This window comes from Accipiter gentilis, chromosome Z (assembly GCF_929443795.1).
Source record: "Accipiter gentilis chromosome Z, bAccGen1.1, whole genome shotgun sequence".
Classification (NCBI taxonomy): domain Eukaryota; kingdom Metazoa; phylum Chordata; class Aves; order Accipitriformes; family Accipitridae; genus Astur; species Astur gentilis.
The window spans coordinates 57,428,494-57,565,426 of NC_064919.1; the positions used below are offsets into that span (position 1 = coordinate 57,428,494).

Genomic DNA, 136,933 nt, shown 5'->3' on the forward strand with positions numbered 1-136,933 from the left:
CAGCAGTCGCGATAATGCGCTGTAAAGCACATCAGTCAGGTAGGACTGTCCCTGAAACAGGTAACCGATTGGCTGATGGAGCTGCTAAAGAGGCTGCAGAAAAAGGCATCCTAGCGCTAGCTCCAGAGAGAAGTGTAGCTTTACTGAAGGACGCTCCAAATTATAATGAAAAAGATGAAGAATTAATTCTTACATTGCAGGCTAGTAAAAATGAAACAGGATGGGCTATAACACCAACAGGTCAAATAATAGTCCCACCCGCAATAATGAGAGAAATTGCCTGGGCTGAACATAAGAAAGTACCCTGGGGAACAGAAAACCTTGTTAAGCATTTACCAAAATGCGTTTTGAGTAGAGAAATGACAAAGATTATTCGAACCGTTACAACTGAATGGGAAATCTGTGTGCGCAATAATCCCCAAGCCAGTAATAAGATTACTTTTGGCATTACGAAACAAGGAAATTCTCCAGGAGAATACTGGCAAATTGACTTTACAGAATTGCCCCGAAAAGAAGGATATCCATATATCCTAGTTGTAGCTGATACTTTCACTGGGTGGCCCGAGGCTTTCCCTTGTCGCACCAACAAAGCAAGAGAAGTAGTTAAAGTCTTGCTCAAGGAGATGATACCAAGATTTGGGGTCCCTGTAGGAATGTCATCTGACAATGGCCCTCATTTTATAGCAAAGCTTGTAAGACAGTTGAGCAAAGTATTGTCTATAGATTGGGACTATCACACCCCATATAGGCCACAAGCAAGTGGGAAAGTAGAAAGAATGAACTACCCTCTCAAGCAACAGCTGAGTAAAATTTGTCAGGAAACGTCGCTTACATGGGTTAAAGCATTACCCATGGCTCTATTAAGAATCAGAGTACAGCCAAAAGGGAAAGGAAATTTCAGTCCTTATGAAAAGTTACATGGAAGACCATATCAAGGGTCCGATGTTCCAAATACCTTGAGCGCTTCTGGAGATATGCCTTTAAAGGGTGTTATGACTTCTTTAGGAAGCTCTTTACAAGAGCTTTGTCAGCATGTCTCCACAGCTGGAGCCTTAGAATTGGACGCAGCAGCACATCCCTTCCAACGAGGAGATTGGGTATATGTAAAATCGTGGACTTCAGAACCACTAGCTGAGAAGCGGAAAGGACCGTATCAAGTCATTTTAACAACATATACAGCAGTAAAGGTCTGGGGGAAAGGACGTTGGCTTCACTGTACAGGAATAAAGCAAGCACCAACAGGGAATTGGAAGTCTAAAGAAACCGGTCCTGTGAAATTGGAAATCTATAAATAAGTTCCATGCTATGTACTTGGGAGAACCATTGTGTAAAACTTATAAGATTGGGGTTGTTACTCGGGATATTGTCAGGGCAGAAATCCTTTTGTGTGTTACAGGTTTTAAATATTTTCTTTTAAGTTGTTGTTCTAAACATAAGATAAATAAGAGTAGATGTAAAAGTACAAAGGCAGAATCACAGGTTGACAGGATGAAAGAATCTGTAGTATAAGATAAACAAAATGAAGCATTTATTGTTTGAATTACTAACCCTGATACTAGTCGTCCCTGTGATTTTGATAAAAGATAACCTAGTTTCACAATTGATTCAAGGTTTTGCGAAGGTACGAAATTTAACCTCAGTAACAGCCTGCCTTCCGATTCCAAAGTCAGCTGAATATCCAATTCCATGGGGAATGTTGACATTGACTCTAACCAAAACTTGGGAAGAGATGTGGGAGAATGAGAATCAGTTTAGCAGATTAAATTGGATGGATTTGGGTGGCAGTTACTCTTTAAACTTTGAAAGAAGGAGTTACAGCATTTTGAATTGTAACATTACCAAACCATCCACCTCACGGGCAAAAGAATTAATTTATCGTCCTTCAGGAGAAACTTGTACAAACACCCTTTGGGGCTGCCAATTGCCAAAACCAAGGAGACAAGTGCAGAGAGGAACTTGGGATCACACTCAAAATAGAGCATGGTGTTTGGAATTTACCGGAGTTACAGGGCCCTTGTTAGATCCACCCAGAGCCAGAACTATCTGTGGAAATGTAGACTGGACTAGACAAACAGAGAAAATCACACATCCTACATGGAACTGTACGAGAGTTTATACTTGTAACTCCTCTGACCCAGAAGTTCAAAGACTTTATCCCCTAGCTAAAGCTCTAAGATGGGGATGTGCTTGTAGAAATTATAGTAATGTTTTAAGTGATACTTGGTCCCCTCTTAATAACGGAAGGAAAATTTGGCCTGGAATTGACTGTATTAAAGGACGGGTGGGAAGTTTAGGATTAACTGTCTGGGTGAGTAGTGATGGTACATGGTCCACGCACCTTCGCATGAAGGACAAGAGCAAACAATGGACTTTAGGCTTATTAACTTGATGCCCTCTCTGGAAGAAATCCCCCTTGCGGCCTCGATAGTGGAATCGGGTAAAACGAGAAGATGATTCCTGGCAATCACCAAGCCCTGGAGCCAAAATAGGATGGGTATTGGAATCTCTATTCTTACCACAGTTAGCAGCTCTTCAAAATAAAATGACTCTCCGCAATGTTCCACTCCAAGTAGAAACATTAGCTAATGCGACTCAAAGTGGGCTAAATGAACTCAGTGCACAAGTACACGCTACTAGTAAAACGGCACTGCAAAATCAGTTAGCTTTAGGCCTACTACTACTAAAAGAACATGGAGTATGTGGGCACATGGGTTTTTCAAACGGTTCGTGTTGTATCCACATACCAAATGTGACAGCTGATTTAAACCATCAGGCAGAATAAGACGTGTTGCTCAAAGTAGTAGAGAATTGAGATCAAACGTAGCAAGTTTTTGGCTAAACAAAATATTTCAGAACTTCGGATTTTCTCCGACTGGATGGTTAGCTGGGCTTTTGCCAAATGTAATTGTGATTGTTACCATCTTTGTTATAATCTTTGTCGCTTTTAGCTGTCTTAAACGAGCTGTGGCACGATCTGTATTCAGGTGAGACTACCGAAAGAATTAGTGGCCTCAAACAGAAAGGGGGGAACTGATAGCCTATGTCCATATATTTGGTGTGGTTTGTTCAAATGTTTATGGTTTTCATATTCTGTACCTTCTGTGAAAACTGGTTTGCTGCTAGATAACTAACTGTATGAGTGAGATTTGATAAACGATCACATATGAACGTTACGGTTGAAACAATATGTGATAAATGAATTTAGTCTCAAACAGGATTCCAATCAAAGTTTACAATTTATTAAATGAATAAAGGCAAGCAAACAGCGCTGGGTGCACCAGGAGCCTCTGCTCTACGAAGACGTGCGCTGTGAAAAACAACCCAGCTTCTTTTATAGTCTAACATTAGTTACATATTCATACTAGGCGTGTCCTTCCAAAAGACTCTCCACCTCCTGGTTGTGCAGGTCCAGTAGTTCTCCTAGAAACTTCTCGAACTCTCCTCATTGGCTGAGGGGTCTTCCATGCAATGTATCTCCGACCAAGCTCCCCACTGCTCGGGCCTGACAGCAGACATCCTGCATAACACCAGCTGCCATCACCAGAACCCTAACAAGTTCACAACAGACACCTCCCCCTCAACAAACTGCCCATACACTGCCATTTCAATACACCCTCTGTTTATACACACCTGCTATTTATACATACTAAAGATCACCCCGCTCATAACCTCGCCCCATACTACGATAAATGCCTCAGTTCTCCCCTAGGATCTCTTGTTTAACACTGTGCAGTTAACAACAAAACCGGTTTTGGGCTGGCAAAAAAGAACTGTATACATACCATCTGTCACCTCCCGGCCTGTAGTTATAGGAGGACCGACAAAATAGTTAAAGACTACATATACGGTGAGGGTCACATTTTATTATGCAGCCCTAGCATTGTTTATATTGACACGAATCAGATGAACACATTTCACAAATAGACAAAGGGTAGCCGGGGAGATAATTACAAAAGCGTAGTCAAGTGATTAACTAGTAATTATTCACAAGTTTTGCCGTTCTTTGCTCTTATGACTAGCTGTTCCTGTACGCTAGATGAGAAAAACGTTGCAACTGACCACATGTGATTGAAACTGCGTTAAGCTTCAAGATCAAAGAACAAGCACAAGAATAAGGACTTCAAGAACAGCCAACAAGAACTTCAGATGGGTCGGTGGTCATAAAAGCAGCCCGTCGACTCAAAAGGATCCTTCATTGCGCATGATCGGATGTAGGCAGTACTATGACAATCAGGTAGGATCATTTTTATGTGTATGTATACTAATCTGATTAATATGCAATTAGTTATTCTCTGTAACCTGTTTGTGCTAAAGCTGTGGTATTTGGCACGCTAGGTGGAACTATCCCCCGCGCATCCAGCGCTGCAATAAAGAATGCCTGCCTTCTAAAACTCCCAAACGAGTCTTAGAAGGGTTCTTCGACCGGCTTTTCGGCATCACCCCCTTCGGGTATATATGCGGATGATGTCCCCCCTGTGCCTTCTCCTCCCTAGGCTGAACCGTCCCAGCTCTCTCAGCCTTTCCTCATAGGAGAGATGCTCCAGTGCCTCCACCGTCTTACTAGCCCTTCACTGGCGTATGTCCACATCTCTCTTGTACTGGGGAGCCCCAAACTGGACACAGCACCCCAGGCGTGGCCTCACCAGTGCCGAGGAGAGGGCAAGGATCACCTCCCTTGACCTGCTGGCAGCGCTCCTCTTGTCGCAGTGCAGGATACCATTTGCTGCCTCTGCCACAAGGGCACATTGCTGGTTCACGTTCAACTTGGGGTCGAACGCGAATGTGAACACGGGCACGTACTGGTGCATGGGGTTGTGCCCCTCTCAGGCGCAGGGCTTTGCCCTGCCTTCCCTGATGACCTTCACGAGGCTTCTGTCAGCCCATTTCTCCTGCCTGTTGTGGTCCCTCTGGAGGGCAGCACGACCTCTGGCGCATCAGCTCTGTGTCATCGGCAAACGTGCCGAGGGCACGCTCTGCCCCATCATCCAGCTCATTAATGAGGACGTTAAACAGGAGCGGAGCGGACCCACTACTGACCCCTGGGGTATGTCTCGCCCCAGGAGGGCATAGGATGTGCTCAGATGCCTCCTGCAACGGGTCCGTTGGAGGTGGCTGGGACTGGCCACGTCTGGCACGGGGCAGCCCTGGCCCCTGCCCACAGAGCCTCCCCCGGTACTCCTGCCACTGGCAACGCCTGGACAGGGACCCCCGATACACCAGTACACAGGGGCAGGGGTGTCTGGAGCGGCACAGGTGCCTGGGCGAGGACAGGCAGCAAGACTAGGCAGGGGGTTCACGGCCCGTGGAGGAGCTGTGGCGGGGCCATCTGCCAAGAGGCTTGCCAAGGCCTGTCTTCTGGCCGGGGCCTCCGTGTCGGGGGCTTGCGCCTGCCTCTGCTCGCCCTGGGGGGAGACAGCGTCCAGCAGGACTCTTGCCCGCTTCCTCCTATAGCTGCTCGCTCTCGTCACAACCCGGCGAGGGCCTGCCAGCTGGCTCACCCCCGAGGAGCCACTGGGGTCTGTGGGCCACCCCAGAAGGAGCCCTTGCAGTGTCGTGGGTGCTCATGCGCCTCGTTGAGGACAGGGCGCGCAGCAGTCCCTTGGCACATGCCTGGGGCCACGTTGGTGGCCGGAGTTCCCCATGACAAGGTGGAGCCGGTGGGGCGGAGCAAGCCAAAGCCCCACGCACCGCCATGCAGCCTCAGCCCGGTGTTACCCAGAGCCGGCACCCCCTCCTTGCCCCGTGGGGACCCCTCAGCTGGCAAGGTTGGCCCTGCCCAGGCAGGAGGAAGGTCGGGGGCCCTGCTCAGGATCCTCCCTAACCCTGTGCTGCCATGCCAGATGCCCGGTGCCCTCGGGGCAGCCTGCGCCCCCGTGCAGAGACCTTCCTGGTTGCCCCCGCAGGAGACTACAGAACACACAGCACACACCCTCCTTTCTCTAAAGGGGCTGAGGTGGGTTGACCCCAGCAGACCGATGCCCAGCCAGTCCCCAGGCAATGGCTACTTTGGAAAGGGCAAAGGCCCGGGCTTTATTGCGGAGCGTGGTGTTGCATGGCCTGTGGAGTAGCCCTGTGGTCAGTTGGGGTCGGCTGTCCCTGCTGCGTCCCCTCCCAGCCTCTCGCCCACCCGCACAGCCTACTCGCTCGGGGACACACAGAGAGAAGCAGAGGAAGCCTTGGCGCTGCGCAAGCGCTGTTCAGCGAAAGTGCTGGTGTGTTTTCAGGCCTGCCTAGTCACAACTGCAAAAGACAGCGCTAAGTGGGCATCGGGGTCTCTGCCTTCCCCTCCACCCCCCAGTAGCTCCCTCTGTGATGTCGCAGCCATGACCTCACACCGAGCGTGGCCAGGCCTCTGTGAAGTCAAGGCTGGCCACCTTGACCTCCGGCACTGTGGGCCAAACCTCCCGCCTGGAAGGAGCTTGCCGTGTCCTGGTGGCTGTGAGCCCGTGGCAGGCGTTCTCCTCCCGGCAATCGGTTTGGAGCTCTCGCCCAAGTGACCTCCCCTGGGCAGGCAACACTCCTGCGGTGGAAGGAGGACACACAGGCTTGCAGGGGAGCTTCCTTTCTCCCCAAGATGAGGAGGAGAAAGGCTCCTCCAAGAGCGCAAGGTGCTGCCCTGCCAAGGAGGGGAGCCGGCAGCAGCACAGACAGACGTGCAGCTGGGCCCACTCGGGTCCTCGAGAACAGGTACGAGGGTTTGTTCCTCCTGGGGACATCAGCTGGTGGGCAGGACCCCCAGAGCCTGAAGGGGGGCTGGCTGGGGGGACACGGTGGAGAAGCTGGCGAGCGCTGTGGGCAGCACAGCAGTCCCAGGTCTTGGAAAACCCGCCGTGAGCGGGAAGAGGCTCAGCTGAAAGCCCCTCTGGCCCCCTGGGCCAAACCCCACGGTCCTGCTGCTCAGGGTCCCAGCAGCAAACTTGGAAGTTCCTGCTGCCCTCCAGCACAAGCCTTTTCTGGGTGCCTGGAGCGGGACAGCTCAGCCCTCGCCCCGCCAGGCCTCCCTGGCAAAGCACTGCCGCAGCTGGAAACTCCTGGTGGGTCTCTGCTGAGCGAGAGAAGCCCTGGGGGGTGTTTCGGAGAGGGCTGTGGCCCTCGAGCTGCAGAGGCCCTGGGAAGCGGTGGGGGCTTTGGAGGAGGGCAGCCGCTCCCCGCTGCCCACAGAACGCCAGGTCTCTGAGACGCCTGCTCAGGGGCAGGCTGGTGCTCTGGGGGCCAGGGTGGAGTCAGGGTGAGAAGCGGCTGCGCCGTCCCGCTCTGCTGCTTCTCCTGCCCTATCTCACCACAGCAGGGACGTCTCCTGGGAGGCTTCCCAAAGCCTGTCTTCTGGCCAGGGCCTTGGCTGATGTGGCATGGAGATGGTGCAAAACAGGGCGCCGCCTTTGTCCTCCCATAGGTGCAGCCCCGCTCGGGAGGACCAGGGCACCAGCTGGAGGGGGCTAGCACACTGCATCTGCAGCGTGGGAGAAAACAAGCGTGAGTTCAGCGTTGCCTTTCACCCCATGTTTGCACCAAGCCTGCCTGGCTCAGCCGGGACCAATGGCCCCACAGAACCAGCATCATCCTGCCCTGAGGGAGGCCTGGGGCCACCTCTCCTATGTGACGACGAGGACGGAGCTGCCTACCACGTCCGCATCTTAGTGGGATACTGTAGTAACCGCGGCGTACCCCAACATGGTGGAGGCCAAGAGGCCAAAGCCTCGTCCACCCTCCCACCCCAGGCACACCGTCAGGGCCCTGCCTGCAAGGGGATCCTGCCTGGTCCCCTGAGCCCAGCTCCCAGGGTGCAGCCAGCACCCCCGCCCTCCAGGGCAGAGCCCTGGCCGTGGCCCTGCCCCACAGGGAGGGAGCGCACAGCACCAGCGCCCACCGCGCCACAGGGGTCTGGCACACGCCCTGAAGGGCATCCTCGAGAAGGGTCCTCAGGCTTTCCTCCGGCTTTGTTGCCCAGGGTTCGTCTTCGGCATTGCTGACAGCCTGGCAGTGGCTGTGCTCTCCCTCCAGAGACGCCTCAGCACAGGCAATTCCACCCTGTGAGTACAACGTGTGTCTGGTGCGGACACGGAGGTGGGGGTGCCACTGGGTAAGGGTGAGCAGGGGGGAGGCTGGAGGTGCTCTCTGCCAGGATACCCCCTGGCTCTGGCTCCCCTGTAAATTGCTGCTCCTCAGCTTGTAGGAGAAAATCCCCCTGTGCAGGGCTCTGGCCTTAGGCACTGCCAATGCCAGGGCTTCCTCTTTTTCAGGAAAGAGGTCGTCACCCTGAAGAAGGAGAGGCTCTGCACCATCCTCTTCTTGATGACCCTGGCTGCTCTTGGTGAGTATTGGCACGCTGTCAGCGGAGGCACAGAGGCGCAGGCTGCCAGCTTCAGCATGAGGGAGAGGCGCTGGAGCCTCCCCAGCATTCCACCCTTGGAAGGCCGGAGGGTTGGCCTTTCCAGCCTCCCAGCCTCGCGGTCAGGAGATGCTGGCTGCACGCAGGGGAAACGGGGCGTAGCTGTGGGGCGCACCGCGTGCCCGGGAAGCAGGGCTGTGCAGAGCCCCGAGGCCCAAGGCCAGAGTCCTTGCTTGGGGCTGCAGCCTCTCTCTGTACCCCTTCCCCGTGTCCTCAGCCAGCCTCTTGCCACCCTGAGGTGGGAGGAGACCACATGACTACAGGGATTTTTAGAAACTCTAGTCAAGTAACTCTCTGTCGGTGATGTGAATTACAGCTGGTGCCTACTGCGGGACCTCACTGCTCGTGTGGATGCTGCAGGCAAAGAATGTGCCGCAGGTCAGTGGGACAGGAAAGTCCTGCAGAGGAGCGCTGCTGCTGGGGGTGGGTGGTGGTGGGTGGGTGGGTAAAACGCCCGGTCTGCCGGTTCCAGGCAGTGACGCACACACAGAAGTGGCAGTGGCTGCTGCCGTGCCTTCCTAGAGCCACCAGCTCTGGAAAGCCCCGGCAGCTCAAGGAGTCAAGCAGAGAGCCTTTCTCTTTCAGGTGCTGCTGGGGCAGCCTGCTGCTGACCTGAGGTCCCTGCGGTAAGAGGCCTCTCCTCTCTCCTGACCTGCAGCACGTTTGGTGGGGTAGCAGCAGATGAGACAGTGCTATTTGCACTCATTTGCACAGCGCCCAGGGCTTGTGCCTTTTGCTCCTGCCTGGGCCTTTTGCTAAAGCTGGAAGGGGAGGGAAAGAAAAGGGGGCTCCAGCACCCCTGTCTCTGCTCCTCCTTGGAGCGTGGAGGCTTGGAGGCTCTGGGAGGGGCTGGGCAGCTCTCTGACAAGACCTGCTTTCACCGCGTCTGCAGGAGCATGCTCGCCGTGTGGGGGCAACAATCCCAAGAGGTGCAACAGCTGAGGGACGAGGTGGCACACCTGGCTGCAGAGATGGCTGCTGTGAAGAAGGTAATCCTGCGCTTTGGGAAAGAGGGCTGGCACGAGCAGGGCCCCGCACAAGGCCCTTCCTGGGCCAGTTGGTGGGCTTTTCCTGCTCAGCCCACACACCCGTCCCTTGCCCGGGGCTGCTGGTTGAACTTCTCCGCCGTAAAAAGCCCCTTCTCCTGGCCAGGTCTGACGTGGTCATTTCCCCTCTTCCTTTGCGTCTTTCCCAGGAAGCTCAGCAAATGAGAGAGGCAATGTCTGCAAGCACGCGGATGTCTGACTGGGCTCTGAAACGTGCAGGTACGGACAGGCCTCGGGCCCAGGCCGGCAGGCCTTGTTGCGCTGGGCTCGCGCTTGGCATTCCCGAAAGCAGGCTGCGTGGCAGAGGCTGCTCTCCGAGGCAGAGGGAGGTGGGACCAAATCCCGGGGCTCAAGAGCACGCCTGTGGCAGAGCGGCTCCCTTGGGCTCACCCCCATCCCGCCGTCAGACCCCTCGCTGGTGCCGCGGCCGTGCCCCTGCAGGCGTTTCTGCCCCCTCCCTCTTTGCTGAGCTTTCCTGGGGAGCAAAAGCGGATGGCTGGGTCATCCTCTGCTGTCCACGTGGTGGGGCCTCAGCTTGGGTCTGCAGCCCTTCCCGTGGGGGCTTGCTGTCTCCCAGCTCCCGCGGACCTTCTCTTTGTGCAGCTGCTGGGAGAGAGACGCCATCCCCGGGCACAGGGATGCCCTCCTTTCCTGGGGCACCTCCGAGGGTGCGCTGTGGCATGTGGGGCGGGCAGGCAGACTTAGAAGTCACTTGCTGCCCCCAGGTCCTCCGAGCCTGGGGCCTCTTGCAGTCAGCTGCTCTCTTCTCCCTTCAGGGGCTGCCATCGACCTGCAGAGATCGTCCAGCATCTCTGCATGGCTCTGCAAGGCGTTCTGGTTCCTGTGTTCTCCGCCCCTTGTGGATACCTTTGTGCAGGTAGAGTGGCAGAAACCGTCAGTGCTGCTTCTCTTGCCTCTTGTGAAGTTGGGGGCGAGCCCTGGGGTGTCTCCCCTCAGGCCAGTGGTATTGCGGAAGGCCCCAGAGCTGGTCCGGTGCCTGGCACCTGAGGTCTCCCACAGGGCTTAGCTCCCCAGAAAAAAGCAGTTGTCCTCAGACGTGGGTTGAGCTGAGCTGAGCTGAGCTGAGCTTCCTGCCCCCCATCCCTGGTCACGGCTGGCTGAAGGGGCTTCTCCTTCGCGACCCCATTTCCCTGCCATGGCTCTGACTGTCCCTTTCCCAATGGCACAGTGGAGGGTGGGAGGAGGCTGCAGAGCTGCTGGCCAAGAAGAGAGGTTTCTTGAAAGCCCTGGCTGCGGTACAGGCTACCAGATGTCTCCCCCACTGGCTGGCTGCTTTCCCCTTTCCCGGGCCGGGAAGACATCCGGGCGCTTCTGCCCGCATCCCAACACGCCATTCATTTCTAGCACAAGCACAGCCCACAGATGCAGTGCCGACTGTGCTTCTGGCTGCAGGGGAGCGTGGCGGGCCCCCCCACACCCTTGTGTTCATTGCTTTGACCCTCTGCTTTCAGCCGGATGCTTCCCCGGGTTACTGCTGGCCTTTCCAAGGGTTTTGGAGTGAGGTGCTGATCCGGCTGCCCACTGAAATACGACCGCTGGCCATCATCATAGAGCACACCTCCAAGACAGCCTCTCCACCGGGGACTGTCAGCAGTGCCCCCCGAGATTTCACTGTCTACGTAAGTTTCTGCTGGGCGCTGGGGGCTGGGACCTGGCCGCAGGGAAGAGCTGTAGCGGGGATTTGCTGCTTTCTGTGCATCTGCTGAGATTCGTGTGCTCCCAAGCACCGCCGTAACCCGTGGGGAAGTTGCAAGGGACACGCGGACTGGCATCACCCCTCCTAAGTCTTGCTCAGCATGTTTTGGCCCAGCACCTCCGGCCCCCAAGCAGCACGCAAGGAGGAGACTCGGCCCCACTGCATCCTGCGCCAGATCGCGCTGGAGGTGCAGGAGCAGAGTGCAGATCACGGCCCCGGGTCTGGCATGAGCATTTCCTCGTGCTTGTGTCGAGCCTGACCTGCTCCCCTGTGCTTTATCTCCAAGGGACTGGATGAGGAAGGCAAGGAGGAAACTCTGCTGGGGACGTTCACCTACACCGTGCAGAAAGGGCCGACCCAGACCTTCCCTCTGCAGGTAGAGTGAATGTGTGTGGGCAAGAGGCCAGGGCAGTAACGCCGGTTTGCCTGCAAGTTGCTTGCAGAAGGAGTGCGGACGGTCCCTGCCGGGGCAGGGGCCCGACCCTGGCCAGGAGAAACGTTGGTGGGATCGGGAGGGAGAGTGGCATCCGGCAGGGTGGCAAAAGCAGAACAGAGGCCGCGCTGGCCCCCAGACGCCTGGGTCCCCGGAGCTGCCTGGCTGCAGCCTCCGGGCAGGCGGTGGCAGGGAGGATGCCCAGCACCTTGCCCTGGCAGCAGGACTTGCCCCGGCACGGGCGGGCCTCAGGTTTCCACAGCTGCCCGCCACGCTCTCCGAGGCCGGGCGTTTGGGGGTCCTTTGCCACCTGGGTGGGAGAAGGGAAGGAGGGAGAAGCTGCCGCCTCAACCACGGCAGGAGCTGGTCCTGCAGCGGGGTTCGGGCTGGCGGAGGAAGACTCGCGGAGGCTGCTGTCACACTTTACACGCCAGGGGTCACGCTGCTTTTTGCTGTGGTTTCTTTGCAGAACGGGATCCCCAGAGCCTTTCGGGTTTTGAAGCTTGGCATACAGAGCAACTGGGGAAAACCGGGGTACATCTGCATTTACCGAGTGCAGGTGTGTGGGAAGATGGTGGGAACCAACGCCATCGGCGTGAAGCATGTGGAGACCTTCCCTCAGTAAGAAATAAAGAGGAAATTGGGGAAACAGAGCAGAGGGATGTGGCTGTTTGTTAGCCTGGTAGGCCTCTCAAAGTGGCCTGCTTCTGCCTTTCGCAGGCTGAGGCCTTCCTCAGGCTTCCCACTTTCTCTCCACCACGGGGGTGTTTCCGAAGCGAGCAAAAGGAGGCCCCGCTCCCACAGCCTTTCCTTGCCTAAGTTCCTTGGCGAAATCCTCTGGCTCAAGGGCCGCCCCCCCATCTTGCCCCAGGAAGGAGTCGTCGGAGCCCGGCAGTCTTTGGGCGTCACGATCCCCAACGCACGGGCCCGCTCCATTCAGGGGGCACCTTGGCTCTGGGGACAAGGTCTAGTGGTGGCCCACGTGGGGTGCTGCCATGCCTGGGACCCGCCAGGGGTGTCTGAGGTGTGTGAGGAGGCCAGAGCAGGCTGACCACCGGGGAGGGGGGCGGATGCTGGCTCAGCTCCCCTGTGCCCACCTGCACTCCCAGGCACAGCCCTCCGCCCTGCCAGAGACCTGGCACCCCAGACACGAGGGCCTGGGCCACAGCTTCCTTGTGCAAAGGCACACGTGTGCGAGGGCCCGTGCGATGGGCGATGGGCGATGGGCCGGGGGTGGGCACTGTGGCAGCGTAGACGCCTGCGAACGGGGCATCAGTGTTTTGCGGCACCAGGATCAGCCGGGCGAGACGGGAGAGGGGGCAGAGCCCGCTGTGGTGCCCTGTGGACCCATGTATAGGTGTGTGGTGGACCACCAGCTCCAGATCTGCCCATCGCTTGGGATGCGCGGCCCAGCTGAAGTGGGGCTTCTCCGAGGCACCGTGCAGGGGGACGGAAGGAGAGGTTTCTCTCCCGGCCTGTGGAGCCTGGCGCTGGTGCTCACCACAGCAGGGAGGGGAAATGGGGAGTGGTGCTGCGGCCCCTAGCACTACCTAACTGTCTGTTGGTGACGTCAGGTACAGCTGGTGCCTACCAGACGGCTACCTGGACCATTCCCGTCTGGGCAGCTCTGCCAATACCTCTCCGTGGGGCCACTTTGGTGCTACGAGGTGCTCATGTTGTGCGAGGGGCTGCCCTTTCGTGCTGAGCACCGGCTAATGCCCCCCCTGGCAGCCCATAGCCAAACCAGCAGCAGTTTGGTAGAGGCTCCAAAGCAGGCAAAGGCCTGAGCCATAGCCAGGCCAAGAACTCCTCTAGGAAACCCACGAGGGAGGAGAGTGATGCAGTAAAAGTTGAGAGTACAAGGAGTCTCGTGCATACCTCTCCCATTGTAGGCCATGTGATTACAAGCCAACCGCTTCATCCCTTAAGTATGGGATTGTCTACGTGAGCCTTCTCTGAGCTCTCCCTGCTAGGCAGCGTGGCTGCACGCTGCTGGTCTCCAGCAATGAGATCTTTTGGCAACAACAGATCGTTGGATGAGCCCAATTTGAATTCTCCCTGGATGGCAACATGGCAGGCAGCCCTCCCCTTGAGCGGGGATGCCCCTCAGTATTAAGAGATATTAGTTGTTTCACTTAAGTTAGGAATTTTTGAGTAGGATGAACCACTTAAAGTCATAATGTTGAGTGATTTAGCATGCTGTTTGCTTAGCTTTACTTACTTCGCATGAGCAGCTAGATTTGCTGAAGCTTTAGGCCGCAAGCTGTTAACTTGCACTGGGCTTTACTGAACGTGTACCGACCTAGTCAAAACAGGGGCCTCCAGAGGTGGCGTAAATCGGAAGGTAAGGAGGCTTGAAGGCTACAACTCTCAACAGCACCTGCAACTCGACAAGATAACGGAGGGCCTGTCTGGAGACAGAGAAGGAATCCGACAAGGAAGGAACCAGGAGGTGTCAGGCCAGAACCACAGCTGCACGGAAGGGCATGTGGGAGACGTGCAAAGAGAGCGTGAAGAATGCGTGAGGGGCAGATGAATAGTGTGCACGGGTGTAACTGCCCAGCGGTTTGTTTGCTCGGGTTGGTCCCTCCCCGGAGGCACCCCGCTGGAGCTGACCCTGCTGCTGTACCACTCTATTAAATCAGCTATGTGTAGAAGACGATGCCCGAGAGCCTGTTTCGGGAAACCAAGGGCTTGAACTTTGGAGCGAACTAGCACCGGATGCCTGCACCGATCGGGAAGTGATTAATAGCATGCTCAGCTTTGAAATCCTAACTAAGGGATATAAAGGATTGATTCTGCACAGGTAATTCCCCTGGCCATAAACTCTTGAGCAAGTCTGGGACTAAGCGTGGACCCAGCCTCTGCTGGAGAGGAGAGTTTCTGAACTCTGAGTAGTAGTTTCGAAAGCAAGGGGGTCCCTTCTGAACCTCGCGACTCAACGGGAGGGTCTCCCTTACCTTCCTGCACATCCGATGTCTGTGCAAATCATCCTAAACCGATTCTAACTCAATTTTCCTTTGTCTGTTTCTCCCGTGTACAACGTAAAAGCGCGAACCTTGCCACTGAACTCTGTTAAGTTGCACTTTTAGGGATTCTTTATGGATCCTAAATCGCTCCTCCGGGACACCTGTGCTTGGGCACCTCTGCTCTCCTTCCGCCCGGCCCTCCTCATTTGCCTTGGAGTGTCATGTGGGAATAGGCAAGTTCAGGGGCACAGTTACAAGCTACTTCACAGGACAGGGTGGGGGAGGTTGGTGGGCTGCTGCCCCACGGCTCCCCTGCCATTGTCCTCTGTTGGCAGGGAAGTGGGACCGCATTGGTGCAGGCATCATTTCCCAGGGAAGCGTCTGTCAGAAACGCTTGGAAGAAAAGCATCTGCTCAACCGTCTGCAAGAGGACAGCTGCAAGCTTAGAATCGTACAGTGACTGAGGCTGGAAGGGACCGCTGCAGGCCCTCCGGTCCAAGGCCCCTGCTGCAGCAGGGCCACCCAGAGCCGGTTGCCCTGCACGGTGTCCAGATGGCTTGTGAATATCTCCAAGGTAGGAGACTCCACAGCCTCTCTGGGCAACCCGTGCCAGGGCTCAGTCTCCCTTGGGGTAGAAAGGTGTTGCCTGATGTCGAGGGGGCACCCCCTGTGTTTTGGTCTGTGCCCATTGCCTCTGGTGCTGTCGCTGGGCGCCACTGAGAAGAGCCTAGCTCCGTCTTCAGTGAACCCCCGTGATAGCACATGTCCAGCCATTCATAAGCAGATTAAAAGATGCTGCTAGGAAATATACTAATATGGATCCTGAGTCTGAAGAAGGAAAAGCTCAGTTGGCTCCTTTATTTATAGGACAATCCTCTGATGATATCAGAAGGAAGTTACAAAAATTACAAGGAGCAGATTCTCGAGATGGGGGAAAATTATTAGAAGTTGCTTGGGTGGCATATAGAAATAGAGATGAATTACAGAGTAAAATGAATGCAAGGCTAGAAGCTGCTCTGGAAGTAGGAGCTGGCATAGGATGAGGCAGAGGAGTTATTCGCCGAGGAAGGGGACGTGGCCGAGGAGTGGGATGAGGGAGAGGAACTGGATTAGGGTCACCAGTGGGATTAAACCAGCCCCTGGGACCAAATCAGTGTGCATACTGTAAACAGGAAGGAGACTGGAAAGGGGAATGTCCCCTGAGACCTACAAGGTCACAAGCGATCCCAACTTCGACCACACAATCTCAGCAAGTTCCCCCTTTCTTGGGAAAGTTGAGAGCAAGTATCTGACGGGGACCAGAGGGGAGTCTCCCAGCAGAACCTCTGGTTACAGCTAACCTGGGAGAACAGAAAACTGAATTTTTAGTTGACACTGGAGCCACCTTTTCAGTTTTAAACACCTTGGAGGGAGAATTAAGTTCTGAGAAAATTAGCGTTGTTGGTGCGACGGGTGAACGAGAGACTAGACCCTTCCTTAAACATTTGACAATGAAATTAGGAAAGCAATGGGTCACTCATCACTTTCTGTATTTGCCAAATTCTCCTAAAGCCCTGTTAGGGAGAGTCCTACTTGAGAAACTGGAAGCAGAAATTAAATTTTAAAATGGTGAGATTAAAATTTTAATTCCAGAAACTGAACATATCGAAGCAGCGGCTTTGTTGTTACAGGAGATGGTTACGGAAAGCAGACGACCATACCAGTTGGAGTAAATAATGCTGTAATTCTAATCGTCTGGGCTGGGGAAGTGCCTAGTAAATCCAAAAGAGCAGAGCCTGTGAGAATTGGTTTAAAGCCAGGATCGAGTCTGGTAAGAATTAATACCCCCTAAAACTGGGAAGTCAGGAACGGTTAGTACCGATAATACAAAAATTTCTGAAGTACAAACTGTTAGTAGAATGTGAATCCAAATACAACACCCCAACCTTGCCTGTTAAAAAGGCTAATGGAAAAGATTACAGGTTAGTTCAAGACCTCAGAGCAATAAATCAAATAGTACAAGATATTCACTCGGCAGTAGCAAATCCTTGTGCTTTGTTAACAACCCTAACAGAGAAACGAGAATGGTTCACAGTGCTAGACTTAAAAGATGCCTTTTTCTGTATTCCCTTGGCTCCCAATAGTCAAGAGCTCTTTGCTTTTGAATGGGAAGATCCTGAGACTGGGAGAAAAACACAATATACATGGACAGTCTTGCCTCAAGGCTTTAAGAACAGCCCTACCGTTTTTGGAAATCAATAGGCACGAGAATTAGGGATTTGGAAGAAAGACAATAATCAAGGAATCTTGTTGCAATATGCGGATGGTCTGTTAATCGCAGCTGAGAGAGAAGAAGAATGCACAAAGTTAACTATTAGCCTTTTGATCTTCTTGGGAATCAGTGGATATCGAGTGTCAAAAGACAAAGCCCAAATAACCCAGAGAGAAGTAACTTATTTGGGTTTTGAAATTCTGAAAGGACAATTAGGAACTGAGAGAAAGGAGGCAATTTGTCATCTCCCTGAGCCTAAGACTCTAAAAGAATTTCGAGCATTTCTGGGAATGGTTAGGTGGTGTCGCCTGTGGATTACAAATTATGACTTGCTGGTCCCACCTTTATACGAGCAGCTCAAAACCTCAAACAATGAGTTTATAGATTGGACTGATGCCGGAAAAGCTGCTTTCAAAGAACTAAACCAGGCTCTAACGGAGGCACCAGCCCTAGGCCTGCCAGATCTCTCAAAGACATCTGAACTCTTCACTCATGAAAGAAAAGGTCTAGCTCTGGGCGGCCTGGCCCAATATCTGGGACCAAGTCGGCGAGCTGCGGCCTACTTCTCGAAGCAATTAGACAATGTGCGTCTGGGATGGCCTGGTTGTCTGAGAGCCGTCGCTGCAACTGTGCTATTGATCCAAGAAGCTCGTAAGTTCACCCTAGCACAAAGAATTACGGTGTACGTTCCCCACATGGTAATCACTGTGCTCGAACAGAAAGGGGGGCATGGGTTATCCCCTAGCAGAATGCTGAAATACCAAGTGGTGTTGCTGGAGCAAGATGATGTTTACTTAAAAACTACTACTGTCGTTAACCCTGCTGTGTTTTTAACAACTGATCAAGTTGAAGGAGACCTGGAACGTGACTGCCCGCAGACAACTGAAGAAGTCTACTCCAGCCGACCGGATCTCTGAGATGCGCCCCTGGAAGAAACAGGTTGGGAACTATATACTGGCAAAAGCAGTTTCATCTGTGAAGGAAAACGTTCATCAGGACATGCGGTAACCACTACGGAGAAGGTAACTGAATCACGAGCTTTGCCTTCGAATGTATCTGCCTAAAAGGCTGAATTGATAGCTCTTACTCGAGCACTGGAACAAAGTCAAGGAAAGCGAGTCAACATTTGGGCAGACTCAAAGTATGCTTCTGGAGTAGTACATGTGCATGGAGCAATATGGAAAGAAAGAGGACTGTTCTCTGCACAAGGAACCACCATTCAGCATGCGGAACAAATACTGGAATTGTTAGAAGCCATTCAAAAGCCAACAGCAGTCGCGATAATGCGCTGTAAAGCACATCAGTCAGGTAGGACTGTCCCTGAAACAGGTAACCGATTGGCTGATGGAGCTGCTAAAGAGGCTGCAGAAAAAGGCATCCTAGCGCTAGCTCCAGAGAGAAGTGTAGCTTTACTGAAGGACGCTCCAAATTATAATGAAAAAGATGAAGAATTAATTCTTACATTGCAGGCTAGTAAAAATGAAACAGGATGGGCTATAACACCAACAGGTCAAATAATAGTCCCACCCGCAATAATGAGAGAAATTGCCTGGGCTGAACATAAGAAAGTACCCTGGGGAACAGAAAACCTTGTTAAGCATTTACCAAAATGCGTTTTGAGTAGAGAAATGACAAAGATTATTCGAACCGTTACAACTGAATGGGAAATCTGTGTGCGCAATAATCCCCAAGCCAGTAATAAGATTACTTTTGGCATTACGAAACAAGGAAATTCTCCAGGAGAATACTGGCAAATTGACTTTACAGAATTGCCCCGAAAAGAAGGATATCCATATATCCTAGTTGTAGCTGATACTTTCACTGGGTGGCCCGAGGCTTTCCCTTGTCGCACCAACAAAGCAAGAGAAGTAGTTAAAGTCTTGCTCAAGGAGATGATACCAAGATTTGGGGTCCCTGTAGGAATGTCATCTGACAATGGCCCTCATTTTATAGCAAAGCTTGTAAGACAGTTGAGCAAAGTATTGTCTATAGATTGGGACTATCACACCCCATATAGGCCACAAGCAAGTGGGAAAGTAGAAAGAATGAACTACCCTCTCAAGCAACAGCTGAGTAAAATTTGTCAGGAAACGTCGCTTACATGGGTTAAAGCATTACCCATGGCTCTATTAAGAATCAGAGTACAGCCAAAAGGGAAAGGAAATTTCAGTCCTTATGAAAAGTTACATGGAAGACCATATCAAGGGTCCGATGTTCCAAATACCTTGAGCGCTTCTGGAGATATGCCTTTAAAGGGTGTTATGACTTCTTTAGGAAGCTCTTTACAAGAGCTTTGTCAGCATGTCTCCACAGCTGGAGCCTTAGAATTGGACGCAGCAGCACATCCCTTCCAACGAGGAGATTGGGTATATGTAAAATCGTGGACTTCAGAACCACTAGCTGAGAAGCGGAAAGGACCGTATCAAGTCATTTTAACAACATATACAGCAGTAAAGGTCTGGGGGAAAGGACGTTGGCTTCACTGTACAGGAATAAAGCAAGCACCAACAGGGAATTGGAAGTCTAAAGAAACCGGTCCTGTGAAATTGGAAATCTATAAATAAGTTCCATGCTATGTACTTGGGAGAACCATTGTGTAAAACTTATAAGATTGGGGTTGTTACTCGGGATATTGTCAGGGCAGAAATCCTTTTGTGTGTTACAGGTTTTAAATATTTTCTTTTAAGTTGTTGTTCTAAACATAAGATAAATAAGAGTAGATGTAAAAGTACAAAGGCAGAATCACAGGTTGACAGGATGAAAGAATCTGTAGTATAAGATAAACAAAATGAAGCATTTATTGTTTGAATTACTAACCCTGATACTAGTCGTCCCTGTGATTTTGATAAAAGATAACCTAGTTTCACAATTGATTCAAGGTTTTGCGAAGGTACGAAATTTAACCTCAGTAACAGCCTGCCTTCCGATTCCAAAGTCAGCTGAATATCCAATTCCATGGGGAATGTTGACATTGACTCTAACCAAAACTTGGGAAGAGATGTGGGAGAATGAGAATCAGTTTAGCAGATTAAATTGGATGGATTTGGGTGGCAGTTACTCTTTAAACTTTGAAAGAAGGAGTTACAGCATTTTGAATTGTAACATTACCAAACCATCCACCTCACGGGCAAAAGAATTAATTTATCGTCCTTCAGGAGAAACTTGTACAAACACCCTTTGGGGCTGCCAATTGCCAAAACCAAGGAGACAAGTGCAGAGAGGAACTTGGGATCACACTCAAAATAGAGCATGGTGTTTGGAATTTACCGGAGTTACAGGGCCCTTGTTAGATCCACCCAGAGCCAGAACTATCTGTGGAAATGTAGACTGGACTAGACAAACAGAGAAAATCACACATCCTACATGGAACTGTACGAGAGTTTATACTTGTAACTCCTCTGACCCAGAAGTTCAAAGACTTTATCCCCTAGCTAAAGCTCTAAGATGGGGATGTGCTTGTAGAAATTATAGTAATGTTTTAAGTGATACTTGGTCCCCTCTTAATAACGGAAGGAAAATTTGGCCTGGAATTGACTGTATTAAAGGACGGGTGGGAAGTTTAGGATTAACTGTCTGGGTGAGTAGTGATGGTACATGGTCCACGCACCTTCGCATGAAGGACAAGAGCAAACAATGGACTTTAGGCTTATTAACTTGATGCCCTCTCTGGAAGAAATCCCCCTTGCGGCCTCGATAGTGGAATCGGGTAAAACGAGAAGATGATTCCTGGCAATCACCAAGCCCTGGAGCCAAAATAGGATGGGTATTGGAATCTCTATTCTTACCACGGTTAGCAGCTCTTCAAAATAAAATGACTCTCCGCAATGTTCCACTCCAAGTAGAAACATTAGCTAATGCGACTCAAAGTGGGCTAAATGAACTCAGTGCACAAGTACACGCTACTAGTAAAACGGCACTGCAAAATCAGTTAGCTTTAGGCCTACTACTACTAAAAGAACATGGAGTATGTGGGCACATGGGTTTTTCAAACGGTTCGTGTTGTATCCACATACCAAATGTGACAGCTGATTTAAACCATCAGGCAGAATAAGACGTGTTGCTCAAAGTAGTAGAGAATTGAGATCAAACGTAGCAAGTTTTTGGCTAAACAAAATATTTCAGAACTTCGGATTTTCTCCGACTGGATGGTTAGCTGGGCTTTTGCCAAATGTAATTGTGATTGTTACCATCTTTGTTATAATCTTTGTCGCTTTTAGCTGTCTTAAACGAGCTGTGGCACGATCTGTATTCAGGTGAGACTACCGAAAGAATTAGTGGCCTCAAACAGAAAGGGGGGAACTGATAGCCTATGTCCATATATTTGGTGTGGTTTGTTCAAATGTTTATGGTTTTCATATTCTGTACCTTCTGTGAAAACTGGTTTGCTGCTAGATAACTAACTGTATGAGTGAGATTTGATAAACGATCACATATGAACGTTACGGTTGAAACAATATGTGATAAATGAATTTAGTCTCAAACAGGATTCCAATCAAAGTTTACAATTTATTAAATGAATAAAGGCAAGCAAACAGCGCTGGGTGCACCAGGAGCCTCTGCTCTACGAAGACGTGCGCTGTGAAAAACAACCCAGCTTCTTTTATAGTCTAACATTAGTTACATATTCATACTAGGCGTGTCCTTCCAAAAGACTCTCCACCTCCTGGTTGTGCAGGTCCAGTAGTTCTCCTAGAAACTTCTCGAACTCTCCTCATTGGCTGAGGGGTCTTCCATGCAATGTATCTCCGACCAAGCTCCCCACTGCTCGGGCCTGACAGCAGACATCCTGCATAACACCAGCTGCCATCACCAGAACCCTAACAAGTTCACAACAGACACCTCCCCCTCAACAAACTGCCCATACACTGCCATTTCAATACACCCTCTGTTTATACACACCTGCTATTTATACATACTAAAGATCACCCCGCTCATAACCTCGCCCCATACTACGATAAATGCCTCAGTTCTCCCCTAGGATCTCTTGTTTAACACTGTGCAGTTAACAACAAAACCGGTTTTGGGCTGGCAAAAAAGAACTGTATACATACCATCTGTCACCTCCCGGCCTGTAGTTATAGGAGGACCGACAAAATAGTTAAAGACTACATATACGGTGAGGGTCACATTTTATTATGCAGCCCTAGCATTGTTTATATTGACACGAATCAGATGAACACATTTCACAAATAGACAAAGGGTAGCCGGGGAGATAATTACAAAAGCGTAGTCAAGTGATTAACTAGTAATTATTCACAAGTTTTGCCGTTCTTTGCTCTTATGACTAGCTGTTCCTGTACGCTAGATGAGAAAAACGTTGCAACTGACCACATGTGATTGAAACTGCGTTAAGCTTCAAGATCAAAGAACAAGGACAAGAATAAGGACTTCAAGAACAGCCAACAAGAACTTCAGATGGGTCGGTGGTCATAAAAGCAGCCCGTCGACTCAAAAGGATCCTTCATTGCGCATGATCGGATGTAGGCAGTACTATGACAATCAGGTAGGATCATTTTTATGTGTATGTATACTAATCTGATTAATATGCAATTAGTTATTCTCTGTAACCTGTTTGTGCTAAAGCTGTGGTATTTGGCACGCTAGGTGGAACTATCCCCCGCGCATCCAGCGCTGCAATAAAGAATGCCTGCCTTCTAAAACTCCCAAACGAGTCTTAGAAGGGTTCTTCGACCGGCTTTTCGGCATCACCCCCTTCGGGTATATATGCGGATGATGTCCCCCCTGTGCCTTCTCCTCCCTAGGCTGAACCGTCCCAGCTCTCTCAGCCTTTCCTCATAGGAGAGATGCTCCAGTGCCTCCACCGTCTTACTAGCCCTTCACTGGCGTATGTCCACATCTCTCTTGTACTGGGGAGCCCCAAACTGGACACAGCACCCCAGGCGTGGCCTCACCAGTGCCGAGGAGAGGGCAAGGATCACCTCCCTTGACCTGCTGGCAGCGCTCCTCTTGTCGCAGTGCAGGATACCATTTGCTGCCTCTGCCACAAGGGCACATTGCTGGTTCACGTTCAACTTGGGGTCGAACGCGAATGTGAACACGGGCACGTACTGGTGCATGGGGTTGTGCCCCTCTCAGGCGCAGGGCTTTGCCCTGCCTTCCCTGATGACCTTCACGAGGCTTCTGTCAGCCCATTTCTCCTGCCTGTTGTGGTCCCTCTGGAGGGCAGCACGACCTCTGGCGCATCAGCTCTGTGTCATCGGCAAACGTGCCGAGGGCACGCTCTGCCCCATCATCCAGCTCATTAATGAGGACGTTAAACAGGAGCGGAGCGGACCCACTACTGACCCCTGGGGTATGTCTCGCCCCAGGAGGGCATAGGATGTGCTCAGATGCCTCCTGCAACGGGTCCGTTGGAGGTGGCTGGGACTGGCCACGTCTGGCACGGGGCAGCCCTGGCCCCTGCCCACAGAGCCTCCCCCGGTACTCCTGCCACTGGCAACGCCTGGACAGGGACCCCCGATACACCAGTACACAGGGGCAGGGGTGTCTGGAGCGGCACAGGTGCCTGGGCGAGGACAGGCAGCAAGACTAGGCAGGGGGTTCACGGCCCGTGGAGGAGCTGTGGCGGGGCCATCTGCCAAGAGGCTTGCCAAGGCCTGTCTTCTGGCCGGGGCCTCCGTGTCGGGGGCTTGCGCCTGCCTCTGCTCGCCCTGGGGGGAGACAGCGTCCAGCAGGACTCTTGCCCGCTTCCTCCTATAGCTGCTCGCTCTCGTCACAACCCGGCGAGGGCCTGCCAGCTGGCTCACCCCCGAGGAGCCGCTGGGGTCTGTGGGCCACCCCAGAAGGAGCCCTTGCAGTGTCGTGGGTGCTCATGCGCCTCGTTGAGGACGGGGCGCGCAGCAGTCCCTTGGCACATGCCTGGGGCCACGTTGGTGGCCGGAGTTCCCCATGACAAGGTGGAGCCGGTGGGGTGGAGCAAGCCAAAGCCCCACGCACCCCCATGCAGCCCCAGCCCGGTGTTACCCAGAGCCGGCACCCCCTCCTTGCCCCGTGGGGACCCCTCAGCTGGCAAGGTTGGCCCTGCCCAGGCAGGAGGAAGGTCGGGGGCCCTGCTCAGGATCCTCCCTAACCCTGTGCTGCCATGCCAGATGCCCGGTGCCCTCGGGGCAGCCTGCGCCCCCGTGCAGAGACCTTCCTGGTTGCCCCCGCAGGAGACTACAGAACACACAGCACACACCCTCCTTTCTCTAAAGGGGCTGAGGTGGGTTGACCCCAGCAGACCGATGCCCAGCCAGTCCCCAGGCAATGGCTACTTTGGAAAGGGCAAAGGCCCGGGCTTTATTGCGGAGCGTGGTGTTGCATGGCCTGTGGAGTAGCCCTGTGGTCAGTTGGGGTCGGCTGTCCCTGCTGCGTCCCCTCCCAGCCTCTCGCCCACCCGCACAGCCTACTCGCTCGGGGACACACAGAGAGAAGCAGAGGAAGCCTTGGCGCTGCGCAAGCGCTGTTCAGCGAAAGTGCTGGTGTGTTTTCAGGCCTGCCTAGTCACAACTGCAAAAGACAGCGCTAAGTGGGCATCGGGGTCTCTGCCTTCCCCTCCACCCCCCAGTAGCTCCCTCTGTGATGTCGCAGCCATGACCTCACACCGAGCGTGGCCAGGCCTCTGTGAAGTCAAGGCTGGCCACCTTGACCTCCGGCACTGTGGGCCAAACCTCCCGCCTGGAAGGAGCTTGCCGTGTCCTGGTGGCTGTGAGCCCGTGGCAGGCGTTCTCCTCCCGGCAATCGGTTTGGAGCTCTCGCCCAAGTGACCTCCCCTGGGCAGGCAACACTCCTGCGGTGGAAGGAGGACACACAGGCTTGCAGGGGAGCTTCCTTTCTCCCCAAGATGAGGAGGAGAAAGGCTCCTCCAAGAGCGCAAGGTGCTGCCCTGCCAAGGAGGGGAGCCGGCAGCAGCACAGACAGACGTGCAGCTGGGCCCACTCGGGTCCTCGAGAACAGGTACGAGGGTTTGTTCCTCCTGGGGACATCAGCTGGTGGGCAGGACCCCCAGAGCCTGAAGGGGGGCTGGCTGGGGGGACACGGTGGAGAAGCTGGCGAGCGCTGTGGGCAGCACAGCAGTCCCAGGTCTTGGAAAACCCGCCGTGAGCGGGAAGAGGCTCAGCTGAAAGCCCCTCTGGCCCCCTGGGCCAAACCCCACGGTCCTGCTGCTCAGGGTCCCAGCAGCAAACTTGGAAGTTCCTGCTGCCCTCCAGCACAAGCCTTTTCTGGGTGCCTGGAGCGGGACAGCTCAGCCCTCGCCCCGCCAGGCCTCCCTGGCAAAGCACTGCCGCAGCTGGAAACTCCTGGTGGGTCTCTGCTGAGCGAGAGAAGCCCTGGGGGGTGTTTCGGAGAGGGCTGTGGCCCTCGAGCTGCAGAGGCCCTGGGAAGCGGTGGGGGCTTTGGAGGAGGGCAGCCGCTCCCCGCTGCCCACAGAACGCCAGGTCTCTGAGACGCCTGCTCAGGGGCAGGCTGGTGCTCTGGGGGCCAGGGTGGAGTCAGGGTGAGAAGCGGCTGCGCCGTCCCGCTCTGCTGCTTCTCCTGCCCTATCTCACCACAGCAGGGACGTCTCCTGGGAGGCTTCCCAAAGCCTGTCTTCTGGCCAGGGCCTTGGCTGATGTGGCATGGAGATGGTGCAAAACAGGGCGCCGCCTTTGTCCTCCCATAGGTGCAGCCCCGCTCGGGAGGACCAGGGCACCAGCTGGAGGGGGCTAGCACACTGCATCTGCAGCGTGGGAGAAAACAAGCGTGAGTTCAGCGTTGCCTTTCACCCCATGTTTGCACCAAGCCTGCCTGGCTCAGCCGGGACCAATGGCCCCACAGAACCAGCATCATCCTGCCCTGAGGGAGGCCTGGGGCCACCTCTCCTATGTGACGACGAGGACGGAGCTGCCTACCACGTCCGCATCTTAGTGGGATACTGTAGTAACCGCGGCGTACCCCAACATGGTGGAGGCCAAGAGGCCAAAGCCTCGTCCACCCTCCCACCCCAGGCACACCGTCAGGGCCCTGCCTGCAAGGGGATCCTGCCTGGTCCCCTGAGCCCAGCTCCCAGGGTGCAGCCAGCACCCCCGCCCTCCAGGGCAGAGCCCTGGCCGTGGCCCTGCCCCACAGGGAGGGAGCGCACAGCACCAGCGCCCACCGCGCCACAGGGGTCTGGCACACGCCCTGAAGGGCATCCTCGAGAAGGGTCCTCAGGCTTTCCTCCGGCTTTGTTGCCCAGGGTTCGTCTTCGGCATTGCTGACAGCCTGGCAGTGGCTGTGCTCTCCCTCCAGAGACGCCTCAGCACAGGCAATTCCACCCTGTGAGTACAACGTGTGTCTGGTGCGGACACGGAGGTGGGGGTGCCACTGGGTAAGGGTGAGCAGGGGGGAGGCTGGAGGTGCTCTCTGCCAGGATACCCCCTGGCTCTGGCTCCCCTGTAAATTGCTGCTCCTCAGCTTGTAGGAGAAAATCCCCCTGTGCAGGGCTCTGGCCTTAGGCACTGCCAATGCCAGGGCTTCCTCTTTTTCAGGAAAGAGGTCGTCACCCTGAAGAAGGAGAGGCTCTGCACCATCCTCTTCTTGATGACCCTGGCTGCTCTTGGTGAGTATTGGCACGCTGTCAGCGGAGGCACAGAGGCGCAGGCTGCCAGCTTCAGCATGAGGGAGAGGCGCTGGAGCCTCCCCAGCATTCCACCCTTGGAAGGCCGGAGGGTTGGCCTTTCCAGCCTCCCAGCCTCGCGGTCAGGAGATGCTGGCTGCACGCAGGGGAAACGGGGCGTAGCTGTGGGGCGCACCGCGTGCCCGGGAAGCAGGGCTGTGCAGAGCCCCGAGGCCCAAGGCCAGAGTCCTTGCTTGGGGCTGCAGCCTCTCTCTGTACCCCTTCCCCGTGTCCTCAGCCAGCCTCTTGCCACCCTGAGGTGGGAGGAGACCACATGACTACAGGGATTTTTAGAAACTCTAGTCAAGTAACTCTCTGTCGGTGATGTGAATTACAGCTGGTGCCTACTGCGGGACCTCACTGCTCGTGTGGATGCTGCAGGCAAAGAATGTGCCGCAGGTCAGTGGGACAGGAAAGTCCTGCAGAGGAGCGCTGCTGCTGGGGGTGGGTGGTGGTGGGTGGGTGGGTAAAACGCCCGGTCCGCCGGTTCCAGGCAGTGACGCACACACAGAAGTGGCAGTGGCTGCTGCCGTGCCTTCCTAGAGCCACCAGCTCTGGAAAGCCCCGGCAGCTCAGGGAGTCAAGCAGAGAGCCTTTCTCTTTCAGGTGCTGCTGGGGCAGCCTGCTGCTGACCTGAGGTCCCTGCGGTAAGAGGCCTCTCCTCTCTCCTGACCTGCAGCACGTTTGGTGGGGTAGCAGCAGATGAGACAGTGCTATTTGCACTCATTTGCACAGCGCCCAGGGCTTGTGCCTTTTGCTCCTGCCTGGGCCTTTTGCTAAAGCTGGAAGGGGAGGGAAAGAAAAGGGGGCTCCAGCACCCCTGTCTCTGCTCCTCCTTGGAGCGTGGAGGCTTGGAGGCTCTGGGAGGGGCTGGGCAGCTCTCTGACAAGACCTGCTTTCACCGCGTCTGCAGGAGCATGCTCGCCGTGTGGGGGCAACAATCCCAAGAGGTGCAACAGCTGAGGGACGAGGTGGCACACCTGGCTGCAGAGATGGCTGCTGTGAAGAAGGTAATCCTGCGCTTTGGGAAAGAGGGCTGGCACGAGCAGGGCCCCGCACAAGGCCCTTCCTGGGCCAGTTGGTGGGCTTTTCCTGCTCAGCCCACACACCCGTCCCTTGCCCGGGGCTGCTGGTTGAACTTCTCCGCCGTAAAAAGCCCCTTCTCCTGGCCAGGTCTGACGTGGTCATTTCCCCTCTTCCTTTGCGTCTTTCCCAGGAAGCTCAGCAAATGAGAGAGGCAATGTCTGCAAGCACGCGGATGTCTGACTGGGCTCTGAAACGTGCAGGTACGGACAGGCCTCGGGCCCAGGCCGGCAGGCCTTGTTGCGCTGGGCTCGCGCTTGGCATTCCCGAAAGCAGGCTGCGTGGCAGAGGCTGCTCTCCGAGGCAGAGGGAGGTGGGACCAAATCCCGGGGCTCAAGAGCACGCCTGTGGCAGAGCGGCTCCCTTGGGCTCACCCCCATCCCGCCGTCAGACCCCTCGCTGGTGCCGCGGCCGTGCCCCTGCAGGCGTTTCTGCCCCCTCCCTCTTTGCTGAGCTTTCCTGGGGAGCAAAAGCGGATGGCTGGGTCATCCTCTGCTGTCCACGTGGTGGGGCCTCAGCTTGGGTCTGCAGCCCTTCCCGTGGGGGCTTGCTGTCTCCCAGCTCCCGCGGACCTTCTCTTTGTGCAGCTGCTGGGAGAGAGACGCCATCCCCGGGCACAGGGATGCCCTCCTTTCCTGGGGCACCTCCGAGGGTGCGCTGTGGCATGTGGGGCGGGCAGGCAGACTTAGAAGTCACTTGCTGCCCCCAGGTCCTCCGAGCCTGGGGCCTCTTGCAGTCAGCTGCTCTCTTCTCCCTTCAGGGGCTGCCATCGACCTGCAGAGATCGTCCAGCATCTCTGCATGGCTCTGCAAGGCGTTCTGGTTCCTGTGTTCTCCGCCCCTTGTGGATACCTTTGTGCAGGTAGAGTGGCAGAAACCGTCAGTGCTGCTTCTCTTGCCTCTTGTGAAGTTGGGGGCGAGCCCTGGGGTGTCTCCCCTCAGGCCAGTGGTATTGCGGAAGGCCCCAGAGCTGGTCCGGTGCCTGGCACCTGAGGTCTCCCACAGGGCTTAGCTCCCCAGAAAAAAGCAGTTGTCCTCAGACGTGGGTTGAGCTGAGCTGAGCTGAGCTGAGCTTCCTGCCCCCCATCCCTGGTCACGGCTGGCTGAAGGGGCTTCTCCTTCGCGACCCCATTTCCCTGCCATGGCTCTGACTGTCCCTTTCCCAATGGCGCAGTGGAGGGTGGGGGGAGGCTGCAGAGCTGCTGGCCAAGAAGAGAGGTTTCTTGAAAGCCCTGGCTGCGGTACAGGCTACCAGATGTCTCCCCCACTGGCTGGCTGCTTTCCCCTTTCCCGGGCCGGGAAGACATCCGGGCGCTTCTGCCCGCATCCCAACACGCCATTCATTTCTAGCACAAGCACAGCCCACAGATGCAGTGCCGACTGTGCTTCTGGCTGCAGGGGAGCGTGGCGGGCCCCCCCACACCCTTGTGTTCATTGCTTTGACCCTCTGCTTTCAGCCGGATGCTTCCCCGGGTTACTGCTGGCCTTTCCAAGGGTTTTGGAGTGAGGTGCTGATCCGGCTGCCCACTGAAATACGACCGCTGGCCATCATCATAGAGCACACCTCCAAGACAGCCTCTCCACCGGGGACTGTCAGCAGTGCCCCCCGAGATTTCACTGTCTACGTAAGTTTCTGCTGGGCGCTGGGGGCTGGGACCTGGCCGCAGGGAAGAGCTGTAGCGGGGATTTGCTGCTTTCTGTGCATCTGCTGAGATTCGTGTGCTCCCAAGCACCGCCGTAACCCGTGGGGAAGTTGCAAGGGACACGCGGACTGGCATCACCCCTCCTAAGTCTTGCTCAGCATGTTTTGGCCCAGCACCTCCGGCCCCCAAGCAGCACGCAAGGAGGAGACTCGGCCCCACTGCATCCTGCGCCAGATCGCGCTGGAGGTGCAGGAGCAGAGTGCAGATCACGGCCCCGGGTCTGGCATGAGCATTTCCTCGTGCTTGTGTCGAGCCTGACCTGCTCCCCTGTGCTTTATCTCCAAGGGACTGGATGAGGAAGGCAAGGAGGAAACTCTGCTGGGGACGTTCACCTACACCGTGCAGAAAGGGCCGACCCAGACCTTCCCTCTGCAGGTAGAGTGAATGTGTGTGGGCAAGAGGCCAGGGCAGTAACGCCGGTTTGCCTGCAAGTTGCTTGCAGAAGGAGTGCGGACGGTCCCTGCCGGGGCAGGGGCCCGACCCTGGCCAGGAGAAACGTTGGTGGGATCGGGAGGGAGAGTGGCATCCGGCAGGGTGGCAAAAGCAGAACAGAGGCCGCGCTGGCCCCCAGACGCCTGGGTCCCCGGAGCTGCCTGGCTGCAGCCTCCGGGCAGGCGGTGGCAGGGAGGATGCCCAGCACCTTGCCCTGGCAGCAGGACTTGCCCCGGCACGGGCGGGCCTCAGGTTTCCACAGCTGCCCGCCACGCTCTCCGAGGCCGGGCGTTTGGGGGTCCTTTGCCACCTGGGTGGGAGAAGGGAAGGAGGGAGAAGCTGCCGCCTCAACCACGGCGGGAGCTGGTCCTGCAGCGGGGTTCGGGCTGGCGGAGGAAGACTCGCGGAGGCTGCTGTCACACTTTACACGCCAGGGGTCACGCTGCTTTTTGCTGTGGTTTCTTTGCAGAACGGGATCCCCAGAGCCTTTCGGGTTTTGAAGCTTGGCATACAGAGCAACTGGGGAAAACCGGGGTACATCTGCATTTACCGAGTGCAGGTGTGTGGGAAGATGGTGGGAACCAACGCCATCGGCGTGAAGCATGTGGAGACCTTCCCTCAGTAAGAAATAAAGAGGAAATTGGGGAAACAGAGCAGAGGGATGTGGCTGTTTGTTAGCCTGGTAGGCCTCTCAAAGTGGCCTGCTTCTGCCTTTCGCAGGCTGAGGCCTTCCTCAGGCTTCCCACTTTCTCTCCACCACGGGGGTGTTTCCGAAGCGAGCAAAAGGAGGCCCCGCTCCCACAGCCTTTCCTTGCCTAAGTTCCTTGGCGAAATCCTCTGGCTCAAGGGCCGCCCCCCCATCTTGCCCCAGGAAGGAGTCGTCGGAGCCCGGCAGTCTTTGGGCGTCACGATCCCCAACGCACGGGCCCGCTCCATTCAGGGGGCACCTTGGCTCTGGGGACAAGGTCTAGTGGTGGCCCACGTGGGGTGCTGCCATGCCTGGGACCCGCCAGGGGTGTCTGAGGTGTGTGAGGAGGCCAGAGCAGGCTGACCACCGGGGAGGGGGGCGGATGCTGGCTCAGCTCCCCTGTGCCCACCTGCACTCCCAGGCACAGCCCTCCGCCCTGCCAGAGACCTGGCACCCCAGACACGAGGGCCTGGGCCACAGCTTCCTTGTGCGAAGGCACACGTGTGCGAGGGCCCGTGCGATGGGCGATGGGCGATGGGCCGGGGGTGGGCACTGTGGCAGCGTAGACGCCTGCGAACGGGGCATCAGTGTTTTGCGGCACCAGGATCAGCCGGGCGAGACGGGAGAGGGGGCAGAGCCCGCTGTGGTGCCCTGTGGACCCAGGTATAGGTGTGTGGTGGACCACCAGCTCCAGATCTGCCCATCGCTTGGGATGCGCGGCCCAGCTGAAGTGGGGCTTCTCCGAGGCACCGTGCAGGGGGACGGAAGGAGAGGTTTCTCTCCCGGCCTGTGGAGCCTGGCGCTGGTGCTCACCACAGCAGGGAGGGGAAATGGGGAGTGGTGCTGCGGCCCCTAGCACTACCTAACTGTCTGTTGGTGACGTCAGGTACAGCTGGTGCCTACCAGACGGCTACCCGGACCATTCCCGTCTGGGCAGCTCTGCCAATACCTCTCCGTGGGGCCACTTTGGTGCTACGAGGTGCTCATGTTGTGCGAGGGGCTGCCCTTTCGTGCTGAGCACCGGCTAATGCCCCCCCTGGCAGCCCATAGCCAAACCGGCAGCAGTTTGGTAGAGGCTCCAAAGCAGGCAAAGGCCTGAGCCATAGCCAGGCCAAGAACTCCTCTAGGAAACCCACCAGGGAGGAGAGTGATGCAGTGAAAGTTGAGAGTACAAGGAGTCTCGTGCATACCTCTCCCATTGTAGGCCATGTGATTACAAGCCAACCGCTTCATCCCTTAAGTATGGGATTGTCTACGTGAGCCTTCTCTGAGCTCTCCCTGCTAGGCAGCGTGGCTGCACGCTGCTGGTCTCCAGCAATGAGATCTTTTGGCAACAACAGATCGTTGGATGAGCCCAATTTGAATTCTCCCTGGATGGCAACTGGGCTGCATGGCAGGCAGCCCTCCCCTTGAGCGGGGATGCCCCTCACTATTAAGAGATATTAGTTGTTTCACTTAAATAAGGAAGTTTTGAGTAGGATGAACCACTTAAAGTCATAATGTTGAGTGATTTAGCATGCTGTTTGCTTAGCTTTACTTACTTCGCATGAGCAGCTAGATTTGCTGAAGCTTTAGGCCGCAAGCTGTTAACTTGCACTGGGCTTTACTGAACGTGTACCGACCTAGTCAAAACAGGGGCCTCCAGCGGTGGCGTAAATCAGAAGGTAAGGAGGCTTGAAGGCTACAATGCTCAACAGCACCTGCAACTCGACAAGATAACGGAGGGCCTGTCTGGAGACAGAGAAGGAATCCGACAAGGAAGGAACCAGGAGGTGTCAGGCCAGAACCACAGCTGCACGGAAGGGCATGTGGGAGACGTGCAAAGAGAGCGTGAAGAATGCGTGAGGGGCAGATGAATAGTGTGCACGGGTGTAACTGCCCAGCGGTTTGTTTGCTCGGGTTGGTCCCTCCCCGGAGGCACCCCGCTGGAGCTGACCCTGCTGCTGTACCACTCTATTAAATCAGCTATGTGTAGAAGACGATGCCCGAGAGCCTGTTTCGGGAAACCAAGGGCTTGAACTTTGGAGCGAACTAGCACCGGATGCCTGCACCGATCGGGAAGTGATTAATAGCATGCTCAGCTTTGAAATCCTAACTAAGGGATATAAAGGATTGATTCTGCACAGGTAATTCCCCTGGCCATAAACTCTTGAGCAAGTCTGGGACTAAGCGTGGACCCAGCCTCTGCTGGAGAGGAGAGTTTCTGAACTCTGAGTAGTAGTTTCGAAAGCAAGGGGGTCCCTTCTGAACCTCGCGACTCAACGGGAGGGTCTCCCTTACCTTCCTGCACATCCGATGTCTGTGCAAATCATCCTAAACCGATTCTAACTCAATTTTCCTTTGTCTGTTTCTCCCGTGTACAACGTAAAAGCGCGAACCTTGCCACTGAACTCTGTTAAGTTGCACTTTTAGGGATTCTTTATGGATCCTAAATCGCTCCTCCGGGACACCTGTGCTTGGGCACCTCTGCTCTCCTTCCGCCCGGCCCTCCTCATTTGCCTTGGAGTGTCATGTGGGAATAGGCAAGTTCAGGGGCACAGTGACAAGCTACTTCACAGGACAGGGTGGGGGAGGTTGGTGGGCTGCTGCCCCACGGCTCCCCTGCCATTGTCCTCTGTTGGCAGGGAAGTGGGACCGCATTGGTGCAGGCATCATTTCCCAGGGAAGCGTCTGTCAGAAACGCTTGGAAGAAAAGCATCTGCTCAACCGTCTGCAAGAGGACAGCTGCAAGCTTAGAATCGTACAGTGACTGAGGTTGGAAGGGACCGCTGCAGGCCCTCCGGTCCAAGGCCCCTGCTGCAGCAGGGCCACCCAGAGCCGGTTGCCCTGCACGGTGTCCAGATGGCTTGTGAATATCTCCAAGGTAGGAGACTCCACAGCCTCTCTGGGCAACCCGTGCCAGGGCTCAGTCTCCCTTGGGGTAGAAAGGTGTTGCCTGATGTCGAGGGGGCACCCCCTGTGTTTTGGTCTGTGCCCATTGCCTCTGGTGCTGTCGCTGGGCGCCACTGAGAAGAGCCTAGCTCCGTCTTCAGTGAACCCCCGTGATAGCACATGTCCAGCCATTCATAAGCAGATTAAAAGATGCTGCTAGGAAATATACTAATATGGATCCTGAGTCTGAAGAAGGAAAAGCTCAGTTGGCTCCTTTATTTATAGGACAATCCTCTGATGATATCAGAAGGAAGTTACAAAAATTACAAGGAGCAGATTCTCGAGATGGGGGAAAATTATTAGAAGTTGCTTGGGTGGCATATAGAAATAGAGATGAATTACAGAGTAAAATGAATGCAAGGCTAGAAGCTGCTCTGGAAGTAGGAGCTGGCATAGGATGAGGCAGAGGAGTTATTCGCCGAGGAAGGGGACGTGGCCGAGGAGTGGGATGAGGGAGAGGAACTGGATTAGGGTCACCAGTGGGATTAAACCGGCCCCTGGGACCAAATCAGTGTGCATACTGTAAACAGGAAGGAGACTGGAAAGGGGAATGTCCCCTGAGACCTACAAGGTCACAAGCGATCCCAACTTCGACCACACAATCTCAGCAAGTGCCCCCTTTCTTGGGAAAGTTGAGAGCAAGTATCTGACGGGGACCAGAGGGGAGTCTCCCAGCAGAACCTCTGGTTACAGCTAACCTGGGAGAACAGAAAACTGAATTTTTAGTTGACACTGGAGCCACCTTTTCAGTTTTAAACACCTTGGAGGGAGAATTAAGTTCTGAGAAAATTAGCGTTGTTGGTGCGACGGGTGAACGAGAGACTAGACCCTTCCTTAAACATTTGACAATGAAATTAGGAAAGCAATGGGTCACTCATCACTTTCTGTATTTGCCAAATTCTCCTAAAGCCCTGTTAGGGAGAGTCCTACTTGAGAAATTGGAAGCAGAAATTAAATTTTAAAATGGTGAGATTAAAATTTTAATTCCAGAAACTGAACATATCGAAGCAGCGGCTTTGTTGTTACAGGAGATGGTTACGGAAAGCAGACGACCATACCAGTTGGAGTAAATAATGCTGTAATTCTAATCGTCTGGGCTGGGGAAGTGCCTAGTAAATCCAAAAGAGCAGAGCCTGTGAGAATTGGTTTAAAGCCAGGATCGAGTCTGGTAAGAATTAATACCCCCTAAAACTGGGAAGTCAGGAACGGTTAGTACCGATAATACAAAAATTTCTGAAGTACAAACTGTTAGTAGAATGAGAATCCAAATACAACACCCCAACCTTGCCTGTTAAAAAGGCTAATGGAAAAGATTACAGGTTAGTTCAAGACCTCAGAGCAATAAATCAAATAGTACAAGATATTCACTCGGCAGTAGCAAATCCTTGTGCTTTGTTAACAACCCTAACAGAGAAACGAGAATGGTTCACAGTGCTAGACTTAAAAGATGCCTTTTTCTGTATTCCCTTGGATCCCAATAGTCAAGAGCTCTTTGCTTTTGAATGGGAAGATCCTGAGACTGGGAGAAAAACACAATATACATGGACAGTCTTGCCTCAAGGCTTTAAGAACAGCCCTACCGTTTTTGGAAATCAATAGGCACGAGAATTAGGGATTTGGAAGAAAGACAACAATCAAGGAATCTTGTTGCACTACGCGGATGGTCTGTTAATCGCAGCTGAGAGAGAAGAAGAACGCACAAAGTTAACTATTAGCCTTTTGATCTTCTTGGGAATCAGTGGATATCGAGTGTCAAAAGACAAAGCCCAAATAACCCAGAGAGAAGTAACTTATTTGGGTTTTGAAATTCTGAAAGGACAATTAGGAACTGAGAGAAAGGAGGCAATTTGTCATCTCCCTGAGCCTAAGACGCTAAAAAGAATTTCGAGCATTTCTGGGAATGGTTAGGTGGTGTCGCCTGTGGATTACAAATTATGACTTGCTGGTCCCACCTTTATACGAGCAGCTCAAAACCTCAAACAATGGGTGTATAGATTGGACTGATGCCGGAAAAGCTGCTTTCAAAGAACTAAACCAGGCTCTAACGGAGGCACCAGCCCTAGGCCTGCCAGATCTCTCAAAGACATCTGAACTCTTCACTCATGAAAGAAAAGGTCTAGCTCTGGGCGGCCTGGCCCAATATCTGGGACCAAGTCAGCGAGCTGCGGCCTACTTCTCGAAGCAATTAGACAATGTGAGTCTGGGATGGCCTGGTTGTCTGAGAGCCGTCGCTGCAACTGTGCTATTGATCCAAGAAGCTCGTAAGTTCACCCTAGCACAAAGAATTACAGTGTACGTTCCCCACATGGTAATCACTGTGCTCGAACAGAAAGGGGGACATCGGTTATCCCCTAGCAGAATGCTGAAATACCAAGTGGTGTTGCTGGAGCAAGATAATGTTTACTTAAAAACTACTACTGTCATTAACCCTGCTGTGTTTTTAACAACTGATCAAGTTGAAGGAGACCTGGAACGTGACTGCCCGCAGACAACTGAAGAAGTCTACTCCAGCCGACCGGATCTCTGAGATGCGCCCCTGGAAGAAACAGGTTGGGAACTATATACCGGCGAAAGCAGTTTCATCCGTGAAGGAAAACGTTCATCAGGACATGCGGTAACCACTACTGAGAAGGTAATTGAATCACGAGCTTTGCCTTCGAGTGTGTGAAATGTGTTCGTCTGATTCGTGTCAATAAAAACAATGCTAGGGCCGCATAATAAAAGGTGACCCTCACTGTATATGTAATCTTTAGCCATTTTGTCAGTCCTCGTATAACTGCAGGCCGGGAGGAGACAGATGATATGCATATAGTTCTTTTTTGCCAGGCCAAAACCGGTTTTGTTGCTAACTGCACAGTGTTAAACAAGAGATCCTAGGGGAGAACTGCGGCATTTATCATAGTATTAAGCGAGGTTATGAACGGGGTGATCTTTAGTATGTATAAATAGAGGGTATGTATAAATAGAGGCTGTGTTAAAATGACCATGTATAGGCAGTTTGTTATATGCATTTGTTGAGGGGGAGGTGTCTGTTGTGAACTTGCTTGGGTTCTGGTGGCCACAGCTGGTGCTGTGCAGGGTGTCGGCTGTTGCACAGGCTGTCTGCTGTCCTGCCCAAGCAGTGGGGAGCTTGGTCGGAGATACATTGCATAGAAGACCCCTCAGCCAATGAGGAGAGTTCGAGAAGTTTCTAGGAGAACTACTGGACCCACACGACCAGGAGGTGGAGAGTCCATTGGAAGGACACGCCTAGTCTGAATATGTAACAAATGTTAGACTGTAAAAGCAGCTGGGTTGTTTTTCACGGTGTGAGTCTTGGTAGAGCAGAGGCTGCTGGTGCGCCTGGTGCTGTTTGCTTGCCTTTTTTAATTTATTAAATTGTTAACGTGGATTGGGATCCTGTTTGAGACTAAATTCATTTATCACACCCCTAAATCGGGGAGAGTGGCTAGGAGTTCAAGTGTATGCAGAAACGAGTTAAGAGAAAGACATAAAGAAAGCTTACAAATTGGGAATTGGAAAGATAAGGAATGGCCTCCTGAGAGAATCATTGCCTATTATGATTCAGCTACGTGGGCAGAAGACGGATCGTGGGGCTACAGGACCCCAATATACATGCTTAATAAGGTTACAAGCTGTAGTGGAAATAGTTGTAAATAAAACCAGAGATGCACTTGGATTAATTGCAAAACGGCAAGATGAGAACTGCTTTGTATCAAAATTGCTTAGCTTTGGATTATTAATTAGCACAAGAAAGGGGTCTTTGTGGGAAATTTAATCTTAGTAATTATTGTTTAGAAATTGATGACGAAGGAAAAGCTGTAGATGACCTTGTAAAAGAAATGAAGAAAATTGCATATGTCCCAGTTCAGACTTGGAATGGAATCAAGCTAGGAGGATTATGGGAGAACTTTATGAGTGGTGATTGGCTTACTAAAACTGGGATAGTTGTATTGGGGGTATTTGGGGGATTGTTAATAATTCCATGTTTAATACCTTGTTTTACCAGACTAATACATTCGGTTATACAAGGATTGCAGAAACCTGCAGTACCTACTGATCCAGAATCACGGAAAGAAACAACTCATTCTCTGATGATAATAAAAACAAAGGAAGAGCCGAAATTGAAACCAATTAGGCAAGTATTGACACGATTTGAAAGGAAAACACGAATCAATACCAACAAAAAAGAAAATGGGGGATTGTGAAATGTGTTCGTCTGATTCATGTCAATAAAAACAATGCTAGGGCCGCATAATAAAATGTGACCCTCACTGTATATGTAATCTTTAGCCATTTTGTCAGTCCTCGTATAACTGCAGGCCGGGAGGAGACAGATGATATGTATATAGTTCTTTTTTGCCAGGCCAAAACCGGTTTTGTTGCTAACTGCACAGTGTTAAACAAGAGATCCTAGGGGAGAACTGCGGCATTTATCATAGTATTAAGCGAGGTTATGAACGGGGTGATCTTTAGTATGTATAAAGAGAGGGTATGTATAAATAGAGGCTGTGTTAAAATGACCATGTATAGGCAGTTTGTTATATGCATTTGTTGAGGGGGAGGTGTCTGTTGTGAACTTGCTTGGGTTCTGGTGGCCACAGCTGGTGCTGTGCAGGGTGTCGGCTGTTGCACAGGCTGTCTGCTGTCCTGCCCAAGCAGTGGGGAGCTTGGTCGGAGATTCATTGCATAGAAGACCCCTCAGCCAATGAGGAGAGTTCGAGAAGTTTCTAGGAGAACTACTGGACCCACACGACCAGGAGGTGGAGAGTCCATTGGAAGGACACGCCTAGTCTGAATATGTAACAAATGTTAGACTATAAAAGCAGCTGGGTTGTTTTTCACAGTGCGAGTCTTGGTAGAGCAGAGGCTGCTCGTGAGCCTGGTGCTTGTTTGCTTGCCTTTATTCATTTAATAAATGGTAAACTTTGATTGGGATCCTGTTTGAGACTAAATTCCTTTATCACAAGTGCATCTGCCTAAAAGGCTGAATTGATAGCTCTTACTCGAGCACTGGAACAAAGTCAAGGAAAGGGAGTCAACATTTGGGCAGACTCAAAGTATGTTTCTGGAGTAGTACATGTGCATGGAGCAATATGGAAAGAAAGAGGACTGTTCTCTGCACAAGGAACCACCATTCAGCATGCAGAACAAACACTGGAATTGTTAGAAGCCATTCAAAAGCCAACAGCAGTCGCGATAATGCGCTGCAAAGCACATCAGTTCAGGTAGGACTGTCCCTGAAACAGGTAACCGATTGGCTGATAGAGCTGTTAAAGAGGCTGCAGAAAAAGGCATCCTAGCACTAGTTCCAGAGAGAAGTGTAGCTTTACTGAAGGACGCTCCAAATTATAATGAATAAAGATGAAGAAATAATACTTACATTGCAGGCTAGTAAAAATGAAACAGGATGGGCTATAACACCAACAGGTCAAATAATAGTCCCACCCGCAATAATGAGAGAAATTGCCTGGGCTGAACATAATGAAGTACCCTGGGGAACAGAAAACCTTGTTAAGCATTTAGCAAAATGTGTTTTGAGTGGAGATAAGACAAAGATTATTCGAACCGTTACAATTGAATGGGAAATTTGTGTGCGCAATAATCCCCAAACCAGTAATAAGATTACTTTTGGCATTACAAAACAAGGAAATTCTCCAGGAGAATACTGGCAAATTTGACTTTTTTGTACGAGAGTTTACACTTGTAACTCCTCTGACCCAGAAGTTCAAAGACTTTATCCCCTAGCTAAAGCTCTAAGACGGGGATGTGCTTGTAGAAATTATAGTAATGTTTTAAGTGATACTTGGTCCCCTCTTAATAACGGAAGGAAAATTTGGCCTGGAATTGACTGTATTAAAGGACGGGTGGGAAGTTTAGGATTAACTGTCTGCATGAGTAGTGATGGTACGTGGTCCAAGCACCTTCCCGTGAAGGACAAGAGTAAACCATGGACTTTAGGCTTATTAACTTTATGCCCTCTCTGGAAGAAATCCCCCTTGCGGCCTCGATGGTGGAATCGGGTAAAATGAGAAGATGATCCCTGGCAATCACTAAGCACTGGAGCCAAAATAGGATGGGTATTAGAATCTCTATTCTTACCACAGTTAGTAGCTCTTCAAAATAAAATGACTCTCCACAATGTTCCACTCCAAGTAGAAACATTAACTAATGCTACTCAAAGTGGGCTAAATGAACTCAGTGCGCAAGTACAGGCTACTAGTAAAACGGCACTGCAAAATCAGTTAGCTTTTAGGCTTACTACTACTGAAAGAATATGGAGTATGTGGGTACATGGGTTTTTCAAACGGTTCGTGTTGTATCCACATACCAAATGTGACAGCTGATTTAAACCATCAGGTAGACAGAATAAGACGTATTGCTCAAAGTAGTAGAGAATTGAGATCAAACATAGCAAGTTTTTGGCTAAACAAAATATTTCAGAACATTGGATTTTCTCTGACTGGATGGTTAGCTGGGCTTTTGCCAAATGTGATTGTTACCATCTTTGTTATAATCTTTGTCGCTTTTAGCCGTCTTAAACGAGCTGTGGCACGATCTGTATTCAGGTGAGACTACCGAAAGAATTAGTGGCCTCAAACAGAAAGGGGGGAACTGATAGCCTATGTCCATACATTTGGTGTGGTTTGTTCAAATGTTTATGGTTTTCATATTTCGTACCTTCTGTGAAAACAGGTTTGCTGCTAGATAACTGCATAAGTGAGATTTGATAAACGATCACATATGAACTCTGCACCTGGCTGCAGAGATGGCTGCTGTGAAGAAGGTAATCCTGCGCTTTGGGAAAGAGAGCTGGCACGAGCAGGGCCCCGCACAAGGCCCTTCCTGGGCCAGTTGGTGGGCTTTTCCTGCTCAGCCCACACACCCGTCCCTTGCCCGGGGCTGCTGGTTGAACTTCTCCGCCGTAAAAAGCCCCTTCTCCTGGCCAGGTCTGACGTGGTCATTTCCCCTCTTCCTTTGCGTCTTTCCCAGGAAGCTCGGCAAATGAGAGAGGCAATGTCTGCAAGCACGCGGATGTCTGACTGGGCTCTGAAACGTGCAGGCATGGACAGACCTCGGGCCCAGGCCGGCAGGCCTTGTTGCGCTGGGCTCGCGCTTGGCATTCCCGAAAGCAGGCTGCGTGGCAGAGGCTGCTCTCCGAGGCAGAGGGAGGTGGGACCAAATCCCGGGGCTCAAGAGCACGCCTGTGGCAGAGCGGCTCCCTTGGGCTCACCCCCATCCCGCCGTCAGACCCCTCGCTGGTGCCGCGGCCGTGCCCCTGCAGGCGTTTCTGCCCCCTCCCTCTTTGCTGAGCTTTCCTGGGGAGCAAAAGCGGATGGCTGGGTCATCCTCTGCTGTCCACGTGGTGGGGCCTCGGCTTGGGTCTGCAGCCCTTCCCGTGGGGGCTTGCTGTCTCCCAGCTCCCGCGGACCTTCTCTTTGTGCAGCAGCTGGTGGGAGAGAGACGCCATCCCCGGGCACGGGGATGCCCTCCTTTCCTGGGGCACCTCCGAGGGTGCGCTGTGGCATGTGGGGCGGGCAGGCAGACTTAGAAGTCACTTGCTGCCCCCAGGTCCTCCGAGCCTGGGGCCTCTTGCAGTCAGCTGCTCTCTTCTCCCTTCAGGGGCTGCCATCGACCTGCAGAGATCGTCCAGCATCTCTGCATGGCTCTGCAAGGCGTTCTGGTTCCTGTGTTCTCCGCCCCTTGTGGATACCTTTGTGCAGGTAGAGCGGCAGAAACCGTCAGTGCTGCTTCTCTTGCCTCTTGTGAAGTTGGGGGCGAGCCCTGGGGTGTCTCCCCTCAGGCCAGTGGTATTGCGGAAGGCCCCAGAGCTGGTCCGGTGCCTGGCACCTGAGGTCTCCCACAGGGCTTAGCTCCCCAGAAAAAAGCAGTTGTCCTCAGACGTGGGTTGAGCTGAGCTGAGCTGAGCTGAGCTGAGCTGAGCTTCCTGCCCCCCATCCCTGGTCACGGCTGGCTGAAGGGGCTTCTCCTTCGCGACCCCACTTCCCTGCCATGGCTCTGACTGTCCCTTTCCCGATGGCGCAGTGGAGGGTGGGGGGAGGCTGCAGAGCTGCTGGCCCAGAAGAGAGGTTTCTTGAAAGCCCTGGCTGCGGTGCAGGCTACCAGATGTCTCCCCCACTGGCTGGCTGCTTTCCCCTTTCCCGGGCCGGGAAGACATCCGGGCGCTTCTGCCCGCTTCCCAACACGCCATTCATTTCAAGCACAAGCACAGCCCACAGATGCAGTCCTGACTGTGCTTCTGGCTGCAGGGGAGCGCGGCGGGCCCCCCCACACCCTTGTGTTCATTGCTTTGACCCTCTGCTTTCAGCCGGATGCTTCCCCGGGTTACTGCTGGCCTTTCCAAGGGTTTCGGAGTGTGGTGCTGATCTGGCTGCCCACAGAAATGCGACCGCTGGCCATCATCATAGAGCACACCTCCAAGACAGCCTCTCCGCTGGGGACTGTCTGCGGTGCCCCCCAAGATGTCACTGTCTACATAAGTTTCTGCTGGGCGCTGGGGGCTGGGATCTGGCCGCGGGGAAGAGCTGTAGCGGGGACTTGCTGCTTTCTGCGCATCTGCCGAGATGTGTGCTACCAAGCACCGCCGTAACCCGTGGGGAAGTTGCAAGGGACACGCGGGGTGGCATCACCCCTCCTAAGTCTTGCTCAGCATGTTTTGGCCCAGCACCTCCAGCCGCCGAGCAACACGCAAGGAGGAGACTCGGCCCCGTTGCATCCTGCGCCAGATCGCGCTGGGGACAAGGGTGTCTGGAGCGGCACAGGTGCCTGGGCGAGGACAGGCAGCAAGGCTAGGCAGAGGGTTCACAGCCCGTGGAGGAGCTGTGGCGGGGCCATCTGCCAAGAGGCTTGCCAAGGCCTGTCTTCTGGCCGGGGCCTCCGTGTCGGGGGCTTGCGCCTGCCTCTGCTCGCCCTGGGGGGAGACAGCGTCCAGCAGGACTCTTGCCCGCTTCCTCCTATAGCTGCTCGCTCTCGTCACAACCCGGCGAGGGCCTGCCAGCTGGCTCACCCCCGAGGAGCCGCTGGGGTCTGTGGGCCACCCCAGAAGGAGCCCTTGCAGTGTCGTGGGTGCTCATGCGCCTCGTTGAGGACGGGGCGCGCAGCAGTCCCTTGGCACATGCCTGGGGCCACGTTGGTGGCCGGAGTTCCCCATGACAAGGTGGAGCCGGTGGGGTGGAGCAAGCCAAAGCCCCACGCACCCCCATGCAGCCCCAGCCCGGTGTTACCCAGAGCCGGCACCCCCTCCTTGCCCCGTGGGGACCCCTCAGCTGGCAAGGTTGGCCCTGCCCAGGCAGGAGGAAGGTCGGGGGCCCTGCTCAGGATCCTCCCTAACCCTGTGCTGCCATGCCAGATGCCCGGTGCCCTCGGGGCAGCCTGCGCCCCCGTGCAGAGACCTTCCTGGTTGCCCCCGCAGGAGACTACAGAACACACAGCACACACCCTCCTTTCTCTAAAGGGGCTGAGGTGGGTTGACCCCAGCAGACCGATGCCCAGCCAGTCCCCAGGCAATGGCTACTTTGGAAAGGGCAAAGGCCCGGGCTTTATTGCGGAGCGTGGTGTTGCATGGCCTGTGGAGTAGCCCTGTGGTCAGTTGGGGTCGGCTGTCCCTGCTGCGTCCCCTCCCAGCCTCTCGCCCACCCGCACAGCCTACTCGCTCGGGGACACACAGAGAGAAGCAGAGGAAGCCTTGGCGCTGCGCAAGCGCTGTTCAGCGAAAGTGCTGGTGTGTTTTCAGGCCTGCCTAGTCACAACTGCAAAAGACAGCGCTAAGTGGGCATCGGGGTCTCTGCCTTCCCCTCCACCCCCCAGTAGCTCCCTCTGTGATGTCGCAGCCATGACCTCACACCGAGCGTGGCCAGGCCTCTGTGAAGTCAAGGCTGGCCACCTTGACCTCCGGCACTGTGGGCCAAACCTCCCGCCTGGAAGGAGCTTGCCGTGTCCTGGTGGCTGTGAGCCCGTGGCAGGCGTTCTCCTCCCGGCAATCGGTTTGGAGCTCTCGCCCAAGTGACCTCCCCTGGGCAGGCAACACTCCTGCGGTGGAAGGAGGACACACAGGCTTGCAGGGGAGCTTCCTTTCTCCCCAAGATGAGGAGGAGAAAGGCTCCTCCAAGAGCGCAAGGTGCTGCCCTGCCAAGGAGGGGAGCCGGCAGCAGCACAGACAGACGTGCAGCTGGGCCCACTCGGGTCCTCGAGAACAGGTACGAGGGTTTGTTCCTCCTGGGGACATCAGCTGGTGGGCAGGACCCCCAGAGCCTGAAGGGGGGCTGGCTGGGGGGACACGGTGGAGAAGCTGGCGAGCGCTGTGGGCAGCACAGCAGTCCCAGGTCTTGGAAAACCCGCCGTGAGCGGGAAGAGGCTCAGCTGAAAGCCCCTCTGGCCCCCTGGGCCAAACCCCACGGTCCTGCTGCTCAGGGTCCCAGCAGCAAACTTGGAAGTTCCTGCTGCCCTCCAGCACAAGCCTTTTCTGGGTGCCTGGAGCGGGACAGCTCAGCCCTCGCCCCGCCAGGCCTCCCTGGCAAAGCACTGCCGCAGCTGGAAACTCCTGGTGGGTCTCTGCTGAGCGAGAGAAGCCCTGGGGGGTGTTTCGGAGAGGGCTGTGGCCCTCGAGCTGCAGAGGCCCTGGGAAGCGGTGGGGGCTTTGGAGGAGGGCAGCCGCTCCCCGCTGCCCACAGAACGCCAGGTCTCTGAGACGCCTGCTCAGGGGCAGGCTGGTGCTCTGGGGGCCAGGGTGGAGTCAGGGTGAGAAGCGGCTGCGCCGTCCCGCTCTGCTGCTTCTCCTGCCCTATCTCACCACAGCAGGGACGTCTCCTGGGAGGCTTCCCAAAGCCTGTCTTCTGGCCAGGGCCTTGGCTGATGTGGCATGGAGATGGTGCAAAACAGGGCGCCGCCTTTGTCCTCCCATAGGTGCAGCCCCGCTCGGGAGGACCAGGGCACCAGCTGGAGGGGGCTAGCACACTGCATCTGCAGCGTGGGAGAAAACAAGCGTGAGTTCAGCGTTGCCTTTCACCCCATGTTTGCACCAAGCCTGCCTGGCTCAGCCGGGACCAATGGCCCCACAGAACCAGCATCATCCTGCCCTGAGGGAGGCCTGGGGCCACCTCTCCTATGTGACGACGAGGACGGAGCTGCCTACCACGTCCGCATCTTAGTGGGACACTGTAGTAACCGCGGCGTACCCCAACATGGTGGAGGCCAAGAGGCCAAAGCCTCGTCCACCCTCCCACCCCAGGCACACCGTCAGGGCCCTGCCTGCAAGGGGATCCTGCCTGGTCCCCTGAGCCCAGCTCCCAGGATGCAGCCAGCACCCCCGCCCTCCAGGGCAGAGCCCTGGCCGTGGCCCTGCCCCACAGGGAGGGAGTGCACAGCACCAGCGCCCACCGCGCCACAGGGGTCTGGCACACGCCCTGAAGGGCATCCTCGAGAAGGGTCCTCAGGCTTTCCTCCGGCTTTGTTGCCCAGGGTTCGTCTTCGGCATTGCTGACAGCCTGGCAGTGGCTGTGCTCTCCCTCCAGAGACGCCTCAGCACAGGCAATTCCACCCTGTGAGTACAACGTGTGTCTGGTGCGGACACGGAGGTGGGGGTGCCACTGGGTAAGGGTGAGCAGGGGGGAGGCTGGAGGTGCTCTCTGCCAGGATACCCCCTGGCTCTGGCTCCCCTGTAAATTGCTGCTCCTCAGCTTGTAGGAGAAAATCCCCCTGTGCAGGGCTCTGGCCTTAGGCACTGCCAATGCCAGGACTTCCTCTTTTTCAGGAAAGAGGTCGTCACCCTGAAGAAGGAGAGGCTCTGCACCATCCTCTTCTTGATGACCCTGGCTGCTCTTGGTGAGTATTGGCACGCTGTCAGCGGAGGCACAGAGGCGCAGGCTGCCAGCTTCAGCATGAGGGAGAGGCGCTGGAGCCTCCCCAGCATTCCACCCTTGGAAGGCCGGAGGGTTGGCCTTTCCAGCCTCCCAGCCTCGCGGTCAGGAGATGCTGGCTGCACGCAGGGGAAACGGGGCGTAGCTGTGGGGCGCACCGCGTGCCCGGGAAGCAGGGCTGTGCAGAGCCCCGAGGCCCAAGGCCAGAGTCCTTGCTTGGGGCTGCAGCCTCTCTCTGTACCCCTTCCCCGTGTCCTCAGCCAGCCTCTTGCCACCCTGATGTGGGAGGAGACCACATGACTACAGGGATTTTTAGAAACTCTAGTCAAGTAACTCTCTGTCGGTGATGTGAATTACAGCTGGTGCCTACTGCGGGACCTCACTGCTCGTGTGGATGCTGCAGGCAAAGAATGTGCCGCAGGTCAGTGGGACAGGAAAGTCCTGCAGAGGAGCGCTGCTGCTGGGGGTGGGTGGTGGTGGGTGGGTGGGTAAAACGCCCGGTCCGCCGGTTCCAGGCAGTGACGCACACGCAGAAGTGGCAGTGGCTGCTGCCGTGCCTTCCTAGAGCCACCAGCTCTGGAAAGCCCCGGCAGCTCAAGGAGTCAAGCAGAGAGCCTTTCTCTTTCAGGTGCTGCTGGGGCAGCCTGCTGCTGACCTGAGGTCCCTGCGGTAAGAGGCCTCTCCTCTCTCCTGACCTGCAGCACGTTTGGTGGGGTAGCAGCAGATGAGACAGTGCTATTTGCACTCATTTGCACAGCGCCCAGGGCTTGTGCCTTTTGCTCCTGCCTGGGCCTTTTGCTAAAGCTGGAAGGGGAGGGAAAGAAAAGGGGGCTCCAGCACCCCTGTCTCTGCTCCTCCTTGGAGCGTGGAGGCTTGGAGGCTCTGGGAGGGGCTGGGCAGCTCTCTGACAAGACCTGCTTTCACCGCGTCTGCAGGAGCATGCTCGCCGTGTGGGGGCAACAATCCCAAGAGGTGCAACAGCTGAGGGACGAGGTGGCACACCTGGCTGCAGAGATGGCTGCTGTGAAGAAGGTAATCCTGCGCTTTGGGAAAGAGGGCTGGCACGAGCAGGGCCCCGCACAAGGCCCTTCCTGGGCCAGTTGGTGGGCTTTTCCTGCTCAGCCCACACACCCGTCCCTTGCCCGGGGCTGCTGGTTGAACTTCTCCGCCGTAAAAAGCCCCTTCTCCTGGCCAGGTCTGACGTGGTCATTTCCCCTCTTCCTTTGCGTCTTTCCCAGGAAGCTCAGCAAATGAGAGAGGCAATGTCTGCAAGCACGCGGATGTCTGACTGGGCTCTGAAACGTGCAGGTACGGACAGGCCTCGGGCCCAGGCCGGCAGGCCTTGTTGCGCTGGGCTCGCGCTTGGCATTCCCGAAAGCAGGCTGCGTGGCAGAGGCTGCTCTCCGAGGCAGAGGGAGGTGGGACCAAATCCCGGGGCTCAAGAGCACGCCTGTGGCAGAGCGGCTCCCTTGGGCTCACCCCCATCCCGCCGTCAGACCCCTCGCTGGTGCCGCGGCCGTGCCCCTGCAGGCGTTTCTGCCCCCTCCCTCTTTGCTGAGCTTTCCTGGGGAGCAAAAGCGGATGGCTGGGTCATCCTCTGCTGTCCACGTGGTGGGGCCTCAGCTTGGGTCTGCAGCCCTTCCCGTGGGGGCTTGCTGTCTCCCAGCTCCCGCGGACCTTCTCTTTGTGCAGCTGCTGGGAGAGAGACGCCATCCCCGGGCACAGGGATGCCCTCCTTTCCTGGGGCACCTCCGAGGGTGCGCTGTGGCATGTGGGGCGGGCAGGCAGACTTAGAAGTCACTTGCTGCCCCCAGGTCCTCCGAGCCTGGGGCCTCTTGCAGTCAGCTGCTCTCTTCTCCCTTCAGGGGCTGCCATCGACCTGCAGAGATCGTCCAGCATCTCTGCATGGCTCTGCAAGGCGTTCTGGTTCCTGTGTTCTCCGCCCCTTGTGGATACCTTTGTGCAGGTAGAGTGGCAGAAACCGTCAGTGCTGCTTCTCTTGCCTCTTGTGAAGTTGGGGGCGAGCCCTGGGGTGTCTCCCCTCAGGCCAGTGGTATTGCGGAAGGCCCCAGAGCTGGTCCGGTGCCTGGCACCTGAGGTCTCCCACAGGGCTTAGCTCCCCAGAAAAAAGCAGTTGTCCTCAGACGTGGGTTGAGCTGAGCTGAGCTGAGCTGAGCTTCCTGCCCCCCATCCCTGGTCACGGCTGGCTGAAGGGGCTTCTCCTTCGCGACCCCATTTCCCTGCCATGGCTCTGACTGTCCCTTTCCCAATGGCGCAGTGGAGGGTGGGGGGAGGCTGCAGAGCTGCTGGCCAAGAAGAGAGGTTTCTTGAAAGCCCTGGCTGCGGTACAGGCTACCAGATGTCTCCCCCACTGGCTGGCTGCTTTCCCCTTTCCCGGGCCGGGAAGACATCCGGGCGCTTCTGCCCGCATCCCAACACGCCATTCATTTCTAGCACAAGCACAGCCCACAGATGCAGTGCCGACTGTGCTTCTGGCTGCAGGGGAGCGTGGCGGGCCCCCCCACACCCTTGTGTTCATTGCTTTGACCCTCTGCTTTCAGCCGGATGCTTCCCCGGGTTACTGCTGGCCTTTCCAAGGGTTTTGGAGTGAGGTGCTGATCCGGCTGCCCACTGAAATACGACCGCTGGCCATCATCATAGAGCACACCTCCAAGACAGCCTCTCCACCGGGGACTGTCAGCAGTGCCCCCCGAGATTTCACTGTCTACGTAAGTTTCTGCTGGGCGCTGGGGGCTGGGACCTGGCCGCAGGGAAGAGCTGTAGCGGGGATTTGCTGCTTTCTGTGCATCTGCTGAGATTCGTGTGCTCCCAAGCACCGCCGTAACCCGTGGGGAAGTTGCAAGGGACACGCGGACTGGCATCACCCCTCCTAAGTCTTGCTCAGCATGTTTTGGCCCAGCACCTCCGGCCCCCAAGCAGCACGCAAGGAGGAGACTCGGCCCCACTGCATCCTGCGCCAGATCGCGCTGGAGGTGCAGGAGCAGAGTGCAGATCACGGCCCCGGGTCTGGCATGAGCATTTCCTCGTGCTTGCGTCGAGCCTGACCTGCTCCCCTGTGCTTTATCTCCAAGGGACTGGATGAGGAAGGCAAGGAGGAAACTCTGCTGGGGACGTTCACCTACACCGTGCAGAAAGGGCCGACCCAGACCTTCCCTCTGCAGGTAGAGTGAATGTGTGTGGGCAAGAGGCCAGGGCAGTAACGCCGGTTTGCCTGCAAGTTGCTTGCAGAAGGAGTGCGGACGGTCCCTGCCGGGGCAGGGGCCCGACCCTGGCCAGGAGAAACGTTGGTGGGATCGGGAGGGAGAGTGGCATCCGGCAGGGTGGCAAAAGCAGAACAGAGGCCGCGCTGGCCCCCAGACGCCTGGGTCCCCGGAGCTGCCTGGCTGCAGCCTCCGGGCAGGCGGTGGCAGGGAGGATGCCCAGCACCTTGCCCTGGCAGCAGGACTTGCCCCGGCACGGGCGGGCCTCAGGTTTCCACAGCTGCCCGCCACGCTCTCCGAGGCCGGGCGTTTGGGGGTCCTTTGCCACCTGGGTGGGAGAAGGGAAGGAGGGAGAAGCTGCCGCCTCAACCACGGCGGGAGCTGGTCCTGCAGCGGGGTTCGGGCTGGCGGAGGAAGACTCGCGGAGGCTGCTGTCACACTTTACACGCCAGGGGTCACGCTGCTTTTTGCTGTGGTTTCTTTGCAGAACGGGATCCCCAGAGCCTTTCGGGTTTTGAAGCTTGGCATACAGAGCAACTGGGGAAAACCGGGGTACATCTGCATTTACCGAGTGCAGGTGTGTGGGAAGATGGTGGGAACCAACGCCATCGGCGTGAAGCATGTGGAGACCTTCCCTCAGTAAGAAATAAAGAGGAAATTGGGGAAACAGAGCAGAGGGATGTGGCTGTTTGTTAGCCTGGTAGGCCTCTCAAAGTGGCCTGCTTCTGCCTTTCGCAGGCTGAGGCCTTCCTCAGGCTTCCCACTTTCTCTCCACCACGGGGGTGTTTCCGAAGCGAGCAAAAGGAGGCCCCGCTCCCACAGCCTTTCCTTGCCTAAGTTCCTTGGCGAAATCCTCTGGCTCAAGGGCCACCCCCCCATCTTGCCCCAGGAAGGAGTCGTCGGAGCCCGGCAGTCTTTGGGCGTCACGATCCCCAACGCACGGGCCCGCTCCATTCAGGGGGCACCTTGGCTCTGGGGACAAGGTCTAGTGGTGGCCCACGTGGGGTGCTGCCATGCCTGGGACCCGCCAGGGGTGTCTGAGGTGTGTGAGGAGGCCAGAGCAGGCTGACCACCGGGGAGGGGGGCGGATGCTGGCTCAGCTCCCCTGTGCCCACCTGCACTCCCAGGCACAGCCCTCCGCCCTGCCAGAGACCTGGCACCCCAGACACGAGGGCCTGGGCCACAGCTTCCTTGTGCGAAGGCACACGTGTGCGAGGGCCCGTGCGATGGGCGATGGGCCGGGGGTGGGCACTGTGGCAGCGTAGACGCCTGCGAACGGGGCATCAGTGTTTTGCGGCACCAGGATCAGCCGGGCGAGACGGGAGAGGGGGCAGAGCCCGCTGTGGTGCCCTGTGGACCCAGGTATAGGTGTGTGGTGGACCACCAGCTCCAGATCTGCCCATCGCTTGGGATGCGCGGCCCAGCTGAAGTGGGGCTTCTCCGAGGCACCGTGCAGGGGGACGGAAGGAGAGGTTTCTCTCCCGGCCTGTGGAGCCTGGCGCTGGTGCTCACCACAGCAGGGAGGGGAAATGGGGAGTGGTGCTGCGGCCCCTAGCACTACCTAACTGTCTGTTGGTGACGTCAGGTACAGCTGGTGCCTACCAGACGGCTACCCGGACCATTCCCGTCTGGGCAGCTCTGCCAATACCTCTCCGTGGGGCCACTTTGGTGCTACGAGGTGCTCATGTTGTGCGAGGGGCTGCCCTTTCGTGCTGAGCACCGGCTAATGCCCCCCCTGGCAGCCCATAGCCAAACCGGCAGCAGTTTGGTAGAGGCTCCAAAGCAGGCAAAGGCCTGAGCCATAGCCAGGCCAAGAACTCCTCTAGGAAACCCACCAGGGAGGAGAGTGATGCAGTGAAAGTTGAGAGTACAAGGAGTCTCGTGCATACCTCTCCCATTGTAGGCCATGTGATTACAAGCCAACCGCTTCATCCCTTAAGTATGGGATTGTCTACGTGAGCCTTCTCTGAGCTCTCCCTGCTAGGCAGCGTGGCTGCACGCTGCTGGTCTCCAGCAATGAGATCTTTTGGCAACAACAGATCGTTGGATGAGCCCAATTTGAATTCTCCCTGGATGGCAACTGGGCTGCATGGCAGGCAGCCCTCCCCTTGAGCGGGGATGCCCCTCACTATTAAGAGATATTAGTTGTTTCACTTAAATAAGGAAGTTTTGAGTAGGATGAACCACTTAAAGTCATAATGTTGAGTGATTTAGCATGCTGTTTGCTTAGCTTTACTTACTTCGCGTGAGCAGCTAGATTTGCTGAAGCTTTAGGCCGCAAGCTGTTAACTTGCACTGGGCTTTACTGAACGTGTACCGACCTAGTCAAAACAGGGGCCTCCAGAGGTGGCGTAAATCGGAAGGTAAGGAGGCTTGAAGGCTACAACTCTCAACAGCACCTGCAACTCGACAAGATAACGGAGGGCCTGTCTGGAGACAGAGAAGGAATCCGACAAGGAAGGAACCAGGAGGTGTCAGGCCAGAACCACAGCTGCACGGAAGGGCATGTGGGAGACGTGCAAAGAGAGCGTGAAGAATGCGTGAGGGGCAGATGAATAGTGTGCACGGGTGTAACTGCCCAGCGGTTTGTTTGCTCGGGTTGGTCCCTCCCCGGAGGCACCCCGCTGGAGCTGACCCTGCTGCTGTACCACTCTATTAAATCAGCTATGTGTAGAAGACGATGCCCGAGAGCCTGTTTCGGGAAACCAAGGGCTTGAACTTTGGAGCGAACTAGCACCGGATGCCTGCACCGATCGGGAAGTGATTAATAGCATGCTCAGCTTTGAAATCCTAACTAAGGGATATAAAGGATTGATTCTGCACAGGTAATTCCCCTGGCCATAAACTCTTGAGCAAGTCTGGGACTAAGCGTGGACCCAGCCTCTGCTGGAGAGGAGAGTTTCTGAACTCTGAGTAGTAGTTTCGAAAGCAAGGGGGTCCCTTCTGAACCTCGCGACTCAACGGGAGGGTCTCCCTTACCTTCCTGCACATCCGATGTCTGTGCAAATCATCCTAAACCGATTCTAACTCAATTTTCCTTTGTCTGTTTCTCCCGTGTACAACGTAAAAGCGCGAACCTTGCCACTGAACTCTGTTAAGTTGCACTTTTAGGGATTCTTTATGGATCCTAAATCGCTCCTCCGGGACACCTGTGCTTGGGCACCTCTGCTCTCCTTCCGCCCGGCCCTCCTCATTTGCCTTGGAGTGTCATGTGGGAATAGGCAAGTTCAGGGGCACAGTTACAAGCTACTTCACAGGACAGGGTGGGGGAGGTTGGTGGGCTGCTGCCCCACGGCTCCCCTGCCATTGTCCTCTGTTGGCAGGGAAGTGGGACCGCATTGGTGCAGGCATCATTTCCCAGGGAAGCGTCTGTCAGAAACGCTTGGAAGAAAAGCATCTGCTCAACCGTCTGCAAGAGGACAGCTGCAAGCTTAGAATCGTACAGTGACTGAGGTTGGAAGGGACCGCTGCAGGCCCTCCGGTCCAAGGCCCCTGCTGCAGCAGGGCCACCCAGAGCCGGTTGCCCTGCACGGTGTCCAGATGGCTTGTGAATATCTCCAAGGTAGGAGACTCCACAGCCTCTCTGGGCAACCCGTGCCAGGGCTCAGTCTCCCTTGGGGTAGAAAGGTGTTGCCTGATGTCGAGGGGGCACCCCCTGTGTTTTGGTCTGTGCCCATTGCCTCTGGTGCTGTCGCTGGGCGCCACTGAGAAGAGCCTAGCTCCGTCTTCAGTGAACCCCCGTGATAGCACATGTCCAGCCATTCATAAGCAGATTAAAAGATGCTGCTAGGAAATATACTAATATGGATCCTGAGTCTGAAGAAGGAAAAGCTCAGTTGGCTCCTTTATTTATAGGACAATCCTCTGATGATATCAGAAGGAAGTTACAAAAATTACAAGGAGCAGATTCTCGAGATGGGGGAAAATTATTAGAAGTTGCTTGGGTGGCATATAGAAATAGAGATGAATTACAGAGTAAAATGAATGCAAGGCTAGAAGCTGCTCTGGAAGTAGGAGCTGGCATAGGATGAGGCAGAGGAGTTATTCGCCGAGGAAGGGGACGTGGCCGAGGAGTGGGATGAGGGAGAGGAACTGGATTAGGGTCACCAGTGGGATTAAACCGGCCCCTGGGACCAAATCAGTGTGCATACTGTAAACAGGAAGGAGACTGGAAAGGGGAATGTCCCCTGAGACCTACAAGGTCACAAGCGATCCCAACTTCGACCACACAATCTCAGCAAGTTCCCCCTTTCTTGGGAAAGTTGAGAGCAAGTATCTGACGGGGACCAGAGGGGAGTCTCCCAGCAGAACCTCTGGTTACAGCTAACCTGGGAGAACAGAAAACTGAATTTTTAGTTGACACTGGAGCCACCTTTTCAGTTTTAAACACCTTGGAGGGAGAATTAAGTTCTGAGAAAATTAGCGTTGTTGGTGCGACGGGTGAACGAGAGACTAGACCCTTCCTTAAACATTTGACAATGAAATTAGGAAAGCAATGGGTCACTCATCACTTTCTGTATTTGCCAAATTCTCCTAAAGCCCTGTTAGGGAGAGTCCTACTTGAGAAACTGGAAGCAGAAATTAAATTTTAAAATGGTGAGATTAAAATTTTAATTCCAGAAACTGAACATATCGAAGCAGCGGCTTTGTTGTTACAGGAGATGGTTACGGAAAGCAGACGACCATACCAGTTGGAGTAAATAATGCTGTAATTCTAATCGTCTGGGCTGGGGAAGTGCCTAGTAAATCCAAAAGAGCAGAGCCTGTGAGAATTGGTTTAAAGCCAGGATCGAGTCTGGTAAGAATTAATACCCCCTAAAACTGGGAAGTCAGGAACGGTTAGTACCGATAATACAAAAATTTCTGAAGTACAAACTGTTAGTAGAATGTGAATCCAAATACAACACCCCAACCTTGCCTGTTAAAAAGGCTAATGGAAAAGATTACAGGTTAGTTCAAGACCTCAGAGCAATAAATCAAATAGTACAAGATATTCACTCGGCAGTAGCAAATCCTTGTGCTTTGTTAACAACCCTAACAGAGAAACGAGAATGGTTCACAGTGTTAGACTTAAAAGATGCCTTTTTCTGTATTCCCTTGGCTCCCAATAGTCAAGAGCTCTTTGCTTTTGAATGGGAAGATCCTGAGACTGGGAGAAAAACACAATATACATGGACAGTCTTGCCTCAAGGCTTTAAGAACAGCCCTACCGTTTTTGGAAATCAATAGGCACGAGAATTAGGGATTTGGAAGAAAGACAATAATCAAGGAATCTTGTTGCAATATGCGGATGGTCTGTTAATCGCAGCTGAGAGAGAAGAAGAATGCACAAAGTTAACTATTAGCCTTTTGATCTTCTTGGGAATCAGTGGATATCGAGTGTCAAAAGACAAAGCCCAAATAACCCAGAGAGAAGTAACTTATTTGGGTTTTGAAATTCTGAAAGGACAATTAGGAACTGAGAGAAAGGAGGCAATTTGTCATCTCCCTGAGCCTAAGACTCTAAAAGAATTTCGAGCATTTCTGGGAATGGTTAGGTGGTGTCGCCTGTGGATTACAAATTATGACTTGCTGGTCCCACCTTTATACGAGCAGCTCAAAACCTCAAACAATGAGTTTATAGATTGGACTGATGCCGGAAAAGCTGCTTTCAAAGAACTAAACCAGGCTCTAACGGAGGCACCAGCCCTAGGCCTGCCAGATCTCTCAAAGACATCTGAACTCTTCACTCATGAAAGAAAAGGTCTAGCTCTGGGCGGCCTGGCCCAATATCTGGGACCAAGTTGGCGAGCTGCGGCCTACTTCTCGAAGCAATTAGACAATGTGCGTCTGGGATGGCCTGGTTGTCTGAGAGCCGTCGCTGCAACTGTGCTATTGATCCAAGAAGCTCGTAAGTTCACCCTAGCACAAAGAATTACGGTGTACGTTCCCCACATGGTAATCACTGTGCTCGAACAGAAAGGGGGGCATGGGTTATCCCCTAGCAGAATGCTGAAATACCAAGTGGTGTTGCTGGAGCAAGATGATGTTTACTTAAAAACTACTACTGTCGTTAACCCTGCTGTGTTTTTAACAACTGATCAAGTTGAAGGAGACCTGGAACGTGACTGCCCGCAGACAACTGAAGAAGTCTACTCCAGCCGACCGGATCTCTGAGATGCGCCCCTGGAAGAAACAGGTTGGGAACTATATACTGGCAAAAGCAGTTTCATCTGTGAAGGAAAACGTTCATCAGGACATGCGGTAACCACTACGGAGAAGGTAACTGAATCACGAGCTTTGCCTTCGAATGTATCTGCCTAAAAGGCTGAATTGATAGCTCTTACTCGAGCACTGGAACAAAGTCAAGGAAAGCGAGTCAACATTTGGGCAGACTCAAAGTATGCTTCTGGAGTAGTACATGTGCATGGAGCAATATGGAAAGAAAGAGGACTGTTCTCTGCACAAGGAACCACCATTCAGCATGCGGAACAAATACTGGAATTGTTAGAAGCCATTCAAAAGCCAACAGCAGTCGCGATAATGCGCTGTAAAGCACATCAGTCAGGTAGGACTGTCCCTGAAACAGGTAACCGATTGGCTGATGGAGCTGCTAAAGAGGCTGCAGAAAAAGGCATCCTAGCGCTAGCTCCAGAGAGAAGTGTAGCTTTACTGAAGGACGCTCCAAATTATAATGAAAAAGATGAAGAATTAATTCTTACATTGCAGGCTAGTAAAAATGAAACAGGATGGGCTATAACACCAACAGGTCAAATAATAGTCCCACCCGCAATAATGAGAGAAATTGCCTGGGCTGAACATAAGAAAGTACCCTGGGGAACAGAAAACCTTGTTAAGCATTTACCAAAATGCGTTTTGAGTAGAGAAATGACAAAGATTATTCGAACCGTTACAACTGAATGGGAAATCTGTGTGCGCAATAATCCCCAAGCCAGTAATAAGATTACTTTTGGCATTACGAAACAAGGAAATTCTCCAGGAGAATACTGGCAAATTGACTTTACAGAATTGCCCCGAAAAGAAGGATATCCATATATCCTAGTTGTAGCTGATACTTTCACTGGGTGGCCCGAGGCTTTCCCTTGTCGCACCAACAAAGCAAGAGAAGTAGTTAAAGTCTTGCTCAAGGAGATGATACCAAGATTTGGGGTCCCTGTAGGAATGTCATCTGACAATGGCCCTCATTTTATAGCAAAGCTTGTAAGACAGTTGAGCAAAGTATTGTCTATAGATTGGGACTATCACACCCCATATAGGCCACAAGCAAGTGGGAAAGTAGAAAGAATGAACTACCCTCTCAAGCAACAGCTGAGTAAAATTTGTCAGGAAACGTCGCTTACATGGGTTAAAGCATTACCCATGGCTCTATTAAGAATCAGAGTACAGCCAAAAGGGAAAGGAAATTTCAGTCCTTATGAAAAGTTACATGGAAGACCATATCAAGGGTCCGATGTTCCAAATACCTTGAGCGCTTCTGGAGATATGCCTTTAAAGGGTGTTATGACTTCTTTAGGAAGCTCTTTACAAGAGCTTTGTCAGCATGTCTCCACAGCTGGAGCCTTAGAATTGGACGCAGCAGCACATCCCTTCCAACGAGGAGATTGGGTATATGTAAAATCGTGGACTTCAGAACCACTAGCTGAGAAGCGGAAAGGACCGTATCAAGTCATTTTAACAACATATACAGCAGTAAAGGTCTGGGGGAAAGGACGTTGGCTTCACTGTACAGGAATAAAGCAAGCACCAACAGGGAATTGGAAGTCTAAAGAAACCGGTCCTGTGAAATTGGAAATCTATAAATAAGTTCCATGCTATGTACTTGGGAGAACCATTGTGTAAAACTTATAAGATTGGGGTTGTTACTCGGGATATTGTCAGGGCAGAAATCCTTTTGTGTGTTACAGGTTTTAAATATTTTCTTTTAAGTTGTTGTTCTAAACATAAGATAAATAAGAGTAGATGTAAAAGTACAAAGGCAGAATCACAGGTTGACAGGATGAAAGAATCTGTAGTATAAGATAAACAAAATGAAGCATTTATTGTTTGAATTACTAACCCTGATACTAGTCGTCCCTGTGATTTTGATAAAAGATAACCTAGTTTCACAATTGATTCAAGGTTTTGCGAAGGTACGAAATTTAACCTCAGTAACAGCCTGCCTTCCGATTCCAAAGTCAGCTGAATATCCAATTCCATGGGGAATGTTGACATTGACTCTAACCAAAACTTGGGAAGAGATGTGGGAGAATGAGAATCAGTTTAGCAGATTAAATTGGATGGATTTGGGTGGCAGTTATTCTTTAAACTTTGAAAGAAGGAGTTACAGCATTTTGAATTGTAACATTACCAAACCATCCACCTCACGGGCAAAAGAATTAATTTATCGTCCTTCAGGAGAAACTTGTACAAACACCCTTTGGGGCTGCCAATTGCCAAAACCAAGGAGACAAGTGCAGAGAGGAACTTGGGATCACACTCAAAATAGAGCATGGTGTTTGGAATTTACCGGAGTTACAGGGCCCTTGTTAGATCCACCCAGAGCCAGAACTATCTGTGGAAATGTAGACTGGACTAGACAAACAGAGAAAATCACACATCCTACATGGAACTGTACGAGAGTTTATACTTGTAACTCCTCTGACCCAGAAGTTCAAAGACTTTATCCCCTAGCTAAAGCTCTAAGATGGGGATGTGCTTGTAGAAATTATAGTAATGTTTTAAGTGATACTTGGTCCCCTCTTAATAACGGAAGGAAAATTTGGCCTGGAATTGACTGTATTAAAGGACGGGTGGGAAGTTTAGGATTAACTGTCTGGGTGAGTAGTGATGGTACATGGTCCACGCACCTTCGCATGAAGGACAAGAGCAAACAATGGACTTTAGGCTTATTAACTTGATGCCCTCTCTGGAAGAAATCCCCCTTGCGGCCTCGATAGTGGAATCGGGTAAAACGAGAAGATGATTCCTGGCAATCACCAAGCCCTGGAGCCAAAATAGGATGGGTATTGGAATCTCTATTCTTACCACGGTTAGCAGCTCTTCAAAATAAAATGACTCTCCGCAATGTTCCACTCCAAGTAGAAACATTAGCTAATGCGACTCAAAGTGGGCTAAATGAACTCAGTGCACAAGTACACGCTACTAGTAAAACGGCACTGCAAAATCAGTTAGCTTTAGGCCTACTACTACTAAAAGAACATGGAGTATGTGGGCACATGGGTTTTTCAAACGGTTCGTGTTGTATCCACATACCAAATGTGACAGCTGATTTAAACCATCAGGCAGAATAAGACGTGTTGCTCAAAGTAGTAGAGAATTGAGATCAAACGTAGCAAGTTTTTGGCTAAACAAAATATTTCAGAACTTTGGATTTTCTCCGACTGGATGGTTAGCTGGGCTTTTGCCAAATGTAATTGTGATTGTTACCATCTTTGTTATAATCTTTGTCGCTTTTAGCTGTCTTAAACGAGCTGTGGCACGATCTGTATTCAGGTGAGACTACCGAAAGAATTAGTGGCCTCAAACAGAAAGGGGGGAACTGATAGCCTATGTCCATATATTTGGTGTGGTTTGTTCAAATGTTTATGGTTTTCATATTCTGTACCTTCTGTGAAAACTGGTTTGCTGCTAGATAACTAACTGTATGAGTGAGATTTGATAAACGATCACATATGAACGTTACGGTTGAAACAATATGTGATAAATGAATTTAGTCTCAAACAGGATTCCAATCAAAGTTTACAATTTATTAAATGAATAAAGGCAAGCAAACAGCGCTGGGTGCACCAGGAGCCTCTGCTCTACGAAGACGTGCGCTGTGAAAAACAACCCAGCTTCTTTTATAGTCTAACATTAGTTACATATTCATACTAGGCGTGTCCTTCCAAAAGACTCTCCACCTCCTGGTTGTGCAGGTCCAGTAGTTCTCCTAGAAACTTCTCGAACTCTCCTCATTGGCTGAGGGGTCTTCCATGCAATGTATCTCCGACCAAGCTCCCCACTGCTCGGGCCTGACAGCAGACATCCTGCATAACACCAGCTGCCATCACCAGAACCCTAACAAGTTCACAACAGACACCTCCCCCTCAACAAACTGCCCATACACTGCCATTTCAATACACCCTCTGTTTATACACACCTGCTATTTATACATACTAAAGATCACCCCGCTCATAACCTCGCCCCATACTACGATAAATGCCTCAGTTCTCCCCTAGGATCTCTTGTTTAACACTGTGCAGTTAACAACAAAACCGGTTTTGGGCTGGCAAAAAAGAACTGTATACATACCATCTGTCACCTCCCGGCCTGTAGTTATAGGAGGACCGACAAAATAGTTAAAGACTACATATACGGTGAGGGTCACATTTTATTATGCAGCCCTAGCATTGTTTATATTGACACGAATCAGATGTACACATTTCACAAATAGACAAAGGGTAGCCGGGGAGATAATTACAAAAGCGTAGTCAAGTGATTAACTAGTAATTATTCACAAGTTTTGCCGTTCTTTGCTCTTATGACTAGCTGTTCCTGTACGCTAGATGAGAAAAACGTTGCAACTGACCACATGTGATTGAAACTGCGTTAAGCTTCAAGATCAAAGAACAAGGACAAGAATAAGGACTTCAAGAACAGCCAACAAGAACTTCAGATGGGTCGGTGGTCATAAAAGCAGCCCGTCGACTCAAAAGGATCCTTCATTGCGCATGATCGGATGTAGGCAGTACTATGACAATCAGGTAGGATCATTTTTATGTGTATGTATACTAATCTGATTAATATGCAATTAGTTATTCTCTGTAACCTGTTTGTGCTAAAGCTGTGGTATTTGGCACGCTAGGTGGAACTATCCCCCGCGCATCCAGCGCTGCAATAAAGAATGCCTGCCTTCTAAAACTCCCAAACGAGTCTTAGAAGGGTTCTTCGACCGGCTTTTCGGCATCACCCCCTTCGGGTATATATGCGGATGATGTCCCCCCTGTGCCTTCTCCTCCCTAGGCTGAACCGTCCCAGCTCTCTCAGCCTTTCCTCATAGGAGAGATGCTCCAGTGCCTCCACCGTCTTACTAGCCCTTCACTGGCGTATGTCCACGTCTCTCTTGTACTGGGGAGCCCCAAACTGGACACAGCACCCCAGGCGTGGCCTCACCAGTGCCGAGGAGAGGGCAAGGATCACCTCCCTTGACCTGCTGGCAGCGCTCCTCTTGTCGCAGTGCAGGATACCATTTGCTGCCTCTGCCACAAGGGCACATTGCTGGTTCACGTTCAACTTGGGGTCGAACGCGAATGTGAACACGGGCACGTACTGGTGCATGGGGTTGTGCCCCTCTCAGGCGCAGGGCTTTGCCCTGCCTTCCCTGATGACCTTCACGAGGCTTCTGTCAGCCCATTTCTCCTGCCTGTTGTGGTCCCTCTGGAGGGCAGCACGACCTCTGGCGCATCAGCTCTGTGTCATCGGCAAACGTGCCGAGGGCACGCTCTGCCCCATCATCCAGCTCATTAATGAGGACGTTAAACAGGAGCGGAGCGGACCCACTACTGACCCCTGGGGTATGTCTCGCCCCAGGAGGGCATAGGATGTGCTCAGATGCCTCCTGCAACGGGTCCGTTGGAGGTGGCTGGGACTGGCCACGTCTGGCACGGGGCAGCCCTGGCCCCTGCCCACAGAGCCTCCCCCGGTACTCCTGCCACTGGCAACGCCTGGACAGGGACCCCCGATACACCAGTACACAGGGGCAGGGGTGTCTGGAGCGGCACAGGTGCCTGGGCGAGGACAGGCAGCAAGACTAGGCAGGGGGTTCACGGCCCGTGGAGGAGCTGTGGCGGGGCCATCTGCCAAGAGGCTTGCCAAGGCCTGTCTTCTGGCCGGGGCCTCCGTGTCGGGGGCTTGCGCCTGCCTCTGCTCGCCCTGGGGGGAGACAGCGTCCAGCAGGACTCTTGCCCGCTTCCTCCTATAGCTGCTCGCTCTCGTCACAACCCGGCGAGGGCCTGCCAGCTGGCTCACCCCCGAGGAGCCGCTGGGGTCTGTGGGCCACCCCAGAAGGAGCCCTTGCAGTGTCGTGGGTGCTCATGCGCCTCGTTGAGGACGGGGCGCGCAGCAGTCCCTTGGCACATGCCTGGGGCCACGTTGGTGGCCGGAGTTCCCCATGACAAGGTGGAGCCGGTGGGGTGGAGCAAGCCAAAGCCCCACGCACCCCCATGCAGCCCCAGCCCGGTGTTACCCAGAGCCGGCACCCCCTCCTTGCCCCGTGGGGACCCCTCAGCTGGCAAGGTTGGCCCTGCCCAGGCAGGAGGAAGGTCGGGGGCCCTGCTCAGGATCCTCCCTAACCCTGTGCTGCCATGCCAGATGCCCGGTGCCCTCGGGGCAGCCTGCGCCCCCGTGCAGAGACCTTCCTGGTTGCCCCCGCAGGAGACTACAGAACACACAGCACACACCCTCCTTTCTCTAAAGGGGCTGAGGTGGGTTGACCCCAGCAGACCGATGCCCAGCCAGTCCCCAGGCAATGGCTACTTTGGAAAGGGCAAAGGCCCGGGCTTTATTGCGGAGCGTGGTGTTGCATGGCCTGTGGAGTAGCCCTGTGGTCAGTTGGGGTCGGCTGTCCCTGCTGCGTCCCCTCCCAGCCTCTCGCCCACCCGCACAGCCTACTCGCTCGGGGACACACAGAGAGAAGCAGAGGAAGCCTTGGCGCTGCGCAAGCGCTGTTCAGCGAAAGTGCTGGTGTGTTTTCAGGCCTGCCTAGTCACAACTGCAAAAGACAGCGCTAAGTGGGCATCGGGGTCTCTGCCTTCCCCTCCACCCCCCAGTAGCTCCCTCTGTGATGTCGCAGCCATGACCTCACACCGAGCGTGGCCAGGCCTCTGTGAAGTCAAGGCTGGCCACCTTGACCTCCGGCACTGTGGGCCAAACCTCCCGCCTGGAAGGAGCTTGCCGTGTCCTGGTGGCTGTGAGCCCGTGGCAGGCGTTCTCCTCCCGGCAATCGGTTTGGAGCTCTCGCCCAAGTGACCTCCCCTGGGCAGGCAACACTCCTGCGGTGGAAGGAGGACACACAGGCTTGCAGGGGAGCTTCCTTTCTCCCCAAGATGAGGAGGAGAAAGGCTCCTCCAAGAGCGCAAGGTGCTGCCCTGCCAAGGAGGGGAGCCGGCAGCAGCACAGACAGACGTGCAGCTGGGCCCACTCGGGTCCTCGAGAACAGGTACGAGGGTTTGTTCCTCCTGGGGACATCAGCTGGTGGGCAGGACCCCCAGAGCCTGAAGGGGGGCTGGCTGGGGGGACACGGTGGAGAAGCTGGCGAGCGCTGTGGGCAGCACAGCAGTCCCAGGTCTTGGAAAACCCGCCGTGAGCGGGAAGAGGCTCAGCTGAAAGCCCCTCTGGCCCCCTGGGCCAAACCCCACGGTCCTGCTGCTCAGGGTCCCAGCAGCAAACTTGGAAGTTCCTGCTGCCCTCCAGCACAAGCCTTTTCTGGGTGCCTGGAGCGGGACAGCTCAGCCCTCGCCCCGCCAGGCCTCCCTGGCAAAGCACTGCCGCAGCTGGAAACTCCTGGTGGGTCTCTGCTGAGCGAGAGAAGCCCTGGGGGGTGTTTCGGAGAGGGCTGTGGCCCTCGAGCTGCAGAGGCCCTGGGAAGCGGTGGGGGCTTTGGAGGAGGGCAGCCGCTCCCCGCTGCCCACAGAACGCCAGGTCTCTGAGACGCCTGCTCAGGGGCAGGCTGGTGCTCTGGGGGCCAGGGTGGAGTCAGGGTGAGAAGAGGCTGCGCCGTCCCGCTCTGCTGCTTCTCCTGCCCTATCTCACCACAGCAGGGACGTCTCCTGGGAGGCTTCCCAAAGCCTGTCTTCTGGCCAGGGCCTTGGCTGATGTGGCATGGAGATGGTGCAAAACAGGGCGCCGCCTTTGTCCTCCCATAGGTGCAGCCCCGCTCGGGAGGACCAGGGCACCAGCTGGAGGGGGCTAGCACACTGCATCTGCAGCGTGGGAGAAAACAAGCGTGAGTTCAGCGTTGCCTTTCACCCCATGTTTGCACCAAGCCTGCCTGGCTCAGCCGGGACCAATGGCCCCACAGAACCAGCATCATCCTGCCCTGAGGGAGGCCTGGGGCCACCTCTCCTATGTGACGACGAGGACGGAGCTGCCTACCACGTCCGCATCTTAGTGGGATACTGTAGTAACCGCGGCGTACCCCAACATGGTGGAGGCCAAGAGGCCAAAGCCTCGTCCACCCTCCCACCCCAGGCACACCGTCAGGGCCCTGCCTGCAAGGGGATCCTGCCTGGTCCCCTGAGCCCAGCTCCCAGGATGCAGCCAGCACCCCCGCCCTCCAGGGCAGAGCCCTGGCCGTGGCCCTGCCCCACAGGGAGGGAGCGCACAGCACCAGCGCCCACCGCGCCACAGGGGTCTGGCACACGCCCTGAAGGGCATCCTCGAGAAGGGTCCTCAGGCTTTCCTCCGGCTTTGTTGCCCAGGGTTCGTCTTCGGCATTGCTGACAGCCTGGCAGTGGCTGTGCTCTCCCTCCAGAGACGCCTCAGCACAGGCAATTCCACCCTGTGAGTACAACGTGTGTCTGGTGCGGACACGGAGGTGGGGGTGCCACTGGGTAAGGGTGAGCAGGGGGGAGGCTGGAGGTGCTCTCTGCCAGGATACCCCCTGGCTCTGGCTCCCCTGTAAATTGCTGCTCCTCAGCTTGTAGGAGAAAATCCCCCTGTGCAGGGCTCTGGCCTTAGGCACTGCCAATGCCAGGACTTCCTCTTTTTCAGGAAAGAGGTCGTCACCCTGAAGAAGGAGAGGCTCTGCACCATCCTCTTCTTGATGACCCTGGCTGCTCTTGGTGAGTATTGGCACGCTGTCAGCGGAGGCACAGAGGCGCAGGCTGCCAGCTTCAGCATGAGGGAGAGGCGCTGGAGCCTCCCCAGCATTCCACCCTTGGAAGGCCGGAGGGTTGGCCTTTCCAGCCTCCCAGCCTCGCGGTCAGGAGATGCTGGCTGCACGCAGGGGAAACGGGGCGTAGCTGTGGGGCGCACCGCGTGCCCGGGAAGCAGGGCTGTGCAGAGCCCCGAGGCCCAAGGCCAGAGTCCTTGCTTGGGGCTGCAGCCTCTCTCTGTACCCCTTCCCCGTGTCCTCAGCCAGCCTCTTGCCACCCTGATGTGGGAGGAGACCACATGACTACAGGGATTTTTAGAAACTCTAGTCAAGTAACTCTCTGTCGGTGATGTGAATTACAGCTGGTGCCTACTGCGGGACCTCACTGCTCGTGTGGATGCTGCAGGCAAAGAATGTGCCGCAGGTCAGTGGGACAGGAAAGTCCTGCAGAGGAGCGCTGCTGCTGGGGGTGGGTGGTGGTGGGTGGGTGGGTAAAACGCCCGGTCCGCCGGTTCCAGGCAGTGACGCACACACAGAAGTGGCAGTGGCTGCTGCCGTGCCTTCCTAGAGCCACCAGCTCTGGAAAGCCCCGGCAGCTCAAGGAGTCAAGCAGAGAGCCTTTCTCTTTCAGGTGCTGCTGGGGCAGCCTGCTGCTGACCTGAGGTCCCTGCGGTAAGAGGCCTCTCCTCTCTCCTGACCTGCAGCACGTTTGGTGGGGTAGCAGCAGATGAGACAGTGCTATTTGCACTCATTTGCACAGCGCCCAGGGCTTGTGCCTTTTGCTCCTGCCTGGGCCTTTTGCTAAAGCTGGAAGGGGAGGGAAAGAAAAGGGGGCTCCAGCACCCCTGTCTCTGCTCCTCCTTGGAGCGTGGAGGCTTGGAGGCTCTGGGAGGGGCTGGGCAGCTCTCTGACAAGACCTGCTTTCACCGCGTCTGCAGGAGCATGCTCGCCGTGTGGGGGCAACAATCCCAAGAGGTGCAACAGCTGAGGGACGAGGTGGCACACCTGGCTGCAGAGATGGCTGCTGTGAAGAAGGTAATCCTGCGCTTTGGGAAAGAGGGCTGGCACGAGCAGGGCCCCGCACAAGGCCCTTCCTGGGCCAGTTGGTGGGCTTTTCCTGCTCAGCCCACACACCCGTCCCTTGCCCGGGGCTGCTGGTTGAACTTCTCCGCCGTAAAAAGCCCCTTCTCCTGGCCAGGTCTGACGTGGTCATTTCCCCTCTTCCTTTGCGTCTTTCCCAGGAAGCTCAGCAAATGAGAGAGGCAATGTCTGCAAGCACGCGGATGTCTGACTGGGCTCTGAAACGTGCAGGTACGGACAGGCCTCGGGCCCAGGCCGGCAGGCCTTGTTGCGCTGGGCTCGCGCTTGGCATTCCCGAAAGCAGGCTGCGTGGCAGAGGCTGCTCTCCGAGGCAGAGGGAGGTGGGACCAAATCCCGGGGCTCAAGAGCACGCCTGTGGCAGAGCGGCTCCCTTGGGCTCACCCCCATCCCGCCGTCAGACCCCTCGCTGGTGCCGCGGCCGTGCCCCTGCAGGCGTTTCTGCCCCCTCCCTCTTTGCTGAGCTTTCCTGGGGAGCAAAAGCGGATGGCTGGGTCATCCTCTGCTGTCCACGTGGTGGGGCCTCAGCTTGGGTCTGCAGCCCTTCCCGTGGGGGCTTGCTGTCTCCCAGCTCCCGCGGACCTTCTCTTTGTGCAGCTGCTGGGAGAGAGACGCCATCCCCGGGCACAGGGATGCCCTCCTTTCCTGGGGCACCTCCGAGGGTGCGCTGTGGCATGTGGGGCGGGCAGGCAGACTTAGAAGTCACTTGCTGCCCCCAGGTCCTCCGAGCCTGGGGCCTCTTGCAGTCAGCTGCTCTCTTCTCCCTTCAGGGGCTGCCATCGACCTGCAGAGATCGTCCAGCATCTCTGCATGGCTCTGCAAGGCGTTCTGGTTCCTGTGTTCTCCGCCCCTTGTGGATACCTTTGTGCAGGTAGAGTGGCAGAAACCGTCAGTGCTGCTTCTCTTGCCTCTTGTGAAGTTGGGGGCGAGCCCTGGGGTGTCTCCCCTCAGGCCAGTGGTATTGCGGAAGGCCCCAGAGCTGGTCCGGTGCCTGGCACCTGAGGTCTCCCACAGGGCTTAGCTCCCCAGAAAAAAGCAGTTGTCCTCAGACGTGGGTTGAGCTGAGCTGAGCTGAGCTGAGCTTCCTGCCCCCCATCCCTGGTCACGGCTGGCTGAAGGGGCTTCTCCTTCGCGACCCCATTTCCCTGCCATGGCTCTGACTGTCCCTTTCCCAATGGCACAGTGGAGGGTGGGGGGAGGCTGCAGAGCTGCTGGCCAAGAAGAGAGGTTTCTTGAAAGCCCTGGCTGCGGTACAGGCTACCAGATGTCTCCCCCACTGGCTGGCTGCTTTCCCCTTTCCCGGGCCGGGAAGACATCCGGGCGCTTCTGCCCGCATCCCAACACGCCATTCATTTCTAGCACAAGCACAGCCCACAGATGCAGTGCCGACTGTGCTTCTGGCTGCAGGGGAGCGTGGCGGGCCCCCCCACACCCTTGTGTTCATTGCTTTGACCCTCTGCTTTCAGCCGGATGCTTCCCCGGGTTACTGCTGGCCTTTCCAAGGGTTTTGGAGTGAGGTGCTGATCCGGCTGCCCACTGAAATACGACCGCTGGCCATCATCATAGAGCACACCTCCAAGACAGCCTCTCCACCGGGGACTGTCAGCAGTGCCCCCCGAGATTTCACTGTCTACGTAAGTTTCTGCTGGGCGCTGGGGGCTGGGACCTGGCCGCAGGGAAGAGCTGTAGCGGGGATTTGCTGCTTTCTGTGCATCTGCTGAGATTCGTGTGCTCCCAAGCACCGCCGTAACCCGTGGGGAAGTTGCAAGGGACACGCGGACTGGCATCACCCCTCCTAAGTCTTGCTCAGCATGTTTTGGCCCAGCACCTCCGGCCCCCAAGCAGCACGCAAGGAGGAGACTCGGCCCCACTGCATCCTGCGCCAGATCGCGCTGGAGGTGCAGGAGCAGAGTGCAGATCACGGCCCCGGGTCTGGCATGAGCATTTCCTCGTGCTTGCGTCGAGCCTGACCTGCTCCCCTGTGCTTTATCTCCAAGGGACTGGATGAGGAAGGCAAGGAGGAAACTCTGCTGGGGACGTTCACCTACACCGTGCAGAAAGGGCCGACCCAGACCTTCCCTCTGCAGGTAGAGTGAATGTGTGTGGGCAAGAGGCCAGGGCAGTAACGCCGGTTTGCCTGCAAGTTGCTTGCAGAAGGAGTGCGGACGGTCCCTGCCGGGGCAGGGGCCCGACCCTGGCCAGGAGAAACGTTGGTGGGATCGGGAGGGAGAGTGGCATCCGGCAGGGTGGCAAAAGCAGAACAGAGGCCGCGCTGGCCCCCAGACGCCTGGGTCCCCGGAGCTGCCTGGCTGCAGCCTCCGGGCAGGCGGTGGCAGGGAGGATGCCCAGCACCTTGCCCTGGCAGCAGGACTTGCCCCGGCACGGGCGGGCCTCAGGTTTCCACAGCTGCCCGCCACGCTCTCCGAGGCCGGGCGTTTGGGGGTCCTTTGCCACCTGGGTGGGAGAAGGGAAGGAGGGAGAAGCTGCCGCCTCAACCACGGCGGGAGCTGGTCCTGCAGCGGGGTTCGGGCTGGCGGAGGAAGACTCGCGGAGGCTGCTGTCACACTTTACACGCCAGGGGTCACGCTGCTTTTTGCTGTGGTTTCTTTGCAGAACGGGATCCCCAGAGCCTTTCGGGTTTTGAAGCTTGGCATACAGAGCAACTGGGGAAAACCGGGGTACATCTGCATTTACCGAGTGCAGGTGTGTGGGAAGATGGTGGGAACCAACGCCATCGGCGTGAAGCATGTGGAGACCTTCCCTCAGTAAGAAATAAAGAGGAAATTGGGGAAACAGAGCAGAGGGATGTGGCTGTTTGTTAGCCTGGTAGGCCTCTCAAAGTGGCCTGCTTCTGCCTTTCGCAGGCTGAGGCCTTCCTCAGGCTTCCCACTTTCTCTCCACCACGGGGGTGTTTCCGAAGCGAGCAAAAGGAGGCCCCGCTCCCACAGCCTTTCCTTGCCTAAGTTCCTTGGCGAAATCCTCTGGCTCAAGGGCCGCCCCCCCATCTTGCCCCAGGAAGGAGTCGTCGGAGCCCGGCAGTCTTTGGGCGTCACGATCCCCAACGCACGGGCCCGCTCCATTCAGGGGGCACCTTGGCTCTGGGGACAAGGTCTAGTGGTGGCCCACGTGGGGTGCTGCCATGCCTGGGACCCGCCAGGGGTGTCTGAGGTGTGTGAGGAGGCCAGAGCAGGCTGACCACCGGGGAGGGGGGCGGATGCTGGCTCAGCTCCCCTGTGCCCACCTGCACTCCCAGGCACAGCCCTCCGCCCTGCCAGAGACCTGGCACCCCAGACACGAGGGCCTGGGCCACAGCTTCCTTGTGCAAAGGCACACGTGTGCGAGGGCCCGTGCGATGGGCGATGGGCGATGGGCCGGGGGTGGGCACTGTGGCAGCGTAGACGCCTGCGAACGGGGCATCAGTGTTTTGCGGCACCAGGATCAGCCGGGCGAGACGGGAGAGGGGGCAGAGCCCGCTGTGGTGCCCTGTGGACCCAGGTATAGGTGTGTGGTGGACCACCAGCTCCAGATCTGCCCATCGCTTGGGATGCGCGGCCCAGCTGAAGTGGGGCTTCTCCGAGGCACCGTGCAGGGGGACGGAAGGAGAGGTTTCTCTCCCGGCCTGTGGAGCCTGGCGCTGGTGCTCACCACAGCAGGGAGGGGAAATGGGGAGTGGTGCTGCGGCCCCTAGCACTACCTAACTGTCTGTTGGTGACGTCAGGTACAGCTGGTGCCTACCAGACGGCTACCCGGACCATTCCCGTCTGGGCAGCTCTGCCAATACCTCTCCGTGGGGCCACTTTGGTGCTACGAGGTGCTCATGTTGTGCGAGGGGCTGCCCTTTCGTGCTGAGCACCGGCTAATGCCCCCCCTGGCAGCCCATAGCCAAACCAGCAGCAGTTTGGTAGAGGCTCCAAAGCAGGCAAAGGCCTGAGCCATAGCCAGGCCAAGAACTCCTCTAGGAAACCCACCAGGGAGGAGAGTGATGCAGTGAAAGTTGAGAGTACAAGGAGTCTCGTGCATACCTCTCCCATTGTAGGCCATGTGATTACAAGCCAACCGCTTCATCCCTTAAGTATGGGATTGTCTACGTGAGCCTTCTCTGAGCTCTCCCTGCTAGGCAGCGTGGCTGCACGCTGCTGGTCTCCAGCAATGAGATCTTTTGGCAACAACAGATCGTTGGATGAGCCCAATTTGAATTCTCCCTGGATGGCAACTGGGCTGCATGGCAGGCAGCCCTCCCCTTGAGCGGGGATGCCCCTCACTATTAAGAGATATTAGTTGTTTCACTTAAATAAGGAAGTTTTGAGTAGGATGAACCACTTAAAGTCATAATGTTGAGTGATTTAGCATGCTGTTTGCTTAGCTTTACTTACTTCGCATGAGCAGCTAGATTTGCTGAAGCTTTAGGCCGCAAGCTGTTAACTTGCACTGGGCTTTACTGAACGTGTACCGACCTAGTCAAAACAGGGGCCTCCAGAGGTGGCGTAAATCGGAAGGTAAGGAGGCTTGAAGGCTACAACTCTCAACAGCACCTGCAACTCGACAAGATAACGGAGGGCCTGTCTGGAGACAGAGAAGGAATCCGACAAGGAAGGAACCAGGAGGTGTCAGGCCAGAACCGCAGCTGCACGGAAGGGCATGTGGGAGACGTGCAAAGAGAGCGTGAAGAATGCGTGAGGGGCAGATGAATAGTGTGCACGGGTGTAACTGCCCAGCGGTTTGTTTGCTCGGGTTGGTCCCTCCCCGGAGGCACCCCGCTGGAGCTGACCCTGCTGCTGTACCACTCTATTAAATCAGCTATGTGTAGAAGACGATGCCCGAGAGCCTGTTTCGGGAAACCAAGGGCTTGAACTTTGGAGCGAACTAGCACCGGATGCCTGCACCGATCGGGAAGTGATTAATAGCATGCTCAGCTTTGAAATCCTAACTAAGGGATATAAAGGATTGATTCTGCACAGGTAATTCCCCTGGCCATAAACTCTTGAGCAAGTCTGGGACTAAGCGTGGACCCAGCCTCTGCTGGAGAGGAGAGTTTCTGAACTCTGAGTAGTAGTTTTGAAAGCAAGGGGGTCCCTTCTGAACCTCGCGACTCAACGGGAGGGTCTCCCTTACCTTCCTGCACATCCGATGTCTGTGCAAATCATCCTAAACCGATTCTAACTCAATTTTCCTTTGTCTGTTTCTCCCGTGTACAACGTAAAAGCGCGAACCTTGCCACTGAACTCTGTTAAGTTGCACTTTTAGGGATTCTTTATGGATCCTAAATCGCTCCTCCGGGACACCTGTGCTTGGGCACCTCTGCTCTCCTTCCGCCCGGCCCTCCTCATTTGCCTTGGAGTGTCATGTGGGAATAGGCAAGTTCAGGGGCACAGTTACAAGCTACTTCACAGGACAGGGTGGGGGAGGTTGGTGGGCTGCTGCCCCACGGCTCCCCTGCCATTGTCCTCTGTTGGCAGGGAAGTGGGACCGCATTGGTGCAGGCATCATTTCCCAGGGAAGCGTCTGTCAGAAACGCTTGGAAGAAAAGCATCTGCTCAACCGTCTGCAAGAGGACAGCTGCAAGCTTAGAATCGTACAGTGACTGAGGTTGGAAGGGACCGCTGCAGGCCCTCCGGTCCAAGGCCCCTGCTGCAGCAGGGCCACCCAGAGCCGGTTGCCCTGCACGGTGTCCAGATGGCTTGTGAATATCTCCAAGGTAGGAGACTCCACAGCCTCTCTGGGCAACCCGTGCCAGGGCTCAGTCTCCCTTGGGGTAGAAAGGTGTTGCCTGATGTCGAGGGGGCACCCCCTGTGTTTTGGTCTGTGCCCATTGCCTCTGGTGCTGTCGCTGGGCGCCACTGAGAAGAGCCTAGCTCCGTCTTCAGTGAACCCCCGTGATAGCACATGTCCAGCCATTCATAAGCAGATTAAAAGATGCTGCTAGGAAATATACTAATATGGATCCTGAGTCTGAAGAAGGAAAAGCTCAGTTGGCTCCTTTATTTATAGGACAATCCTCTGATGATATCAGAAGGAAGTTACAAAAATTACAAGGAGCAGATTCTCGAGATGGGGGAAAATTATTAGAAGTTGCTTGGGTGGCATATAGAAATAGAGATGAATTACAGAGTAAAATGAATGCAAGGCTAGAAGCTGCTCTGGAAGTAGGAGCTGGCATAGGATGAGGCAGAGGAGTTATTCGCCGAGGAAGGGGACGTGGCCGAGGAGTGGGATGAGGGAGAGGAACTGGATTAGGGTCACCAGTGGGATTAAACCGGCCCCTGGGACCAAATCAGTGTGCATACTGTAAACAGGAAGGAGACTGGAAAGGGGAATGTCCCCTGAGACCTACAAGGTCACAAGCGATCCCAACTTCGACCACACAATCTCAGCAAGTTCCCCCTTTCTTGGGAAAGTTGAGAGCAAGTATCTGACGGGGACCAGAGGGGAGTCTCCCAGCAGAACCTCTGGTTACAGCTAACCTGGGAGAACAGAAAACTGAATTTTTAGTTGACACTGGAGCCACCTTTTCAGTTTTAAACACCTTGGAGGGAGAATTAAGTTCTGAGAAAATTAGCGTTGTTGGTGCGACGGGTGAACGAGAGACTAGACCCTTCCTTAAACATTTGACAATGAAATTAGGAAAGCAATGGGTCACTCATCACTTTCTGTATTTGCCAAATTCTCCTAAAGCCCTGTTAGGGAGAGTCCTACTTGAGAAACTGGAAGCAGAAATTAAATTTTAAAATGGTGAGATTAAAATTTTAATTCCAGAAACTGAACATATCGAAGCAGCGGCTTTGTTGTTACAGGAGATGGTTACGGAAAGCAGACGACCATACCAGTTGGAGTAAATAATGCTGTAATTCTAATCGTCTGGGCTGGGGAAGTGCCTAGTAAATCCAAAAGAGCAGAGCCTGTGAGAATTGGTTTAAAGCCAGGATCGAGTCTGGTAAGAATTAATACCCCCTAAAACTGGGAAGTCAGGAACGGTTAGTACCGATAATACAAAAATTTCTGAAGTACAAACTGTTAGTAGAATGTGAATCCAAATACAACACCCCAACCTTGCCTGTTAAAAAGGCTAATGGAAAAGATTACAGGTTAGTTCAAGACCTCAGAGCAATAAATCAAATAGTACAAGATATTCACTCGGCAGTAGCAAATCCTTGTGCTTTGTTAACAACCCTAACAGAGAAACGAGAATGGTTCACAGTGTTAGACTTAAAAGATGCCTTTTTCTGTATTCCCTTGGCTCCCAATAGTCAAGAGCTCTTTGCTTTTGAATGGGAAGATCCTGAGACTGGGAGAAAAACACAATATACATGGACAGTCTTGCCTCAAGGCTTTAAGAACAGCCCTACCGTTTTTGGAAATCAATAGGCACGAGAATTAGGGATTTGGAAGAAAGACAATAATCAAGGAATCTTGTTGCAATATGCGGATGGTCTGTTAATCGCAGCTGAGAGAGAAGAAGAATGCACAAAGTTAACTATTAGCCTTTTGATCTTCTTGGGAATCAGTGGATATCGAGTGTCAAAAGACAAAGCCCAAATAACCCAGAGAGAAGTAACTTATTTGGGTTTTGAAATTCTGAAAGGACAATTAGGAACTGAGAGAAAGGAGGCAATTTGTCATCTCCCTGAGCCTAAGACTCTAAAAGAATTTCGAGCATTTCTGGGAATGGTTAGGTGGTGTCGCCTGTGGATTACAAATTATGACTTGCTGGTCCCACCTTTATACGAGCAGCTCAAAACCTCAAACAATGAGTTTATAGATTGGACTGATGCCGGAAAAGCTGCTTTCAAAGAACTAAACCAGGCTCTAACGGAGGCACCAGCCCTAGGCCTGCCAGATCTCTCAAAGACATCTGAACTCTTCACTCATGAAAGAAAAGGTCTAGCTCTGGGCGGCCTGGCCCAATATCTGGGACCAAGTTGGCGAGCTGCGGCCTACTTCTCGAAGCAATTAGACAATGTGCGTCTGGGATGGCCTGGTTGTCTGAGAGCCGTCGCTGCAACTGTGCTATTGATCCAAGAAGCTCGTAAGTTCACCCTAGCACAAAGAATTACGGTGTACGTTCCCCACATGGTAATCACTGTGCTCGAACAGAAAGGGGGGCATGGGTTATCCCCTAGCAGAATGCTGAAATACCAAGTGGTGTTGCTGGAGCAAGATGATGTTTACTTAAAAACTACTACTGTCGTTAACCCTGCTGTGTTTTTAACAACTGATCAAGTTGAAGGAGACCTGGAACGTGACTGCCCGCAGACAACTGAAGAAGTCTACTCCAGCCGACCGGATCTCTGAGATGCGCCCCTGGAAGAAACAGGTTGGGAACTATATACTGGCAAAAGCAGTTTCATCTGTGAAGGAAAACGTTCATCAGGACATGCGGTAACCACTACGGAGAAGGTAACTGAATCACGAGCTTTGCCTTCGAATGTATCTGCCTAAAAGGCTGAATTGATAGCTCTTACTCGAGCACTGGAACAAAGTCAAGGAAAGCGAGTCAACATTTGGGCAGACTCAAAGTATGCTTCTGGAGTAGTACATGTGCATGGAGCAATATGGAAAGAAAGAGGACTGTTCTCTGCACAAGGAACCACCATTCAGCATGCGGAACAAATACTGGAATTGTTAGAAGCCATTCAAAAGCCAACAGCAGTCGCGATAATGCGCTGTAAAGCACATCAGTCAGGTAGGACTGTCCCTGAAACAGGTAACCGATTGGCTGATGGAGCTGCTAAAGAGGCTGCAGAAAAAGGCATCCTAGCGCTAGCTCCAGAGAGAAGTGTAGCTTTACTGAAGGACGCTCCAAATTATAATGAAAAAGATGAAGAATTAATTCTTACATTGCAGGCTAGTAAAAATGAAACAGGATGGGCTATAACACCAACAGGTCAAATAATAGTCCCACCCGCAATAATGAGAGAAATTGCCTGGGCTGAACATAAGAAAGTACCCTGGGGAACAGAAAACCTTGTTAAGCATTTACCAAAATGCGTTTTGAGTAGAGAAATGACAAAGATTATTCGAACCGTTACAACTGAATGGGAAATCTGTGTGCGCAATAATCCCCAAGCCAGTAATAAGATTACTTTTGGCATTACGAAACAAGGAAATTCTCCAGGAGAATACTGGCAAATTGACTTTACAGAATTGCCCCGAAAAGAAGGATATCCATATATCCTAGTTGTAGCTGATACTTTCACTGGGTGGCCCGAGGCTTTCCCTTGTCGCACCAACAAAGCAAGAGAAGTAGTTAAAGTCTTGCTCAAGGAGATGATACCAAGATTTGGGGTCCCTGTAGGAATGTCATCTGACAATGGCCCTCATTTTATAGCAAAGCTTGTAAGACAGTTGAGCAAAGTATTGTCTATAGATTGGGACTATCACACCCCATATAGGCCACAAGCAAGTGGGAAAGTAGAAAGAATGAACTACCCTCTCAAGCAACAGCTGAGTAAAATTTGTCAGGAAACGTCGCTTACATGGGTTAAAGCATTACCCATGGCTCTATTAAGAATCAGAGTACAGCCAAAAGGGAAAGGAAATTTCAGTCCTTATGAAAAGTTACATGGAAGACCATATCAAGGGTCCGATGTTCCAAATACCTTGAGCGCTTCTGGAGATATGCCTTTAAAGGGTGTTATGACTTCTTTAGGAAGCTCTTTACAAGAGCTTTGTCAGCATGTCTCCACAGCTGGAGCCTTAGAATTGGACGCAGCAGCACATCCCTTCCAACGAGGAGATTGGGTATATGTAAAATCGTGGACTTCAGAACCACTAGCTGAGAAGCGGAAAGGACCGTATCAAGTCATTTTAACAACATATACAGCAGTAAAGGTCTGGGGGAAAGGACGTTGGCTTCACTGTACAGGAATAAAGCAAGCACCAACAGGGAATTGGAAGTCTAAAGAAACCGGTCCTGTGAAATTGGAAATCTATAAATAAGTTCCATGCTATGTACTTGGGAGAACCATTGTGTAAAACTTATAAGATTGGGGTTGTTACTCGGGATATTGTCAGGGCAGAAATCCTTTTGTGTGTTACAGGTTTTAAATATTTTCTTTTAAGTTGTTGTTCTAAACATAAGATAAATAAGAGTAGATGTAAAAGTACAAAGGCAGAATCACAGGTTGACAGGATGAAAGAATCTGTAGTATAAGATAAACAAAATGAAGCATTTATTGTTTGAATTACTAACCCTGATACTAGTCGTCCCTGTGATTTTGATAAAAGATAACCTAGTTTCACAATTGATTCAAGGTTTTGCGAAGGTACGAAATTTAACCTCAGTAACAGCCTGCCTTCCGATTCCAAAGTCAGCTGAATATCCAATTCCATGGGGAATGTTGACATTGACTCTAACCAAAACTTGGGAAGAGATGTGGGAGAATGAGAATCAGTTTAGCAGATTAAATTGGATGGATTTGGGTGGCAGTTACTCTTTAAACTTTGAAAGAAGGAGTTACAGCATTTTGAATTGTAACATTACCAAACCATCCACCTCACGGGCAAAAGAATTAATTTATCGTCCTTCAGGAGAAACTTGTACAAACACCCTTTGGGGCTGCCAATTGCCAAAACCAAGGAGACAAGTGCAGAGAGGAACTTGGGATCACACTCAAAATAGAGCATGGTGTTTGGAATTTACCGGAGTTACAGGGCCCTTGTTAGATCCACCCAGAGCCAGAACTATCTGTGGAAATGTAGACTGGACTAGACAAACAGAGAAAATCACACATCCTACATGGAACTGTACGAGAGTTTATACTTGTAACTCCTCTGACCCAGAAGTTCAAAGACTTTATCCCCTAGCTAAAGCTCTAAGATGGGGATGTGCTTGTAGAAATTATAGTAATGTTTTAAGTGATACTTGGTCCCCTCTTAATAACGGAAGGAAAATTTGGCCTGGAATTGACTGTATTAAAGGACGGGTGGGAAGTTTAGGATTAACTGTCTGGGTGAGTAGTGATGGTACATGGTCCACGCACCTTCGCATGAAGGACAAGAGCAAACAATGGACTTTAGGCTTATTAACTTGATGCCCTCTCTGGAAGAAATCCCCCTTGCGGCCTCGATAGTGGAATCGGGTAAAACGAGAAGATGATTCCTGGCAATCACCAAGCCCTGGAGCCAAAATAGGATGGGTATTGGAATCTCTATTCTTACCACGGTTAGCAGCTCTTCAAAATAAAATGACTCTCCGCAATGTTCCACTCCAAGTAGAAACATTAGCTAATGCGACTCAAAGTGGGCTAAATGAACTCAGTGCACAAGTACACGCTACTAGTAAAACGGCACTGCAAAATCAGTTAGCTTTAGGCCTACTACTACTAAAAGAACATGGAGTATGTGGGCACATGGGTTTTTCAAACGGTTCGTGTTGTATCCACATACCAAATGTGACAGCTGATTTAAACCATCAGGCAGAATAAGACGTGTTGCTCAAAGTAGTAGAGAATTGAGATCAAACGTAGCAAGTTTTTGGCTAAACAAAATATTTCAGAACTTCGGATTTTCTCCGACTGGATGGTTAGCTGGGCTTTTGCCAAATGTAATTGTGATTGTTACCATCTTTGTTATAATCTTTGTCGCTTTTAGCTGTCTTAAACGAGCTGTGGCACGATCTGTATTCAGGTGAGACTACCGAAAGAATTAGTGGCCTCAAACAGAAAGGGGGGAACTGATAGCCTATGTCCATATATTTGGTGTGGTTTGTTCAAATGTTTATGGTTTTCATATTCTGTACCTTCTGTGAAAACTGGTTTGCTGCTAGATAACTAACTGTATGAGTGAGATTTGATAAACGATCACATATGAACGTTACGGTTGAAACAATATGTGATAAATGAATTTAGTCTCAAACAGGATTCCAATCAAAGTTTACAATTTATTAAATGAATAAAGGCAAGCAAACAGCGCTGGGTGCACCAGGAGCCTCTGCTCTACGAAGACGTGCGCTGTGAAAAACAACCCAGCTTCTTTTATAGTCTAACATTAGTTACATATTCATACTAGGCGTGTCCTTCCAAAAGACTCTCCACCTCCTGGTTGTGCAGGTCCAGTAGTTCTCCTAGAAACTTCTCGAACTCTCCTCATTGGCTGAGGGGTCTTCCATGCAATGTATCTCCGACCAAGCTCCCCACTGCTCGGGCCTGACAGCAGACATCCTGCATAACACCAGCTGCCATCACCAGAACCCTAACAAGTTCACAACAGACACCTCCCCCTCAACAAACTGCCCATACACTGCCATTTCAATACACCCTCTGTTTATACACACCTGCTATTTATACATACTAAAGATCACCCCGCTCATAACCTCGCCCCATACTACGATAAATGCCTCAGTTCTCCCCTAGGATCTCTTGTTTAACACTGTGCAGTTAACAACAAAACCGGTTTTGGGCTGGCAAAAAAGAACTGTATACATACCATCTGTCACCTCCCGGCCTGTAGTTATAGGAGGACCGACAAAATAGTTAAAGACTACATATACGGTGAGGGTCACATTTTATTATGCAGCCCTAGCATTGTTTATATTGACACGAATCAGATGAACACATTTCACAAATAGACAAAGGGTAGCCAGGGAGATAATTACAAAAGCGTAGTCAAGTGATTAAATAGTAATTATTCACAAGTTTTGCCGTTCTTTGCTCTTATGACTAGCTGTTCCTGTACGCTAGATGAGAAAAACGTTGCAACTGACCACATGTGATTGAAACTGCGTTAAGCTTCAAGATCAAAGAACAAGGACAAGAATAAGGACTTCAAGAACAGCCAACAAGAACTTCAGATGGGTCGGTGGTCATAAAAGCAGCCCGTCGACTCAAAAGGATCCTTCATTGCGCATGATCGGATGTAGGCAGTACTATGACAATCAGGTAGGATCATTTTTATGTGTATGTATACTAATCTGATTAATATGCAATTAGTTATTCTCTGTAACCTGTTTGTGCTAAAGCTGTGGTATTTGGCACGCTAGGTGGAACTATCCCCCGCGCATCCAGCGCTGCAATAAAGAATGCCTGCCTTCTAAAACTCCCAAACGAGTCTTAGAAGGGTTCTTCGACCGGCTTTTCGGCATCACCCCCTTCGGGTATATATGCGGATGATGTCCCCCCTGTGCCTTCTCCTCCCTAGGCTGAACCGTCCCAGCTCTCTCAGCCTTTCCTCATAGGAGAGATGCTCCAGTGCCTCCACCGTCTTACTAGCCCTTCACTGGCGTATGTCCACGTCTCTCTTGTACTGGGGAGCCCCAAACTGGACACAGCACCCCAGGCGTGGCCTCACCAGTGCCGAGGAGAGGGCAAGGATCACCTCCCTTGACCTGCTGGCAGCGCTCCTCTTGTCGCAGTGCAGGATACCATTTGCTGCCTCTGCCACAAGGGCACATTGCTGGTTCACGTTCAACTTGGGGTCGAACGCGAATGTGAACACGGGCACGTACTGGTGCATGGGGTTGTGCCCCTCTCAGGCGCAGGGCTTTGCCCTGCCTTCCCTGATGACCTTCACGAGGCTTCTGTCAGCCCATTTCTCCTGCCTGTTGTGGTCCCTCTGGAGGGCAGCACGACCTCTGGCGCATCAGCTCTGTGTCATCGGCAAACGTGCCGAGGGCACGCCCTGCCCCATCATCCAGCTCATTAATGAGGACGTTAAACAGGAGCGGAGCGGACCCACTACTGACCCCTGGGGTATGTCTCGCCCCAGGAGGGCATAGGATGTGCTCAGATGCCTCCTGCAACGGGTCCGTTGGAGGTGGCTGGGACTGGCCACGTCTGGCACGGGGCAGCCCTGGCCCCTGCCCACAGAGCCTCCCCCGGTACTCCTGCCACTGGCAACGCCTGGACAGGGACCCCCGATACACCAGTACACAGGGGCAGGGGTGTCTGGAGCGGCACAGGTGCCTGGGCGAGGACAGGCAGCAAGACTAGGCAGGGGGTTCACGGCCCGTGGAGGAGCTGTGGCGGGGCCATCTGCCAAGAGGCTTGCCAAGGCCTGTCTTCTGGCCGGGGCCTCCGTGTCGGGGGCTTGCGCCTGCCTCTGCTCGCCCTGGGGGGAGACAGCGTCCAGCAGGACTCTTGCCCGCTTCCTCCTATAGCTGCTCGCTCTCGTCACAACCCGGCGAGGGCCTGCCAGCTGGCTCACCCCCGAGGAGCCGCTGGGGTCTGTGGGCCACCCCAGAAGGAGCCCTTGCAGTGTCGTGGGTGCTCATGCGCCTCGTTGAGGACGGGGCGCGCAGCAGTCCCTTGGCACATGCCTGGGGCCACGTTGGTGGCCGGAGTTCCCCATGACAAGGTGGAGCCGGTGGGGTGGAGCAAGCCAAAGCCCCACGCACCCCCATGCAGCCCCAGCCCGGTGTTACCCAGAGCCGGCACCCCCTCCTTGCCCCGTGGGGACCCCTCAGCTGGCAAGGTTGGCCCTGCCCAGGCAGGAGGAAGGTCGGGGGCCCTGCTCAGGATCCTCCCTAACCCTGTGCTGCCATGCCAGATGCCCGGTGCCCTCGGGGCAGCCTGCGCCCCCGTGCAGAGACCTTCCTGGTTGCCCCCGCAGGAGACTACAGAACACACAGCACACACCCTCCTTTCTCTAAAGGGGCTGAGGTGGGTTGACCCCAGCAGACCGATGCCCAGCCAGTCCCCAGGCAATGGCTACTTTGGAAAGGGCAAAGGCCCGGGCTTTATTGCGGAGCGTGGTGTTGCATGGCCTGTGGAGTAGCCCTGTGGTCAGTTGGGGTCGGCTGTCCCTGCTGCGTCCCCTCCCAGCCTCTCGCCCACCCGCACAGCCTACTCGCTCGGGGACACACAGAGAGAAGCAGAGGAAGCCTTGGCGCTGCGCAAGCGCTGTTCAGCGAAAGTGCTGGTGTGTTTTCAGGCCTGCCTAGTCACAACTGCAAAAGACAGCGCTAAGTGGGCATCGGGGTCTCTGCCTTCCCCTCCACCCCCCAGTAGCTCCCTCTGTGATGTCGCAGCCATGACCTCACACCGAGCGTGGCCAGGCCTCTGTGAAGTCAAGGCTGGCCACCTTGACCTCCGGCACTGTGGGCCAAACCTCCCGCCTGGAAGGAGCTTGCCGTGTCCTGGTGGCTGTGAGCCCGTGGCAGGCGTTCTCCTCCCGGCAATCGGTTTGGAGCTCTCGCCCAAGTGACCTCCCCTGGGCAGGCAACACTCCTGCGGTGGAAGGAGGACACACAGGCTTGCAGGGGAGCTTCCTTTCTCCCCAAGATGAGGAGGAGAAAGGCTCCTCCAAGAGCGCAAGGTGCTGCCCTGCCAAGGAGGGGAGCCGGCAGCAGCACAGACAGACGTGCAGCTGGGCCCACTCGGGTCCTCGAGAACAGGTACGAGGGTTTGTTCCTCCTGGGGACATCAGCTGGTGGGCAGGACCCCCAGAGCCTGAAGGGGGGCTGGCTGGGGGGACACGGTGGAGAAGCTGGCGAGCGCTGTGGGCAGCACAGCAGTCCCAGGTCTTGGAAAACCCGCCGTGAGCGGGAAGAGGCTCAGCTGAAAGCCCCTCTGGCCCCCTGGGCCAAACCCCACGGTCCTGCTGCTCAGGGTCCCAGCAGCAAACTTGGAAGTTCCTGCTGCCCTCCAGCACAAGCCTTTTCTGGGTGCCTGGAGCGGGACAGCTCAGCCCTCGCCCCGCCAGGCCTCCCTGGCAAAGCACTGCCGCAGCTGGAAACTCCTGGTGGGTCTCTGCTGAGCGAGAGAAGCCCTGGGGGGTGTTTCGGAGAGGGCTGTGGCCCTCGAGCTGCAGAGGCCCTGGGAAGCGGTGGGGGCTTTGGAGGAGGGCAGCCGCTCCCCGCTGCCCACAGAACGCCAGGTCTCTGAGACGCCTGCTCAGGGGCAGGCTGGTGCTCTGGGGGCCAGGGTGGAGTCAGGGTGAGAAGCGGCTGCGCCGTCCCGCTCTGCTGCTTCTCCTGCCCTATCTCACCACAGCAGGGACGTCTCCTGGGAGGCTTCCCAAAGCCTGTCTTCTGGCCAGGGCCTTGGCTGATGTGGCATGGAGATGGTGCAAAACAGGGCGCCGCCTTTGTCCTCCCATAGGTGCAGCCCCGCTCGGGAGGACCAGGGCACCAGCTGGAGGGGGCTAGCACACTGCATCTGCAGCGTGGGAGAAAACAAGCGTGAGTTCAGCGTTGCCTTTCACCCCATGTTTGCACCAAGCCTGCCTGGCTCAGCCGGGACCAATGGCCCCACAGAACCAGCATCATCCTGCCCTGAGGGAGGCCTGGGGCCACCTCTCCTATGTGACGACGAGGACGGAGCTGCCTACCACGTCCGCATCTTAGTGGGACACTGTAGTAACCGCGGCGTACCCCAACATGGTGGAGGCCAAGAGGCCAAAGCCTCGTCCACCCTCCCACCCCAGGCACACCGTCAGGGCCCTGCCTGCAAGGGGATCCTGCCTGGTCCCCTGAGCCCAGCTCCCAGGGTGCAGCCAGCACCCCTGCCCTCCAGGGCAGAGCCCTGGCCGTGGCCCTGCCCCACAGGGAGGGAGCGCACAGCACCAGCGCCCACCGCGCCACAGGGGTCTGGCACACGCCCTGAAGGGCATCCTCGAGAAGGGTCCTCAGGCTTTCCTCCGGCTTTGTTGCCCAGGGTTCGTCTTCGGCATTGCTGACAGCCTGGCAGTGGCTGTGCTCTCCCTCCAGAGACGCCTCAGCACAGGCAATTCCACCCTGTGAGTACAACGTGTGTCTGGTGCGGACACGGAGGTGGGGGTGCCACTGGGTAAGGGTGAGCAGGGGGGAGGCTGGAGGTGCTCTCTGCCAGGATACCCCCTGGCTCTGGCTCCCCTGTAAATTGCTGCTCCTCAGCTTGTAGGAGAAAATCCCCCTGTGCAGGGCTCTGGCCTTAGGCACTGCCAATGCCAGGACTTCCTCTTTTTCAGGAAAGAGGTCGTCACCCTGAAGAAGGAGAGGCTCTGCACCATCCTCTTCTTGATGACCCTGGCTGCTCTTGGTGAGTATTGGCACGCTGTCAGCGGAGGCACAGAGGCGCAGGCTGCCAGCTTCAGCATGAGGGAGAGGCGCTGGAGCCTCCCCAGCATTCCACCCTTGGAAGGCCGGAGGGTTGGCCTTTCCAGCCTCCCAGCCTCGCGGTCAGGAGATGCTGGCTGCACGCAGGGGAAACGGGGCGTAGCTGTGGGGCGCACCGCGTGCCCGGGAAGCAGGGCTGTGCAGAGCCCCGAGGCCCAAGGCCAGAGTCCTTGCTTGGGGCTGCAGCCTCTCTCTGTACCCCTTCCCCGTGTCCTCAGCCAGCCTCTTGCCACCCTGATGTGGGAGGAGACCACATGACTACAGGGATTTTTAGAAACTCTAGTCAAGTAACTCTCTGTCGGTGATGTGAATTACAGCTGGTGCCTACTGCGGGACCTCACTGCTCGTGTGGATGCTGCAGGCAAAGAATGTGCCGCAGGTCAGTGGGACAGGAAAGTCCTGCAGAGGAGCGCTGCTGCTGGGGGTGGGTGGTGGTGGGTGGGTGGGTAAAACGCCCGGTCCGCCGGTTCCAGGCAGTGACGCACACACAGAAGTGGCAGTGGCTGCTGCCGTGCCTTCCTAGAGCCACCAGCTCTGGAAAGCCCCGGCAGCTCAAGGAGTCAAGCAGAGAGCCTTTCTCTTTCAGGTGCTGCTGGGGCAGCCTGCTGCTGACCTGAGGTCCCTGCGGTAAGAGGCCTCTCCTCTCTCCTGACCTGCAGCACGTTTGGTGGGGTAGCAGCAGATGAGACAGTGCTATTTGCACTCATTTGCACAGCGCCCAGGGCTTGTGCCTTTTGCTCCTGCCTGGGCCTTTTGCTAAAGCTGGAAGGGGAGGGAAAGAAAAGGGGGCTCCAGCACCCCTGTCTCTGCTCCTCCTTGGAGCGTGGAGGCTTGGAGGCTCTGGGAGGGGCTGGGCAGCTCTCTGACAAGACCTGCTTTCACCGCGTCTGCAGGAGCATGCTCGCCGTGTGGGGGCAACAATCCCAAGAGGTGCAACAGCTGAGGGACGAGGTGGCACACCTGGCTGCAGAGATGGCTGCTGTGAAGAAGGTAATCCTGCGCTTTGGGAAAGAGGGCTGGCACGAGCAGGGCCCCGCACAAGGCCCTTCCTGGGCCAGTTGGTGGGCTTTTCCTGCTCAGCCCACACACCCGTCCCTTGCCCGGGGCTGCTGGTTGAACTTCTCCGCCGTAAAAAGCCCCTTCTCCTGGCCAGGTCTGACGTGGTCATTTCCCCTCTTCCTTTGCGTCTTTCCCAGGAAGCTCAGCAAATGAGAGAGGCAATGTCTGCAAGCACGCGGATGTCTGACTGGGCTCTGAAACGTGCAGGTACGGACAGGCCTCGGGCCCAGGCCGGCAGGCCTTGTTGCGCTGGGCTCGCGCTTGGCATTCCCGAAAGCAGGCTGCGTGGCAGAGGCTGCTCTCCGAGGCAGAGGGAGGTGGGACCAAATCCCGGGGCTCAAGAGCACGCCTGTGGCAGAGCGGCTCCCTTGGGCTCACCCCCATCCCGCCGTCAGACCCCTCGCTGGTGCCGCGGCCGTGCCCCTGCAGGCGTTTCTGCCCCCTCCCTCTTTGCTGAGCTTTCCTGGGGAGCAAAAGCGGATGGCTGGGTCATCCTCTGCTGTCCACGTGGTGGGGCCTCAGCTTGGGTCTGCAGCCCTTCCCGTGGGGGCTTGCTGTCTCCCAGCTCCCGCGGACCTTCTCTTTGTGCAGCTGCTGGGAGAGAGACGCCATCCCCGGGCACAGGGATGCCCTCCTTTCCTGGGGCACCTCCGAGGGTGCGCTGTGGCATGTGGGGCGGGCAGGCAGACTTAGAAGTCACTTGCTGCCCCCAGGTCCTCCGAGCCTGGGGCCTCTTGCAGTCAGCTGCTCTCTTCTCCCTTCAGGGGCTGCCATCGACCTGCAGAGATCGTCCAGCATCTCTGCATGGCTCTGCAAGGCGTTCTGGTTCCTGTGTTCTCCGCCCCTTGTGGATACCTTTGTGCAGGTAGAGTGGCAGAAACCGTCAGTGCTGCTTCTCTTGCCTCTTGTGAAGTTGGGGGCGAGCCCTGGGGTGTCTCCCCTCAGGCCAGTGGTATTGCGGAAGGCCCCAGAGCTGGTCCGGTGCCTGGCACCTGAGGTCTCCCACAGGGCTTAGCTCCCCAGAAAAAAGCAGTTGTCCTCAGACGTGGGTTGAGCTGAGCTGAGCTGAGCTGAGCTTCCTGCCCCCCATCCCTGGTCACGGCTGGCTGAAGGGGCTTCTCCTTCGCGACCCCATTTCCCTGCCATGGCTCTGACTGTCCCTTTCCCAATGGCACAGTGGAGGGTGGGGGGAGGCTGCAGAGCTGCTGGCCAAGAAGAGAGGTTTCTTGAAAGCCCTGGCTGCGGTACAGGCTACCAGATGTCTCCCCCACTGGCTGGCTGCTTTCCCCTTTCCCGGGCCGGGAAGACATCCGGGCGCTTCTGCCCGCATCCCAACACGCCATTCATTTCTAGCACAAGCACAGCCCACAGATGCAGTGCCGACTGTGCTTCTGGCTGCAGGGGAGCGTGGCGGGCCCCCCCACACCCTTGTGTTCATTGCTTTGACCCTCTGCTTTCAGCCGGATGCTTCCCCGGGTTACTGCTGGCCTTTCCAAGGGTTTTGGAGTGAGGTGCTGATCCGGCTGCCCACTGAAATACGACCGCTGGCCATCATCATAGAGCACACCTCCAAGACAGCCTCTCCACCGGGGACTGTCAGCAGTGCCCCCCGAGATTTCACTGTCTACGTAAGTTTCTGCTGGGCGCTGGGGGCTGGGACCTGGCCGCAGGGAAGAGCTGTAGCGGGGATTTGCTGCTTTCTGTGCATCTGCTGAGATTCGTGTGCTCCCAAGCACCGCCGTAACCCGTGGGGAAGTTGCAAGGGACACGCGGACTGGCATCACCCCTCCTAAGTCTTGCTCAGCATGTTTTGGCCCAGCACCTCCGGCCCCCAAGCAGCACGCAAGGAGGAGACTCGGCCCCACTGCATCCTGCGCCAGATCGCGCTGGAGGTGCAGGAGCAGAGTGCAGATCACGGCCCCGGGTCTGGCATGAGCATTTCCTCGTGCTTGCGTCGAGCCTGACCTGCTCCCCTGTGCTTTATCTCCAAGGGACTGGATGAGGAAGGCAAGGAGGAAACTCTGCTGGGGACGTTCACCTACACCGTGCAGAAAGGGCCGACCCAGACCTTCCCTCTGCAGGTAGAGTGAATGTGTGTGGGCAAGAGGCCAGGGCAGTAACGCCGGTTTGCCTGCAAGTTGCTTGCAGAAGGAGTGCGGACGGTCCCTGCCGGGGCAGGGGCCCGACCCTGGCCAGGAGAAACGTTGGTGGGATCGGGAGGGAGAGTGGCATCCGGCAGGGTGGCAAAAGCAGAACAGAGGCCGCGCTGGCCCCCAGACGCCTGGGTCCCCGGAGCTGCCTGGCTGCAGCCTCCGGGCAGGCGGTGGCAGGGAGGATGCCCAGCACCTTGCCCTGGCAGCAGGACTTGCCCCGGCACGGGCGGGCCTCAGGTTTCCACAGCTGCCCGCCACGCTCTCCGAGGCCGGGCGTTTGGGGGTCCTTTGCCACCTGGGTGGGAGAAGGGAAGGAGGGAGAAGCTGCCGCCTCAACCACGGCGGGAGCTGGTCCTGCAGCGGGGTTCGGGCTGGCGGAGGAAGACTCGCGGAGGCTGCTGTCACACTTTACACGCCAGGGGTCACGCTGCTTTTTGCTGTGGTTTCTTTGCAGAACGGGATCCCCAGAGCCTTTCGGGTTTTGAAGCTTGGCATACAGAGCAACTGGGGAAAACCGGGGTACATCTGCATTTACCGAGTGCAGGTGTGTGGGAAGATGGTGGGAACCAACGCCATCGGCGTGAAGCATGTGGAGACCTTCCCTCAGTAAGAAATAAAGAGGAAATTGGGGAAACAGAGCAGAGGGATGTGGCTGTTTGTTAGCCTGGTAGGCCTCTCAAAGTGGCCTGCTTCTGCCTTTCGCAGGCTGAGGCCTTCCTCAGGCTTCCCACTTTCTCTCCACCACGGGGGTGTTTCCGAAGCGAGCAAAAGGAGGCCCCGCTCCCACAGCCTTTCCTTGCCTAAGTTCCTTGGCGAAATCCTCTGGCTCAAGGGCCGCCCCCCCATCTTGCCCCAGGAAGGAGTCGTCGGAGCCCGGCAGTCTTTGGGCGTCACGATCCCCAACGCACGGGCCCGCTCCATTCAGGGGGCACCTTGGCTCTGGGGACAAGGTCTAGTGGTGGCCCACGTGGGGTGCTGCCATGCCTGGGACCCGCCAGGGGTGTCTGAGGTGTGTGAGGAGGCCAGAGCAGGCTGACCACCGGGGAGGGGGGCGGATGCTGGCTCAGCTCCCCTGTGCCCACCTGCACTCCCAGGCACAGCCCTCCGCCCTGCCAGAGACCTGGCACCCCAGACACGAGGGCCTGGGCCACAGCTTCCTTGTGCAAAGGCACACGTGTGCGAGGGCCCGTGCGATGGGCGATGGGCGATGGGCCGGGGGTGGGCACTGTGGCAGCGTAGACGCCTGCGAACGGGGCATCAGTGTTTTGCGGCACCAGGATCAGCCGGGCGAGACGGGAGAGGGGGCAGAGCCCGCTGTGGTGCCCTGTGGACCCAGGTATAGGTGTGTGGTGGACCACCAGCTCCAGATCTGCCCATCGCTTGGGATGCGCGGCCCAGCTGAAGTGGGGCTTCTCCGAGGCACCGTGCAGGGGGACGGAAGGAGAGGTTTCTCTCCCGGCCTGTGGAGCCTGGCGCTGGTGCTCACCACAGCAGGGAGGGGAAATGGGGAGTGGTGCTGCGGCCCCTAGCACTACCTAACTGTCTGTTGGTGACGTCAGGTACAGCTGGTGCCTACCAGACGGCTACCCGGACCATTCCCGTCTGGGCAGCTCTGCCAATACCTCTCCGTGGGGCCACTTTGGTGCTACGAGGTGCTCATGTTGTGCGAGGGGCTGCCCTTTCGTGCTGAGCACCGGCTAATGCCCCCCCTGGCAGCCCATAGCCAAACCGGCAGCAGTTTGGTAGAGGCTCCAAAGCAGGCAAAGGCCTGAGCCATAGCCAGGCCAAGAACTCCTCTAGGAAACCCACCAGGGAGGAGAGTGATGCAGTGAAAGTTGAGAGTACAAGGAGTCTCGTGCATACCTCTCCCATTGTAGGCCATGTGATTACAAGCCAACCGCTTCATCCCTTAAGTATGGGATTGTCTACGTGAGCCTTCTCTGAGCTCTCCCTGCTAGGCAGCGTGGCTGCACGCTGCTGGTCTCCAGCAATGAGATCTTTTGGCAACAACAGATCGTTGGATGAGCCCAATTTGAATTCTCCCTGGATGGCAACTGGGCTGCATGGCAGGCAGCCCTCCCCTTGAGCGGGGATGCCCCTCACTATTAAGAGATATTAGTTGTTTCACTTAAATAAGGAAGTTTTGAGTAGGATGAACCACTTAAAGTCATAATGTTGAGTGATTTAGCATGCTGTTTGCTTAGCTTTACTTACTTCGCATGAGCAGCTAGATTTGCTGAAGCTTTAGGCCGCAAGCTGTTAACTTGCACTGGGCTTTACTGAACGTGTACCGACCTAGTCAAAACAGGGGCCTCCAGAGGTGGCGTAAATCGGAAGGTAAGGAGGCTTGAAGGCTACAACTCTCAACAGCACCTGCAACTCGACAAGATAACGGAGGGCCTGTCTGGAGACAGAGAAGGAATCCGACAAGGAAGGAACCAGGAGGTGTCAGGCCAGAACCGCAGCTGCACGGAAGGGCATGTGGGAGACGTGCAAAGAGAGCGTGAAGAATGCGTGAGGGGCAGATGAATAGTGTGCACGGGTGTAACTGCCCAGCGGTTTGTTTGCTCGGGTTGGTCCCTCCCCGGAGGCACCCCGCTGGAGCTGACCCTGCTGCTGTACCACTCTATTAAATCAGCTATGTGTAGAAGACGATGCCCGAGAGCCTGTTTCGGGAAACCAAGGGCTTGAACTTTGGAGCGAACTAGCACCGGATGCCTGCACCGATCGGGAAGTGATTAATAGCATGCTCAGCTTTGAAATCCTAACTAAGGGATATAAAGGATTGATTCTGCACAGGTAATTCCCCTGGCCATAAACTCTTGAGCAAGTCTGGGACTAAGCGTGGACCCAGCCTCTGCTGGAGAGGAGAGTTTCTGAACTCTGAGTAGTAGTTTTGAAAGCAAGGGGGTCCCTTCTGAACCTCGCGACTCAACGGGAGGGTCTCCCTTACCTTCCTGCACATCCGATGTCTGTGCAAATCATCCTAAACCGATTCTAACTCAATTTTCCTTTGTCTGTTTCTCCCGTGTACAACGTAAAAGCGCGAACCTTGCCACTGAACTCTGTTAAGTTGCACTTTTAGGGATTCTTTATGGATCCTAAATCGCTCCTCCGGGACACCTGTGCTTGGGCACCTCTGCTCTCCTTCCGCCCGGCCCTCCTCATTTGCCTTGGAGTGTCATGTGGGAATAGGCAAGTTCAGGGGCACAGTTACAAGCTACTTCACAGGACAGGGTGGGGGAGGTTGGTGGGCTGCTGCCCCACGGCTCCCCTGCCATTGTCCTCTGTTGGCAGGGAAGTGGGACCGCATTGGTGCAGGCATCATTTCCCAGGGAAGCGTCTGTCAGAAACGCTTGGAAGAAAAGCATCTGCTCAACCGTCTGCAAGAGGACAGCTGCAAGCTTAGAATCGTACAGTGACTGAGGTTGGAAGGGACCGCTGCAGGCCCTCCGGTCCAAGGCCCCTGCTGCAGCAGGGCCACCCAGAGCCGGTTGCCCTGCACGGTGTCCAGATGGCTTGTGAATATCTCCAAGGTAGGAGACTCCACAGCCTCTCTGGGCAACCCGTGCCAGGGCTCAGTCTCCCTTGGGGTAGAAAGGTGTTGCCTGATGTCGAGGGGGCACCCCCTGTGTTTTGGTCTGTGCCCATTGCCTCTGGTGCTGTCGCTGGGCGCCACTGAGAAGAGCCTAGCTCCGTCTTCAGTGAACCCCCGTGATAGCACATGTCCAGCCATTCATAAGCAGATTAAAAGATGCTGCTAGGAAATATACTAATATGGATCCTGAGTCTGAAGAAGGAAAAGCTCAGTTGGCTCCTTTATTTATAGGACAATCCTCTGATGATATCAGAAGGAAGTTACAAAAATTACAAGGAGCAGATTCTCGAGATGGGGGAAAATTATTAGAAGTTGCTTGGGTGGCATATAGAAATAGAGATGAATTACAGAGTAAAATGAATGCAAGGCTAGAAGCTGCTCTGGAAGTAGGAGCTGGCATAGGATGAGGCAGAGGAGTTATTCGCCGAGGAAGGGGACGTGGCCGAGGAGTGGGATGAGGGAGAGGAACTGGATTAGGGTCACCAGTGGGATTAAACCGGCCCCTGGGACCAAATCAGTGTGCATACTGTAAACAGGAAGGAGACTGGAAAGGGGAATGTCCCCTGAGACCTACAAGGTCACAAGCGATCCCAACTTCGACCACACAATCTCAGCAAGTTCCCCCTTTCTTGGGAAAGTTGAGAGCAAGTATCTGACGGGGACCAGAGGGGAGTCTCCCAGCAGAACCTCTGGTTACAGCTAACCTGGGAGAACAGAAAACTGAATTTTTAGTTGACACTGGAGCCACCTTTTCAGTTTTAAACACCTTGGAGGGAGAATTAAGTTCTGAGAAAATTAGCGTTGTTGGTGCGACGGGTGAACGAGAGACTAGACCCTTCCTTAAACATTTGACAATGAAATTAGGAAAGCAATGGGTCACTCATCACTTTCTGTATTTGCCAAATTCTCCTAAAGCCCTGTTAGGGAGAGTCCTACTTGAGAAACTGGAAGCAGAAATTAAATTTTAAAATGGTGAGATTAAAATTTTAATTCCAGAAACTGAACATATCGAAGCAGCGGCTTTGTTGTTACAGGAGATGGTTACGGAAAGCAGACGACCATACCAGTTGGAGTAAATAATGCTGTAATTCTAATCGTCTGGGCTGGGGAAGTGCCTAGTAAATCCAAAAGAGCAGAGCCTGTGAGAATTGGTTTAAAGCCAGGATCGAGTCTGGTAAGAATTAATACCCCCTAAAACTGGGAAGTCAGGAACGGTTAGTACCGATAATACAAAAATTTCTGAAGTACAAACTGTTAGTAGAATGTGAATCCAAATACAACACCCCAACCTTGCCTGTTAAAAAGGCTAATGGAAAAGATTACAGGTTAGTTCAAGACCTCAGAGCAATAAATCAAATAGTACAAGATATTCACTCGGCAGTAGCAAATCCTTGTGCTTTGTTAACAACCCTAACAGAGAAACGAGAATGGTTCACAGTGTTAGACTTAAAAGATGCCTTTTTCTGTATTCCCTTGGCTCCCAATAGTCAAGAGCTCTTTGCTTTTGAATGGGAAGATCCTGAGACTGGGAGAAAAACACAATATACATGGACAGTCTTGCCTCAAGGCTTTAAGAACAGCCCTACCGTTTTTGGAAATCAATAGGCACGAGAATTAGGGATTTGGAAGAAAGACAATAATCAAGGAATCTTGTTGCAATATGCGGATGGTCTGTTAATCGCAGCTGAGAGAGAAGAAGAATGCACAAAGTTAACTATTAGCCTTTTGATCTTCTTGGGAATCAGTGGATATCGAGTGTCAAAAGACAAAGCCCAAATAACCCAGAGAGAAGTAACTTATTTGGGTTTTGAAATTCTGAAAGGACAATTAGGAACTGAGAGAAAGGAGGCAATTTGTCATCTCCCTGAGCCTAAGACTCTAAAAGAATTTCGAGCATTTCTGGGAATGGTTAGGTGGTGTCGCCTGTGGATTACAAATTATGACTTGCTGGTCCCACCTTTATACGAGCAGCTCAAAACCTCAAACAATGAGTTTATAGATTGGACTGATGCCGGAAAAGCTGCTTTCAAAGAACTAAACCAGGCTCTAACGGAGGCACCAGCCCTAGGCCTGCCAGATCTCTCAAAGACATCTGAACTCTTCACTCATGAAAGAAAAGGTCTAGCTCTGGGCGGCCTGGCCCAATATCTGGGACCAAGTTGGCGAGCTGCGGCCTACTTCTCGAAGCAATTAGACAATGTGCGTCTGGGATGGCCTGGTTGTCTGAGAGCCGTCGCTGCAACTGTGCTATTGATCCAAGAAGCTCGTAAGTTCACCCTAGCACAAAGAATTACGGTGTACGTTCCCCACATGGTAATCACTGTGCTCGAACAGAAAGGGGGGCATGGGTTATCCCCTAGCAGAATGCTGAAATACCAAGTGGTGTTGCTGGAGCAAGATGATGTTTACTTAAAAACTACTACTGTCGTTAACCCTGCTGTGTTTTTAACAACTGATCAAGTTGAAGGAGACCTGGAACGTGACTGCCCGCAGACAACTGAAGAAGTCTACTCCAGCCGACCGGATCTCTGAGATGCGCCCCTGGAAGAAACAGGTTGGGAACTATATACTGGCAAAAGCAGTTTCATCTGTGAAGGAAAACGTTCATCAGGACATGCGGTAACCACTACGGAGAAGGTAACTGAATCACGAGCTTTGCCTTCGAATGTATCTGCCTAAAAGGCTGAATTGATAGCTCTTACTCGAGCACTGGAACAAAGTCAAGGAAAGCGAGTCAACATTTGGGCAGACTCAAAGTATGCTTCTGGAGTAGTACATGTGCATGGAGCAATATGGAAAGAAAGAGGACTGTTCTCTGCACAAGGAACCACCATTCAGCATGCGGAACAAATACTGGAATTGTTAGAAGCCATTCAAAAGCCAACAGCAGTCGCGATAATGCGCTGTAAAGCACATCAGTCAGGTAGGACTGTCCCTGAAACAGGTAACCGATTGGCTGATGGAGCTGCTAAAGAGGCTGCAGAAAAAGGCATCCTAGCGCTAGCTCCAGAGAGAAGTGTAGCTTTACTGAAGGACGCTCCAAATTATAATGAAAAAGATGAAGAATTAATTCTTACATTGCAGGCTAGTAAAAATGAAACAGGATGGGCTATAACACCAACAGGTCAAATAATAGTCCCACCCGCAATAATGAGAGAAATTGCCTGGGCTGAACATAAGAAAGTACCCTGGGGAACAGAAAACCTTGTTAAGCATTTACCAAAATGCGTTTTGAGTAGAGAAATGACAAAGATTATTCGAACCGTTACAACTGAATGGGAAATCTGTGTGCGCAATAATCCCCAAGCCAGTAATAAGATTACTTTTGGCATTACGAAACAAGGAAATTCTCCAGGAGAATACTGGCAAATTGACTTTACAGAATTGCCCCGAAAAGAAGGATATCCATATATCCTAGTTGTAGCTGATACTTTCACTGGGTGGCCCGAGGCTTTCCCTTGTCGCACCAACAAAGCAAGAGAAGTAGTTAAAGTCTTGCTCAAGGAGATGATACCAAGATTTGGGGTCCCTGTAGGAATGTCATCTGACAATGGCCCTCATTTTATAGCAAAGCTTGTAAGACAGTTGAGCAAAGTATTGTCTATAGATTGGGACTATCACACCCCATATAGGCCACAAGCAAGTGGGAAAGTAGAAAGAATGAACTACCCTCTCAAGCAACAGCTGAGTAAAATTTGTCAGGAAACGTCGCTTACATGGGTTAAAGCATTACCCATGGCTCTATTAAGAATCAGAGTACAGCCAAAAGGGAAAGGAAATTTCAGTCCTTATGAAAAGTTACATGGAAGACCATATCAAGGGTCCGATGTTCCAAATACCTTGAGCGCTTCTGGAGATATGCCTTTAAAGGGTGTTATGACTTCTTTAGGAAGCTCTTTACAAGAGCTTTGTCAGCATGTCTCCACAGCTGGAGCCTTAGAATTGGACGCAGCAGCACATCCCTTCCAACGAGGAGATTGGGTATATGTAAAATCGTGGACTTCAGAACCACTAGCTGAGAAGCGGAAAGGACCGTATCAAGTCATTTTAACAACATATACAGCAGTAAAGGTCTGGGGGAAAGGACGTTGGCTTCACTGTACAGGAATAAAGCAAGCACCAACAGGGAATTGGAAGTCTAAAGAAACCGGTCCTGTGAAATTGGAAATCTATAAATAAGTTCCATGCTATGTACTTGGGAGAACCATTGTGTAAAACTTATAAGATTGGGGTTGTTACTCGGGATATTGTCAGGGCAGAAATCCTTTTGTGTGTTACAGGTTTTAAATATTTTCTTTTAAGTTGTTGTTCTAAACATAAGATAAATAAGAGTAGATGTAAAAGTACAAAGGCAGAATCACAGGTTGACAGGATGAAAGAATCTGTAGTATAAGATAAACAAAATGAAGCATTTATTGTTTGAATTACTAACCCTGATACTAGTCGTCCCTGTGATTTTGATAAAAGATAACCTAGTTTCACAATTGATTCAAGGTTTTGCGAAGGTACGAAATTTAACCTCAGTAACAGCCTGCCTTCCGATTCCAAAGTCAGCTGAATATCCAATTCCATGGGGAATGTTGACATTGACTCTAACCAAAACTTGGGAAGAGATGTGGGAGAATGAGAATCAGTTTAGCAGATTAAATTGGATGGATTTGGGTGGCAGTTACTCTTTAAACTTTGAAAGAAGGAGTTACAGCATTTTGAATTGTAACATTACCAAACCATCCACCTCACGGGCAAAAGAATTAATTTATCGTCCTTCAGGAGAAACTTGTACAAACACCCTTTGGGGCTGCCAATTGCCAAAACCAAGGAGACAAGTGCAGAGAGGAACTTGGGATCACACTCAAAATAGAGCATGGTGTTTGGAATTTACCGGAGTTACAGGGCCCTTGTTAGATCCACCCAGAGCCAGAACTATCTGTGGAAATGTAGACTGGACTAGACAAACAGAGAAAATCACACATCCTACATGGAACTGTACGAGAGTTTATACTTGTAACTCCTCTGACCCAGAAGTTCAAAGACTTTATCCCCTAGCTAAAGCTCTAAGATGGGGATGTGCTTGTAGAAATTATAGTAATGTTTTAAGTGATACTTGGTCCCCTCTTAATAACGGAAGGAAAATTTGGCCTGGAATTGACTGTATTAAAGGACGGGTGGGAAGTTTAGGATTAACTGTCTGGGTGAGTAGTGATGGTACATGGTCCACGCACCTTCGCATGAAGGACAAGAGCAAACAATGGACTTTAGGCTTATTAACTTGATGCCCTCTCTGGAAGAAATCCCCCTTGCGGCCTCGATAGTGGAATCGGGTAAAACGAGAAGATGATTCCTGGCAATCACCAAGCCCTGGAGCCAAAATAGGATGGGTATTGGAATCTCTATTCTTACCACGGTTAGCAGCTCTTCAAAATAAAATGACTCTCCGCAATGTTCCACTCCAAGTAGAAACATTAGCTAATGCGACTCAAAGTGGGCTAAATGAACTCAGTGCACAAGTACACGCTACTAGTAAAACGGCACTGCAAAATCAGTTAGCTTTAGGCCTACTACTACTAAAAGAACATGGAGTATGTGGGCACATGGGTTTTTCAAACGGTTCGTGTTGTATCCACATACCAAATGTGACAGCTGATTTAAACCATCAGGCAGAATAAGACGTGTTGCTCAAAGTAGTAGAGAATTGAGATCAAACGTAGCAAGTTTTTGGCTAAACAAAATATTTCAGAACTTTGGATTTTCTCCGACTGGATGGTTAGCTGGGCTTTTGCCAAATGTAATTGTGATTGTTACCATCTTTGTTATAATCTTTGTCGCTTTTAGCTGTCTTAAACGAGCTGTGGCACGATCTGTATTCAGGTGAGACTACCGAAAGAATTAGTGGCCTCAAACAGAAAGGGGGGAACTGATAGCCTATGTCCATATATTTGGTGTGGTTTGTTCAAATGTTTATGGTTTTCATATTCTGTACCTTCTGTGAAAACTGGTTTGCTGCTAGATAACTAACTGTATGAGTGAGATTTGATAAACGATCACATATGAACGTTACGGTTGAAACAATATGTGATAAATGAATTTAGTCTCAAACAGGATTCCAATCAAAGTTTACAATTTATTAAATGAATAAAGGCAAGCAAACAGCGCTGGGTGCACCAGGAGCCTCTGCTCTACGAAGACGTGCGCTGTGAAAAACAACCCAGCTTCTTTTATAGTCTAACATTAGTTACATATTCATACTAGGCGTGTCCTTCCAAAAGACTCTCCACCTCCTGGTTGTGCAGGTCCAGTAGTTCTCCTAGAAACTTCTCGAACTCTCCTCATTGGCTGAGGGGTCTTCCATGCAATGTATCTCCGACCAAGCTCCCCACTGCTCGGGCCTGACAGCAGACATCCTGCATAACACCAGCTGCCATCACCAGAACCCTAACAAGTTCACAACAGACACCTCCCCCTCAACAAACTGCCCATACACTGCCATTTCAATACACCCTCTGTTTATACACACCTGCTATTTATACATACTAAAGATCACCCCGCTCATAACCTCGCCCCATACTACGATAAATGCCTCAGTTCTCCCCTAGGATCTCTTGTTTAACACTGTGCAGTTAACAACAAAACCGGTTTTGGGCTGGCAAAAAAGAACTGTATACATACCATCTGTCACCTCCCGGCCTGTAGTTATAGGAGGACCGACAAAATAGTTAAAGACTACATATACGGTGAGGGTCACATTTTATTATGCAGCCCTAGCATTGTTTATATTGACACGAATCAGATGTACACATTTCACAAATAGACAAAGGGTAGCCGGGGAGATAATTACAAAAGCGTAGTCAAGTGATTAACTAGTAATTATTCACAAGTTTTGCCGTTCTTTGCTCTTATGACTAGCTGTTCCTGTACGCTAGATGAGAAAAACGTTGCAACTGACCACATGTGATTGAAACTGCGTTAAGCTTCAAGATCAAAGAACAAGGACAAGAATAAGGACTTCAAGAACAGCCAACAAGAACTTCAGATGGGTCGGTGGTCATAAAAGCAGCCCGTCGACTCAAAAGGATCCTTCATTGCGCATGATCGGATGTAGGCAGTACTATGACAATCAGGTAGGATCATTTTTATGTGTATGTATACTAATCTGATTAATATGCAATTAGTTATTCTCTGTAACCTGTTTGTGCTAAAGCTGTGGTATTTGGCACGCTAGGTGGAACTATCCCCCGCGCATCCAGCGCTGCAATAAAGAATGCCTGCCTTCTAAAACTCCCAAACGAGTCTTAGAAGGGTTCTTTGACCGGCTTTTCGGCATCACCCCCTTCGGGTATATATGCGGATGATGTCCCCCCTGTGCCTTCTCCTCCCTAGGCTGAACCGTCCCAGCTCTCTCAGCCTTTCCTCATAGGAGAGATGCTCCAGTGCCTCCACCGTCTTACTAGCCCTTCACTGGCGTATGTCCACGTCTCTCTTGTACTGGGGAGCCCCAAACTGGACACAGCACCCCAGGCGTGGCCTCACCAGTGCCGAGGAGAGGGCAAGGATCACCTCCCTTGACCTGCTGGCAGCGCTCCTCTTGTCGCAGTGCAGGATACCATTTGCTGCCTCTGCCACAAGGGCACATTGCTGGTTCACGTTCAACTTGGGGTCGAACGCGAATGTGAACACGGGCACGTACTGGTGCATGGGGTTGTGCCCCTCTCAGGCGCAGGGCTTTGCCCTGCCTTCCCTGATGACCTTCACGAGGCTTCTGTCAGCCCATTTCTCCTGCCTGTTGTGGTCCCTCTGGAGGGCAGCACGACCTCTGGCGCATCAGCTCTGTGTCATCGGCAAACGTGCCGAGGGCACGCTCTGCCCCATCATCCAGCTCATTAATGAGGACGTTAAACAGGAGCGGAGCGGACCCACTACTGACCCCTGGGGTATGTCTCGCCCCAGGAGGGCATAGGATGTGCTCAGATGCCTCCTGCAACGGGTCCGTTGGAGGTGGCTGGGACTGGCCACGTCTGGCACGGGGCAGCCCTGGCCCCTGCCCACAGAGCCTCCCCCGGTACTCCTGCCACTGGCAACGCCTGGACAGGGACCCCCGATACACCAGTACACAGGGGCAGGGGTGTCTGGAGCGGCACAGGTGCCTGGGCGAGGACAGGCAGCAAGACTAGGCAGGGGGTTCACGGCCCGTGGAGGAGCTGTGGCGGGGCCATCTGCCAAGAGGCTTGCCAAGGCCTGTCTTCTGGCCGGGGCCTCCGTGTCGGGGGCTTGCGCCTGCCTCTGCTCGCCCTGGGGGGAGACAGCGTCCAGCAGGACTCTTGCCCGCTTCCTCCTATAGCTGCTCGCTCTCGTCACAACCCGGCGAGGGCCTGCCAGCTGGCTCACCCCCGAGGAGCCGCTGGGGTCTGTGGGCCACCCCAGAAGGAGCCCTTGCAGTGTCGTGGGTGCTCATGCGCCTCGTTGAGGACGGGGCGCGCAGCAGTCCCTTGGCACATGCCTGGGGCCACGTTGGTGGCCGGAGTTCCCCATGACAAGGTGGAGCCGGTGGGGTGGAGCAAGCCAAAGCCCCACGCACCCCCATGCAGCCCCAGCCCGGTGTTACCCAGAGCCGGCACCCCCTCCTTGCCCCGTGGGGACCCCTCAGCTGGCAAGGTTGGCCCTGCCCAGGCAGGAGGAAGGTCGGGGGCCCTGCTCAGGATCCTCCCTAACCCTGTGCTGCCATGCCAGATGCCCGGTGCCCTCGGGGCAGCCTGCGCCCCCGTGCAGAGACCTTCCTGGTTGCCCCCGCAGGAGACTACAGAACACACAGCACACACCCTCCTTTCTCTAAAGGGGCTGAGGTGGGTTGACCCCAGCAGACCGATGCCCAGCCAGTCCCCAGGCAATGGCTACTTTGGAAAGGGCAAAGGCCCGGGCTTTATTGCGGAGCGTGGTGTTGCATGGCCTGTGGAGTAGCCCTGTGGTCAGTTGGGGTCGGCTGTCCCTGCTGCGTCCCCTCCCAGCCTCTCGCCCACCCGCACAGCCTACTCGCTCGGGGACACACAGAGAGAAGCAGAGGAAGCCTTGGCGCTGCGCAAGCGCTGTTCAGCGAAAGTGCTGGTGTGTTTTCAGGCCTGCCTAGTCACAACTGCAAAAGACAGCGCTAAGTGGGCATCGGGGTCTCTGCCTTCCCCTCCACCCCCCAGTAGCTCCCTCTGTGATGTCGCAGCCATGACCTCACACCGAGCGTGGCCAGGCCTCTGTGAAGTCAAGGCTGGCCACCTTGACCTCCGGCACTGTGGGCCAAACCTCCCGCCTGGAAGGAGCTTGCCGTGTCCTGGTGGCTGTGAGCCCGTGGCAGGCGTTCTCCTCCCGGCAATCGGTTTGGAGCTCTCGCCCAAGTGACCTCCCCTGGGCAGGCAACACTCCTGCGGTGGAAGGAGGACACACAGGCTTGCAGGGGAGCTTCCTTTCTCCCCAAGATGAGGAGGAGAAAGGCTCCTCCAAGAGCGCAAGGTGCTGCCCTGCCAAGGAGGGGAGCCGGCAGCAGCACAGACAGACGTGCAGCTGGGCCCACTCGGGTCCTCGAGAACAGGTACGAGGGTTTGTTCCTCCTGGGGACATCAGCTGGTGGGCAGGACCCCCAGAGCCTGAAGGGGGGCTGGCTGGGGGGACACGGTGGAGAAGCTGGCGAGCGCTGTGGGCAGCACAGCAGTCCCAGGTCTTGGAAAACCCGCCGTGAGCGGGAAGAGGCTCAGCTGAAAGCCCCTCTGGCCCCCTGGGCCAAACCCCACGGTCCTGCTGCTCAGGGTCCCAGCAGCAAACTTGGAAGTTCCTGCTGCCCTCCAGCACAAGCCTTTTCTGGGTGCCTGGAGCGGGACAGCTCAGCCCTCGCCCCGCCAGGCCTCCCTGGCAAAGCACTGCCGCAGCTGGAAACTCCTGGTGGGTCTCTGCTGAGCGAGAGAAGCCCTGGGGGGTGTTTCGGAGAGGGCTGTGGCCCTCGAGCTGCAGAGGCCCTGGGAAGCGGTGGGGGCTTTGGAGGAGGGCAGCCGCTCCCCGCTGCCCACAGAACGCCAGGTCTCTGAGACGCCTGCTCAGGGGCAGGCTGGTGCTCTGGGGGCCAGGGTGGAGTCAGGGTGAGAAGCGGCTGCGCCGTCCCGCTCTGCTGCTTCTCCTGCCCTATCTCACCACAGCAGGGACGTCTCCTGGGAGGCTTCCCAAAGCCTGTCTTCTGGCCAGGGCCTTGGCTGATGTGGCATGGAGATGGTGCAAAACAGGGCGCCGCCTTTGTCCTCCCATAGGTGCAGCCCCGCTCGGGAGGACCAGGGCACCAGCTGGAGGGGGCTAGCACACTGCATCTGCAGCGTGGGAGAAAACAAGCGTGAGTTCAGCGTTGCCTTTCACCCCATGTTTGCACCAAGCCTGCCTGGCTCAGCCGGGACCAATGGCCCCACAGAACCAGCATCATCCTGCCCTGAGGGAGGCCTGGGGCCACCTCTCCTATGTGACGACGAGGACGGAGCTGCCTACCACGTCCGCATCTTAGTGGGACACTGTAGTAACCGCGGCGTACCCCAACATGGTGGAGGCCAAGAGGCCAAAGCCTCGTCCACCCTCCCACCCCAGGCACACCGTCAGGGCCCTGCCTGCAAGGGGATCCTGCCTGGTCCCCTGAGCCCAGCTCCCAGGGTGCAGCCAGCACCCCCGCCCTCCAGGGCAGAGCCCTGGCCGTGGCCCTGCCCCACAGGGAGGGAGCGCACAGCACCAGCGCCCACCGCGCCACAGGGGTCTGGCACACGCCCTGAAGGGCATCCTCGAGAAGGGTCCTCAGGCTTTCCTCCGGCTTTGTTGCCCAGGGTTCGTCTTCGGCATTGCTGACAGCCTGGCAGTGGCTGTGCTCTCCCTCCAGAGACGCCTCAGCACAGGCAATTCCACCCTGTGAGTACAACGTGTGTCTGGTGCGGACACGGAGGTGGGGGTGCGACTGGGTAAGGTTGAGCAGGGGGGAGGCTGGAGGTGCTCTCTGCCAGGATACCCCCTGGCTCTGGCTCCCCTGTAAATTGCTGCTCCTCAGCTTGTAGGAGAAAATCCCCCTGTGCAGGGCTCTGGCCTTAGGCACTGCCAGTGCCAGGGCTTCCTCTTTTTCAGGAAAGAGATCGTCACCCTGAAGAAGGAGAGGCTCTGCACCATCCTCTTCTTGACGACCCTGGCTGCTCTTGGTGAGTATTGGCACGCTGTCAGCGGAGGCACAGAGGCGCAGGCTGCCAGCTTCAGCATGAGGGAGAGGCGCTGGAGCCTCCCCAGCATTCCACCCTTGGAAGGCCGGAGGGTTGGCCCTTCCAGCCTCCCAGCCTCGCGGTCAGGAGATGCTGGCTGCACGCAGGGGAAATGGGGCGTAGCTGTGGGGCGCACCGTGTGCCCGGGAAGCAGGGCTGTGCAGAGCCCCGAGGCCCAAGGCCAGAGTCCTTGCTTGGGGCTGCAGCCTCTCTCTGTACCCCTTCCCCGTGTCCTCAGCCAGCCTCTTGCCACCCTGATGTGGGAGGAGACCACATGACTACAGGGATTTTTAGAAACTCTAGTCAAGTAACTCTCTGTCGGTGATGTGAATTACAGCTGGTGCCTACTGCGGGACCTCACTGCTCGTGTGGATGCTGCAGGCAAAGAATGTGCCGCAGGTCAGTGGGACAGGAAAGTCCTGCAGAGGAGCGCTGCTGCTGGGGGTGGGTGGTGGTGGGTGGGTGGGTAAAATGCCCGGTCCGCCGGTTCCAGGCAGTGACGCACACACAGAAGTGGCAGTGGCTGCTGCCGTGCCTTCCTAGAGCCACCAGCTCTGGAAAGCCCCGGCAGCTCAGGGAGTCAAGCAGAGAGCCTTTCTCTTTCAGGTGCTGCTGGGGCAGCCTGCTGCTGACCTGAGGTCCCTGCGGTAAGAGGCCTCTCCTCTCTCCTGACCTGCAGCACGTTTGGTGGGGTAGCAGCAGATGAGACAGTGCTATTTGCACTCATTTGCACAGCGCCCAGGGCTTGTGCCTTTTGCTCCTGCCTGGGCCTTTTGCTAAAGCTGGAAGGGGAGGGAAGCACGTGCAAACCAGGGAAAGAAAAGGGGGCTCCAGCACCCCTGTCTCTGCTCCTCCTTGGAGCGTGGAGGCTTGGAGGCTCTGGGAGGGGCTGGGCAGCTCTCTGACAAGACCTGCTTTCACCGCGTCTGCAGGAGCTTGCTCGCCGTGTGGGGGCAACAATCCCAAGAGGTGCAACAGCTGAGGGACGAGGTGGCACACCTGGCTGCAGAGATGGCTGCTGTGAAGAAGGTAATCCTGCGCTTTGGGAAAGAGGGCTGGCACGAGCAGGGCCCCGCACAAGGCCCTTCCTGGGCCAGTTGGTGGGCTTTTCCTGCTCAGCCCACACACCCGTCCCTTGCCCGGGGCTGCTGGTTGAACTTCTCTGCCGTAAAAAGCCCCTTCTCCTGGCCAGGTCTGACGTGGTCATTTCCCCTCTTCCTTTGCGACTTTCCCAGGAAGCTCGGCAAATGAGAGAGGCAATGTCTGCAAGCACGCGGATGTCTGACTGGGCTCTGAAACGTGCAGGTACGGACAGACCTCGGGCCCAGGCCGGCAGGCCTTGTTGCGCTGGGCTCGCGCTTGGCATTCCCGAAAGCAGGCTGCGTGGCAGAGGCTGCTCTCCGAGGCAGAGGGAGGTGGGACCAAATCCCGGGGCTCAAGAGCACGCCTGTGGCAGAGCGGCTCCCTTGGGCTCACCCCCATCCCGCCGTCAGACCCCTCGCTGGTGCCGCGGCCGTGCCCCTGCAGGCGTTTCTGCCCCCTCCCTCTTTGCTGAGCTTTCCTGGGGAGCAAAAGCGGATGGCTGGGTCATCCTCTGCTGTCCACGTGGTGGGGCCTCAGCTTGGGTCTGCAGCCCTTCCCGTGGGGGCTTGCTGTCTCCCAGCTCCCGCGGACCTTCTCTTTGTGCAGCTGCTGGGAGAGAGACGCCATCCCCGGGCACAGGGATGCCCTCCTTTCCTGGGGCACCTCCGAGGGTGCGCTGTGGCATGTGGGGCGGGCAGGCAGACTTAGAAGTCACTTGCTGCCCCCAGGTCCTCCGAGCCTGGGGCCTCTTGCAGTCAGCTGCTCTCTTCTCCCTTCAGGGGCTGCCATCGACCTGCAGAGATCGTCCAGCATCTCTGCATGGCTCTGCAAGGCGTTCTGGTTCCTGTGTTCTCCGCCCCTTGTGGATACCTTTGTGCAGGTAGAGTGGCAGAAACCGTCAGTGCTGCTTCTCTTGCCTCTTGTGAAGTTGGGGGCGAGCCCTGGGGTGTCTCCCCTCAGGCCAGTGGTATTGCGGAAGGCCCCAGAGCTGGTCCGGTGCCTGGCACCTGAGGTCTCCCACAGGGCTTAGCTCCCCAGAAAAAAGCAGTTGTCCTCAGACGTGGGTTGAGCTGAGCTGAGCTGAGCTGAGCTTCCTGCCCCCCATCCCTGGTCACGGCTGGCTGAAGGGGCTTCTCCTTCGCGACCCCATTTCCCTGCCATGGCTCTGACTGTCCCTTTCCCAATGGCACAGTGGAGGGTGGGGGGAGGCTGCAGAGCTGCTGGCCAAGAAGAGAGGTTTCTTGAAAGCCCTGGCTGCGGTACAGGCTACCAGATGTCTCCCCCACTGGCTGGCTGCTTTCCCCTTTCCCGGGCCGGGAAGACATCCGGGCGCTTCTGCCCGCATCCCAACACGCCATTCATTTCTAGCACAAGCACAGCCCACAGATGCAGTGCCGACTGTGCTTCTGGCTGCAGGGGAGCGTGGCGGGCCCCCCCACACCCTTGTGTTCATTGCTTTGACCCTCTGCTTTCAGCCGGATGCTTCCCCGGGTTACTGCTGGCCTTTCCAAGGGTTTTGGAGTGAGGTGCTGATCCGGCTGCCCACTGAAATACGACCGCTGGCCATCATCATAGAGCACACCTCCAAGACAGCCTCTCCACCGGGGACTGTCAGCAGTGCCCCCCGAGATTTCACTGTCTACGTAAGTTTCTGCTGGGCGCTGGGGGCTGGGACCTGGCCGCAGGGAAGAGCTGTAGCGGGGATTTGCTGCTTTCTGTGCATCTGCTGAGATTCGTGTGCTCCCAAGCACCGCCGTAACCCGTGGGGAAGTTGCAAGGGACACGCGGACTGGCATCACCCCTCCTAAGTCTTGCTCAGCATGTTTTGGCCCAGCACCTCCGGCCCCCAAGCAGCACGCAAGGAGGAGACTCGGCCCCACTGCATCCTGCGCCAGATCGCGCTGGAGGTGCAGGAGCAGAGTGCAGATCACGGCCCCGGGTCTGGCATGAGCATTTCCTCGTGCTTGCGTCGAGCCTGACCTGCTCCCCTGTGCTTTATCTCCAAGGGACTGGATGAGGAAGGCAAGGAGGAAACTCTGCTGGGGACGTTCACCTACACCGTGCAGAAAGGGCCGACCCAGACCTTCCCTCTGCAGGTAGAGTGAATGTGTGTGGGCAAGAGGCCAGGGCAGTAACGCCGGTTTGCCTGCAAGTTGCTTGCAGAAGGAGTGCGGACGGTCCCTGCCGGGGCAGGGGCCCGACCCTGGCCAGGAGAAACGTTGGTGGGATCGGGAGGGAGAGTGGCATCCGGCAGGGTGGCAAAAGCAGAACAGAGGCCGCGCTGGCCCCCAGACGCCTGGGTCCCCGGAGCTGCCTGGCTGCAGCCTCCGGGCAGGCGGTGGCAGGGAGGATGCCCAGCACCTTGCCCTGGCAGCAGGACTTGCCCCGGCACGGGCGGGCCTCAGGTTTCCACAGCTGCCCGCCACGCTCTCCGAGGCCGGGCGTTTGGGGGTCCTTTGCCACCTGGGTGGGAGAAGGGAAGGAGGGAGAAGCTGCCGCCTCAACCACGGCGGGAGCTGGTCCTGCAGCGGGGTTCGGGCTGGCGGAGGAAGACTCGCGGAGGCTGCTGTCACACTTTACACGCCAGGGGTCACGCTGCTTTTTGCTGTGGTTTCTTTGCAGAACGGGATCCCCAGAGCCTTTCGGGTTTTGAAGCTTGGCATACAGAGCAACTGGGGAAAACCGGGGTACATCTGCATTTACCGAGTGCAGGTGTGTGGGAAGATGGTGGGAACCAACGCCATCGGCGTGAAGCATGTGGAGACCTTCCCTCAGTAAGAAATAAAGAGGAAATTGGGGAAACAGAGCAGAGGGATGTGGCTGTTTGTTAGCCTGGTAGGCCTCTCAAAGTGGCCTGCTTCTGCCTTTCGCAAGCTGAGGCCTTCCTCAGGCTTCCCACTTTCTCTCCACCACGGGGGTGTTTCCGAAGCGAGCAAAAGGAGTCCCCGCTCCCACAGCCTTTCCTTGCCTAAGTTCCTTGGCGAAATCCTCTGGCTCAAGGGCCGCCCCCCCATCTTGCCCCAGGAAGGAGTCGTCGGAGCCCGGCAGTCTTTGGGCGTCACGATCCCCAACGCACGGGCCCGCTCCATTCAGGGGGCACCTTGGCTCTGGGGACAAGGTCTAGTGGTGGCCCACGTGGGGTGCTGCCATGCCTGGGACCCGCCAGGGGTGTCTGAGGTGTGTGAGGAGGCCAGAGCAGGCTGACCACCGGGGAGGGGGGCGGATGCTGGCTCAGCTCCCCTGTGCCCACCTGCACTCCCAGGCACAGCCCTCCGCCCTGCCAGAGACCTGGCACCCCAGACACGAGGGCCTGGGCCACAGCTTCCTTGTGCAAAGGCACACGTGTGCGAGGGCCCGTGCGATGGGCGATGGGCGATGGGCCGGGGGTGGGCACTGTGGCAGCGTAGACGCCTGCGAACGGGGCATCAGTGTTTTGCGGCACCAGGATCAGCCGGGCGAGACGGGAGAGGGGGCAGAGCCCGCTGTGGTGCCCTGTGGACCCAGGTATAGGTGTGTGGTGGACCACCAGCTCCAGATCTGCCCATCGCTTGGGATGCGCGGCCCAGCTGAAGTGGGGCTTCTCCGAGGCACCGTGCAGGGGGACGGAAGGAGAGGTTTCTCTCCCGGCCTGTGGAGCCTGGCGCTGGTGCTCACCACAGCAGGGAGGGGAAATGGGGAGTGGTGCTGCGGCCCCTAGCACTACCTAACTGTCTGTTGGTGACGTCAGGTACAGCTGGTGCCTACCAGACAGCTACACGGACCATTCCCGTCTGGGCAGCTCTGCCAATACCTCTCCGTGGGGCCACTTTGGTGCTACGAGGTGCTCATGTTGTGCGAGGGGCTGCCCTTTCGTGCTGAGCACCGGCTAATGCCCCCCCTGGCAGCCCATAGCCAAACCGGCAGCAGTTTGGTACAGGCTCCAAAGCAGGCAAAGGCCTGAGCCACAGCCAGGCCAAGAACTCCTCTAGGAAACCCACGAGGGAGGAGAGTGACGCAGTGAAAGTTGAGAGTACAAGGAGTCTCGTGCATACCTCTCCCATTGTAGGCCATGTGATTACAAGCCAACCGCTTCATCCCTTAAGTATGGGATTGTCTACGTGAGCCTTCTCTGAGCTCTCCCTGCTAGGCAGCGTGGCTGCACGCTGCTGGTCTCCAGCAATGAGATCTTTTGGCAACAACAGATCGTTGGATGAGCCCAATTTGAATTCTCCCTGGATGGCAACTGGGCTGCATGGCAGGCAGCCCTCCCCTTGAGCAGGGATGCCCCTCAGTATTAAGAGATATTAGTTGTTTCACTTAAATAAGGAAGTTTTGAGTAGGATGAACAACTTAAAGTCATAATGTTGTGTGATTTAGCATGCTGTTTGCTTAGCTTTACTTACTTCGCGTGAGCAGCTAGATTTGCTGAAGCTTTAGGCCGCAAGCTGTTAACTTGCACTGGGCTTTACTGAACGTGTACCGACCTAGTCAAAACAGGGGCCTCCAGAGGCGGCGTAAATCGGAAGGTAAGGAGGCTTGAAGGCTACAATGCTCAACAGCACCTGCAACTCGACAAGATAACGGAGGGCCTGTCTGGAGACAGAGAAGGAATCCGACAAGGAAGGAACCAGGAGGTGTCAGGCCAGAACCACAGCTGCACGGAAGGGCATGTGGGAGACGTGCAAAGAGAGCGTGAAGAATGTGTGAGGGGCAGATGAATAGTGTGCAGGGGTGTAATTGACCAGCGGTTTGTTTGCTCGGGTTGGTCCCTCCCCGGAGGCACCCCGCTGGAGCTGACCCTGCTGCTGTACCACTCTATTAAATCAGCTATGTGTAGAAGACGATGCCCGAGAGCCTGTTTCGGGAAACCAAGGGCTTGAACTTTGGAGCGAACTAGCACCGGATGCCTGCACCGATCGGGAAGGCATCAATAGCATGCTCAGCTTTGAAATCCTAACTAAGGAATATAAAGGATTGATTCTGCACAGGTAATTCCCCTGGCCATAAACTCTTGAGCAAGTCTGGGACTAAGTGTGGACCCAGCCTCTGCTGGAGAGGAGAGTTTCTGAACTCTGAGTAGTAGTTTCGAAAGCAGGGGGGTCTCTTCTGAACCTCGTGACTCAGCGGGAGGTTTTCCATACCCTTTGAGTGTCTTAGCCACAAACTGTTGACCAGGTCGGAGACTAAGTTTGGATCTAGCCACACCTAAGCTACATCAGGAGTCTAGAAAGCAAGGGGGTCTGTTCTGAACCTTGCGACTCAACGGGAGGGTCTCCCTTACCTTCTTGCACCTCCGATGTCTGTGCAAATCACCCTAAACCGATTCTAACTCAACTTTCCTTTGTCTGTTTCTCCCGTGTACAACGTAAAAGCGCGAACCTTGCCACTGAACTCTGTTAAGTTGCACTTTTAGGGATTCTTTATGGATCCTAAATCGCTCCTCCGGGACACCTGTGCTTGGGCACCTCTGCTCTCCTTCCGCCCGGCCCTCCTCATTTGCCTTGGAGTGTCATGTGGGAATAGGCAAGTTCAGGGGCACAGTTACAAGCTACTTCACAGGACGGGGTGGGGGAGGTTGGTGGGCTGCTGCCCCACGGCTCCCCTGCCATTGTCCTCTGTTGGCAGGGAAGTGGGACCGCATTGGTGCAGGCATCATTTCCCAGGGAAGTGTCTGTCAGAAACACTTGGAAGAAAAGCATCTGCTCAACTGTCTGCGAGAGGACGGCTGCAAGCTTAGAATCGTACAGTGACTGAGGTTGGAAGGGACCGCTGCAGGCCCTCCGGTCCAAGGCCCCTGCTGCAGCAGGGCCACGCAGAGCCGGTTGCCCTGCACGGTGTCCAGATGGCTTGTGAATATCTCCAAGGTAGGAGACCCCGCAGCCTCTCTGGGCAACCTGTGCCAGGGCTCAGTCTCCTTCGGGGTAGAAAGATGTTTCCTGATGTCGAGGGGGCACCCCCTGTGTTTCGGTCTGTGCCCATTGCCTCTGGTGCTGTCACTGGGCGCCACTGAGAAGAGCCTAGCTCCGTCTTCAGTGCACCCCAACTTCGCGTATCTGTATATGCGGATCAGGTCCCCCCTCTGCCTTCTCCTCCCTAGGCTGAACCGTCCCAGCTCTCTCAGCCTTTCCTCATAGGAGAGATGCTCCAGTCCCTTCACCATCTTACTGGTCCTTCACTGGCGTATGTCCACGTCTCTCTTTACTGGGGAGCCCAGAACTGGACACAGCATCCTAGGCATAGCCTCACCAATGCTGATGAGAGGGCAAGGATCACCTCCCTTGACCTGCTGGCAGCCGTCCTCCTGTCGCAGTGTAGGATACCATATTGCTGCCTCTGCTGCAAGGGCACATTGCTGGCTTACGTTCAACTTGGTTTGTACCAGGACCTTGTGGTCCCTTTCCCCAAAGCTGCTTTCTAGTAGTGTTATCCTCAGCATATACCTTTGCATCGGGCTGTTCCTGGGTGAGGGTCTTTGCACTTGTAGTTGTTGAACTTCATGATGGTGAGAGTGTGTGTTTGTGTTGGGTCTGTGTGTATGCATGTGCACACATGCCAATTAAAAAAGATATCATTCCTGTCCGGTTCCCAAGTTGGATATTTCTAGGGCTTTATGGAGAGTTTCTGTCTTTTAGATCTTGTCTTGAATGCCAATATTGGAAATGCAAGTGCATGAAATACTCTGAGCGGGTAACCTCTTGCATTGTCAGTTTGTTCCTTTTTCACAGTTTGCTGGCATGTTGGTGACGGTGAGTGCCCTGAAAAAATTCTTTACTGTGAGAGGGATGAGGTGCTGGAACAGGTTGTCCAAAAAAGCTGTGTATACCCCATCCCTGGAAGTGTTCCAGACCAGGTTGGATGGGGCTTTGAGCAACCTGGTCTAGTGGAAGGTGTCCCTGCCCAGGGCAGGGGGGGTGGAACTAAATGATCTTTAAAGGTCCCTTCCAACCCAAAGCATTCTATGATTCTGTGTTGACATCCAGGAAAATAAGGAGTTGCTACACTTAGATTCAACATGCTTTCCAAAAAACATACTGTGGTCAGGTCAACTGGCAGTAGAGAGCTTTCTTGAGTCTAAGATACTTAACTTCAGGGGTGCATATGAACTGAAAAGTAAGAGTTTGCATGCGTGTAGAAGCTTCCTTTGCATCATTATCATGACATAACATGTTTCCACAATCCAAATAGACTATGTGGTGGGTTGACCCTGCCTGGATTCCAGGTGCCCACCAAGCCATTCTATCACTCCCCCCTCCTCAGCTGGGCAGGAGAGAGAAAATATAACAAAGGACTCATGGGTCAAGATAAGGACAGGAGAGATCACTCACCAATTACCATCATGGGCAGAACAGACTCAGCTTGGGGAAAATTAACTCGATTTATTACCAATCAACCAGAGTAGGGTAGTGAGAAACAAAACCAAATCTCAGAACACCTTCCCTCCACTCCTCCCTTCTTCCTGGGCACAACTTTACTCCCAGATTCTCTACATACCCCTCCCAGTGGCGCAGGGGGATGGGGAATGGGGTTTACAGTCAGTTCATCACACTTTATTTCTGCTGCTTCATCCTCCTCAGGGGCAGGACTCACCACACTCTTCCCCTGCTCCAGCGTGGGGTCTGTCCTATGGGAGACAGTCCTCCACAAACTTTTCCAATGTGGGTCCTTCCCATGGGCTGCAGCTCTTCATGAACTGCTCCAGCATGGGTTCCCTGCGGGGTCACAAGTCCTGCCAGAAAACTTGCTCCGTGGGCTCCTCTCTCCACAAATCCATGGGTCCTGCCAGGAACTTGCTCCAGTGTGGGCTTCCCACAGGGTCACAACCTCCATTGGGTACCCACCTGCTCCAGCATGGAGTCCTCCACAGGCTGCAGGTGGAGATCTGCTCCACCGTGGAACTCCACGGGCTGCAGGGGGACAGCCTGCCTCACCATGGTCTTCCCCACGGGCTGCAGGGGAATCTCTGCTCCGGTGCTTGGAGCATCTCCTCCCCCTCCTTCTTCACTGACCTGGGTGTCTGCGGGGCTGTTTCTTTCACATATTCTCACTTCTCTCTCTGGCTGCCATTTCTGTCTGTCCCAGCAACTTTTCTTCCTTCTTAAATATGTCATCACAGTGCCACTACCACTATTACTGATTGGCATGGCCTTGGCTGGCAGTGGGTCCTTCTTAGAGCTGGCTGGCATTGGCTCTGTCAGACATGGGGGAAGTTTCCAGCAGCTTCTCACAGAAGCCACCCCTGTAACCCCCACCCCCCTCCTACCAAAACCTTGGCACACAAAGCCAATACAGACTACCAAAAATGGGGAAAAACCACAGAATACTTGTGTTGGAATTACAAATTTATACTGTTTCCTCTGGCATGTATGCAATCTCTGCAAAGTATCATGTTTGTCAAAGCATATATTATATAACAGAGTAATTAACCTAATATTACATTTAATATGAAAGGTATTGAAAAGGAATAAAAACTATATGAATGGCAAATGCTGCATGTCACCCTAACCTAGATAAGCAAGAACAATCAGAGCTAAATCTAATCAGGAGTCTTTCAACACTTGAACACAGGTTGTATGCATAAAATGAAGATTCACTAAAGCTATCACAGGTGAAATAATACTCAAAAAGCAGTGACTCTTAACTCTGGTCTTTTTTAATAGGGATCCTTTACGGATTCAGCCAAACCCACAGAATCTCTCCACAGACTGCACACACTGCTTGCTTGGTATCTACTCATAAGGAACACAGCTACCCTTAACGTGGCCAGAATAAAGTGGCAGTTTAAGACCTGCAGTAACACTTTGGGTCACTAGATGCCCCCACACCCACGTCTGAAGGTGCTGTCGCTCTGCTCGGACGCGCCGTGCTTTTAGACACTCACACTGCGGTATTTATTTAATAGAGGCTTGTTTCTTAGGCTGTACTCTTGTATTTGAGCTGCAGGTGTGATGTGTGCCATCCAATCTACTTAAAACATCTAACGTATTGTCCAATATTTGGTAAAATGAGGAAACATCCAACTCCACAATGACTTACCTTGCAGATGATATTTTTATTTCTCTCCTCTTTCTCCAAATGCACTGCATGTAAACAAGAGCATCAATGCTGCCTGGTCATGTTTCAGAAATAAAATGAATCTTCTTAGGGTTATTTATTTTAACCTGCCCCAATCTAACCATTAATAATATATGTTCTCGTTCACGTTTTAATCAACTATTTAGAGCAGATAAACGTGGATCATTCTGGTCTCATGACAGCTAACCCTGACCAAAGATCTTCCTATACGGTGTCTATGAAGCTCTGAGGATCACAAGTGTTAAGAACCTTCTCTTGTCCACATAACAGCAGTTTTGGGAATTGCATACCATCTTAGCACTGCTCCTGCTATGGTTGTTGTGAATTAAAAAATTCAGTAGACACATGCAGTAGACTACCAGTCATTAGCATTCAGATCCTTTGGAAAAAAAGGGCCTGAAAATAAAATGAAGGGAGATTGCTCTGAGTTTACATAAAGAAGAAAAATTCAATTTTGGATGAGGTGATGCAAGTGAAGAATCTACTTCCAGCCCTGTTAAGAAAAGAACTATGATCAAAGCAACAAAGCAGGAAGCTGGTCTTTATGAATTCAAGAAACAACAGGGGAAAAATTTGCAGAGTTTTCAAAAAAGCAGGAAACCAAATTTAAGAGTTTCCATTATGACAAAAAGGTAACTTCAAATCAGATTTAAATGTAAATCTAATCCTTCTTCTTCCAAATGCTGAACATCATCTTTGTTATAGCTCCAAGCCTTGGTTGCTGTTTTTCAGTTTTATTTTCAGATCTTGAAATATTTCATAGAATCATAGAATGTTTTGGGTTGGAAGGGACCTTTAAAGATCATTTAGTTCCAACTCCCCTGCCATGGGCAGACACACCTCCCACTAGACCGGGTTGCTCAAAGCCCCATCCAACCCGGCCTGGAACACTTCCAGGGATGGAGCATCCACAACTTCACTGGGCAACCTGTTGCAGTGCCTCACCATCGTCACAGTAAAGAATATTTTCCTAATGTCTAATCTAAATCTACCTTCCTTTAGTTTAAAACTGTTGCCCCTTGTCCTGTCAGTACAAGCCCTGTAAAATAGTCCCTCCCCATCTTTCCTGTAGGCCCCCTTTAAGTATTGAAAGGCTGCTATAAGGTCTCCCCCCAGAGCCTTCTCTTCTCCAGGCTGAACAACCCCAACTCTCTCACAGCAGAGGTGTTCCAGCCCCTTGATCATTTCTGAGGCCCTCCTCTGGACCCACTCCAACAGGTTCATGTCTTTATTGTGCTGGAGACTCCTGAGCTGGATGCGGCACTCCAGCTGGGATTTCACAAGAGCAGAGTAGAGGGTGACAATCACCTCCCTTGACCTGCTGGCCATGCTTCTTTTGATCCAGCCCAGGATACAGTTGGCTTTCTGGTCTGCAAGCACAAATTTCTGGTTCATGTTTAATTTTTTGTATATCAGTATCCCCAAGTTCTTTTCCGCTCAACCCATTCACAACCTAGTCTGTACTGATGCTGGGGACTTCCCCGACCCAGGTGCAAAGGCAAAAAATCAAAACCAGAAAAATTATATATCCAAATTAAAAGAACACATCTGTGCTGAAACAAAGCATGAGAAAGTTTCTTAAAGGAAGCAGGCTTAGAAATTTGTGAACCAAAAATGACAGCTGGAATACAGCCTTAGCTCATGTACACAATGCCCAAGATTTGTAAGATAAGGGCAAAAATGTGTAGAGCTATTCATGTACAGAGAAACACATCTGTATTATTAGAAAAAGAGTTTTTTTGTCACATTTTTGAGAAATCAAAGGAATACAGCTTTCTGTGTGTGAGACTTTTGTTGCCAACTGCAGCCTTGAAGTAGGATATGACAGAAAAGAGTGTCTCATGCAGCTGAGATTCCGTTCTGTGATGCACTGAGCAGAACTATGGGAAAACTGTAGGAGGGAGGAAGGTAAAAAACATACGTATCTCATCATATCCCCTCCCACCTAACAAACCTATGTCCAAACTTCTCTGGACAAAAATTCTTAAAACATTCTTGATAAATTGATGTTTTGTTTTCCTGCTTGCAAGCAATTAAATTCAGCCAAATCTTTGCACAATTCCTTTGGGTTTCAGATTTTGAAGAGTATGTTGGAATTCCAGAGCAAACAGTGGCAAATTTCATGATGATATTTAATGGAAAAGATGTCTGACACTTTCTGTTCCCTATTTTCAGGGAACAATTTTGTCTCTTTTAATTTCTTTCATTCACAGGCCTTTAGACATAATTACAGGATACTAGTTAAAGAACAGTTTGCTATGAGGGTGTGGATTATGGGATGTGATAGAGGATGGACACTCCCACTGAAATCAAGAGGGTCTTCCTCTGTGAGGACAGCTGTGTAAAATGCTTCCAGGTGCTGCTACTGGAGCTATGGAAGTTTTCCACTGCATTGTCTGAACTCTGTTATCAGTGAACCCTTTGATTTGCGCAGAAAATGCCTAGTCCCGGATGTCTAGTTCAAATGAACTGTTTGCTTTGGTTCATTTCTCTTCCTTTGTGTACTCCCCTACTCTGCCATACATGTATTTTTAGTTCTGCCCGTCTCATCCTTTTGCTGTAGCTTCCAATGACTTACTATCATCTGTTAACAATTTGCAAGTATCTGTTTCACATCAAGGCATGTGAAAACAAAATCGGGAAAACAGTCTTCCTCAAAACTGACTCACTTCACTGGCAGCCAGAGTGTCCTCATGTAACTGAGGTAAGATACTTCTGAAAACAATCACTGGCAGGTAGACCAAAAAGCACTAATCAGCTTGTATAATGTAAGTATATCTGTAATGAGAGCTGTATCTGTCATAAAAGGATCTAATGACACAGAAGAGGGATTTCCTTCCCCTTGGACTGCTGGTAGCTTATTGTCCTAAAAGTTCAAGGATTTCTGGAGTCAGGGCAAAGATTTTTATTAACTGCCCAGAGGTGCCACAGAGAGGCTGAATGGCAGGTCATAGATGTATAAATGTCCTGATCTGGACAGTCCTTACAATTTAATCTCATAATGTAAAGCTGTTACTGGCTTACCGTTAATACTTGGGAAAGATGTTGATTTTCATGAAAGTAATGGATGGGGAACATGACAGTCTCCTGTTATTATAATTGCTTACCAAGATAAATAATACAGAAAAGGCCATTACAGAAATTTCTGATAGCTCTGCTTTCTGCTAATGTATGAGGCCTCTAAGTGTCTAGAAAGAGGACGCTGTTTTCTACATTTCTGTTGGTTCACATATCTCCCGAGTTCACATATCTCCTCCAAGTGTCCAGAAAGATGACGCTGTTTTCTAAATTTCTGTTGGTTCACATATCTCCCAAGTGTTTTCACACAGCCTCAGAAACACAGCTATGTAACCTCTGCTTTACTTTAACTGTATTTTCCTATCAGCTCTATTTCAAGGGATGCCTAAACAATCTGTGATGATTTTTATAGGATTAAAGCAGGACTCCTTCATTAGAGACTATAAATATATCTCTGAAGAAAGACTGGGAAGACAGAAATGTTTTGCAAACAACTAAAATACCGTATTTGGTCATTATCTACTTTTAACTATGTAGCCCTGTAATAAAGTATTGCCATTGCTTGTAACAGGCCATAAGCCTTGTACCGGATTTCCAAGGCCTCAGGACTGAAGCTTGTCAGACTTGCTCTGTCTGAACATTTTTTGGCCTGCTTGCAGCTTTGCTTTGCTTCGTTTAACTGTGACAGCAGTTTCTCCACTTTATGAGTTTTCTACAGCTAATTTATTTTTCTTTTTTATCTTTACATGCTACAATGATAGTATTAAAAAGGTAATAGTAACAGGCATTTACAGTGTAGAATGACATTTATGACTCTAATATGATGAGATAATGTAGAGAAATGCAGGTCTCGCACAATACCAGAGCCTTGAGATGTGGAGACATGAGATACAGCATACATAGGCTGTTAAGAGATGGAGCACAGGGTTGGCAGTGGAGACCTCACAGCTACAAACAATTCACCAGTGGTCAGTTAGAGAAATGCAGACATGGAGCTGGACACAACTGGTTTTAGGGGTAGCAAAGAAGACAAAGAAACTATCTAATAATGTATGTGGAAGGCACTGTATATAGTAAACTCAGATGTAATGTGGAGCTGCAGACTAGTGAAGAAAGAGCAAGGTGTGAAAGTATGTTAGCAAGCATCCAAAAATAACTCCAAGTGGACTCTAGAGGGAGGAAGAAGAAACCATCAACATGAACATCCTATTCCTCCTGGTGGAGGACTGCAGATGCTGATCGCTCACTGTAATACCTGAATGAAACCATTGACCTCGGGGTCTAGGGAAGGAGGGGAGAAGGGCGAACACAACACTGGGAGAACGGTAGAAACTAAGAACTGTGTTGGAACAATTTTAACTGTATTATTATTATTATTGAAACTTTTCAGCATAGACATATCCTTTCTTGTTCTGTAATAATTACATCTGGATTAATAATAATTCTTGAATGAGGCTGTTAAGATTTCAATTACGCTAACAATAAATTTTTTTACTTTATAAATAAGGTGTATTTCATCTTTGTCATAAATAAGGTTTTGAGTGTAACAAGCTTGGTGTACAGACAGTAAATTTCTGTCTCAAGAACATACATTTCCTAGGAAACTTAGAGTTTGGGGACAACCCCTGTTATGGATGTTTTTATTTGCTGTACTCAGCAATTCTGGGAAGAATAATGCATTAGACTGTTTAATAAAGGTAGGAATGACACCACAAAAGTGATACTGTCATATCCCTCTTTGCAAAGCATAAAACATTACTTAAATCTAAACAAAGAATCACGCCTGTACAGGTTTGGTTTGTAAAAAGTCGTGGATTTGCAACTTTAATTATAAGGCAAACAAAGCTAACATTTCACACTACATATTTCAACCTATATCTAATTAAAAAAGAAAAATTTTACTCTCAAACGTTTTTGATGGTATACATTTTTGAGGGAGAATTTCCAACTATATTGTGTATGTATGCCAGCCTTCATTGGATAAGCTCTTGCTGCCTTTTTTTTTTTAAGGCTGATGAATGGGGTAGCTTGTTTAAAAAATATAGCGTCACAACCTAATTCAGGGCAGGATCCAGATCTCTAGTCCAGCCCATGGCCCAAATCAGGGTCTGACTGGGCTGCTCAGGGCTTTATCCAGCTGGGCCTTAAAAATCCTCGAAGGGCTGAGACTCCTACTACTTTGGCTCCACTGCCTGACTGCATGAGTGCTGCCACACACCTTAGTAAAGAGCCTGACCCTGCCTTCTCAGTAACCTCCCTGTAGGTGTTAGAATGCTGCTGTTAGGTACCCCTGAACCCTTCTCCTCTCCAGGCTGAACAAGCATGGTTCCCTCAGCCTCTGGCAGTGCCTCTTCTCCAGCCCCTGACCATCTTAGTCACTTCTGCTAAACCTGCTCCAGCTAATCAATGTCTGTCTTGTACTGGAGGGCCCAACACTGGCCACAGTAATCAGATGTGGTCTACTGAGGAGACTTGAAGTAGACGGACGCCTGTAAAGTTGAAAGCAGACAACAGACAACCCTTTATTGCTAACGCACACACATACTTATAGTCACATATTCTGCAAAGTCACTGTACACGCGCATAAACATAAGATATAATTGGTTATACTAACTCTGTACATGCGCATAAACATAGGACATAATTGGTTATACCAGCTAAAACATGTGAAACTTGTCTCAGTCTAATTGGTCAAGATAAAATGCCGAATTGAGGTTCTTTGTGCCAAGTTCCCTTTATCGTGGAAGGCGCACCTGTGCTCTTCTAATTGACATCTTTCTTTTTTTGTCTGTTTATTCTGTTCAAGGTCTTCTAAAGGCATCTGGAATGCTCTTGCGACCATTAGCTAAATATGTGTCTGCAGTCTACGGAGTGACTAATAAAGGGGGATAATTGCTTCCCCTGATGTAGTGGCTACCCTCCTGTTAGTATAGCCCAGGATGTTACTGGCCTTCTTTGCTGCCATGGCACGTGCTGGGTTGTGCTGAGCTTGCTGTCCACCAGTGCCTCCCAGGCTTTTTCAGCAGAGCTGCTACCTCGCTGGTCAGTCCCAGCCTGTTGCAAGTAGTGTGTCCTGGGTGCAGGACTTCGCACCTGCCTTTTTGTCAAATTTCTTCAGGTTCCTGCTTGGCCCATTTCCCCACCTGATCCTGCTGAACTGCAGCTCTGCCCTCGGGCCTGTCCACTAAGGTCTCACGGTTTGGCATTACCTGCAAAGCTGACGAGGGTGCACTCTGTCTCCTCCCTGGGGTTATGTACAGATACTACACAGGACAAGGTCCCAGGGTAGACCCTAACAAACTACAACTTCTGGGTAGGGTACAAAACTTTAACCGCTACACTGTGACCTTGACTCCAGCCAGTTTGTCACCCATCTAATTGTCTGCCCATCCACCTAGGTAAAGTACAAAAATTATGTGGGAGACCATGTCAGATGCCCTACCAAAGTCAGTATATACTCTTCATGTAAGAAACCATTTTGGTATAAAATAGAACACTTAGGAAGTAGTTAGCTGACAGTACTAAAGGAATTCTGTATCAAACTCAAAAGAAAGGACTTAGGTCTCTAAGGAGAAGACATGCCAGGAACTCTTTTGACAATGTAAGTCTTAACAAGCCTCTTCAAAGAATTTTTTATGCTTGAAAAAATGGTGAGAAATCTGAAAGGCTCTCTATCAGAAAGAACATTTGGACTTGTTTGAAACAAGATTTCGATTACTATTCAGCCACCATGAGGGCAACTTCAGCTCACTGAGCAAGAGTCAGGATGTTATATGTGTGAATAAGGCATCTGGTCAGTAAGCAGAAACAGGTAATTCAGAATACAATGCAAGTTGTATTAATTAAATATTGGTTACTGTGCTAAGATATGAATAATTAACTCTGAACAAAGGCAATCAAATGTCATGTTCCAAACATCAAAATTATGGCTGCAGAAAAAACTCACATGCATGTTTTTAAATACAGAATAGCTGTGGAAAAACATCGTATATGAACTAATGAACCAATGACCCATTTCAGTACTACATACGCTCCCGTGATTTCCCTTTCCACTTCTGAATGTCACAACTATTGCAGAAAACCACTATGACAATGTTTGGAGTCTGGCAAAGATAGCCAAGGGAGGGGAACGATCATTTATTTTACTACATAATTTTTTTATAAGTACTCACTTTTGTTCTTCAAAGGCCACATGTTAGTAAGAGTGTGTGAGTGTGAGAGACAAGTGCCTTTCTATCCACTTCTACCCCTTCTTTGCATATCCTTTATGAAGGTCAGCCAGGTTTCTAAGTAGTCTTCAACAGTGGGATTATTTTAGCAGTCCTCTGCAGAGTTTTTCCCAGCTGCTCAACAGTGCATGTAGAGAGGCTGAACCTCAGGTTCCCTCTTTAACAGGCAGATAAATTATTTCTGCTTTTTATACATGGTGTCTTTGGAGATAAGGGTTAATGATCTCTCTGACAAATCTAGTTATTTGTTGCATATTTATTTAATATAATCTTCCATTTTTCCACAGGTTTGCTTTAGGGAGACTCAGATGTTCTCTACACCTTTTGTGGACTTCCACCTTTCAGAAGTCTGTGAAGTGTGCAGCTTAAAAGGAACAGTATGTCTTCTAACATTTAAAGGGCTTTTTGTTGCCAAATTTTGTTTAAGACTGTGCTATTTTGGCAGACTGAGATGTTGCCCTGGGAATATCCATGAAGCCCTGAACGTTTCATTCTTCCTGTCCTACTGCATTTAGAATAAAGGTATTACTGCGTTCAGTTATGGAGGTTCACATTACTCAGTGTAGTAAGATTTATGCTCATACCAAGATTTCCATGCTAAGCCAGTGCCTTCCTACTTAATTGTTAAGGTGATTTATTTTGTCAGCTAGGCAGCTTTTGAGCTATATTCCTGTTTTCATACTGTTGTTAAGTACCATACGTCCATTTGTCTCGTTTTCTTCCTGCTGTTGCAAGTCTCTTGTAAAACCATTGAAATTAAAAAAGGTTTTAAAGCGGAAAGCTGAATTTCATTCATGTTTTGGGTTTAGCCCTGCTTTCTGTGAGATCACTTTTTCACTGCAGCCCTTCTAGCTCACAGTGGTCGAGACCCACCAGCGTGTGTCCAGAAAAGCCACAGCATGTGAGAGAGAGCCAGGCAACGAGCCCTGTGTCCCCTCAGTCTGGGGAATCCTCACGACAGCTCAGGAGGGAGAGTGGGAACCTGCTAGGGCAGGGACTGAGGGCCCCGGGGGCAGCCGAAACGGGGCTCCTGGGCAGAGGGGCTGCGAGGAGGTTTGTCAGGGCCAGTTAGAGCAGTGACGCCCTACCATGCTTTACCTTCTAAAATGCGATTTCCTTATTATCCGCCCCCCCCCCCCCCCCGGTGCTTTTACGTAAAGGATCTTCCCTTCCTGCCCCTGACTGACAGCCAGAAAAGCTGCCACTGGTCCTCCCCGGGAGGACCGGCCTCGGCTCCAACCCCCTCCGCCGTCTTCCTCCTCCCCCTGCCCGCTCCTACGGAAGGCGGCCGAGGCCGTGCTCCTCCCCAGTCCCCTGCCCGCAGTAAGAGCCGCAGCAGCAGCATGGTGGTGCCGCCGCTGCTGCGCGTCGTCATCATGGGGCCACCGGGTTCCGGGAAAGGCACCGTCTCCTCTCGGATTATCAAACATTTCGGGATGAAGCACCTCTCCAGCGGCGACCTCCTGAGGGACAACATGCAGAAGAAGACAGGTGGGAACGATTCGGGGCGCGGCGAGGGGGGGGAATCGTCCCCGCCGCTGCCCCCCCCCCTCCCCCCTCCGGCCCACGCAGGAACCGGCCCCACGCCGGTCCTTCCGCTCCGCCGGTCCTTCCCCTCCACGTCCGGGAAGTCCCTGGGGACACTGCTGCTCCCCAGTCCCACCAATATGTGCTCCCCGCCCCGGAGGTTGGGCGTCTTCACGGCAGCTCTGCCTGGAGGCCAGAGGCCACCGAGATGGGCCTTGAGGCTTCAGCCGAGGATCCTCTAAAAGCTGTCACTTGGCATCCTCTTTGTAAGCGTGAACCGGGCTTATCTGGTTTTGGTTTTTTGTTTCGTTTTGTTTTGTGGTGGGTGTTTTTTTTCCGGGCGCTTTCCTTGTTGTTTTGTAAGACATACCTAATCCTTAACTCCTCTCTTGAAAGGGAAAAATATGAATGTTTTTCATACAGGTGGGGCAACAGGAGGGGTTCTGGGCAATCAGACTTTTTCAGATCTCCATGAGATGGCTAGAAGTAGAGGCACCTAGAGTTACCAGCTATTCCAAAATTAGAAGGCCTTTTCCGGAACTGGCAGGCATAACTGTAGTGCTGCTTTCCAAAAACAACGGGCAAAATTTTCAAACTGCTTACCTTGCACTTTTCCAATTATTATTACCCTACGACAAGTTCATACTGTGCTTAGGTTTCAGCATGGTCTGTGTTTGCATACAGAGTTGCTTGTATTAGGTAATGATGTGCATTACATTTACTATATGGTCGTAACTTGACCTCTGTCTCTCTGCTGAGATGCCACAACCCCTCTGGCGGGTTTTTGCGATGATGAAAGGTCCCCTCCTGACTGCCGCATCTGCTTTTCTTCACTGTGGGGTTGAAAACCTTGTAAGAACCATTTCAGGTTGCATGTGATGAAGTGAGGGTATTGTTATTTCCAGCACTTTGAAGCTGCAGAGGACTGCAAGTATTTCTGCAATGTTATGGCTAGGTAACCAAAGCTAGGTTTTGGAAGCTTATAAGCATGTTTGAAATTGAAAAATTATCGGTATTATGAAATCAGTTGTGATGTGATGTGATTTCCACATCTCTTTTCACACAAATTCTGTTTGCTCTCGAAGAACAATGACTTTGGCTTAGTTGACTGACTTTACTACAGTTGATAACTACAAGTTAAATATTTGCTAGAGCACCACCTGTGCAGGCGTATCTGATCACATTCATGCTTTTCCTGTCCGATTGCGCAAGCATAAATTTTTATTTACAAAGTGTCACAAAAACAAAATTGTTGCTGTTAAGAACTTTCAGTGTAAGTAAGACCTAAGTGAGAAAGGAAGGTGTTGCAGAAGATTAAGGATAATAGATTATTTACTAAATACTTCAGGTTTTGTGCTGTTTTCAATATGTCTTGGAAGCAAGATCAAAGACCACCAAAATCAAGCTGAAGGGTGCCTGAGAAGAGGAAATTGCAAGTGGAAATATCCCATTGCTTGATTTAAGGAGGCAGCCATGAAGTAGTGGAAAGAAAAGTGATTTGGCAAAAGTGTTCTAGGTGGGTTGGACAGATGAAAGAATGTGAAGGAGAACCAAGATGTGAAATGAAAGTGTAACAGATGTGTTAAACCTTGAATGTGAGGAGAGGAGCCAGTGGAGGGTGTAAGAGATGATGAGGTTTGCTCTGAATTAGCTAGCGTAGAAGTTATAGGAATCTGCTACAGAGTTTTTCATTCACTAATTAACCCAGATGAAGTTCTGTTAATTTTACTGAAAGTAAGTCACTCATTGCAGAAATGGTCTCCAAAGGATTGAGATTAACACCGAGGTAGCAGGGGTGCGTAGTATGCTGAAGGAGGGAGAGAGACTGAGAGGCAACTCGGAGAGCTTTGACGAGTTTAGTTGAGGCAAAGATTTTATAAGTTTTGATTATAATAGAAGAGTCCTACAATTCCAAATTCTTTGGGAACTGTGTTAGGCTAAGTTGGGCAGTTAAAACACTTGGAAAATTAAATATAATTAACAACAGTTACATGGTGCCATTTTTAGCATTTGCTGTCTTGTGAAAATGGACTTTGTCTGTTGAAGAGTCCTGTTGAACATGTGAGTGCCCTTAGCAATTTGCAGTTATTACTACATTCTGCTGCTTTGGAGAGTGGACAGTCCGTGACCACCTCTCTAGTGCTAAGCAACCTGTTGTCTGAATGTGGCTAGAGCTTGTTTGCTGTAATGTGGTTAGGACATGCCAATCGTTTGCAGTACATGAAACATGGATACCTGTTATCGCCTAGACAGGAAAGAAACCCATGTTGCTTTTAATTCCAAAGATTGCCATGCCTGTAGTGGTTTCAGACCCAAGCTGAAAAAAACCAGAACAAAATAAAAACAACAAAACCTCACAAAACCCCACCTGCAACAACAAGGGGAGGAAGAAAGAAAAAAAAAAAAAAAAAAGGCAGCTATGGTCTAGTATACAAACTTTTCATCCTAACATACAACTATTTGGGTACGGTTGTGCCTTATTTTTTCTTCTGTAATAGTGACTTTCTAAGGGACCTGAGGTTTGTAGAGAGAGGCAGGCAGCATGTTTCCAGCTCTGTTGGTCTAATAATAGGACCTTACAGCTTGCCATACTCCAAACCACTCTGGGTCCAAAAGCTCATCTGTCTTTCCAATGGTTAGTACCCTTCTCTGTCAACCTTGCCTTGCACATATTCTTAGATCATTGTGGCTAGAGCAATGTTTCAGTGTAAATCAGTAACAGATCCAAGCATCAAGTACACATTAAACTATCCAGACATAATTTATTCCTCCTCCCAGCCTGCTTTTGCAGGGTACATAGTTCAAAGTGCACTCACTAGAATAGTGAAAGAGGTATGACTTGCTGACCTCAAAGAAGGGAGGTAGGGAGAAGAAGGGAGGTAGGGAAAAGAATAGACACTTTGTACCCAGGCAGACAGTCACCTTCTTTCCAGTTTGTCATGTGCTGGAGGACTCCAGCACCAGAGTCTGACTCTTTTCCACATTGTGAGGATTATTTGAAATGTGACCAAGGTGCATAGTGACTATTTCTAAATGGCCTTCAAACTTTTCAAAGCCTGACTCTAGATGTGAACATCCAATAAGGGGAAATTTTCCCTTTGTTACTTGCTTTTTTTTCAGCACCAAAGCGACTCTTTGCATTACTTCAGGACATCTATTGCTTTTCAGTTGCCTCGTCTGAAAAAGGGCCTCTGTACTATTGCACAATCCAATCCTGCATCGAGTGATGGGAGTGGCATTCTTCATTGCTTTCTGCTGAATGTGGTTATATCTTGTGTTGGTATGTCAGTCCATCCCATTTTCTCTTCTGTTTAGTTTACTGTACGTAGATCTGAATTGGCTGCAAGTAAAGGCTTCTGCAGATCCATAATAAAACCAATCTAGCTGCTGTCCTGGGTGACTTACATAATTGGGTAATTGTTTTATAAACAAAGGCCACGGAGACTTTGTGCTCTAGGACACAAGCCAGGCAAATTAATTTCTTCCCAGCTATACCCATGATCTGGGTGAAGTACGGTATGCTGCCACCTGTCATGTAGAAGCATGGTGTGATATCCAGAACTGTGATGCGTGGATGGCATTTTAGCGAGCCACTAGGCTAAATAACTGGTATTAAAGGTTAGTCAGTTCCATGGGAAAATACTAGTGTCTGTGTGCTCCCATAAATAGTTTACAACATCTATAAACATCCTCCTGTATCTCTAGAAATCGTAAAAATACGTTATCTGGCAAACGTGTCCCACTGCATACTGCTCTTTTAAATACCAAAGGCGTTTCTCTGCGTAGTGAAGTCATAAGTGAATAACTAGTCACTAAACTGAGAAAGTAACTTTCGTGACAGGAAATCTCGGGGCTGGTATCTTAATGAACTTTTATCCTTTACATTGCTTCTTTTGAAGACTCTTTTACCTAATGGCCTCTCCTGATTTTAGTTTTGGGGACCTAATACTTCAAATACTTACTAGTACTATTCAGAGGGTGTGGGGATAGAGGTGTGCTGAATACCCTCTTGTCATCCATGGAACTATAGACATGTCAAATTAATCTGATGCATATTTGCATGATCAGATCCTAACTGATCATCTGTTTTTGAATTTCAGCAAGCATACTGTCTGTCTTGTTTACAACTTTATGGTTCTGCGCCATCCTGATCAAAACAAATTTTTTGAGGGCTTGTGGGCTTTTTTTCGCTTGCTGGAGGTCAGAGATAGTGTAATGTGACTCCTTTTACTTTCACAGAAGTTGGAATCCTTGCCAAGTCCTACATTGATCAAGGGCGGCTTATTCCAGATGACATCATGACACGACTGATGCTGAATGAGCTAAAAGGTCTAGATCGGTACAACTGGCTGTTGGATGGTAAGTCAGCATATTGGATATCACTGCATATGGAGAGAAAATCTGCACTGGAAAGCTTGGAGTGCTTTGGTCGCTTGTGGTTAGCTACACTCCAGTAGCCATCCTTGAGTCGTGGTAACTGGACAGTATTTGTTGCCAGCTGCTTGTGAAATGTTCAGCAGCCAGTCTGCCCCAGGTTCTTTGGCTGTAAAATGCTTTGGGTGCATCCCACCTTCAGAGCTTTACAGGGATGTTTAATTCATGTTGAAAAGGGTAGTTCAACTCTCCAGTAAAATTTCAGAACTGGCAATTATGGTAATTCTTATGCTTTATTCCCCCTTTAAAATACACATGAGAAGTTGCTTTCTTTTAAAGCCTTTTCTTGTTAAAGTCCTTGGGGAATGGAACACTTTGAAGAATGGGGCTGAGGAATTCTTTAAATAGAAAGGTAGGTATGTGATGCAGCAACAAGGCAAGTATGGAAAGCAAGTTCTGCAGCAGTGCAGTGTGTAATAAATCACTAACAAAAACACTGCTTAAGTGCTCTAAAAGGTATCTTTCATTTGCTCTTTGGTTCTGTTCTCTAGAGTGAAATGTTCTGCAATTCTGCAGCGTAAGCTCATTGCTTCCGCATTCACAGTAGAAAGAAAATGCATTTGCCACTGTCTTCATGAACGGACTGGCTCGTTACCCCAGCCCATGGGAGTATAGTTGGGTGCGCAGCACAAAGATAGTGTCTAGGCTGCATGTGTGCTTTTTCGGATTCTAGTAACAACCTACCTCAGTAGAAAAAACTAAAAAGTTGTTGGTGTGGCTTTTTATTTAGAGGGAGTGAGAAATCCACAGTGCTTTCTGTCTCTTAGTGCTTTATTATAATTGCTTCCAGTACCGTGATCTGTTCTGGTGGCTTTAGTCACGGTTATGTTCCTCCTTAGTGAGGACAAAGGCTTAATTTCCACAGTGAACAGTACAATGAAACCTAACCAAAAAGGGAAAGAGCGGCAGATTTTTTTTTTCTTTAGTTCCAGGTCCTGTGTACACACAGTTCCAGCCTTCTGGATCTGGATGTGTAGCAGTATAGCTAGGCGCAGTGGCAACTCTTAACAGGAAGATGGCGTGGAGGCTGTAAGAGAATAAATCAATTTCTGCTGCATGTGAACATGCTGCCTTCTTTAAACTTTTGAAGCAGAAATTTTGTCTGCATCAGCATTTGTAATGAGACTCAGTGAATTACACTAGGGATAGCTCTGGCATAATTGGCTCTGTAGGAACAATACTGTTCTGTTGAAATATATTAAGCAGAAAGTCTTTAGATTGATAACTGCAACTCAGAACAAACAGCTGAGGTCAGCTAGGTCAAACTAAATATTGTTGCTGAACTTCTTGTATGCTTACTTAGCCAAATACCCATTTCCACTGCCTTATGATAGGCTGGCTTCTAGAGTCATAGCAGATGTAGCAGTCCAAGTCATATTGTGTGGGGGTATGATCTGCTTAGATTTATGTGCTGTATAATTGGGGCACTTTTCTCTGTGTTCCTGGATTCTTCATAATTCATCACATCTTTTAGATTATTTTTTTTCGTATCGAGAAAACACTGTATGCAGCTGTCCTGGTTTCAGCTGGGATAATTAATTTTCTTTGTAGTAGCTGGTACAGTGTGTTTTGGATTTAGTGTGAGAATAATGTTGATAACACACCGATGTCTTAGTTGTTGCTAAGCAGCACTTAGGATCTAAGTTAAGGATTTTTCAGTTTCCCATGCTCTGCCAGCAAGCAGATGTACAAGAAGCAGGGATGGAGCACGGCCAGGACAGCTGACCCAAACTAGCCAAAGGGATATTCCATATCGTAGAACATGATGCGCAGTATATAAACTGGGGGGACTTGGCCGGGAGGGGCGGATTGCTGCTCAGGCATCAGTCAGCAAGTGGCGAGCAATTGCACTGTGCATTACTTGTCTTTTCTTGTTTTTTGTTTTTCGTTTGGTTTTTTTTTTCATATATTTCTTTTCATTACTATTACTATTATATGTTGTTATTATTATTGTTAGTATTATATTTTATTTTACTTTAGTTATTAAATCATTCTTATGTCAACCCACAAGTTTTGCTTTTTTTTTTTTTTCCAATTCTCCTCCCCATCCCACTGGGAGGGGGGAGTGAGCAGCTGCGTGGTGCCAAGTTCCTGGCTGGGTTTAAACCACAACAGCAGCAAATGCTGGTTCAGTTTCAATGAAATGCTTTTGTAAAAGCACTTTAGTTTGTTGGGGAAGTTTCTCATTACTGTGTCCCAAAGCAAGCTCATTTTCCAGCTGCATAACTAAGATGTGTGGTGGCTGACTAGCTTGTCAATAGTAAGAAAGAACAGCAGTGCTGGAGTCCTAGCTTTCCCTCTGCTCATGACATTTAGAAGCACTTCCATGAGATAATGTGAATGTGAGAGAAATAGGATGAGGGCAGTTGATAACTGTGATGCAAACCAGGTACATCGGAATTGATGCACAAGCAAGAACTTAGTCTAAGTTAATCAACTCTTTCCTTTTGTGATGTGTTAGACAAGACACAGTAGCCTTAAGACCATAAAATGGTTTTTTTTTTCTGTTTTAAGGCTAGTTCCTGGCAAGTTCCTTACTCAGGCAATGGACTCATCAACCAATGTTACATAAGGAAGACTTTCTTAAGTTTGTATCTATCAGTACTTGCCTTTGTGGAGAAGTTTACTTGTATAGTATGATGAAAATGACAAGCTACTGAAGAACATGACACTGTGCAAGAGCTTTGTGGGTAGAGGTATTACTGCCGTGAATCAGTAGTGCGATAGCATGTTCTGCAGTACCTTTGACCGCTAAAGTTCTTGTGGTCAATTTTTCATTTTAAATTCTTTGTGGAGACCTTGGTTCTCTTGTTCTCTGTCGTGTGTCCTGTTCCCCCCCTGCCCTGCCTTAAGTTCCACTAGATTTCTCTAGTAGTAACATGTGCCTTTGAAGGCACGCTACTGGAGCCATAGAGTTCATGGGGCAAAATGCAGTGTCTTTTAAGTGAAGAGGGAGACTTCTGTTCAGCCCGAGTGTTCTCACAGTCATTGTCCCTGAGGATAGTTCGATACACTAGACTTTCCAGAACTCTTTCTAAAGCTACTGTTTTATGTAAAATTAATCCTGGACAGCTTCTGGTATATATATTGGGCTTACTGCAACTGAATAAAATAGGTTTGTAATGGTCATCTTCTTAAGCCAGACTTACCCAACTATGGAAGTAAGAGTTGTCACTAATGTTTCTAGGTTGTTCCAGACCTCTGAGTGAACTGCCTGTGGCTTTTATTGTTCAAAATGTGTACACAGTGCTTTTATTCAATATAGTGGTATGTAGTACATATAAGTACGGGGTCTTTTTGCATTTGTTACACTTTTGGGAAGATGATCAACTGAAATGAAGAAATGGAAGCTGGGAGGTGTTTAACAAGTTAAAAGTACCATGACACACTGAAAAATATTTGGAAAATCTGATGTCTCTTCAACCTTTAGAGTATGACGATGCTTTTTTTTTTTTCTGTCTCGCAATTATTTTCTGTAATGACTGAATCCAGGTAATTCTCGCTGTAACTCTGCCTTTGGATTTTTATGGAGTTGTTTCCTTTTAAAAGGTTTCCCCAGAACGGTTGCTCAGGCAGAAGCCCTGGATAAAGAATGTCAAATAGACACTGTGATTGACCTAGATGTGCCATTTGAGACCATAAAATGTCGGCTCACAGCACGTTGGATCCACCCTGCTAGTGGCAGAGTCTACAATCTTGAATTCAGTCCTCCCAAAGTCCAGGTAAGCAATACATGTCAGTGTTGGCACTAAATAAATGCTGCATTGCATTGGTAATTGCAGTAAAATACTGTTTGCATATGTTGTTGCAAAACACAGTAGCTCAGAAGAAAAAGGCTCATTTCATCTCTTAGAAGCACAGAAGCTTACTGGTAACAGTCTGCCTCTGAGAGTATGTTAGTGACCTGGTAGAAGCTCCAGCTGATGGGACACGTGTTTGTCCCCTGCAGAATGAAACACCATGGAGTTTAGTACGCTCTTGTTAAAGCTGTTCACTGATCTGGAATACTCTGTCTTGCACACTGGCATAGGAGTTGGGGGTGTTCTTAGCCTGTTCTGCAAGTTTGCAGCCTGTACAGTCCAAAATATAGTTTCCTTTTCCTTCCCCTTCCTCCAGAGGACTAATTTTTTGTATTTAGGAAGCACACCAAATCATCAGAGGAATCCACTTAGCACTTTCCCTGTGTTTATATTTAACCAGCGTGGGTATTTTCAAGGGAACTTTCAAGGGAACAGTTGTCATATTGCAAAATTAGATGTAGAAACTTGCCAATCAGGGAAGCTTCTCAACAGATCAAAGAGGTTATGGCTTGAGATATCCTAAAAAGGAGTGGTAAACTTGAAGATAATGATCATACATTGTTACTTTAAGATTTTTGAGGAACTCAGATTAGCATTAGTGCAACTCAACTTAAGCCGTATTTCATCCTTAACTCTAAATACCTGTTGTGGCATCACATTTCACCTGAAAGCCCTATTTAAGTTACATCAGAAGTATGGCAGGCCTTGTAGTTTTCGGACTTCAGTGTTGCAGGAAAAGAGGCCAGCTGAAATAGCAGTTAAGCACTGGAAGTGAGCAACTGGAAACACTGTATTATTTAAAATATGGTAGTTTAAGTCATGATTATTTTTAATTGCAGAAGAGCATAGGCAAGCTGCAACAGAGAATTATCAGACCTACCAAAGAGTGGGCTTCAGCTACAACAGCTTTGCTATTAGGAACACTCCACTCTACCTTCTACTAATAAGCAGGCATATCACAACATGTAGATTGCAATTTTTAAGTGAAATCATGGAATGGAGCTGAACAGCTGAAATACAGTTGTCTCTGTTATCTAACAGACCTGCAAAATGTTTACTTACTCAACAGAACCAAAAGATGATGGCTTTAGAGTTAATGCAAGGCTGAAGGCTCAATACTTGATAGATACAATGAAGGCACTAGGATGGCTGCCTGCACGGGTGCTAGAAAGGAACACTTGAGTGTTTTAAATTATTGTATTATGTAAACAAGGTAAGTTTGACCATATAAATCCATCTCTGGTATGATACAGATGTTCTGGAACAGATATTCTTCACACATTCCTGTCCTGGTTTTGGCTGGGATAGAGTTTACTTTCTTCCCAGTAGCTGGCATAGTGCCGTGTTTTGGGTTCAGTATGAGAAGAACTTCTGGAACAGAGAAGCTTACTGAACATTGACGGTTACTTATTTTCTGAAACTGCCAGAATGCAAGTAGGAAAGGAAAACATTTTTGTGGTCTAATTGGCTTTGTACTTGCAAGATCACTCATGTTTCCACTCCAAATGTCAAATTAAACTTGTCTTTAGGGAAAATAAAAATTCTTGAGGATTTAATTTATATGTATGAAGGAGCACTGAGTCACTTGTATCTGTGGTGGGTCATATTCTGTCCTTAGATGCACAATGATTCAAAGCACCTAAGAAGGAGCCAACTTTTATGCCACTAGCTAGTCCTTCATAAGATATGCCAGTGGTCAGCAATTTCTTCAGTCATTGCTGGTGTCAAGGCTTAAAAACTCTGTAATCACTTAAAACACTTAAGTAAATTGGAGGTAAAATGTGCAGTGAAGTAGGAGCTATCATAGTTCACACATTTGGTCCCTACCTCTGTTTACTGAAGCCTACAAAAACTTCAGCTGGCTCTTATGCCATTTTTTGTACAGCTGTTGCTAAATGATAACTCTTCCATTTTGTGACTTAAAACTAAAGGGCCATTAACTCCTTTTCCCGTTTCAGTATTCTCAGAGGTCCAGTTGGTCTCTTCTTGTTTCTTGTTGTGCAAGAACGTATTACCAATAATATTGTTTTCCCTCATATATGAAGGTTTTGTCTACATATTTCCTATATTCAATGAATGTTCCAGAGGACAAATCAGTCAAGTTACTAATGACCTGATGTTCATTGCAAATACTGAGAAAATAATTTTAACTGATGGACTGTTTTACTGGATAGTGTGCTTCTTATAATCCAGATAAGATATGGGCAGTAGCCTTTCTCTTTATAAGCAGAAATCTACACCTTAACTAACTGCAAACTGATCATAATTTAAAAAGAAAATTACACAAAACAAACAGAAATAAGAAATATACACTAGTGTTTGCTTTTAACCATAACTAGGGCATTGATGATATTACTGGAGAGCCACTTGTTCAGCGTGATGATGATAAGCCAGAGACAGTTACCAAGAGGCTGCAGGCTTATGATGCACAAACAAAACCTGTTCTAGAATATTATCGGTAAGTAGTAAAATCTATTCTTCCACATTCTAAAAGCCTCTTCCACATTAGCATAGAGAGGAACAGGTCTCTTCCGTTACAGAGATATTGCAACAGTCAATGTGGTATGAACAGCAGTGTATCTTTCATCAACTCAGTAAGAAATCAACCCAGTAAAATGAGTAAGTTTTCCATTGTTGTGTGAAACCTCTTCACGAGCCTGCTTAGCAGAAGAGCCTTTCACTAGAGCCATATTTGGCTTTACAAAGAGCACTATGCATTATTCAATACATTATAGTACTGTTCTGAGCAACATAGCTCTGGTTAGTAAGGTAACAGAGACAGATTCCTTTTTTTGGAAGATTTAACAGTATTTTCTCTTCTGGATGTGTAAGTAGAAGCCCTTCTAACAAGGGGTCCAGAAGTGATACGCAACAGAAAAACTGTTAATAAGGATTTGAAAGTGGCTGTTCTAAGAACAGGATTGTCACGGGCACAGCTAGCAAGACCCTTTCAGAATAAGTAGCCATTTGACCATACTGCCATTTGCAAATATCACAGTGGTAATATATAGATAATAGTAGGTCACCATGTAGAGTTTTGTAGTCTTATCTTGCCTAGACAAAGAAATCAGACTCTGACAACATCCTGAAGTGGCTGTCCTTCCTCTGTCTCCATATTCACCACCCTTCATTATGCTCTACCAAAACTGCTGAGTAGAAGACTAGAAGCTCTGTCTTTGGGGCGGTTAAGTTTTAAAGGAGTTTTTCTGGATTGACAATGATTTTCCTGACTTTGATAGTTTTCTAAAGTGAAAATGCCTCAAAGCACCACAGTAAGACATGGGCCTAAGATATTGTTATTACTGATAACAACATACTACACAGATATAACTAGCTACTAGAATTAATTCAGAATAACTCAATTGTGCCTGGTTCACTTGTTTGCTCTGATGCACTTTCTTTGATCCTTGAAGTGTAACTTTACAATACCTGGGTTAGTCACAGTTGTTTAGATGACTACTGTATAGCATGTGCTATATGACTGCATTGCTGCTTCTTATTTTTACACTTAATAGTTTGTTATTAAGTACTCTGTGGACAGCTGTCAGTTTTGTGAACTGATGTGGCCAATAGCTCACTCTTTGAAGAACACAGTAATGCATGTCCACGCTGCACTCCCAATGTTATGGCTGTTCTCGGATGTTAAATCACATGCATGTTTACATACTCCTGTCAGAGCAATCTTAAACCGAGGTGGTGATCTTGGAACAATTAAACAATTTGACTTTTGTAATGCTTTCTTGCTTTTCTTCCTTAGGGAAAAAGGGTTATTGAAATCCTTCTCTGGAACAGAAACTAATAAGATCTGGCCACATATCTATGCTTTTCTCCAAACCAAGTTGCCAGATGTGAGCCAGAAAGATGCTGCCACTCCCAGGTGAAAATAGGTCTAACTTCTGCTCATCTGTCATAGCTCACACTTGATTACATGAGATTCAGCAATCAAGGATTTCTCTTAAGTAGTCCACCAGACCGATCAATAATTACAAGTCTAACGTTGTCATTAACTTACATTATGATAAAACTTTGTTGCCTGTAGTTCTCACTTTAATGCTGTATTTTTTTTATATTAAATATACCTAATTTTTATAATATAGTAACTGACTTCAACAAAAGCAGCTACTCTTATGTTTCTTATTCAGAAAATATTTATGTTTGCAAATATTGACTGGTGAACGAAACACATTGCAGAATACAACATAATTACAAAGCACAAAGATTGATTTACTCATGAAATGTAGTGTGAAGCAATGACAAGAACATGAAAGCATGTTTCTTGAATATGTGATTAGTTGGGGCCAGCCAGAAGCTGTGGGAACCATGACCACCACTCTGTAGAAAGACATTTCAGACCAGAACTGGCATACATATAGATTGATCTTACGGACAACAGTCACCTTCTTTTAGCTTTGCTTGCAGAGATAGTAGTTGAACTTTTTGCTGGGCTTAAATTACCCTTTACACTTGCTTGGATGATTGGCCTTATTACCATGTTTATATTTCTGCCCTCAGAGCAGCTATCTTGCAGGCATGAGAAATGGAATTTCAATGATGTGCAACACATTTGGTAAAGCCTCTGTCTTTGTGCAGCTGTGTAAGACTTTATTAGTAAAAAGACAGCAGGTACTGAACAGATTGAGTGTAATCCAGTAAGTTGGTAGCTAGCTGATCTTGACTAGTGAATGTCTTTTCTACTACCTTTGGAAAAAAAAAACCCACCTGCTTATTGATGCCAGTGCCAGGACTCCCAGTGATCAAATTATTAACATTGTCGTATTACTGTAGCAAGTTTTATTGTAGCAACTGGACTGGTTTTCACCAGTTCATACAACTAATTCATTTCTCTGACCAGCTCTTGTATTTATTTATTCTCTAGCTAACTGGAGTTACAAACCTCCACAGGCCACACCTTATAACAGTCTAGGTAATGCAGACATTGCTATTTTTCAGTGAACTCCCCTGGCCTTTTTTATGCTCACCAGATTGAGAGTTTCAAGAAGAGTCAGCAAAACCTGAGGAACAAAACTCCATCTAGGCAACATCTGAAGTAGCTGCATCCTACTAGTGCAGATCCCAATCTCCTTTTGCAGTGACTGTAAACAACTACAGAGCTGTGGTGCTGACATACCTCAGACTACATTTGCATGTGTAGTTGTAGCATTATCAATATTGAGACACATTTGAGTCTAAAAAAGATGGTCATTGTAGAATTTGTAAAGCTTTCCCATTACTATAAATGAACAATATGGGCAGCAACTATCACTGCAAGCAGCTCTCCTTACATTTTAAAGAAAGCTTACCAAAAGGCTGACCACTTGTGCTTTCATCTTCAGAAATGCCTATATGGAGGCTGTAGATTGAGTTTAGAGCTACACTTTAAAAGAGTCACGATTAGAAAACAGTAGCTACCACATTACAGTGAGAAGCCCTGATGTGCTGCTTCTATTTATACATTTTGATTTCAAGAAAAAGCAGCTATGCTTGGTTTTTTGCCAGCCTATGTAAGTTGCAGTTAGCCAGAAGGAAAAGGGGGAGGGAACCTCCTTATGATTTGACACTTACTCCCACACGATCCAATTGTAGCCCCTTAGAAACTTTAAAAATAACTTTCAGTATATCAGAGGTTGCTAGATCAATGTGGCTCTACTACTAAGGGTAGCAATTGCAAGTGACTGTGCTACCTTGCTCTTACTATCCTTGTACAAAACATTCAGTTAAAAAACAACCTGAAGTTACTAGTTTCCCTTAATAATTAGCTAATTGAGGAGGCAGTGTTTACTTACCCTCTCTGGAGTATGTCAAACTTAAAAAAATTACTACTGAAGCTGGTTATCTCTCATTAGCATCTGGGACAGAGCTGCTGCTTGTTCCTTTATCCTCTGTCTGCAGAAAAACTGCCAGAGAACTCAAGGCACACAAAAAGTTACTGCTGTCAGTGGATCTGGAGTTCCTGCTTTTGCTACTGCATTTGTATTAACACTCACTCTGGTATATACTGCAAACTTAGACTCTTTCCTATCTCTGCTATAGCCAAACTGAAAATTACTGGATCTCATCTCAGCACAGCTTTCACCTGAATTAGCAACTGCATGTAGACTGTGTTGATCAAACTGTTGAAACTAGATACTTTCCAGACCTTGCATACAATCAGAACAATACAGTAAAGGACAGAGTTTGTACCGATACCATTATTTGAGACAGGAGCTGTCTTCACTGGAGTCTTCCAACTGCAGTATACATTTTTATAAACAGAGATGCTGTAATAGCAGCAGGTTAGAAAAGCACAGTAGAATTTTGGATTGCAGATGTTCTGTGGAAGGCCTTGTCTAGAAACAGTATTTGGATTTCCAGCTCCTCAAACAGGAAGCTTTTAATGATTTTCCACTTTAATTAGTTGAGTTACCAATATAAGAAACCCACTCTAGTTTCATAGTATATGAAATACCTTCCAAACCTCACATGACACCTGACCCTATATGAACTGTGACAAAGCTTTTTGTTTAAACTGAAGTCTTAACCTAACCCTTGTACCTCAAGTTCCCTCTATCTCCTCCATCAAATACTTCTCCCCATAATAAGACTTGGTTTAAAAAAAGTCTCAAGTTAGCCTTAGGAACAAGAAGAGAGTCAGACTCTCAGAAATCATACAACCCAGCACTCATATGTAGACAAGTGTTGCTTACATTTTAGGACAAAACCAAGTTATATTTAATGAAAGCACAGTGTAACATTTAAATCCCCTTAGTAGAGGTAGAAAGCCAGTGTTTTAATCTAACCCATACTGATACCAGATATTGATTTATTGCTATTAGTGACAACTAAATTTGAGAGCTTATAATGTCAGCAAGGTAGCATGATTACAGTTGTGATCTCCAATATTCATAGAGTAAAACATGTCCACAGCTGTAGTAAGACAATAGCAGATTCTACCAAGAATCTACCACTTCTTGTAAACATTGTATTTGTGCAGATATTTTTTTTTTCATACTTTAATTTCTAAAAGTCATGAAAGGCAAGGTTAGTAGCAGAAAACACATCCAGTTTCACATTCGGCAATATGAGAACCCTGCCCTTCAAGAACAACCAAAAACCTAGCAGCACATTTGCAAACAGTATTACAAGGTTTTCTGAATTACCCACCCTTCAAAATCTCTTCCCCCCGAAACCAAACAACAACAACAACAAAAATCTGACACGAAAAATAAAGTGCAGTACCCAGAAAGATAAGTGTCAAGAAAAAATAGCCATGTTTGTTTCTTTGGGGAGAGAAAAAAAAAAGAGTACTTGGCCTCAGCCTTAAGAGTACTACACTGTATCCATCATTTTGGATTCTTCTTCATCTCTTTGCATCACAGAGTTTGCACTGCAGACATCTGTGTTCATGGAACCTTGTAGATCCCCTGTGTTCTGCAACAGATGAAAAATTGACATCTTAACTCTGTTAACTGTATATATGGAGGAATAGAGACAGAGATAGAAACAGAGATTTTTAGCTTAAGTTGGACTCTCCGTGTTGTCCATCTTAAGATGAGACAAGTTTACAATAGTAAGGAAATAAGCTCTAAAAAATTCATCAACCAATATTTTCTCACTGTGTCAAGAATTCTTTAAATTTGCTGGCATAGCTTGTATTTGGTCTTGGTGTTTCTAGCACTTGACTGCACATTTACTAGAATTAAGCTGTTGGATCTTACTTGAGAGGTACTTTAATCAAATTATTTCAAATAAGTAGTTTTAATTGTGACTCCTTCCCTAATACCTAATTTTTTTACAATCTTTAAGTTGCTTCTTCATTCCAGAATGTGGCCATCACTAGTACTGTAACAAAAGACTTAAGTACACTCAGTTTCCTTTTATTACAACAGGAGACTTTCCTTAGTCTTGACTTACCTGAATGATCCCATGAATAGGATCAGTCATTTTACACTGAAACCTCATTTCACTGCTTGTGCTAAATGCTGTGAATACAATTCTAGCATCTGATCAGTTTTATGATGCAGTGTTTATTTTAAGCACAAAAATGTAAGGGCACTGAACTAACATGCTTTTGACCTTATGCTGATGCTTTCTGAATTCCAGCAAGTAAAAAGAAAGCCCATATATGCCTTGCATATTGATAATACTGTACATTATATCCTGAGCACTAGCAGTTATAGGAATAATCCTCTTTATATTTCAGAGAGGTATGGCTTCTCAAGGCAGGACCTAATCCTACTTTAGTTAAATTATTTTCTAGAAATAATAAGCCTACCTGTGAAAAAGATATCAGCTCTCCCACAAGACCAGGATTAACACTGAGATCACGTAGTAACATAGTTTGAAAGCCATGCGATTGTGACCAGATTCTCACTCTCGTCTTGAATGCCTCAAGTTCATTTTTAAAAGCCTCAAAATAACCTTCCCCAGCCTGCAAAGAGAAAAATGAAATATTTGCACTTCAGCCAGATTTAGTTTTGAATTGTAAGCATACACAGTGCTGAAAAAACCCCATGCAGTAATGCATGTTATAACCTTTGGGGAATAACAAGAATAATGTTAGTCAATTTAAAATGAAATTTCAGGTAGCTTTCTTTAAGACAATCTGTAGTATTTATATGTAGAAGCAAACTAACTGATTTATCTAAGGACATGTAAAAATAAATCTAGTTTTAGCCTTTCCAACTCAGAAGCCAGTACCCTTAGAAGAACAGGTGCTTGTTGTAACACTGGTCAAAAGCAAAGCACAAGCTGACTTGCACTTTAACTGAACTCCTTTAGGCAATATTGAGGTCCATCAGTCTTGAATAACTGAATACACTCTACAGCAAACCACAGTTTCAGTCTTCCCGCATTTCTCCTGCATAGCTCTGGATTGCTCCATTTCAGTAATGAGAAAGGGACACTACTTTGGGCCGCACTGTGAACTGCAGATGAAATGGAAAGTTGTGATAATACGTACACTGTGAAAACACAGGTGTAATTGGACAAAATCAGTCCTTAAACTGGTCTGTTTGCTGTTGTTACTTACGTTACTACTTGTGTATAACACCCCTGCTGTCCCCCTGCTGTATCTTGCTTTTCCCCTGGGATAAGCAAAATCCCTAAAACTTTCATTTTCAGAATTGGAATTACAACAAAATATTCTGTCTACAAAAGAACTGCTAACAAAACACTGCCATAAGCCTAAGTCAGTCAATAAAATACTTAGCCTCTTATGGTTAGGAAGAAACCTCTAGAACACTGGTCCCTTGTACAGCATCAAGTGTTTCTCCCATCATTACCCAAATTGACTTACTTTGGCTTTTTGGAAAAAGAGACGAAAACAGCCTCTTGGATCCATATTGCAGCTTCTGGCAATTTCTATAATAAACTGCATTACAACTGCCTGGTGTGCTACTTGCTCCATCAGAGCTCTTTTCTGAAAAAAAGTTCAAGTTATGATTTAAAGATACTGCCTGTGATTATATTTCTAAAATTCAGCATAATTTCCTTTTGGTCTAGTTCCTCAGCAGATGAGAACTCATGCTTACAGAAGCAAGGGGACTGATAATTAGCTATAACTACACATGTAAGTGACAATGCACTATATACAGTTTTTCTTCACATAAAGTAGAGAGAGGGTGGGCAGAACAGTTAAACAGCTAATCAAGTTGGTCAGCTTTTCTATAGTGCAAGTGGGAAACTATGCTTTCAAACGATTTAAACATCTTCTTCCTACCTGTTCAGCTTCTAGATGAAAACACCACAACATGAGATATCTAGATGTTTCTTCACATACAAGATATGGGTGATCAGACAAAAATCTTTGACTATCATCCCATCTGCTCAGCATACCTAGTAAGAAAAACATGGTTAAGATATTCTAAATGGTTAAATGATTAATGCAGCAAGGAAGTTACTTGCATTGATACCCCAGCATATACTAACACCTTTGCAATTTACTAACCTCAGAATGATAGCACACAACTAAATTTGGGGGTTTTATTTATACATCTAACCAATGCTGGAAGAGCATTACCAGAAAGTATAATCAGACTTTGAAGATACTAAAAGTAGATTTTAACAGTCACAATTTTTAATGCATCTCTAGCATCGTTAATAAGTTATTTTAAATCAATTCTATATATAGGTACCTATTAGTTACATCAAATAGTTTAAAAAGTTTATGGATAGAGATTTACATTCAGTGATTCTGATAAACAAATCCTCTAAATGTATGTAAATAAGAATGCAAAGAAAGTGTAATCTGTAAAAAATTATTCCAACACAATTTGCTAGGTTTTTAGGAAATTTGAATTTAATTACAGGAACAGCTTGATCTCAAAAACCAAAGCCACATCAGTATTGGAAGGTTAACTAGAAGATTGAATTGTGATAGCATGAAGCTATCTTCATGT

The 136,933-nt window shown here is 51.5% G+C and overlaps 8 protein-coding genes across 11 annotated transcripts in view; 7 read left to right on the top strand and 1 right to left on the bottom strand.

Moving 5' to 3' along the window:
- The first annotated feature begins 4,201 nt into the window (after nt 1-4,201).
- LOC126036226 (uncharacterized) lies at nt 4,202-12,238 on the top strand. Its single transcript, XM_049795755.1, has 14 exons — nt 4,202-4,234; nt 4,828-5,044; nt 6,136-6,259; nt 7,394-7,725; nt 7,949-8,030; nt 8,241-8,311; nt 8,706-8,767; nt 8,975-9,015; nt 9,282-9,378; nt 9,585-9,654; nt 10,212-10,312; nt 10,908-11,075; nt 11,439-11,528; nt 12,055-12,238. The coding sequence occupies exons 1-14, from the start codon at nt 4,202-4,204 to the stop codon at nt 12,208-12,210; spliced, it is 1,644 nt and encodes a 547-aa protein (XP_049651712.1). The 3' UTR covers nt 12,211-12,238.
- A 555-nt stretch (nt 12,239-12,793) lies between these two features.
- On the top strand, nt 12,794-30,312 carry LOC126036227 (uncharacterized). Its single transcript, XM_049795756.1, has 14 exons — nt 12,794-13,003; nt 17,652-17,809; nt 24,190-24,333; nt 25,468-25,799; nt 26,023-26,104; nt 26,315-26,385; nt 26,780-26,841; nt 27,049-27,089; nt 27,356-27,452; nt 27,659-27,728; nt 28,286-28,386; nt 28,982-29,149; nt 29,513-29,602; nt 30,129-30,312. The coding sequence occupies exons 1-14, from the start codon at nt 12,794-12,796 to the stop codon at nt 30,282-30,284; spliced, it is 1,782 nt and encodes a 593-aa protein (XP_049651713.1). The 3' UTR covers nt 30,285-30,312.
- A 555-nt stretch (nt 30,313-30,867) lies between these two features.
- On the top strand, nt 30,868-49,046 carry LOC126036228 (uncharacterized). Its single transcript, XM_049795758.1, has 13 exons — nt 30,868-31,010; nt 42,924-43,067; nt 44,202-44,533; nt 44,757-44,838; nt 45,049-45,119; nt 45,514-45,575; nt 45,783-45,823; nt 46,090-46,186; nt 46,393-46,462; nt 47,020-47,120; nt 47,716-47,883; nt 48,247-48,336; nt 48,863-49,046. Exons 1-13 carry the CDS (start codon nt 30,868-30,870, stop codon nt 49,016-49,018), a joined length of 1,557 nt encoding a protein of 518 aa, XP_049651715.1. The 3' UTR covers nt 49,019-49,046.
- Nucleotides 49,047-59,084: 10,038 nt separating this feature from the next.
- LOC126036229 (uncharacterized) lies at nt 59,085-67,121 on the top strand. The gene is made up of 15 exons (XM_049795759.1): nt 59,085-59,117; nt 59,377-59,478; nt 59,711-59,927; nt 61,019-61,142; nt 62,277-62,608; nt 62,832-62,913; nt 63,124-63,194; nt 63,589-63,650; nt 63,858-63,898; nt 64,165-64,261; nt 64,468-64,537; nt 65,095-65,195; nt 65,791-65,958; nt 66,322-66,411; nt 66,938-67,121. The coding sequence occupies exons 1-15, from the start codon at nt 59,085-59,087 to the stop codon at nt 67,091-67,093; spliced, it is 1,746 nt and encodes a 581-aa protein (XP_049651716.1). The 3' UTR covers nt 67,094-67,121.
- A 555-nt stretch (nt 67,122-67,676) lies between these two features.
- On the top strand, nt 67,677-85,203 carry LOC126036230 (uncharacterized). Its single transcript, XM_049795760.1, has 13 exons — nt 67,677-67,819; nt 79,081-79,224; nt 80,359-80,690; nt 80,914-80,995; nt 81,206-81,276; nt 81,671-81,732; nt 81,940-81,980; nt 82,247-82,343; nt 82,550-82,619; nt 83,177-83,277; nt 83,873-84,040; nt 84,404-84,493; nt 85,020-85,203. The coding sequence occupies exons 1-13, from the start codon at nt 67,677-67,679 to the stop codon at nt 85,173-85,175; spliced, it is 1,557 nt and encodes a 518-aa protein (XP_049651717.1). The 3' UTR covers nt 85,176-85,203.
- Nucleotides 85,204-85,758: 555 nt separating this feature from the next.
- Nucleotides 85,759-103,304, top strand: LOC126036231 (sperm-associated antigen 4 protein-like). The gene is made up of 13 exons (XM_049795761.1): nt 85,759-85,901; nt 97,163-97,306; nt 98,441-98,772; nt 98,996-99,077; nt 99,288-99,358; nt 99,753-99,814; nt 100,022-100,062; nt 100,348-100,444; nt 100,651-100,720; nt 101,278-101,378; nt 101,974-102,141; nt 102,505-102,594; nt 103,121-103,304. The coding sequence occupies exons 1-13, from the start codon at nt 85,759-85,761 to the stop codon at nt 103,274-103,276; spliced, it is 1,557 nt and encodes a 518-aa protein (XP_049651718.1). The 3' UTR covers nt 103,277-103,304.
- Nucleotides 103,305-117,993: 14,689 nt separating this feature from the next.
- AK3 (adenylate kinase 3) lies at nt 117,994-130,672 on the top strand. Of its 4 annotated transcripts, none has more exons than XM_049795176.1 (6): nt 118,197-118,287; nt 121,492-121,603; nt 122,563-122,682; nt 126,307-126,479; nt 128,897-129,015; nt 130,315-130,672. In XM_049795176.1, the coding sequence occupies exons 3-6, from the start codon at nt 122,622-122,624 to the stop codon at nt 130,436-130,438; spliced, it is 477 nt and encodes a 158-aa protein (XP_049651133.1). In that variant the 5' UTR covers nt 118,197-118,287; nt 121,492-121,603; nt 122,563-122,621; the 3' UTR covers nt 130,439-130,672. The 4 variants fall into 4 exon arrangements, 3 of the variants coding, with proteins under 3 accessions (XP_049651131.1, XP_049651133.1, XP_049651132.1); XM_049795175.1 differs by lacking the exon at nt 118,197-118,287 and adding an exon at nt 118,464-118,589; XR_007505075.1 differs by lacking the exons at nt 121,492-121,603; nt 130,315-130,672 and adding an exon at nt 127,627-127,770 and having other exon boundaries at nt 117,994-118,287; nt 128,897-129,005.
- Nucleotides 130,673-130,731: 59 nt separating this feature from the next.
- Nucleotides 130,732-136,933, bottom strand: part of CDC37L1 (cell division cycle 37 like 1, HSP90 cochaperone) — an 11,116-nt gene continuing 4,914 nt past the window's right edge. Inside the window, exons 4-7 of the mRNA XM_049795173.1 lie at nt 136,255-136,370; nt 135,832-135,954; nt 134,809-134,964; nt 130,732-133,964 (exon numbers count right to left, since the gene is read on the bottom strand). Of these exons, the coding sequence (XP_049651130.1) occupies nt 133,863-133,964; nt 134,809-134,964; nt 135,832-135,954; nt 136,255-136,370 (497 nt within the window). The 3' untranslated portion in view covers nt 130,732-133,862. The remainder of the gene's footprint in view (nt 133,965-134,808; nt 134,965-135,831; nt 135,955-136,254; nt 136,371-136,933) is intronic.

What these genes read in the sequence shown, in the direction of transcription:
- LOC126036226 (XM_049795755.1), top strand. Translation starts at nt 4,202, where the DNA reads ATGATCGGATGTAGGCAGTACTATGACAATCAG. An exon ending in ACCCACTACTGACCCCTGGG is followed by an intron (nt 5,045 to 6,135) that starts GTATGTCTCGCC and finishes CCACCCGCACAG; the next exon opens with CCTACTCGCTCGGGGACACA. An exon ending in CCCAGACCTTCCCTCTGCAG is followed by an intron (nt 11,529 to 12,054) that starts GTAGAGTGAATG and finishes GTTTCTTTGCAG; the next exon opens with AACGGGATCCCCAGAGCCTT.
- LOC126036227 (XM_049795756.1), top strand. Translation starts at nt 12,794, where the DNA reads ATGGGCGATGGGCGATGGGCCGGGGGTGGGCACTGTGGCAGCGTAGAC. An exon ending in ACTGCAAAAGACAGCGCTAA is followed by an intron (nt 24,334 to 25,467) that starts GTGGGCATCGGG and finishes GTCCTCCCATAG; the next exon opens with GTGCAGCCCCGCTCGGGAGG. An exon ending in CCTCCCACCCCAGGCACACC is followed by an intron (nt 25,800 to 26,022) that starts GTCAGGGCCCTG and finishes TTTGTTGCCCAG; the next exon opens with GGTTCGTCTTCGGCATTGCT.
- LOC126036228 (XM_049795758.1), top strand. Translation starts at nt 30,868, where the DNA reads ATGGGCGATGGGCGATGGGCCGGGGGTGGGCACTGTGGCAGCGTAGAC. An exon ending in ACTGCAAAAGACAGCGCTAA is followed by an intron (nt 43,068 to 44,201) that starts GTGGGCATCGGG and finishes GTCCTCCCATAG; the next exon opens with GTGCAGCCCCGCTCGGGAGG. An exon ending in CCCGAGATTTCACTGTCTAC is followed by an intron (nt 47,884 to 48,246) that starts GTAAGTTTCTGC and finishes TTTATCTCCAAG; the next exon opens with GGACTGGATGAGGAAGGCAA.
- LOC126036229 (XM_049795759.1), top strand. Translation starts at nt 59,085, where the DNA reads ATGATCGGATGTAGGCAGTACTATGACAATCAG. An exon ending in CGTATGTCCACGTCTCTCTT is followed by an intron (nt 59,479 to 59,710) that starts GTACTGGGGAGC and finishes TGCCCCTCTCAG; the next exon opens with GCGCAGGGCTTTGCCCTGCC. An exon ending in ACCCACTACTGACCCCTGGG is followed by an intron (nt 59,928 to 61,018) that starts GTATGTCTCGCC and finishes CCACCCGCACAG; the next exon opens with CCTACTCGCTCGGGGACACA.
- LOC126036230 (XM_049795760.1), top strand. Translation starts at nt 67,677, where the DNA reads ATGGGCGATGGGCGATGGGCCGGGGGTGGGCACTGTGGCAGCGTAGAC. An exon ending in CCTCCCACCCCAGGCACACC is followed by an intron (nt 80,691 to 80,913) that starts GTCAGGGCCCTG and finishes TTTGTTGCCCAG; the next exon opens with GGTTCGTCTTCGGCATTGCT. An exon ending in GATGACCCTGGCTGCTCTTG is followed by an intron (nt 81,277 to 81,670) that starts GTGAGTATTGGC and finishes TGTGAATTACAG; the next exon opens with CTGGTGCCTACTGCGGGACC.
- LOC126036231 (XM_049795761.1), top strand. Translation starts at nt 85,759, where the DNA reads ATGGGCGATGGGCGATGGGCCGGGGGTGGGCACTGTGGCAGCGTAGAC. An exon ending in GTGGTGCCCTGTGGACCCAG is followed by an intron (nt 85,902 to 97,162) that starts GTATAGGTGTGT and finishes GTCCCCTCCCAG; the next exon opens with CCTCTCGCCCACCCGCACAG. An exon ending in CTGGGCTCTGAAACGTGCAG is followed by an intron (nt 100,721 to 101,277) that starts GTACGGACAGAC and finishes TTCTCCCTTCAG; the next exon opens with GGGCTGCCATCGACCTGCAG.
- AK3 (XM_049795174.1), top strand. Translation starts at nt 118,140, where the DNA reads ATGGTGGTGCCGCCGCTGCTGCGCGTCGTCATCATGGGGCCACCGGGT. An exon ending in CAACATGCAGAAGAAGACAG is followed by an intron (nt 118,288 to 122,562) that starts GTGGGAACGATT and finishes TTACTTTCACAG; the next exon opens with AAGTTGGAATCCTTGCCAAG. An exon ending in CCTGTTCTAGAATATTATCG is followed by an intron (nt 129,016 to 130,314) that starts GTAAGTAGTAAA and finishes TTTCTTCCTTAG; the next exon opens with GGAAAAAGGGTTATTGAAAT.